A 144,179-nucleotide genomic window follows, 5' to 3' on the forward strand; every position below is an offset into this window, starting at 1 on the left:
TGTAGCAACCAACCATAGGTCACCTTTTTCTCTTCTATACCGCTCTGGTAAAATTAATTTTGCCTTGTGATTGGTTGATTGGAGTGATGGCTTCGCTACCAACCCCAAGGATATTGATGAGAGCCTGATCTTTCCATCACCAGAACAATTTTTTTAAGAAGCCTCAAAACTGTCTCTTTTGTATTAAGGTTCCCATACGTCTGTCATGGAAAGCCTTACAAACAGAACATATACAGGATGTTAATTTTTTCTAGAGGGGGTAAAAAATGTTTGTATTCTCTGACACCAGGCAGAGTAGTAAAACACTGTGTTTGGCTTATTTCTATTTCATTATTGATAAGCAGAAGGACAGGGAACCAAGCTGATCGCTACAGGGACAGCAAAGGAAGCAATCACAACTCAGAACCTGATGCCTGAGGAGGTTCCATGGCCACTTGTTAGGCTCACCTTGTGAAGAGGACCCACTAAGCCCCAGGTCCGGGTGGGTACATGGACCCGGGGGTCAGTGCAGCTGGCAGGATGGCAGGTGAGGAGTGAGGACGAAGCACCCTCTGGAATCCTGGGATCAGCAGGATGGATGAAGAGAAGTCAGCAGGGATAGAAACAGGTTAGTACGTTGTGTACAGACCTAGGCCACCGGCAAAACCCAGCGTGGAGCACAACAAAGGGCAGAGGGTTGAGGTGAAGGAAGCAGAGCCCGGGCTAGGTGTGTAACACCTCTAAACCACATAAAAAAGAGACCAGTATTATAAATGACAAGTGGTAGACGAGGGCCCAGTATTTGCTTTAGCAGTAGAGCCCTCAAGCTTTAGGTGATGCCTCTGATGGACATGTCTGTATATATGAGGCCCTATAGGTTTTTATATTGACTGCAGTGTATTGCTTCCATTATACAGTGAGAGTCGACCACTAGACCAAACAGGTTTGTTATGTAGCCTGTGGCACCCGATTGTCGTCTCACCGTCGCTATACACGTAGTTTATTTGCAGTAATTATACTGATGATAGAAGGTTCCTTTTAATAGTGTGAACTGGATTACAGTCGGGATATAAAAAACATATATATTGCTTTGTAGAACAGCTTGGGAATTGGATTATTAGTAGGAAGACACCAGAATTTAGCTACTGTGGTATTTACTGTGCACATCATAATCGTTTTCATTGAATGGGTCAAAATCCCTCTTGTAATTTAGCTGATCGCAGCAGTTGGCTGCAGCCGCACATTTTTCCTACAGTGGCCACTAGAGGATAAATATGGTATTACATGGTGTTCACGCAATAGAAAGGGTAATCAATGATTTTTTTGCAAACACACATTCAGCATAAAACCCACCCACAGAAATGTGAACAGTAACAAACTAAAACAGGTACGTATTCTATCCGGAAAAAAACGCTGATAGTCAATGTAAATGAAAATACCACATCATCAAATCATATGGAAGATTGACCTATCATCCCACTGTGGCAAATGATCGGCTGCAGAGCAGGGAATAAAGCCAATTGGTAAACCAGGGAGCTCCTGGTATGGAAACGACCAGGGCAATAAAAAAGGGGAGTTCAACTATTTTTGTTGTTCTAACCCTTGTTCACTAGGACTGTAAGTTCTTGAATGATCATCTGTTAGGTAGTCACTGACATCTTCTACATTGAGTAACGCAGAACTCCGAGAAAGCTGGAGCTGTAATGGCGGCCGAATTGGTTGTCATTTTATTTCAGAAACAAATATGAAGTTGAAATGGCAGAACACAATCTTGACAGCAACGTGTGAGGTCATTATCAGTGTTTTATCTGTTATTAATGCCAATTGTTCTTTATTTACTAAAAATATAGTGATGTTATTCTACACATTTCCATATTCATTGCCTCCCCCCCCCCTTATCCTTCCCTATAACACTGCACTTCCCTGCCAAACCTCCAATACTGGCCTCCTCCATCCCTCCAGCACTGCAGACCCCTTCCTCACCCAGTACTGCTCTCCTCCGTTCCTCCTGCACTGCAGACCCCTTCCTCACCCAGTATTGCCCTCCTCCATCCCTCAAACACTGCAGACTCCCTCCTCACCCTTTCTCCTCCAGTACTGCCCTCCTCCATCCTTCCATCACTGCAGACCCCTTCCTCACCCAGTATTGCCCTCCTCCATCCCTCAAGAACTGCAGGCCCCCTCCTCACCCTTTCTCCTCCAGTACTGCCCTCCTCCATCCCTCCAGCACTGCAGACCCCTTCCTCACCCAGTACTGCCCTCCTCCATCCCTCCAGCACTGCAGACTCCTTCCTCACCCAGTACTACCCTCCTCCATCCGTCCAGCAGCACTGTAGACCCCTTCCTCACCCAGTACTGCCCTCCTCCATCCCTCCAGCACTGCAGAGCCCTTCCTCACCCAGTACTGCCCTCCTCCATCCCTGCAGACCCCTTCCTCACCCAGTACTGCCCTCCTCCATCCCTCCAGAACTGCAGATCCCTTCCTCACCCAGTACTGCCCTCCTCCATCCCTCCAGCACTGAAGACCCCTTCCTCACCCAGTACTGCCCTCCTCCATCCCTCCAGCACTTCAGACCCCTTCCTCACCCAGTACTGCCCTCCTCCATCCCTCCAGCACTGCAGGCCCTTTCATCACCCTTTCTCTTCCAGTACTGCCCTCCATCCCTGCAGTCTCCTTCCTCACCCTTTCTCCTACAGTACTGCCCTCCATCCCTGTGCCCCCTCCCTCCGCCTCTCAGCGCTGCGCCCCCACTCCTCCGCCTCGCAGCACTGCACCCCCTCTCCTCTGCCTCTCAGCACTGGGCCATCTCTCCTCCGCCTCTCAGCACTGCGCCCCCTGTCCTCCGCCTCTGTACTGTGTCCCCTCTCCGCACTGCGCCCCCACTCCTTTGCCTCTCAGTACTGTGCCCCCTCTCCTCCGCCCCTCTGCACTGGGCTGTCTCTCCTCCGCCTCTCAGTACTGCGCCCCCTCTCCTTCTCCTCTCAGCACTGCGCTCCCTTTCCTCCGCCTCTCAGCACAGCGCCCCTTCTCCTATGCCTCTCAGCACTGGGCCCCCTCTCCTCCACCTCTCAGCACTGCGCCCCCTCTCCTTCGCCTCAGCACTGCACCCCCTCTCCTTCGCCTCTCAGCACTGCGCCCCCTCTCCTTCGCCTCTCAGCACTGCGCCCCCTCTCCTTCGCCTTTCAGCAATGCGCCCCCTCTCCTCTGCCTCTCAGCACTGCGCCCCTTCTCCTCTGCCTATCAACACTGCGCCCCCTCTCCTCAGCCTCTCAACACTGCGCCCCCTCTCCTCCGCCTCTCAACACTGCGCCCCCTCTCCTCCGCCTCTCAACACTGCGCCCCCTCTCCTCCGCCTCTCAGCACTGCACCCCTTCTCTTCTGCCTCTCAGCACTGCGCCCCCTCTCCTCCGCCTCTCAGCACTGCGCCCCTTCTCTTCTGCCTCTCAGCACTGCGCCCCCTCTCCTCCGCCTCAGAACTGCGCCCCCTCTCAGTACTGCGCCCCCCTCCTCCTCCTCTCAGCACTGCGCCCCATCTCCTCCGCCTCTCAGCACTGCGCCCCCTCTCTTGCTCTCAGCACTGCGCCCCCTCTTAACACTGAGCCCCCTCTCCTCCGCCTCTTAGCACTGCGCCCCCTCTCCTCTGCCTCTCAGTACTGCGCCCCCTCTCAGAACTGCGCCCCCTGTCCTTCACCTCAGTACTGCTCCCCCTCTCCTCCGCCTCTCAGTACTGCGCCCCCTCTCCTCCATCTCTTGGTACTGCGCCCCCTCTCCTCTGCCTCTGGGTACTGCACCCCCCTCTCCTCTGCCTCTCAGTACTGCGCCCCCTCTCCTCCACCTCTCGGTACTGTGTCCCCACTCAGTACTGCGCCCCCTCTCCTCCTCCTGTCAGCACATCACCCTCTCTCCTCGCCTCTCAGTACTGCGCCCCCTCTCCTCCGCCTCTCAGTACTGCGCCCTTTCTCGTCCTCCTGTCAGCACTGCGCCCTTTCTCGTCCTCCTGTCAGCACTGCGCCACCCCTCCTCTCAGTACTGCGCCCCCTCTCCTCTGCCTCTCAGTACTGCTGCCCCCCTCTCCTCTGCCTCTCAGTACTGCGCCCCCTCTCCCCCGCTCAGTACTGCGCCCCCTCTCCTCCACCTATCAGTACTGCGCCCCCTCTCCTCCACCTATCAGTACTGCGCCCCCTCTCCTCCACCTCTCAGTACTGCGCCCCTTCGCCTCCTCCTGTCAGCACTGCACCCCCTCTTCTCTCAGTACTGCGCCCCTTCTCCTCTGCCTCTCTGTACTGCTGCCCCCTCTCCTCCTCCTGTCAGCACTGCGCCCCCTCTCGGTACTGCTCCCCCTCTCCTCCGCCTCTCAGTACTGCGCCCCCTCTCCTCCATCTATCGGTACTGTGCCCCCTCTCCTCTGCCTCTCGGTACTGCGCCCTCCTCTCCTCTGCCTCTCAGTACAGCGCCCCCTCTCCTCCTCCTGTCAGCACATCACCCTCTCTCCTCGCCTCTCAGTACTGCGCCCCTTCTCATCCTCCTGTCAGCACTGCACCCCCTCTTCTTTCAGTACTGTGCCCTCTCCTCTGCCTCTCAGTACTGCTGCCCCCTCTCAGTACTGCGCCCCCTCTCCTCCGCCTCTCAGTACCGTGCCCCCTCTCCTCTCAGTACTGCGCCCCCTCTCCTCTGCTTCTCAGTACTGCTGCCCCCTCTCCTCCTCCTGTCAGCCCTGCGCCCCCTCTCCTCCGCCTCTCGGTACTGCGACCCCGCTCGGTACTGCGCCCCCTCTCAGTACTGCGCCCCCTCTCTTCTCAATACTGTGCCCCCTCTCCTCTCAGTACTGCGCCCCCTCTCCTTTGCTTCTCAGTACTGCTGCCCCCTCTCCTCCTCCTGTCAGCACTGCGCCCCCTCTCCTCCGCCTCTCGGTACTGCGCCTCTTTTAATCACTATTCTCTTTGTCCTGCAAGTAAGCTTAAAAGCTCCGAGGGGCGTGGTCATGCCTGTTTTCGAGTTTTTCCTATTGGCCAAAACACCGTTCTCTTTTCTCGGCTTCGGATTGGCCACCTGGAGCAGTTACCAAGGGGCGTGACGCAAATAGAGGCTCACCTATGATTGGCTGAACAGAACGAGAGGGCGAGTGGGCGGATCCCTGTCAGAATGACAGAACCTGAGCTGGAACATGCACGCGGGCGTGGCTAGTCACTCCATGATGAATTATTCCGCCGTATGGGCGTGGTTATATCTATAAATGACCACAAAGGGGCGTGTGATGGGCGTGGCTCCATCCTATGTTACAAGTACTCCCGCTGTATGGGGGCGTGGTCAGGGAGTAGCGGTCCCTCCCTCTCGTCCTTGTCGCCGAGTCCTCCCCTCCCCCTGTGCCCGGTCTGTGCTCTCGGGTCGGCCCGCAGTGCACAGCTCGCCGGCTGCTCTCCTACTCCCCAAACCACAACCGGAGCACCGGGCGGGGGAGGCGACACCATGAACAGCACAGGGAACGGCGACTACGTCATCTGCAGCAACTGCCACAAAGTGCTGAGGAAGGTGAGAGCCCAACACCCCGGAACTCCCCACAACTGCCCCCAACTACTGCTGCCCGGCCGGCTGCACTGCACTACAAGTCCAGGCATATCCCCTGCTGCAGGGACTTCTGCTGGGACTTGTGGTTCTGCATTGCTTATCATGGTGGCTCCACAGGTCACTTTCCTCATTATTTCTATGTTTTACTGATTGGGTGAGAAGAATTTCCTAATGGGGGTGAAATGCAACTTTGTTCGGGTGTGAAGACTTTTGCAAAAATCAGTGACTTTTTCATTTCATTGTAAACAAATGCATCGCTCCCCTGCTGCGAAATTCTTCCCAGGATTATTCATGAAAAAGAAAAAATAAATAAAATTATTAGAAAAATCCATAAAAAAACCAAAACCCCATTGGCGATGAACGTAGGCAATGGCTTCCATCCGCTATATACCCGTCCAGCTGCGGTATATATTACTCCGGTGCATCGCCGTCCTGTTGCTATGTGAAAACATCCCCCCCCCCTTGTCCAAACTAATCGCCCACCTCCTCCTCTTACTAATAAACCAATCCGCACCCGTATTTGCCCCAAAGCCAGGTCTGGTTTGTAAAGGGTTAAGTTTATTGCTTCATTAATGTAAATATTTATTATAATGGAAATATTCCATTTTGCATATTTTCACCCATTTAATAGTGGAGGGGTATTTTTTTTGGGGGGGGTTAGTGGATAGGGAGGGGGGGTTAACTATTGGGGCATATAATATATATGTATATACACACTGTTCTGGGAGCATGAATGCTGCCACTGGGCTGCGGAGCTTGCACTCTAATTCCACGTTCCAGATCCTATGGATATACAGTGTTTTTTGTTGTTGCGGTAACACAATGGTCACGGAGATATAGCAGAGCCGAGTGAGTCGCCGTGCACATCAGGATTGGAACGGTTAAACCGCACGTTGGGTTCTGCTACATGGTGCCTGCGCTTATCTCAGCCTCCGGCTGTCACAGAGATTGCGGTGAGAGCTGTTGTTGCTGCGGTTGAGTCTTGTTGTTCAGATCGGTGGCAGGTAACAAACCCGTCGCCAGTGTCGCTTTTTTTGCGGTTTTTCGTCCCCATTGTTAGCGCCTAATAGGATTAAACCATTTTCTACATAGTGTCGGCGTTTCTTCTTATAGGGGAAATTCCTCCCTAAAATAAAAAATAAAAGTCCTTGAGTCGTCCTCCATCTTCATCCTTCTATTCAGCTGCGTTCCTTTAAACCGATCTATTGGCCCCCAATCACCCGAAAGAAGGCGAAAGGGGCGTCGGAGCGGTATTCGTCAGCCGTCGTCTCCGCCATTCCAGACGTATCCCACAGTAAAAACACCATATACTGTGGGTGATACACGAAGATCCTATAACCCATGGGCAATCTGAGGCCACCTATGGGGCTGCAGAAATATATATATATATATATATATATATATATATATATATATATATATATATATATATATATATATATATATATATATATATATATATATATATATATATATATATATATATATATATATTTGATGTGCAGAAGTGGTGACTTGTCTAAACCAAGTGGAATTCCCCTTTAAATAATAGGTATTGGCCTGGGGGAGTGGGGGTATGCGGCTGCAGAAAAATATGCCGTTTGTTGTGTAGGGAGTCATCAATACAGGTGGAACTCCCCTTTTTAAATAATTTAAAGGGATTGTCCAGGCATTGAATATTATTATTTGCAATTTATGTCTTTAAGTTCCTCGCCGGTTTTAACATCTCTGCTTCCTGTCAGTGAATAGGAACCCCCCTCCATACAGACCTGATATACTGTGTGTAGCAATGAGTGATTGCTACAAGCTAAATACAATCTCTGTCCTTTGCAACAATGTTTGGAATTCCGACTGTTGGATACAATTGTAGTTCTTTTTCTTTTTTTGTTCTGCGTTTTGGATGTAAAGCTTTGCGTTGACAGCAAGCAGAGATCTTGAAAGTGTTGCATTTACTTATTTTTTTAATGTTCATTTTACTGGAAGAATTGAAAAGTAGTTTGGCTGTAAAGTGAAAATAAATGCCCCATAATCCCCCTCCCTGCCTCTGTCATCCTCCTTTTTTGAGGGTCCGGGAGCCTCATTCTTCAGCTGCAGAACATTCCTGCGCACACAGGGTAGTTAGATCTTGTTTATCTCTGCGGTACGTGCACAGACACATCCTAATCACCTTCATTAATTTCTGATGACTTTATTTGTCTCATTAGTCACCATGGAGATTGGGACACATTTTATAAAACCGGGAAGAAAAACTGTCCTTTTTTTTGCCGATGACCAATCACAACACAGCTTTTATATTCCAATGGCAGAATAAGAAATTAAAGCTGCTCCGTGATTGGTGTCTCTCTGGTCAACATGGGCAGTAGTTTTATAAATCTGGGCCTGTTTTTTTTTTTTTTTTAAATAAAAATTTCTTAATTTATTTTCATAAAATTAAAGTCTTGCAGTTTTCACTCCGACCACTGAGCCTCCTAATAGTCTGACGCCTGCTGTTCTGCGCAGATCACTTCTCAGCAGCCTCTATTCTAGAGCTGGAGGTAGAGAACGTCTGATCTGCCAGTGACAGTTGGTGATGATTCCTTTTATGTTCCAGACTTTAATACGAACTTTCCATTTGAATTTTGGAAATTCCGCAGTTTATTACTGAGGGCTCGAAATGCTGCACAGAACTTCTGCGCAGGAACTGTCTTGCTGCGCAGTGGTCGCGGATTTATTGCGGATTCAGTTCAAAATTCACAGCAAACCCAATTGTTACGGATTTGGCATGCACGGCAAAATCCACAAGGCCAGCTCCGTTTGAAATAAAACAAATATTCTAAAACTTAAAAATAAAATTTTTTGCTTCCTGTGGAGCCCCTATGGCAACGTGTCAACAGATCAGACTGCTCCAGCGATAAGTAACATGTGATGAGACGTATTCATTGGAGGCCGGGATGGAATTTGCTAACATTTTGTAGTTTGACTCTGCAATAAAAAGCCATACCGAAATCAGCGCTGAGTTTTGGTGCTGATTTCCCTGCAGATTCTAGAACGTTTTTGCTGCAGAATTATCCGACCCATGTGAATAAAGGTTTGATATATCTCCTGATTTAAAAAGGCAGACTCAAGTCTTAAGACCTCTTTACGTGGATCGATAATCGCTCAAGTTAGTGTTCATAAGAGCGTCCGGACATGGCGGCGATCAGTCGTCAAAGTGGCCTAGTAAGCTCAGTTGTGGCGCATCGCCCCTTGTAAATAAAGGATGTGACACTGACAATATACAAACTGTATGGAGACTAATCGGTCATAGTACAATCTGTAGACTCAAAAACCAGATCTCACCTGAATGGTAAAGTTTATAATGTCCGGATGTAGAAATAACAGATTTGTTTTCATTTTGTCCCAAAACAGCGCCTTGCTTGCTCATAGGTTGTGTCCGGTATTGCAGCTCCATCCTCATAGAAGTGAAAGGAGCCGAGCTGCAATACCAGGCACTGCCTGTGGACTTGAGTGGCACTGTTTGGCGTTTTTTGAGGCATTAAAAAAAAAAAAAAAGTTTTTCAAGCAGAAACTATTTCAGAAAACTTTCCTTTTTCTCTTTTTCCCTGAAGCGTTCTTTGCAGTCTTTTGATTGTGCCTAGATTGGAGAGATTTTTTTTTCACGTTATTTAAAACCTCCTGGGGGGAAGGGGGAATCTAAAAAAAAAACCCTCATCAGCAAAGTGGATTTCGTGTTGAAATTGAGATTTCCAAGAATTTTTAAGTAGTTTTTGAGAAGGATTTTGGGCAGAATCCAGTCCTAAAAAAACAAAACTGCTCTGAAAAAAGCTGACCATTTTTTTAATCCTGGGCAGCCACAAAGTTGACACCAGATTCCGCTTTCATTCTCATTCTCGTGCCCTCCAGATGGTCAGAGGAGTCAGACCCCCAAGTCCGCAGCGGAGGTCAGTGAGGTTACTGCTAATGTGCTCTTTGTTTACCCGGGGTCTTAGCTCTTATCCTGTTCTTTTACTTTCCCTTGCAGATGTTCCTTGTACCGTGCACTGGTTGCAGCAGTTGATTGGTTGCAGCAGTTGATGGGTGGCAGGTTTCTCCCCTCCATAATTACTTTATAATCATCTACTTTATTACAGCTCGCACCTGCTGACACATGAGAATTATAGATTTTAGCTATAACGAACATTCCTGCCTAATAAACAACGTTGGTTATCCACAGATGGAAATGACCTTTACCGATTAATGCATCAAAAATAAGAATGAAATTCCCCCCAACTTAATAGATGTCTATCAATAATCCTATTACAACCAGTATGGTCAATTTCACATAGACCATGGACGTTTTGGCTCCTGGTGGACACTTGGGTGGAAGCGGGGAGTAGGTTTTGCCCACTCGTCATAAAAGGGAGGCCACCAATCCCTCAACCTTTCTATGGCCTTGCGGTTCAGGATGTTTGTTGGGTGTCTGCCTCCTTTTTTTTTTTTTTGTGTGAGGGGTAAGTCATAGGAAGCTGAATAAAATGATACCTTGATATCTGGAATCCAATGTCTTATTCCAGAGAAATCATCATTTTTCTTATATGTAAATGAGCTGTTAAGATCTATGGCCCGGACATAGATCTCTCTGAGAATCTGCCTCCAGAGATTATTTTAAATGAAAGGAGGCGTTACCAGACTGAGACAGACACGTTGCTCTCACAATCACACAAGCTCTGCAGTGAGATCAGAACTAACACGGCACAGCAGAAGTGAACTTTCTCATTACAAACACTTTTGCAGTAGTAGTTGTTTTCTCATAGTGCAGTGCTTCACCTTCCTCTCGCAGGCAGCCAGTATGAGGGGAGAAATCAGAGCTGACATCACTGCAAATGTGTTTGTGGTGAGAAAAGGTCCAATTCTGCTGTGTTGCTTATAATCAGACACAGCTCTGCAGCAGATCTGCGTCCGTATGAGAAGGGCAACTGTAGGTGGAAATGTGTTTGTATTGAGACAAAGTTCACTTCTGCTGTGCTAGCCCCGCTGTACTGTTAGCCCCGATCTCACTGCAGAGCTGTGTGTGATTGAGAGTGTAAGTTATTACTTGGTTTACCTGGTAAGGCCCCCTTTCCATTTAAAATCAGCTCTAGAGGCAGACTCTCGGGGAGATCTAGGTCCCGCCCATAGATCTTAACAGCTCATTTACATATTAAGAAAAATGTGAATTTCTCTGGAATGAGACATCGGATCGAAGATATCAAGGTATCATTTTATTCAACTTTCTATGATCTACATGACCATATAGAGGGCTTAGGAGGGTCGATCCTATTGACAGATTCCCTTTAAGGAGAACCATTATATTCTAAAGATGGTGGTTACCATTAAGCTTTCCCAGACTCTAGAAAAGTACATTTTGGATTGTAAAATATCCCTACTGGAGATCCAGGTGGGTTCTGGTTTACCATCGGGTTCCTTTGATCCTGGAAAGCCCGAGTTATCCCTTTGTGGATAATCAGTCCTAGATGATTTGGCTCCTGGTACATATTGGGTTGGAAGCAAGGAGGCTGATGGGCTCTCCGTTTGCCAAAGGGCAGCCACCAACCCCTTAGGGCTCATTCACACGTCAGTTTTTCACATACCAGGGCTATTCGTACCTGTGATGGTCTAAGGGGCTGTTCACATGTCCGTGATTTTTTGCAGACAGAGAGGTCTGTGCAAAATTGCGGAGACATGACCGATATTGATCCAAGTGTAGGAACAAACTCTGCAATGTAAATCTACAGGTCCGTAAAAAAATCTGACCATGCGGGTGAGGCCTACTCCTTTTGTGGTCTCCTGATTATGAAGATTTCAGAAGGTGTGTTAGGGGGCTGGCTGAGAGACCACATCCTTGTGCCTTTTTATGTGTCACAGGTTTTTGCACTTGGGTGAAAAATGGTCACATTCCCAGGATTTTTCGGCTGTGTTCATACAGGGTTGTTTTTTTTTGTAAAAAACAAGGGATTTTCAAGCGGAAGCCGCTTTAGGAAACACTCCTTTTGGAGAAGTGTTTATTTTCCTGAAGCTGTTTTGAAGACTTTTTGGAAGAGGGTTATTTTCTTTTTTTGCAACCGTTTGATTTGACAGTGCCAAAGTTGGAGAGATTTCCTTCAGGTCCTGCTTCAAAGGATTGACTTGCTCTTTCTTTTTTTTAAAACCACTTCCTATGAGGAGTTTTCTTATTTTTATTTTTTTTTTCTCTGAACAGCAAAGTGAGTTTCCCATTGAAATAAATTGGAAGAATTTTTTAATCGTTTCTTTCTTTTTTTAAACAGATTTTGGAGAGGATCTACTCCAAAAACATCTACATAAAACTGTGTGCACAAAGCCCTACGTCTAAGCTAGGAACAGTTTTGGTCACAGTTAGGCTATGTGCCCACGTTGCGGAAATTTCTGCTTCATTTCCGCATGTCCTCTCCAGGAAAAACGCATGCGGAATTCCGCAAGCGTTTATTGCGCGTTTTTCACGCGTTTTTGACATGCGGCATTGCCTTGAGTTTTTTCATGCATTAAATAAGGCAATTCCGCATGCGGAAACGCAAAATTAATGAACATGCTGCGGATTTTTGAACGCAGCATAAACGCTGCGGAAAAATCCGCAGCATGGGCATAGAACTTGCGGATTCTCATTGGGGACCATGGGATGCGGATTACCAAGCGTTTCCGCTGCGGAAAATCCACAGCAAAAACGCTTGTAATCCGCAACGTGGGCACTCAGCCTTAAGCTTGTTGACAGCTCCTCTCGAAGATCTCATGTTGACTATTGGCAACAGCTTTACCAATGGAAATTCGTGCTCTGAGTATCAAAAAAAAAAGTTAGGAGAAAATTGAATAAACTCCTCAATCCTTGGTGCTGACCGTGGCTTTCTGGGCTCCTGGGCTTTTCCTTTTTGGTGGGATCACACCCTGACCGTGGCTTTCAGGACTCCTGGGTTTTTCCTTTTTGGTGGGATCACACCCTGACCGTGGCTTTCAGGACTCCTGGGTTTTTCCTTTTTGGTGGGATCACACCCTGACTGTGGCTTTCAGGACTCCTGGGTTTTTCCTTTTTGGTGGGATCACACCTTGACCGTGGCTTTCAGGACTCCTGGGTTTTTCTTTTTTGATGGGATCACACCCTGACCGTGGCTTTCAGGACTCCTGGGTTTTTCTTTTTTGATGGGATCACACCCTGACCGTGGCTTTCAGGACTCCTGGGTTTTTCCTTTTTGGTGGGATCACACCCTGACCGTGGCTTTCAGGACTCCTGGGTTTTTCCTTTTTGGTGGGATCACACCTTGACCGTGGCTTTCAGGACTCCTGGGTTTTTCCTTTTTGGTGGGATCACACCCTGACCGTGGCTTTCAGGACTCCTGGGTTTTTCCTTTTTGGTGGGATCACTCCCTGACCGTGGCTTTCAGAACTCCTGGGTTTTTCCTTTTTGGTGGGATCACTCCCTGACCGTGGCTTTCAGGACTCCTGGGTTTTGCATTTTCGGTGAGATCACTCCCTGACTGTGATCTTACAGATCAGATATATTCTCGTCTCGCGTGGGGTTTTTCCATTTGCTCTTTCTAGGGCGGCTGTGCAGAAATATTTACTACATTGTGTTAAACATTAGTAGTCCAGAACCAGAGAACGTTGCCGGCAGCCGGGCCCCACGTATACAATATCGGACACAGGTTTGGTTGCACAATGTGGTGTGTAGCTTCTTGGGGTCGTCCATCGGGGCCTTCTGTACGGCGTAGACTGATGTTTTGGCACCTTGCTGTTGTGTATACTCCCAGTACTGTACAGTTCTGGTCCTGACGGCAGCAGATCTTATCGGGAGCTCTTTACCTTGTTTTGTATACAGAGGATGATACATAATTAACCTTCCGGGTCATTTCGGAGAAAGCCTTGCTTTCTTGTATGAATGGAGAAAAGTTACATCTTTCCTGGGAAGTTCAGATCATCATGTGCGCGTTCTAAATTGAAAGATAAACGGTGCCAGTATATAGGATAGCCACTGATCTCCTTCTTGATTTACATGTTCTAGCGGCTCTAGCCCATACATGTCAAACTCTGGGCCACGACACCGGAACCACCACCCCGATGTAGGGCCATTCTACTGTATGGAGGACTGTAGGGCCCATTATACCAGGACTGTGGAGTCTGTAAGCCAAACCTCCGACTCCCACTCCGACTCTTCAATTTCCATTACACCGACTCGAACTCCACGACTCCGACTCCCTCATACATGGCTGATGTTTAAGTGATAAATTTAGTGTAGCACAGATTCATCTCCGCTAAAAGTCTAGACCCTTAGATCAGGAATAGGACAGACATTTATAGGACATTTCATAACTTTCCCAAATTCTTATGAAAAAATATTCCCCACAAACTGCATTGAACTACTGTACCCAATTTATTAGATATTTTAGGAGTTGTCCAAAATGGACACCGACTCCATTACTCTGCAGCCCTGCATTACTCTGTATGGAGGACTATGTGGGGCCCATTATGCTGCATGGAGGGCTATGTGGGGCCCATTATGCTGCATGGAGGACTATGTGGGGCCCATTATGCTGCATGGAGGACTATGTGGGGGCCTATTATGTTGCATGGAGGACTATGTGGGGGCCCATTATGTTGCATGGAGGACTATGTGGGGGCCCATTATGTTGCATGGAGGACTATGTGGGGGCCCATTATGTTGCATGGAGGACTATGTGGGGGCCCATTATGTTGCATGGAGGACTATGTGGGGGCCCATTATGTTGCATGGAGGACTATGGGGGGGCCCATTATGCTGCATGGAGGACTATGGGGGGGCCCATTATGCTGCTTGGAGGACTATGTGGGGGGCCCATTATGCTGCATGGAGGACTATGTGGGGGCCCATTATGCTGCATGGAGGACTATGTGGGGGCCCATTATGCTGCATGGAGGACTATGTGGGGGCCCATTATGCTGCATGGAGGACTATGTGGGGGCCCATTATGCTGCATGGAGGACTTTGTGGGGCCCATTATACTGTATACTGGTTGGCTCGCGACTTTGTCCAAGTTTTTCATTTGGGCTGTTTGAGTTTGACACCCTGTTCTAGTTTTTTTTTCTTGTTCTGCCTTTAAAAATTAGACTGTTCTCGAAAAAATGCTACCACTTAAAACAACTTATTGGGTGGTCACTCATTGGGGATGGGAGAGGAAGGAATAAATTAAGGCCACGGCCCCACTATCAGTATTTGGTCAGTATTTTTTCTCAGGAGTGTGAACCAATTCCGGGAGTGGGTGTTAAATACAGAATTGGTGACTTGTTTCTATTATACCTTTTCTCTGATTGTTCCTCACCTGCTTTTGTCCCCCACTCCTGAGAAAAAATACTGACCGCATACTGACCAAATATTGATAGTGGGGCCGTGGCCTAAGGGTCCAGCTAATACAGAGTATTCAATGGATCGGTCTGCCACGTACGCCTTGTTCTGACTCTACGTACCTCTTTAGATGGTCACAGTCGCATTTGTAGACCACCGAACATGTGTAAAATTTTGATCCCACGACTTGTAAAATAAAATTAAATGTATTTGCTTGATGGTTTGAAAAGTAAACTTAGTTGCCCCATGGAAAAAACCTACAAGAAGCAAAATTAACATAAACCCTGCTGTAAATAAATAAAAAAAAATAAGCAAAAGTGCATTTAAATAACATAGGGTTCTTAGTAACACTGTTTTTAATCAAAAATAGCATAAAAGTCATTCCACCATTTCAAGGCGACCCCATTTGGGACAGTCATACTCTGTCTAATATAAAAAAACCTCAGTTGACCTCAGTGTGTGAATAAGGGCAGACAAGGTTGTCCCATGGGGCTGCGATTACAATATTGTCACCATTGTTTGGAATCGGCACATAGAAATTCATATCGTATGTTTTTTTTCCCCAAGAATAGTAAATGGTTGAGTAAGTGTGAAACCGTAGAATTGTACATGTTATCAAAGAAAAAGGCACCTTTACAGCCCTGTTATCTAAGCTATATCTGAAAAATGAGGTTGACATTCAGTTTTACTGTAGGCTGTAAAACGAGCTGCCATAGCTCTTTCTGCTGACATCTAGTGGACACTATAATAAGTGTATTGTTTTTTTAATGATATTAAAAATAAGTCCTAACGCTCACAAAATTGTGAAAAAGGTAAATATTCTTTGTTTGGCCAGCTATTTTTTTTTGTATGATACAGATGGAGGGTTTTGATCTTCTTGTGTCGGAGGAGTACAGGTGGTCCCAAGATTTGGCAGATGCCACCCTAAACATCGAGGTTGTGAAGACAAAGTCCACTCTGTGGCCGCCCTTGGTTCACTTCTTAAATGAATTCCTCCACTTGTTTCTGGTTCGCTGTAACAGGGCAGATGTGCGGCAGGAACAGGCGTATGTGTGTCACGTACTGACACCGGATCAGATGGTATTCTGGGGGGAGCGAGGGACAGGTGGGGCCGAGCCCGATGTACGGCAGCACTTGTTCTAACTTCAACCTTGCAAGGAATTTGAATGGTGACCTCTGAGGTCTAGAAAAGGTTAATTCACCCATAGTCTCCACATTCCAGCGTCCTTCATAATCTTATTGGAAAAGAAAAAGATTATCCCTTCTATTTAGTGCTTGAAGGGACTGGCTGTGTAATCTGTTTAGTGTAGCGTCCTAGCACCAAAACCGTCTCCCTCCTCAAGTCTGCAGCCGCTCTTAAAGGGCATGTTCACCATATATCTATCTAAGTAGTTACCATGTAAATGCACTACATTATTTGTCCAGTACTACTCCATGCTGTATTATACTCCAGAGCTGCACTCGCTATTCTGCTGGTGCAGTCACTGTGTAAATGCATTATATTACTGATCCTGAGTTACATCCTGTATTATACTCCAGAGCTGCACTCACTATTCTGCTGGTGGAGTCGCTGTGTACATACATTACTGATCCTGAGTTACATCCTGTATTATACTCCAGAGCTGCACTCACTATTCTGCTGGTGGATTCACTGTGTACATACATTACATTACTGATCCTGAGTTACATCCTGTATTATACTCCAGAGCTGCACTCACTATTCTGCTGGTGCAGTCACTGTGTAAATACATTATATTACTGATCTTGAGTTACATCCTGTATTATATGCCAGAGCTGCACTCACTATTCTGCTAGTGGAGACTCTGTGTACACATGTACTGATTATATCCTCAATTATAATCTAGATGTACTTTCACAGTTCTTCAAGCTTCAGAGCTTAAATCCTCCAGCTTTCCTTGCTGGCTTAATGAATAATGTAGCCTTTGTACTGTAATGTGATGTCTTAAAAACTCTCTGCCTCCTTACACTATTTGAAGCTTTACCAAGGTTGTCGTCAATCTTCAGAGCCATCAAGCAGAGTTGTGATTACAGCTCCTGAGCATATAACGGAATCTAACTCTGGGCTGAGTTATTAGTAGAGAAATGTATGTCCATGTAAATAAGCGATGGCCTTGTGACTGTTCCATATAGTGATATCAGGACTAGCCTCTTCTAGTGGTGTTGGGGGCAGCGGTTGACCCTCTGCATGGTTGTCGTCTTGTACTTTTTGCGGAGTCCGTACAGTAGTGTATAGTCTCTATCTGGCTTTTCAGCTCTTTGTGGAAGAGTTGGGGGGGTAAGAAATGTTTTTCTTGCAGAGCCTGGCCGGGCGCCAGCAGCAGTTGTTTGTCAAGCCTTGCTCTGCCTTTGGCAGCTGGATTCTATGTAAAAGGATCTTGTTGTTGAAGCGAACAGTTGCAGATAGAAGAAGGATTTTGCAAATTGCAGAAAGTTTATTATTTTTTTATTTTTTTTTTTACTGAAACCAGCAGTGAAGGCCGGGCCCCAGAAAAAATAACAAAAAAAACAACAAACACCTAAAAAGAATGTTTTTACCCTCCTGGAAAGGAGAGTGAATGGAGAGATTTCTTCCTTGGCCCTTGGGATCAGATTACATATAATGCTTTCAAGGACCCCATATTGGACTGAGGAGGAGGAGGAGGAGGGCGGTGGACTGTTCCTCGATTTTAACCCCTGCCTCGCCGGGCCTCTTGCGGCATACTTTTATGACTTGTTTTTCTCTTCAGGAATGCTTTCTATTCATACTGTAAGGAGGCGTAAAGGCTGGAGGGACCGGCCCTTCTGAAGTGTGTCAAGGAAAAAAAATAAAATAAAATGACTCGTGCCGGGGGATATTGCTCAATGGCAGGCAATCTTGAGGTCAATATATAAGAAAGTGAACGAGGAGATAAACAACGTACACGCGATGCACGTCCTCGATGGAGTCGTGAGCAAAGTCACACAAAGTCAAAGGGTGCAAGCGATAAAACTAAAGTGATAGACGCTAAAGAGAGTAACAGAAACGGCACAAAGGGAAAGATGCCAAATAGGGGGACAATGGGTGCAGATGTTCTTCCCGCTTACTTGTATGGCTCCAGTGACTTTCTGTTGTGTTTTACTCTTTTTGTATTTATATCGTCTACGCTCTGACTTTTGCGTTGCTTTTAAATTTTATTTGACAGGATCAATCACATTTATACACGTCTATGTGCATTCTGTGGAATATCAATGTCTTTCTTGATTTTCTTGGAAGACACTAGGGGTCCACAATGTTCCACCCCATTTTTTTATTTCCGTGTCGCTTCACTTTTTAATCCTTACTATTCCTTTTGAATTTTATCTGCTGTTTAATAGACATCTGTTTTTTTTAAACGAATAGATACTCCTTGGTGTGACTTGTGCTGTGTTCCTACGCAATGTTAATGCAGGTTCTGGGGGGGCAACGCTCGACACTGCCCCTCTGTTTGGTGATATGCCTCTGCCTCCTTAGTCCCTGCAAGAGACAATACGCAGTGTGTTAGTTTCGCCTGGAGTTTTCTTACAAGAAATATTATCTACATAAAAAGTAGAGGAGCTTTGTAAATACATTAATCACGCGTTACACCCTGTATTATACTCCAGAGCTGTGCTCACTGTTCTGCTGGTGCAATCACTGGGTACATACAGGTGCATCTCACTAAATTAGAATATCATCCAAAAGTTAATATCATCCAAAAGACCAATAAGGCGGATGAGCTGCAGGCGCTTATATCGGAGGAGAGGTATGACATCGTAGGTATAACAGAGACTTGGCTAGACGATAGCTACGACTGGGCGGTAAATTTAACAGATTATAGTTTATTTAGAAGGGACCGGAAACAGGGGAAAGGCGGAGGAGTCTGCTTATATGTAAAGTCATGTCTAAAGCCCAGACTAAGGGAAGATATAGGAGAGGGAGAAGAGGGGGTCGAGTCCATGTGGGTAGAGATAGAGGGGGCAAAAAATAATAATAAAATATTACTGGGGGTCTGCTATAAGCCACCAAATATAACAGAGGAGAATGAGAATCTGCTATTAGGACAAATAGACAAAGTAGCAAAACATAATGAGGTGATTGTAATGGGGGACTTCAACTACCCGGATATTGACTGGGAAACAGAAACCTGTAGATCGCAGAAAGGAAAAAGGTTCTTGACAAATATCAAGGATAATTATCTCTCCCAACTAGTGCAGGAACCAACGAGAGGGAAGGCCGTGTTGGACTTAATATTGACTAATAGGCCTGATAGAATAACTGAGGTACAGATAGGGGGGCACCTAGGTAATAGTGATCATAATATTATCAATTTCAAAATGCCCTTCAGTAGGGTTATCAATAAGGGAACAACTAAAACATTAAACTTTAGGAGGGCGAAGTTTGATCAGCTGAAAGAAAACCTTCAACTTATTGACTGGGACAAAGTTCTTAATCAAGGAAATACGAATAGTAAATGGGAAACCTTCAAAAGAATTCTGAATACTCAGTGCGAGAGGTATATACCGTATGGGAATAAAAGGGCCAGAAATAAGAGGAAACCAATATGGTTGAACAAGAACGTAAAAGGGGCGTTAAATAGCAAAAAAGAGGCATTCAAGAGATTAAAACAGGAAAACAGTAAGGAAGCACTAATGTGTTACAAGGAAAAAACGAGAACCTGCAAAAAACAAATAAAAATAGCGAAGGAGGAAACAGAGAGACGTATTGCTAGGGAAAGTAGATCAAATCCCAAACTGTTCTTTACGTATATAAATAGTAAAAGGATTAAATCGAATAATATTGGACCGATAAAAAGTGATGAAGGCAAAATCATAGAGAAAGATGAGGATAAAGCTAATCTATTAAATAAATTTTTTTTGACAACTTTCACAAAGGAAAAAGAACTAACAGGCGAAATGAGAAGTGACAAACTTAATCCTCCACTAAGTATGACAAATCTAACCCAAGCTGGGGTACAGAAACGCCTCAGTAACATTAAAATAAACAAATCACCAGGACCTGATGGCATACACCCACGGGTACTAAGGGAACTAAGTAATGTGATAGACAGACCGTTATATCTTATATTTAAGGACTCTGTTGAGACTGGGTCTGTACCACTTGATTGGCGACAGGCGAATGTAGTGCCAATATTCAAAAAGGGAGCAAAAAGTGACGCCGGAAACTATCGGCCGGTGAGTCTGACGTCCGTTGTGGGCAAAATTTTTGAAGGCTTTATTAAAGAGGCAATCATGGAGCATCTTGACGCTAATAATCTATTAACCCCGAACCAACACGGATTCATGAGGAATCGCTCCTGCCAAACAAACCTGATTGACTTCTACAAGGAGGTTAGCTCTCGAGTAGATCAGGGGGAACCAGTGGATGTCGTGTATCTCGACTTCTCAAAAGCGTTCGATAGCGTGCCACATAATAGGTTGGTATACAAAATGAGAATGATGGGGCTGGGGGAAAATGTCTGCAAGTGGGTAGCAAACTGGCTAAAGGATAGAAGGCAGAGGGTGGTTATAAATGGAATATACTCAGATTGGGTAAGCGTCACTAGTGGGGTACCACAGGGGTCTGTACTAGACCCAATGTTATTTAATATCTTTATTAACGACATAGTCAACGGGATAAATAGTAAAATATCAATATTTGCAGATGACACAAAGTTATGTAAGACAATTAATACAAAAGAGGACAGTGCAGACCTACAGAGGGATTTGGATAAGCTGGGTAGGTGGAGCATTAAATGGCAAATGAGGTTTAACGAGGAGAAATGTAAGGTCATACATATGGGAAGGAAAAATGGAAGTCACCAGTACTCACTGAATGGGAAATCATTGGGGAATTCAGAGATGGAGAAGGACTTGGGCATCTTGATTGATAGCAAACTAAATTGGAGTGCCCAAAGTCAGGCGGCTGCTGTAAGGGCAAACAGGGTAATGGGATGTATCAGAAGAGGTATAGCTGCAAAGGATGAGAACATTGTTCTTCCACTGTACAAAGCACTGGTCAGACCACACTTGGAATACTGTGCTCAGTTATGGGCCCCACTATATAGAAAGGATATAAATGAGCTTGAAAAGGTACAAAGGAGGGCAACAAAATTAATAAAGGGAATGGAGGGACTGCAATACCCAGAGAGGTTGTCAAAACTAGGACTATTCAGCCTGGAAAAGAGAAGGTTGAGGGGGGACATAATAAATGTGTACAAATATGTTAGGGGACAGTATAGAGACCTTGCCGGGATTTGTTCAAAAGGAGGGATATTACGGTAACAAGAGGGCACTCACTAAGACTGGAAGAGAAAAGGTTTCAGCACCAGCATAGGAACGGGTTCTTTACGGTAAGAGCAGTGAGAATATGGAATTCACTGAGTGAGGAGACGGTAATGTCGGATTCACTACACCAGTTCAAGCGGGGACTGGATGCATTTCTAGATACCAGGCAGATTTCTGCATATACTTAAAAATAAAATAAAATAGTAGGTTGATACAGGGATTTATTCTGACTGCTGGTTTCAGAGTCGGGAGGGAATTTTTCCTCAGGTGAAGATTGGCTAAATCATTTGGGGTTTTTGCCCTCCTCTGGATCAACTTTAGCAATTACAGAACTAACAGGTCGAACTTGATGGACGCAAGTCTTTATTCGGCTTTACTAACTATGTAACTATGTAATTCATTTCAGTTCTTCAATATAAAAAGTGAAACTCCTATATTATATAGAGTCATTACACACAGAGTGATCTATTTCAAGTGTTTATTTCGGTTAATGTTGGTGATTATGGCTTACAGCCAATGAAAACACAAAAGTCATTATCTCAGTAAATTAGAATACTTTATAACAGCAGCTTGAAAAATGATTTTAAAATCCGAAATGTTGTCCTACTGAAATGTATGATCAGTAAATGCCTCAATACTTGGTCGGGCTCCTTGTGCATCAATTACTGCATCAATGCGGCAATGTGGCATGGAGGGATCAGCCTGTGGCATGGAGGGATCAGCCTGTGGCTCTGCTGAGGTGTTATGGAAGCCCAGGTTGCTTTGATAGCAGCCTTCAGCTCGTCTGCATTGTTGGGTCTGGGGTCTCTCATCTTCCTCTTGACAATACCCCATAGATTCTCTATAATAGATTCTCTATGGGGTTAAGGTCAGGTGAGTTTGCTACCAATCAAGCACAGTGATACTGTTGTGTGTAAACCAGGTATTGGTACTTTTGGCAGTGTGGACAGGTGCCAAGTCCTGCTGAAGAATGACATTTCCATCTCCAAAAAGCTTGTCAGCAGAGGGAAGCATGAAGTGCTCTAAAATGTCCTGGTAGACGGCTGCGCTGACTTTGGTCTTGATAAAACACAGTGGACCTACACCAGCAGATGACATGGCTCCCCAAACCATCACTGATTGAGGAAACTTCACACTAGACCTCCAGCAGCTTGGATTGTGGCCTCTCCACTCTTCCTCCAGACTCTGGGACCTTGTGGAGTGTGTCAGTGACTGCCTTCTGGACATCTGTCAAGTCAGCAGTCTTCCCCATAACAGACTAAGGGGCCTTTTTTAACGCTTAAGAAGCCTTTGCAGGTGTTTTTTGTTAATTATTTTAATTTACTGAGATAATGACTTTTGTGTTTTCATTGGCTGTAAGCCATAATCATCAACATTAACAGAAATAAACACTTGAAATAGATCATTCTGTTTGTAATGACTCTATATAATATGAGCTTCACTTTTTGTTTTGAAGAACTGAAATATAACTTTTTGATGATATTCTAATTTAGTGAGATGCACCTGTACGTTACATTACTGATCCTGTACTGATCCTGAGTTATATCCTGTATTATACTCCAGAGCTGCACTCTCTATTCTGCTGTGGAGTCACTGTATACATACATTACATTACTGATCCTGAGTTACATCCTGTATTATACTCCAGAGCTGCACTCACTATTCTGCTGGTGCAGTCACTGTGTACATACATTACATTACTGAACCTGTACTGATCCTGAGTTACATCCTGTATTATGCTCCAGAGCTGCACTCACTATTCTGCTGGTGCAGTCACTGTGTACATACATTACATTACTGATCCTGAGTTACATCCTGTATTATACTCCAGAGCTGCACTCACTATTCTGCTGGTGGAGTCACTGTGTACATACATTACATTACTAATCCTGAGTTACATCCTGTATTATACTCCAGAGCTGTACTCACTATTCTGCTGGTGCAGTCACTGTGTAAAGACATTACTGATCCTGTATTGTACTCCAGAGCAGCACTCACTGTTTGGTGTTGGCCATTAGGAACAGTAATTGCTGGCAGACTCTACACGCTGTGTTGGAGCATAGAGACAGCTATGGCTGCTGAGAGACTGCAGCTCTGAAGTCTGTGTAATTAGAAGGCAGCTCTGTGTTATACAGGCAGGATCAGTACGGCAATATAATTACAAAGCTCTACATTATATAAACAGTCAGGAGATTCTGGGAGTTGTAGTTCTGCAGCATGGGGGGGCACTCCCTTGCACAGTCAGCGAGTAGTACTGAATATTGGGGTGTGTGTCGCCCCCTCCGCAGCCTCCTGTGTTTTTCCTATTCTGCTGACACGGCTGATCCTGCAGACATGATAGGAGCTGTGTACAATAGAGGGAGTGATAAAGTAATGTATACACACCGTTACTGGGGGACGTACCAGCACATCCATGTGACCCCCGCTGCTCCACCAGTGACTGGGGACCAGTAAGCACAAATCCTATCAGAAGAGGCTCTGACCTCTGACCCCGGTGCCTATCGGGATACCCCTGTAAATAAACAGTTGTAGCCCCCCAGAGTAACACGTAGTAATTAGCTGCCGTCTCTGGTTTCTTCCATCTCTTACAGTCCAACAGTCGGGACCTCTTTTGGTTAGGAGAACAGGGGGTCCTGTGTCCCCCGTGTAAAAGCTTTAGTAGAGTATATAGGTGGGCATCGGTTTATGCGCCGTGTGTATGGGTGGTGGTCGCGCAGGAGCAGATTTGCCCCCCGTGAGTGATCATGCACGGACCCTACTGCTCCATCTTCACAAGGTAGGGTGGAGAAAATGGGGTTTTCTGCGCTGCCGGGAATACCAGTGATGGAGCCAGGAGACCGGGGATAATTTTTATGCGGTTTATTGTCAACTCGTTTCGAAACAAACTTCTTCCTCTGAATAAACCACAGTTGCGAGATAAAATCTATGTGCAAATCCCAATTCTTATGATTGATGAGGCCAACAAATAGTTTTTGAATCACCCACCCCCTCCCAGCGATCATACTTTTATCTTTTTACATTTTTTTTTTTTTTTACATTGGCGTTTCTGCACTAATTGGTGATGTCAGCTGTAAAATGGTATTTCTATGTTATCGCTCGGATATGTCACCTACTAATAGTCCCTGGGACCCCTCTGCTTATCCTGGGAATCAAAGGGTGCAGCCTTTTGTTACTGGCACCATTTTGGGGTAGGTATATATATATATATTTTTTTTTATGTGGAAAATACAAGAAAAATAACAATGCTACCATTATTTTTGTTTTGATGGTTACCAAGCGGTTATAAACAACTCTTTCCTTTATTATAATTTCGCTCATAATGTGTGTGTACAAAAAAGTATTCTAAAGTTTCATAAAAAATAAAAGTTTATTCATTAATATTGCTATAAATATATATGCATATATTATATATAGTTATATAACTTTATTGCATAAACTATATATATATATATATATATCAATTTTAATGCATACACTTTCATTTTTTTATATATTTGTGTATATATACAAAAAAGTATTCTAAAGTTTCATATAAAAAAAAAAGTTTATGCAATAAAATTACTATAATTAATATATGTAATATATTATAGTTATTTTATTGCATAAACTTTTTTCTTTTTTTCTGAAACTTTAGAATACTTTTTTGTTGTTTTTTGAACCAGTGATCAAGCACAGATGCCCGGTATTTTTCAGCCTTTCTGTCTGTCAGTATGGCCTGATGTTGTTCTCACTGCAGGTAAAAAATGGAGTTCTGTTATTGATTGTAATAGTAGGGAAGAGGACAGGCGTGATGCTGGGAGTGATCGCAGTCTGTGCCTTTGTTACAGTCTCGGTGAGGCTGGCATCATACGGGGGGCATAGGAAGCCCTGGAGGGGGAAATCCTCTCTTCCATTCTGTGTCGGTTCCTCTTGGATAAATAATCAGACAAGCAGGAAATGCAGCCGACTGAAACAAACTGCTGCTCCGTGCCGTTGTTCTTTCAGGATAATGTTTAACATCTGATTTGCAGTTAACTTTTTGCTTTTTTTGGACAGTGTACATCTTTTTTTTTAATTTTTTATATATATATATATATATATATATATATATATATATATATATATATATATATATATATATATATATATATATATATATATATATATATATATATATATATATATATATATATATATATATATATATATCTCTCTTTATGGATTAGTAAAGTTGAACTGCAATACCAGGCACAGCCTATAGAGACGGGTGGTGCTCTTTGTAGGAAAAAACATAGACACTTTTATCTTTCTATTACTGGTAAAATAATGAAACACTATGCCACTTTTAATACCGTCTTGAAGGCATTTACTAAGACTGCATTTCAAACATGAGTCTTGACCAAAAAGCCCCTTGTAGTAAAAATGTGCCAAATTTATAAAAAAATAAATGTGGTGTCTCCTTTGGGCTGTAATTTTTAATAAATCTGAGGTCTGATTTTTGCCCGTGCCCCCTTTTTGCTAGTTTCCAGGTTGACTGCATTGTTAATCTTAAGTGGTCTTGTGGGTAACGCTGCTGCCACCGTCGCCAGACCTGCGCGTTTTCAGACCCATCGCGAAGTACTCGCAATGTGTCCGGAGTCACCGACTTAGCCTCACAAATGGTAAAATGTTGGTATATTCTAAAACATCAGGCTTTATTTTCTAAGTAACATCCAACTTTGGCCGTACAAATATTTCCTTACCAGAGGTCATCACTTGGTCCCTCCACCCCCTTCCCAGACATAGCTTTCATATTTTTGGTTGCCCTCTGGAAAAGAAAAAGTTGTAATAGAATAGTCCCTGCTGCACTTCAGGCTTAATGTTGTTGTTTGCCACAAGTGTCAGATTGTGCATACTCTGCACTAGTTCATATGAAGACCCCATCCCATGGTTATTGCACAGTAGCCCCCTCATCCATTCCTGGATTTCCTATTTTATATAGCTAAATCCATCACCCCTTTCAGAGGGGGAGCCGCCTCTATACCCTATATGTTTTTTTTTTCCAGCACAGCCCCTTAGACTTTATTAGAAGTGAAGGGGTCAAGCTGTGTGAATGCCATAAGTTCGACGCAACATCGTAGCAAGAATCTTCAATTGCTGTGATCTAACACTGTATTAGATTGAGATAAGAAGCAATACCCCAAAGCTGGCTATATATCTCCAACCCCACTGTTTATCTTCAGGGAGAACAGAGGATTGGGCATATTGAAATCCAACATGCCCTACCCTTCTTTCTCCTGACATGTGCTGTAGAGTGATTGTTTGGACACGCGCGCACACACACATTAGATAGTCGTCTGTCTCAGGCGAGATTAGCGCGTTTGGTCACCGTAAATTAGCGATGTCAACTCCTTGTGTTTTTTTTCAGTCTGTAGACGTGTGACTGCACGTTTCTCATGTATAGTCGCCCTACTTCGTGCCTTCTGCTGCCTCCTCCGCTCTGATTATCGCTCCGTTCCTCCTGATTCCAACCTGGCTGCCAAAGTGGCATGTGGGAGTATAGTGGTGAGTCTAACCAGGCCTCCCATGCTGTTCCTGTCCCAGAAGGGCAGATGAGGCCTAGTTTACACTTCCCATTGCACGACCCCATACCACTGTGGTGGCCATCTTGGAATTGGGAGGAACGGAGCGCTGATATGAGTAGAGGAGGCAAACGGAGGGCGCCACGTGGGGTGGACTATAAATGAGAAGAGTTCAATCACAATTTAGTCCCATTTTGGAGGAACTTTAAAGGGGTGTCCCCTTATAGCTTTTTTTTTTTTTTTATGTATTCATCGTGGCCCATGCAAAAAGTAATTGAAATGAGGTCCAGCGATGGATGTTTGCTACTGCTCTAGTGGCTGGGTACAGGCTGCAGCGGTGACGTCAGATCAACAGCACTGAAACCAATCACTCGTGCCATCTACTGCTGAGCCCACAAAAGCTGAAAAGGGAAAACTCCTTTAAACATTTACTATCTGAAGAAAAGAGTCGGGATCTAGAGTGTTCATCACTCTGGAGGACCCAACATATTGATTTCAATGGGCAATGTGTAATACTTTTTTTGTCCTGCGGGAGTGCTGCAGGGAAACTGAAAACATGCTGCTGGCTTCTCACCGTGACTAGAATTGATCACTATGGATCACAGGAGTAGGACATTTTGTGATCAGTAGGACGGGGGTCAGTAGGGTTACCTGTAGAAAATAAAGACTGCATTCTGAGTAGCAAAAGTTCATAAAGTTCTCAGAAGTGATTAATGAACTGTAAAGTGTGTCATAATCCTGCAATATAATCATCTCGTGTCTATCTGCAATTCTTGCTGGCACAGCAAAAAAAAAAAACAGCCAGGAGAGATTGTAAAAGTGGAGAAGCTGTTATCTGCCTCATACACATTGATATGTATGAAGCAAAAACAGCAGCACGTACACCCGGTGACACACTATACTGTACGTGCACAGAAACACACACTGCGTGCCAGAAATCCTCTGCCGACATCTGCCGCTGCTTACAGCTCAGGACTTTCAGCCCATTTGACCTTAAAGAGCTCAGGCACCTTCCATATTATAGGGTTTTCTGTGAAGAATTACTAATCCCAGTAGTCGTGACAAGGGTGTGGCTGTAAATGGGGCCAAGCTGCAATACCAGACCTAGCCCATGTACATGAGGGGCGCTTTTTCTGAAAGCAGCTTTCTTATACAATAGTGATAAAAGGCAAAATAATTGCCCCTGCATGTAAATGTGGTGACCGGTGGCATCGCCCCCATGCCCCTCGAGAACGGCATCAAAGATTCTGCAAGTGGGGACGTATACTGAAATAGAAATGGCTGAAGCAGTTGCACAATCGGAAAGTCAATCAATCCTCTCCGTGCAATTAGAGCAGATGAAAGGCATCAAACACTTTATTTTACCTGTGTCCAACAAGTCACGTGGACTCCGAGGATATTGCTTTGTGCACCGATCTGGGACCTACCGTAAGTTTTATATTTGCAGAATATACTGGGGCGTTGCTTTATAGGGGTTCTGCTGTATTGATTAGACCACTCAGACCCCTACTGATGGGAAGAACGGAGAATCCACGGTCAAAAGCCAATGTTCACTCAAAACCCAGACTTGCAAGATGGGTCACCAGTATCACATTGCGGGGGTTTGAAGGCCAGCACAGCCCCCAGTCGCGCGCCCCACCCCCCCCCAGTCGGCTGTGGCACAGGGCCCCCCCCCCCAGTCGGCTGTGGCACAGGGCCCCCCCCCCCAGTCGGCTGTGGCACAGGGCCCCCCCCCAGTCGGCTGTGGCACAGGGCCCCCCCCCCCCCAGTCGGCTGTGGCACAGGGCCCCCCCCCCCCCAGTCGGCTGTGGCACAGGGCCCCCCCCCCCAGTCGGCTGTGGCACAGGGCCCCCCCCCCAGTCGGCTGTGGCACAGGGCCCCCCCCCAGTCGGCTGTGGCACAGGGCCCCCCCCCCCCAGTCGGCTGTGGCACAGCCAGATGTAAATGGGTACCGTAACAGCACAGCACCATACACTTTATAGTGTTATAGTGGCCGTTTCCAGGCACTGCAGTTTAGTTCTTGTTTTCCCTTTGCAGGCTTTAGCGCTGAACTTGAGTTGTGTGCGAGCTAATGGGGTAAGACAAGCTGCTATGATGTCTCACAGTCACAGCACACAGACATGAGACATTGTCGCTCTCGTGTCTTTTATGTAACAGCATGGAGAACATTATCTAGCAGTACTGAATAGTGTAGCTGTAAATCCAGATCTAAGTGAGGTTAAACACTTACTAGAAAGCAGCACCAGGATTCTGTGTGTTACGGTGGCTCAGTGGTTAGCACTGCAGCCTTGCAGCGCTGGGGTCCTGGGTTCAAATCCCACCAAGAACAGCATCTGCTGTATGTTCTCCCTGTGTTTGTGTGGGTTTCCTCCAGGTTCTCCAGTTTCCTCCCACACTCCAAAGACATCCTGATAGGGAATTCAGATTGTGAGTCCCAAGCAATGATGATGTCTATAAAGCGCTACGGAATATGTTAGCACTATATAAAAATAAAGATTATTATTATTCTTTGCCCCTCTGTCTCACTGCTTCTAAATCTTCTCTTCCCTCATCCGTCCCTCCCCCTTCATAGACTTCAATTTGAAGCTGTGACTTGACACCTCAGTTAGTGGCTGGTTGTCTTATTATAACAACCAAGTGTAGAGCGTTGTGCTGACTGGCGTGTCTGCCTGTGATGTGTAGGGAACACTGTCATTAGCGGTTATTTTTAATGCCATATGCAGGCTCATTTAGTATGAGGACCCCATTAAATAACTCCTGAAATCTGTCTGTACAGGTTTTGAGTATGTTTTTTTTTTTTTTGTAGTGCCCTGTTAAAAATTCAACCCATTTCTTTGTTATTGTGTGATATATTTTTATATAAAATTATTTGAATCCAGCATCCAATAATTCTGAAAATCCTAGCTTTTATTTCAGCCTAGCACTGCAATATTATGTGGAAGTTCAGAAGACTTGAAGAAAGAATTCATAATGTTTGATAACTGTGCATTGCAGTTTTTATTATATTAAAAAATAAGACATTTGGGAAATGCATTGTCCCGTGCAAAGAAATTCTGTAAATACAATTCTTCGTGGAGTGGCGATGGGGGTCCTGATTAGCCCTAAATAATCAGAGAACCACTACTGGCAGTCATTTTTAGATTTCTGTTTGGAGTTACTTGGTTCTTGCTGTCTTAAATATATTCTTATGCCCTGGCACATTATTTGCAGCTGGTATTTCTTGATACTCCCATATTATTACTCTTTCCTGGCAGGTGGATGGTTTGCATTCTCTTGGCTTTAACCCAAGTACCTTTGCAGGTGGCATATTATGAAATGCTCAAGTCCTTTTTTTGTAGAGGAGAAATTCCTAGACAAACCTGAAGTAGCACTTGTGACAATTCCTGTGGTTTATATTTATTTGGCAATCGACAGTAGACTTTACACTGCGAATTGAATTTCTGCCTGGGAGATTGTAATCTTTTCTGCAGTCAGTGTTTACAAGATAAGGAAACATCACCAGGTTACATAGAGCTGTATAGTCGGTGGCTTTGGGAATAACCGTGTATTTTCCGACCCAGAATCTACTTCCTTGTATCTTCTTAAATTTATAACTAACTACTTCAATAAACCTATCTAGAGACCAAAGTGAATCCAGTTTTCCCTTTATTTCTGGGAATTGCATTTTGATATTTTGCGAATTTAAAGGTTTAGAAAATACAATGGATGCAACTCCAATAATAAGCCTACAGGAGAGCAGCAAAGTCACCAAGTTGTTCTACACTTTCCAATAGGCACTGTCAGATGGCCTCCTCACAAGGGTTGTTGCAGCGCCCATAGTAGTAACCCTTGTGATAATATTTCTGCTAATGCTTTCTAACAATTGGATATATTTTGTATAATATAATGGACATAGTGTTTTTTTTATATGCCATAAGTGAAGAGGAGCTGTGATTAAATGTAGCTGGCCTGTGTTTCATCAAATTAGTCAGTTAAAGGGGTTGTCTATAAAACCTACTAATAGACATTTTAAGTCAAGGAAATTTTGGAAATTCTTCTTTTAAAGTCTCAATCAATTAGCTGGAATCAAGATCCGCTAAACACCATAATATGCATTAAAGGAAAGTCTGCCTTACTGGCCAACCATCTCCTTTGTACCAGGCCTCCTGACATTTTAACAACTAATCCTTTTGTTTTTAAGGGAGATAATCTGCTAACAGAATTGTCTGGCAATGGCTTTCTCCCCTCAGCCCATTGAATACATATAAATGCTTGGTCAGAATTTCATGTTTGTATATAGGAAGTCAAGAGAAAGAGCGGTCAGCCGAATGAATAGCCAGCTTTAAGAGTGTCCTTCATTCTCCGTGGAGAATGTGGCATGTCTGTCTGTGTATTACATAGTTATTAAATAATATACCATTTACATTTTGGAAGCTAAAAAGTTGTTGCTGGATTGCTCAATACACTATAGCCGATTGCTGTGTATCCATATTGCATATTTTTTTTAATAATCATGAATTAAGTGCGTGGTCCCTGGAAGACAGGTGTTTCTTTTGGGCATGAAAAGAAGACCGAATAAGGTGGGCTTTGATTTTTTTTTTTATGCATCACCAGACTTCAGTACAGTTTTGCAGATTTACTTTGTGCTAAAAACCTCATCATTCAAGTTTCCTACAGCACAAAGAGGTAAAAACTGCCTCAACATATCTCTAATAGATTTAAGTACAGTTTCTTACTAAAGTACTATATATAATATCTATATGAAAAAAAGAGTACAAGGCTATACCCTATTAGCTTTTTATGTTGGATATCCATTTATTATTATTAAACCCTGCAGAAGGCCTATTCTAGATAAGAGGGGTCTGCTGTTGCACCCATTGCGGTACCCCTTTATTCAAAATATAAGTAGCTTTTCGCAGTTCATGGAAACCTAGTAATGCATTATCTCTACAGACCTACAGTTGTGTATATATATTATAAAATTATTATAATGTGTGTTCTGTTTGGCGTGGGGAGCCTTCTTTGATCAGATGAGAGTCCAACACTAAACTGGCTACAGCACAGAGGCTTACCTGCATAACCAATAACATGTCTAAACCAGCGATAAATGCTGTTTACTAAGTCATAAAAGCATGTTAAAAGGCACTTAATATGCGTTATTCAGATGGTCTGAATCTGTGTGCTGAGACATGTATAGCGTCTGTGCGTTCTCTCTTATGGGGAGATCATTGTAAATGTCTGTGGAAACATGCCCCATTAGGATAAGTGCAGTATAAGACAATTACTTTAGTTTTAAGTTTCCAAGGGAACGAAACAGCAGAACTGTGCAATGGGGGATACTCTGACGTCAGCACCGTGAGCACAGGCATTGTGCCGAAATTGCTTGGACATGCCAGATTATACCTCTTGGTTCATTTTAATTATCTATTTACTATAAAAATCCAAAAAGGGGACTGTGCGTCAGTACATTCAAAAAATACCTTTCCATGAACATTGGGTTTAATGGATTTACATATATATTACTCAGCATTGACCGATAAGGTGGAAATTCCCTTACATTTTTCCAGTTTGCAGCTCGGTAGTAATAGTTGCATTGCTTAAAGATCCTTTTCGTTTTGCTTTCTAGATCAATTGAGATTTTTACTTATTTAATTTTGCATTACTTAAAGGTATAGCTTCGACGAAGGTAACAATACGATGAGATTTAGTATATGAGGAACTAGGTATCTGATTAATACGTGTGAGCTCAGACCACCACATTGTGAAATGTCTATAGTTATTTGCCACTGTTAAAATGTTTATGGAAATTCCAGTTTTTTTCTAGAGGGGAAATCTTGACTTTACTGCACTTCACCGCGGGTTAAGGGGCTTACAGAAGGACCAACTTCTAGGATCAGCATACCTGAGAAAGACCTGCAGTTGACAAAGTCATATTTTGGTTCATCTGTGCCTATAATTCATATAGGCCCCTATGTGCATGATCAAAACTTTTGTTAAAGGGACTCTGTCGACAGGTTTCTGCTATGTAATCTGAGAGCAGCTTAATCTAGGGGCGGAGACCCTGATGTGTCACATATTAGACTGTAGTTTCAATACAATCAGTGTTTTATCAGCAGGAGATTATCCCTGCAGGACTAGGTGTCTAATGCCAAGCAGTCCAGCTAATTTGTGTAACCCAGCCCCCCACCACTGATTGGTAGCTTGCTAACACTGTACACAGGAAGCAGCCAATTAGGGGTGTGGGCGGGATTATACAGAGCTCAGCATTCAGATCACTGCTACATCTACTGTAGAGAAAACAAGGATTTTATCAAAACTGCACCAGTCAGTCCAATAAGTGATATGTAGCTTTAATCAGACTTTCTGCACCTACATCATGCAGCTCTAAAATTCCATAGCAAAAATCGTCTGACAAATTCCCTTTAAATGGTAGAGGTCCCAGAGATGGGTGCCTCACCTATAAAGGTTTGTGACACATCTAAAAGCTACACCTACAGATATGACATAAATGTCACTGGTTGGGATACCAAGCTGTATTCATAGCTACTACACATTGGACGGAGCTGCACTGCTTCAACCAGTGGACCTGCTGGGGGTAGACCGCCTACCTATCGGATATTTATGACCTACCCTAAGGATCAGTTCACAACAGTTGAAGAACCAGATGTTGAAGGATAGTTGGTAGTGGATAGACAAGGGGCCCGGTTCATCAAAGTTTATTGGTGACAGGTTCCCTTTAAACAGACCTAGATTCACATTCGAGCAATGGATGCACTTGATAAAACAAAGTTGTGTGTAGATCGCTCATTTATGGACATTTAGGAAAAAAAAAATTCCCCCTCCTTTAGACAGGTGGATTTCCCCGTTGCCCTATTGGGTTGTTTCCATTATCATTACTGTGCAGATAGTGAGAAATGTTCTTAACACAAGTCGTGATCTTGACTCTGGATTGATCGGTGATCATGGCAAGCGAGGAGACACCTTCCCAAGCTGAGGAGGTCAGTTGATTTTGCACATAATCCAACCAATAGAAATTCTGGAGCTACATCGATGATTACTCTGACATCCGTTTTATTTCAGATGTCTATTCATCTTGGTTTCCATCTGAGTTGGATCTTCAGGGCTTCTGTTGATTTCAGCTCCGTGTTCCACCAACAGGTCATGTTTTCAGGATTTCCTTAGTATTTCCCAGGTGATAATTGTATCACCTGGACAGGCAATAATTCAATCACCTGTGTAATACTAAGGAAATCATGACCTATTGGTGGCTTTTGAGGACCGGGGTTGGGGAACACTGTCGTAAGACCTATTGAAAATTCTAGATGTCCACAAAACTCGATATTGTTGAGATTGATAACCCCTGCATTAACTGTTTGACAATCGTTGGCATGTGGATCCTGTTTTGCTTGGCACAGTGGTGACACATGGAAAATATTGTAGCCGTTGGCGCAATGCTGTTGGTTAGAAAATGGCCAAGACCTTGATAAAATTGGTTAGAATCAGGACTGACGGATACGAATGATCCTTTTTGGGGTCTAGAAGCGTAATGGTTTTTGCCTGGGCGTCCGACCTTTCGGTTTGTTGCGTTTTCTCTCTAAACCTTGCTTCTTACTATATAACCTGTATTCTAAAGAAAACCCACACGAGTGAATAGCGCTGCTTCTGCAATTCTGTGTTTTACTGTCTTTGCAAATGGCAAATTCCCTTTCCTTTTAAATGCTGACGAGGATGTTTTTTGCTTATTACAAACACATATTTAGCGATGCACGTACAGGTGATAAAGTATCGGAATGAGTTATTAGGTGACTCATAGGTTGATTTAGTTGAAGGTGTAAACTCGTTCTTTGCCAAAAATCCAAACTTACAGATACTTTTTATTTTTTTCATACTAAATCAAACCAGGCACACGAGTAGAAAATGTTAAAAATACTTGTCACTTCCCCATTATGGGGGTGAGGCGCTGCTGATGTGATGTACGTGGTCTGTCGGGTCTTGTGCACACCCAGTATTTATTGCACCTTTTTGATTAATTCGAGGTGGTGGCGTATATGTTATGCACGGCGTGCACGATACATGCCACACTGCTAGTGCCCCTTAATTCCAATCCAGACAGGATACGTGCTGGACAACCCCTTTAATTGTGGTGCTTTCGTAGGGCACGGATACCATTTAAGGAGGCAATGCTCTACAGGAAATAAGTTTTGTAAATTAACTCTCCTCCAAAAGGAAGAAAATTGTCTTTCAAGGGACATTTGGATTTCTGGCTGACCAATATTCCTTGTCCTGTTGAATATCTCATTAGATCAGACATTGACTTATAGGGTAGCTACCGCCTATAGGGGGCACTAGAGAGGCAGTTTTCTTCCTGCTGAACGAGGGCTATTTTACATGCCTGTAGTGTCGACAGGAATTGGCTAATGTGGATTGCCATGTTACATGTGTGTCTTGACACTTAAAAACCATGATTTTGAAATACTCTGTTGGGAGAAGTTTATAAGAATGGAAAAGTCTAGCCTAATACGTCATATATTGGATTATTGCTTTTAATCAAAGTTAGTATAAAGGATACGTTGAGACGGGTTGTCTAGGATTAGGAAAACTTCTGCTTTCTTTCAAAAGTTGTCCCATTAGTTGATTTTTTTTTTTTTGTTTGTTTTTTTAGTGGAGTTGCAGCTCACCTCCGTTCACTTCAACGGTGCTGGGCTACGATGCTACGGATACCTAATCTTGGATAAGCCCTTTAGGGGGGTTGTCTGGTAAAGAAAACCCTATTGGGTAGTTCTGCCTTGATAGAGGGGGTCTTTTTTTTTTTTTTTTAGGATTTTCATCTTTTGGCTGGAGTTGAAAGCCATTTCGAATCATGGTGGACCTGTCTTGTCCTGCAAGATCCCGACAACTTATTGGTTTGAATGGGCGCTGTGTAATGCTTAATTCCCCCCTATAGTGGAGCAGCAGAGAAGCAGAACACTTGCCACATTTTCCCACAGATTACAGCTGACCGTTGAGGGTCCTGCTGGTTGGACACATCGTGATCAGCTCATTGTCAAGGGTCTCTTCTAACAAATATTGAACCCCTAAGTAATATGTTTCCTGGTTGGCTTTTTAAAAGGCAGTCTTGGCCAAAAAGATAAATAAAATGAAGTGTTCCTGCTGGGTCATTACATGACGCATCTCTACTTTCTGTTTCTGTCCTTTTAAAAATCCCCTTCTGCGAGACTTTATAGTTTTCTGCTTAGTAGACAAACGGGTTAAGAGCCGAAATGCCAAGAGTTCAAACAGCAGAATGAGAAAGTGATATTAAAAGTTCTCATGCTGTGATAGCCTAGATAATCCTGAAAAGCAAAATCCCTGTGGCGCTCGGCCATCCCATGTCTGCAGATCGTCATGTGGTTACATCTTGTACGCTGGGTGCATTGTGTATTAGACATGCTTAGCTTTCCTGCCCCCGTTTCTGTGCTCTTGGACACATTCTTCTTTTAGAGAATGCTTGCGGAAGACTAACAAAACTTACTCCAAAACAAGTTAAAGGGGTCGTCTGGGACAGTTTTTTATTTTTACAATGGGCCCAAGAACTTAATATCTACCTGCCTGTTGTGCCCTGATTTCCGCCGGCACAGAACAATGTCGGACCTCTCCTGCCGGAGACCCAGCTGCTTCTTCTGACGTCAAGTCAACAGAGCAACGGTTTCTCATCCACCCTGATATGTTGATGGGGCGTGATTGCCGATCCAGCCAGATCCCTGCTGCCTAACTGCGGGAAGCCTTCTGTCAATCAACATGACGTTGGCAGTCACGCTCCGTCGACAGAGCAGCCCAGAAGAACTACCTTATTGACGTAGAGCAGCTGAATCGTCGACAGGAGCGGTCAGTGACCGCTTTGTGCCGGCGCCCAGGTTCAACAGTCATGTAGTTACTATCTCCCTTTTTTTTAATATTTATTTATTTTTTTACTATGGGCCTTAAAGCGAAGTATTTGATAAAATCTTTTTAAGTTGCCTTATTCTGCGTAGAGATAAGTTATTGATCGCTGCGGGTCTATTCGATGGGACCAACACTGATCCAGAGGACGGTGCTCTGCTTGAATGGAGTTGAGTCTGCGTACCATTGCTCTATTTTTTTGACTATGGGACTGTCGTGGATAACAAAATGATCTACTCCAAGGGGTCAGCTCTAGGACCCCTAATGATCAAGAAGTTGTCAACTATCTTATTTGATAGTTCATACATGATAGCTTGCCAACTTGGTACAAACTCCTTCAAAAGGGTATTTTAGCTACAAGATGTGATCTATCCACAGAGCTTCTAGATCGGTGGGGGTCCGGCTGCTTAGAACCCCCATGAATCATCAGAACAGAGCACTTTTGACTTCTGTCTGATGGAACCTCTCTGTTCATTCCTTTTTGGACTACTAGAGAATGTTAAGCAATGAGAATGAATGGAGTGGCAGATGAGCATAGTCTCTCTATTTAGACGGGACATTTTGGTGACATCTCCATCCTCCATCTTGTAACTGTAATACCCCCTTTTAAGTGTTCCCCCCGCCGCGATTGAAGTCACCTTCCAGGGAGTGCGCTGACCCATCACCTGACTCCATTCTTCAGCTTCAAAGAAAGCCCTGAGTCATGGAAACCAGACAATTTCTTGAAGACTTTTGAGTGCATAAAGTTCTACATATATTCACTTTACCCTGAAGGGAGGAGAAAGATGAGCTGGGGAAGGATGATGACAACTAGTCTTCACCGACAACCTTCAGAGCTTTAACTACTTTACCAGGTAGAGGTAGCTGACTCATTTCAGATTTATGGCACACCGCAGCAAAAAAAAAGTGAACTGTGCTTTGTAATGGAAGATTTTGCACGATCTGCTAAGTGAAAACAACCTGACACATTGCACATGTAGAATGGTTTTTGCTTTGCGGGCAGTGTCTTTCTCATTTAGGAAATACATCTTCATAAACTATGAGGTTCTTGCAAGTATTGTTGAGGGTCCTAAGTTCCAAAAAAATGGCAAATTTCCCCCCTCGGAAATTTGACTTTTCCTGAAGCCAAAAGTTTGTGTGTGTAATCCAATGGAATGGATGTAGCACAGCTAGAAAAGTGATGATTAGGTAATGTCTTGTCTCATAAAGTCAGGTCATCTCAAGTGGACCTCATACATGGTTCATTCCAGGTAAGAGTGTCATGATTTGTATGGCTCACAGGTGCTTCTCCATTTCCTGGTCAGCTGGATCCTGGACCAAGTTGTTTTCCGGAGATGGCCCATTTAGCTTACCGCAAACCTTTAGATATTTGTTGGCAGATTCTGATCCTTTCCATGGGATCTGTAGGTGTATTAGGACCGCATGACTTGTCCCTCTGTCATTTGGGGGACAGGGTTGGGTGGATTGGCGGCAGGTAAATTAATTTTTGGAGTTTTATCAATTGGAGAAGATTGTAAACTCTTCTTCTAAAGAACTATTCGATGGAGATACTTTTGTTGCCACTTGTTTTCAACTAGAACAAGAATAAAAAGTCCCTGGAAGAACCTGAAAGACGACTGCGTATGTAGCAAAAAAACAAAGCGGTTCTTTCGCTCTCCTGAGAACATGATCTGGTTGGAGGCAAATGCCAATAGCTTCTAGGGGTCCTGTCCACCAGTGCCATGGTGTTGCCTTCTCCAACATAGCGACTGATGTGATGTATTGTAGATCCTTTTCTGTTTGACCACAGATGTAAACTGGTAGCAGCAGTAGATGAACCAGAGATTGAGGAACTGACTGGTTTTATTTTGAAGAAGTTGCAAGAAACTTGGGATCTGAAAATAATGACTTGATTTCAAGAAGAGTTTGTCATCGGGAAAAAAAACACCGTGCCCAGTGATCAACTCGCTGCCGCTGATTTGGTCACAGAAGCCACTGGGGAAGTTCTGGCCAGTTATTTATTGTAGAGACCTCGGCAGGAGAAACGTATCACACAGCGGCTGTTCCCAAAAAATATAATTAGCGCGGCTGGGTCCTCCGTATTTAACATCTTTCCACTCTGGCTCATAGAAGGTCAGAATGAAGGCAGCGGCTTAGTGCGATGTCTCACTTGTTTTCATGTTGCTTATTTTCCCTTTACTTAGATCTGTGTGCGGTTTTAGGCTGCTGTTTGCTTTGTGTTAGATCTGTGTGCGGTTTTAGGCTGCTGTTTGCTTTGTGTTAGATCTGTGCGCAGCTTTAGGCTGCTGTTTGCATTGTGTTAGATCTGTGCGCAGCTTTAGGCTGCTGTTTGTGTTGTGTGTTATACCTGTGCGCAGCTTTAGGCTGCTGTTTGCATTGTGTTAGATCTGTGTGCGGTTTTAGGCTGCTGTTTGCATTGTGTTAGATCTGTGCGCAGCTTTAGGCTGCTGTTTGCGTTGTGTGTTAGATCTGTGCGCAGCTTTAGGCTGCTGTTTGCATTGTGTTAGATCTGTGCACAGCTTTAGGCTGCTGTTTGCGTTGTGTGTTAGATCTGTGCACAGTTTTAGGCTGCTGTTTGCATTGTGTTAGATCTGTGCGCAGCTTTAGGCTGCTGTTTGCGTTGTGTGTTAGATCTGTGCACAGTTTTAGGCTGCTGTTTGCTTTGTGATAGATCTGTGTGCGGTTTTAGGCTGCTGTTTGCTTTGTGTTAGATCTGTGTGCGGTTTTAGGCTGCTGTTTGCTTTGTGTTAGATCTGTGTGCGGTTTTAGGCTGCTGTTTGCTTTGTGTTAGATCTGTGTGCGGTTTTAGGCTGCTGTTTGCTTTGTGTTAGATCTGTGCGCAGCTTTAGGCTGCTGTTTGCGTTGTGTGTTAGATCTGTGCACAGTTTTAGGCTGCTGTTTGCTTTGTGTTAGATCTGTGTGCGGTTTTAGGCTGCTGTTTGCTTTGTGTTAGATCTGTGTGCGGTTTTAGGCTGCTGTTTGCATTGTGTTAGATCTGTGCGCAGCTTTAGGCTGCTGTTTGCGTTGTGTGTTAGATCTGTGCACAGTTTTAGGCTGCTGTTTGCTTTGTGTTAGATCTGTGTGCGGTTTTAGGCTGCTGTTTGCTTTGTGTTAGATCTGTGTGCGGTTTTAGGCTGCTGTTTGCTTTGTGTTAGATCTGTGTGCGGTTTTAGGCTGCTGTTTGCATTGTGTTAGATCTGTGCGCAGCTTTAGGCTGCTGTTTGCTTTGTGTTAGATCTGTGTGCGGTTTTAAGCTGCTGTTTGCTTTGTGTTAGATCTGTGCACAGTTTTAGGCTGCTGTTTGCTTTGTGTTAGATCTGTGTGCGGTTTTAGGCTGCTGTTTGCTTTGTGTTAGATCTGTGCACAGTTTTAGGCTGCTGTTTGCTTTGTGTTACATCTGTGTGCGGTTTTAGGCTGCTGTTTGCTTTGTGTTAGATCTGTGTGCGGTTTTAGGCTGCTGTTTGCTTTGTGTTAGATCTGTGTGCGGTTTTAGGCTGCTGTTTGCATTGTGTTAGATCTGTGTGCGGTTTTAGGCTGCTGTTTGCATTGTGTTAGATCTGTGCGCAGCTTTAGGCTGCTGTTTGCTTTGTGTTAGATCTGTGTGCGGTTTTAGGCTGCTGTTTGCATTGTGTTAGATCTGTGTGCGGTTTTAGGCTGCTGTTTGCTTTGTGTTAGATCTGTGCACAGTTTTAGGCTGCTGTCAGCTTTGTGTTAGATCTGTGTGCGGTTTTAAGCTGCTGTTTGCTTTGTGTTAGATCTGTGTGCGGTTTTAGGCTGCTGTTTGCTTTGTGTTAGATCTGTGCACAGCTTTAGGCTGCTGTTTGCTTTGTGTTAGATCTGTGTGCGGTTTTAGGCTGCTGTTTGCTTTGTGTTAGATCTGTGTGCGGTTTTAGGCTGCTGTTTGCTTTGTGTTAGATCTGTGTGCGGTTTTAGGCTGCTGTTTGCATTGTGTTAGATCTGTGCGCAGCTTTAGGCTGCTGTTTGCGTTGTGTGTTAGATCTGTGCACAGTTTTAGGCTGCTGTTTGCATTGTGTTAGATCTGTGCGCAGCTTTAGGCTGCTGTTTGCGTTGTGTGTTAGATCTGTGCACAGTTTTAGGCTGCTGTTTGCTTTGTGTTAGATCTGTGTGCGGTTTTAGGCTGCTGTTTGCTTTGTGTTAGATCTGTGTGCGGTTTTAGGCTGCTGTTTGCTTTGTGTTAGATCTGTGTGCGGTTTTAGGCTGCTGTTTGCATTGTGTTAGATCTGTGTGCGGTTTTAGGCTGCTGTTTGCATTGTGTTAGATCTGTGCGCAGCTTTAGGCTGCTGTTTGCTTTGTGTTAGATCTGTGTGCGGTTTTAGGCTGCTGTTTGCTTTGTGTTAGATCTGTGTGCGGTTTTAGGCTGCTGTTTGCATTGTGTTAGATCTGTGTGCGGTTTTAGGCTGCTGTTTGCATTGTGTTAGATCTGTGCGCAGCTTTAGGCTGCTGTTTGCTTTGTGTTAGATCTGTGTGCGGTTTTAAGCTGCTGTTTGCTTTGTGTTAGATCTGTGTGCGGTTTTAGGCTGCTGTTTGCTTTGTGTTAGATCTGTGCACAGTTTTAGGCTGCTGTTTGCTTTGTGTTAGATCTGTGTGCGGTTTTAGGCTGCTGTTTGCTTTGTGTTAGATCTGTGTGCGGTTTTAGGCTGCTGTTTGCTTTGTGTTAGATCTGTGTGCGGTTTTAGGCTGCTGTTTGCTTTGTGTTAGATCTGTGTGCGGTTTTAGGCTGCTGTTTGCTTTGTGTTAGATCTGTGTGCGGTTTTAGGCTGCTGTTTGCATTGTGTTAGATCTGTGTGCGGTTTTAGGCTGCTGTTTGCATTGTGTTAGATCTGTGCGCAGCTTTAGGCTGCTGTTTGCTTTGTGTTAGATCTGTGTGCGGTTTTAAGCTGCTGTTTGCTTTGTGTTAGATCTGTGTGCGGTTTTAGGCTGCTGTTTGCTTTGTGTTAGATCTGTGCACAGTTTTAGGCTGCTGTTTGCGTTGTGTGTTAGATCTGTGCGCAGCTTTAGGCTGCTGTTTGCATTGTGTTAGATCTGTGCGCAGCTTTAGGCTGCTGTTTGTGTTGTGTGTTAGATCTGTGCGCAGCTTTAGGCTGCTGTTTGCATTGTGTTAGATCTGTGTGCAGCTTTAGGCTGCTGTTTGCGTTGTGTGTTAGATCTGTGCGCAGCTTTAGGCTGCTGTTTGCGCTGTGTGTTAGATCTGTGCGCAGCTTTAGGCTGCTGTTTGTGTTGTGTGTTATACCTGTGCGCAGCTTTAGGCTGCTGTTTGCATTGTGTTAGATCTGTGCGCAGCTTTAGGCTGCTGTTTGTGTTGTGTGTTATACCTGTGCTCAGCTTTAGGCTGCTGTTTGCATTGTGTTAGATCTGTGTGCGGTTTTAGGCTGCTGTTTGCTTTGTGTTAGATCTGTGTGCGGTTTTAGGCTGCTGTTTGCTTTGTGTTAGATCTGTGCGCAGCTTTAGGCTGCTGTTTGCGTTGTGTGTTAGATCTGTGCGCAGCTTTAGGCTGCTGTTTGCGTTGTGTGTTAGATCTGTGCGCAGCTTTAGGCTGCTGTTTGCGTTGTGTGTTAGATCTGTGCGCAGCTTTAGGCTGCTGTTTGCTTTGTGTTAGATCTGTGCGCAGCTTTAGGCTGCTGTTTGCGTTGTGTGTTAGATCTGTGCGCAGCTTTAGGCTGCTGTTTGCGTTGTGTGTTAGATCTGTGCGCAGCTTTAGGCTGCTGTTTGTGTTGTGTGTTATACCTGTGCGCAGCTTTAGGCTGCTGTTTGCATTGTGTTAGATCTGTGCGCAGCTTTAGGCTGCTGTTTGTGTTGTGTGTTATACCTGTGCGCAGCTTTAGGCTGCTGTTTGCATTGTGTTAGATCTGTGCGCAGCTTTAGGCTGCTGTTTGTGTTGTGTGTTATACCTGTGCGCAGCTTTAGGCTGCTGTTTGTGTTGTGTGTTATACCTGTGCACAGTTTTAGGCTGCTGTTTGTGTTAGATCTGTGCACAGTTTTAGGCTGTTTGCGTTGTTTTCCTCCTCGGTTATGTACGTATGATTTATGCATATGTAACGTATTTCAAGATAAACCACATGATGCTAAAAACAGCAGCATCGTGCTCTTAAAAGGAGATGTGGCCATCAAAAAAGGGAAGTTAAGCATCAAGATGGGATTTAAAAAACCCTACACAGTAAATTTTAAGCATTGACATTTATAAAGCATATCGTAGACACCACCTCTGCTCCGCACGGTCAATAGAGACAGCAGAATTAAAGGGATTCTCCAGGACTTAATATTGATGGCCTGTCCTTGGATAGATTGTGAATATCAGATCATTTGCTATCTGACAGCCCCCCATGATAAGCTTTTTGCAGGTCCCACCTTGTCAGAGGAGCATTCATGGCTTCTAAGTCTCCTCACTCTGACATGCCTGCATGCTGCAGCACATGTGTGTGGGAGCTTCTGTTTCTTGTAGATGATGTTTGCAGAAAATTGTATTTGACTGATAAACAGGAAATTTAACATCTAAACAATGACTTTAGGTGTTGTCAGAGGTTTCGCTGACTTCAGTGGCTCCGTGGTGTATGGCCTCACACATCGCTGGCCCACCTCTAGTCTCCCGTGTTCCCATTGACATCTATAGCAGCAGATCAGGACCGATTGGAGGCGTCCTGTTCTTCTAATTTGTATTTCGCATCAGTGCTGCTTATTACAATGTAGTTATCACCTGGGGAAAAAGCTGATGCCGAATAATCTGCCTCCTGATAACACGGCGAGGATGATGCAACAAAACTCAGCAGATCTTTACTTGGTTAATTTAAACTGTATGTTTGACTTTTATAGAGTTCAGTTCAAAGACCGTGACACATCGCTGTTTATTATCCCTGTACTGTGACATCACTGTGTGTATTATCCCTGTACTGTGACATCACTGTATGTATTATCCCTGTACTGTGACATCACTGTGTGTATTATCCCTGTACTGTGACATCTCTGTGTGTATTATCCCTGTACTGTGACATCTGTGTGTATTATCTCTGTACTGTGACATCGCTGTGTGTATTATCCCTGTACTGTGACATCACTGTGTGTATTATCCCTGTACTGTGACATCATTGTGCGTATTATCCCTGTACTGTGACATCACTGTGCGTATTATCCCTGTACTGTGACAACATTGTGCGTATTATCCCTGTACTGTGACATCACTGTGTGTATTATCCCTGTACTGTGACATCATTGTGCGTATTATCCCTGTACTGTGACATCACTGTGTGTATTATCCCTGTACTGTGACATCATTGTGTGTATTATCCCTGTACTGTGACATCACTATGTGTATTATCCCTGTACTGTGACATCATTGTGCGTATTATCCCTGTACTGTGACATCACTGTGTGTATTATCCCTGTACTGTGACATCATTGTGTGTATTATCCCTGTACTGTGACATCATTGTGTGTATTATCCCTGTACTGTGACATCATTGTGTGTGTATTATCCCTGTACTGTGACATCATTGTGCGTATTATCCCTGTACTGTGACATCATTGTGCGTATTATCCCTGTACTGTGACATCACTGTGTGTATTATCCCTGTACTGTGACATCACTGTGTGTATTATCCCTGTACTGTGACATCATTGTGCGTATTATCCCTGTACTGTGACATCTCTGTGTGTATTATCCCTGTACTGTGACATCTGTGTGTATTATCTCTGTACTGTGACATCGCTGTGTGTATTATCCCTGTACTGTGACATCGCTGTGTGTATTATCCCTGTACTGTGACATCGCTGTGTGTATTATCCCTGTACTGTGACATCGCTGTGTGTATTATCCCTGTACTGTGACATCGCTGTGTTTATTATCCCTGTACTGTGATATCGCTGTGTGTATTATCCCTGTACTGTGACATCACTGTGTGTATTATCCCTGTACTGTGACATCACTGTGTTTATTATCCCTGTACTGTGATATCGCTGTGTGTATTATCCCTGTACTGTGACATCACTGTGTGTATTATCCCTGTACTGTGACATCACTGTGTGTATTTTTCCTGTACTGTGACATCGCTGTGTGTATTATCCCTGTACTGTGACATCGCTGTGTGTATTATCCCTGTACTGTGACATCACTGTGTGTATTATCCCTGTACTGTGACATCACTGTGCGTATTATCCCTGTACTGTGACATCACTGTGCGTATTATCCCTGCTCGGTGACATCACTGTGCGTATTATCCCTGCTCGGTGACATCACTGTGCATATTATCCCTGCTCGGTGACATCACTGTGCGTATTATCCCTCCATTGTGACATCACTGTGTGTATTATCCCTGTACTGTGACATCACTGTGTGTATTATCTCTGTACTGTGACATCACTGTGCGTATTATCCCTGTACTGTGACATCACTGTGCGTATTATCCCTGTACTGTGACATCACTGTGCGTATTATCCCTGTACTGTGACATCACTGTGCGTATTATCCCTGTACTGTGACATCACTGTGCGTATTATCCCTGCTCTGTGACATCACTGTGCGTATTATCCCTGCTCGGTGACATCACTGTGCGTATTATCCCTGTACTGTGACATCACTGTGTGTATTATCCCTGTACTGTGACATCACTGTGTGTATTATCCCTGTACTGTGACATCACTGTGTGTATTATCCCTGTACTGTGACATCACTTTCTGTATTATCCCTGTACTGTGACATCATTATGTATCCCAGCGCGGTGACATCACTGTGTGTATTGACCAGGGTATACTCCAAACCTAAGAATCCCACCTGATAATAAAGCCTAGTGAATCCGGAGTCACATCATTAACCGTAACGATATCCAGTGTAATAATTAACCCTTTGTGTGTACATTTCTCGGCTGGAGTGTATATAGGAGGACACTGTAGCGTTAGTGCTCACATAGCTGCGTGCAGGTACATGGTAATGCCGTGGGTTGTGCAGGTCTAATGAAGCTGAAGACGGGATTTTCTCAGCTATATTTTGTTTTTGGAAAGAGAAGAAAACTAATGAGCTCTTCAGGGGAATAGGAGAAAAAAAGAAACCCCGCTATCTGCCGACCTTGCCGCTGCCACAGATTTCTTGTATACTGATAATAGATCAGTTGGTTTTATCATAAGCCACAAAGGAAAATTGTTTGACATTTTTATATCTTGAGAAATTATGGGGATTTGTACAAGCTGCGGATCCATCTGCTGCCCTGTCCTCTATTCTTTATACTGCAGCTCGGCTTTTTCAGATTGTCTGCTGTGTTGATACTTTAAACCTTTTGGAGCAGATTTCCACATTTCCGTCGTCTTTGCACAGTATATCGGCATTTTCCATGTTTTCTGGTTTGATCAGGTCGGTTATCTTTGCAAACCCTTTCTAGGGCCACTTACACTTAAAGGGGCACAGTACATTTTCCTACGGGTCCTTTAAGAATAGTATCTTTAGTACAGACCTTCTCTCTGCACTGGATTTGGCTTGCTCTTAACTTAAATGCAGGTGCATCCTGTGTGGCTCCATCCAAGACTAGCGTATATACCGTATCCAGCTTGGCGGTATAGTCCACCAATGTAAAACCTCTTAATATACAATATTTTCATGACCTTAAACTTTTTTTCATGATTTCTATTTCTTTTGTGTTGTGCAGTTTCTAAACATCTCATTTTTAAAAGGAAACTGTCAGCAAGTAGGATATGGGCAGTGTATATGTGATGCCCACCATTAACTGGCAAGTGGCCGATGGTCATCAATCGGTTCATTAGTGCCCCTCCGATGTAGAAGGGAGGAGATGCATCGGTTTCACCTGTTTTTTACGTAACCCAAGTCCCAAAAAGTTCTCTTTTGTACAATACTCATTAAAAAAAGTTTGAAAAAGTGACCAATAACTTTTAAACAGATTTACGCCTGAAAAATTAAGCAAATTTTGCTGCAAATCTGTCGTTCCGTTTAATAAATGTGGCATAGTTAAAGGGGTATTCCCATCTCCAAGATTTTATTCCAATATGTTGTAGGTGTAATAAGAATATTAGCGAATACCTCCAATTTGAAATGTAGTATAGTTCTTCAGATTTGCTATGTTGATTACCCCATGTCCAGGGCATTGTAGTATCTTAGGTATCCATGGTTATGACTACTCATATATTGACAGTTAGTGGTTGTAACCATGGATACCTAAGCGTCTGCAATGCCCTGCACATGGGGTAAGCAACATAGAAATGTAGTATAGTTCTTTTGATAAGCTATGTCGCTTTCCCCATGTGCAGGGCATTTCAGTAGCTTAGGTGTCCATGATTATGACCACTAAGGGCTAACTAACTGTCATTATATGTGTGGTCATAACTATGGATACCTAAACTACTGCAATGCCCTAGACATGGGGTAAGCGACATAATGAATCAGAATAACTATACTAAATTTCTAATTGGAGGTATTTGCTAATATTATTATTACAGCCACTACATATTGGGATCGGATCTTGGAGATGGGATTATTTATTTTTATTTTCTTTTTTGGGCATATGAAATGCCAATAGTAATAAATCTGCCCATACACAATGGCACAAAATACTATTTAAAACCTGCAAGTAACAGATCTGCTAAAAAATGCTTGTTGACTGTCTCCAGGTCACAGCGAGATATTAAGATCTCTTCCGATGGAGGTGGAGAATGGTGGATGAGTAGAGTCCTGCATCACAAGTAGGTCAATTGATGGACATGTGATAGATATTGCCCAGTCTTCCTCTCTTGCTGTGCTCCACTAGAAGGGTTAAACTATTCTGGAAGATCTATTACTCACAGAAGCCACTGAGTTTTATCAGTTAATTCTGACAAGACCAAGGCCAAGGTCGTGGAAGAAATGCTTCTCGGGCCTCTGTTTCTGCAGCGATATCGTACAGAAGAGCTCTGAGGCCGGATCACAGCTCGTATCTGTATTGTGAAAGCTTCGCTCTCACCACAACCCACTCAGATCAGAGCAAAATGCAGCTCTCTGTAGTGAAAAAATCCCTAACTTGTCAATTCTGTAATCTGACAGAATCCTCTGATAAAAGCCAGGCAGATATTCCTTCGTTTGCCTTCCTGATTTTTGATAACTCTGGATCAAATCGAGGGCTTTACGTGTGCCTTACTGGTATTGAGTAGTAGTGACAATGGTGATTGGTATGTAGATACATAGATAATATCAGCCATAACATGAAAACTACTGAAAGGTGACGAAAAATTGATTAACTTGTGAGATTGGCACCGGTCCGTGGTGGGATATATTAGGAGGTAAGTCAGCTCTTGAAGTTGATGTGCTGGAATCAGGAAAAATGGCCAAGTGTAAGGATCTCCGCGACAAGGGCCAAATTGTGACCACCAGATGACTGGGTCAGAGCATCTTAAAAACACGGGGTGTTCTCAGTATATGATCAGTTGTCTTGGATGTTCCCAATATACAGTGAGTCTTCTTGGGTGTTTACGGTATTCCACAGATTTCTTCTTGAGTGTTCCCTGTACTCTGCAGGTTTCTTCTTGGGCGCTCCATGATCTCTGCGGGTTTCTTCTTGGGCGTTCCGGGATCTCTGCGGGTTTCTTCTTGGGCGTTCTGGGATCTCTGCGGGTTTCTTCTTGGGCGTACCGGGATCTCTGCAGGTTTCTTCCTGGGCGTACCGGGATCTTTGCGGGTTTCTAATTGGGCGTACCGGGATCTCTGCGAGTTTCTTCTTGGGCGTTCCGGGATCTCTGTGGGTTTCTTCTTGGGCGTACCGGGATCTCTGCGGGTTTCTTCTTGGGCGTTCCGGGATCTCTGCGGGTTTCTTCTTCGGCGTTCCGGGATCTCTGCGGGTTTCTTCTTGGGCGTTCCGGGATCTCTGCGGGTTTCTTCTTGGGAGTTCCAGGATCTCTGCGTGTTTCTTCTTGGGCGTTCCAGGGACTCCAAGGGTCTCTTCTTGGGTCTTCTTGGTATATCGCGAGTCTCTTCCTAGTATATCGTAATTCTCTACTTGGGTTTTCATGGTATGCCACAAGTCTCTTCTTGTGGGGTCTTCCTGGTATGTGGTGGTTAGTATTTACCTAAAGTGGTTTCTATTTACCTAAAGTGATTGAACGAAGGATAACCAGTGAACTGGTTAGGCTCTCTACTGTACATGACAGGAAGCAAAGGTTAGCCCATCTGGTCCGGTCCAACAGAACATCTACTGTGTCATAAATTGCTGAAATGGTTACTGCTGGCTATTAGAAGTGTCAGGACACAGTTGGTATCGCAGCTCGCTGTGTAGCCATAGACTGGTCAGAGTCTGATGCTGACAACGCAGAAAGCTTTAACAATTACATTTCATGTCCATTCCCTTGAGGCCTCTCCACCCTTGGAATTAGGTTTAGTCCAATAATCCAGAACATTTTATTACCAGTATGGAACCTGCCAGGTCCAACATATTTATTCCTAGTTGTGCATGTGTCCCTTCCGTGCTATTGCCATATATCACAATGAATCCTGCTAGTCATTGTGGTGAGGGTCTTTATCAGTGACACGTTTGCAGCTCCCATATGACAGGTGCTCATATGCTGCATTGTGTTACCACATTATTATCTCAGCCCAAGCAACCAGAGCTGCAGATTGTGAGGCTGTTATGGGCCAGAGGTCACTCCAGGTCGCTGAACTTTTCTCCCATATATAAACAGGAAGGTGTGCCCTTGTCGTCCAATAGATGACTGTTGCGTGCGGCAGCCAGCGATATGAACGGGTCATGGGAAACACGGCCAGAGGGCGGAATTTAGTAACCTTCAAGTTCTTCTTCTTTTTTTTTCTTTTTTTTTTTTAGTATACATACATACAGCTGGTGAAGGAAGTATTGAACACGTCACCAATTTTTAAAGGGGTTGTCCACTACTTTTACATTGATGCCCTATCCGTAGGGTGTTGAGTGCATTACTTATAGTTTTCTTTGAAACAATTGTACCTGCTGATTCCAGGTCTTTCTGTAGCTCTCCACAAGTGGTCCGTGGCATTGGGCAACTCCTCTGATACGGTAATTCTTTTCACTCCTCTGTCTGAAATCTTCCAGGCCGCTCCTGGTTATGGCCAGTTTATGGTGAAATCATGTTCTTTGCACTTCCGGATTATGGCTCCAAGATGGCTCACTGGAACCTACAGTAGTTTAGAAATTCTTCTGTAACCAATGCCATCAGTATGTTTTGCAGCAATAAGGTTGTGAAGGTCTTCAGACAGCTCACTGGCTTTACCTATCATGAGATAATTCTTGTGTGGCACCTTGGTAATGAAATATCTTTTTATAGGCCAGTTGATATTATTTTTCACTAAGTGGCAGGATTGCTTTCTAATTACTGATAGATTTCAGTTAGTGTCAAGGATTTCAATGGCTTTTTGCACCTCTCTTCATATGTTCAATACTTTTTCCCTGTCATTTCTCATAACTTAACTTAATTTATGGACATTTATGGTGTGATTTCTTTGCCTGCATGGATTGGATGGGTTGTTGCTGACATGGTAAGAATTTCATATCAATAGCACCTTTAGGAATATATTTACTTAGAAAATTGATGACGTGTTCAGTATTTCTCACCTGCTGTGTGTGTGTGTGTAATAGATGTATAGAGATATATTGTAATGTAATATAATATATATACAGTACAGACCAAAAGTTTGGACACACCTCATTTAAAGATTTTTCTGTATTTTCATGACTATGAAAATTATACATTCACACTGAAGGCATCAAAACTATGAATTCACACATGTGGAATTATATACTTAACAAAAAAGTGTGAAACAACTGAAAATATGTCTTATATTCTAGGTTCTTCAAAGTAGCCACCTTTTGCTTTGATGACTGCTTTGCACACTCTTGGCATTCTCTTGATGAGCTTCAAGAGGTAGTCACCGGAAATGGTTTTCACTTCACAGGTGTGCCCTGTCAGGTTTAATAAGTGGGATTTCTTGCCTTATAAATGGGGTTGGGACCATCAGTTGTGTTGTGCAGAAGTCTGGTGGATACACAGCTGATAGTCCTACTGAATAGACTGTTAGCTGCTTTTTTCTTGCCACAATACAGATTCTAAGTAAAGAAAAACGAGTGACCATCATTACTTTAAGAAATGAAGGTCAGTCAGTCCGAAAAATTGGGCAAACTCTGAAAGTGTCCCCAAGTGCAGTTGCAAAAACCATCAAGCGCTACAAAGAAACTGGCTCACGTGAGGACCGCCCCAGGAAAGGAAGACCAAGAGTCACCTCTGCTTCTGAGGATAAGTTTATCCGAGTCACCAGCCTCAGAAATCGCAGCTTAATAGCAGCTCAGATTAGAGACCAGGTCAATGCCACAGAGTTCTAGCAGCAGACACATCTCTTCAACAACTGTTAAGAGGAGACTTTGTGCAGCAGGCCTTCATGGTAAAATAGCTGCTAGGAAACCACTGCTAAGGACAGGCAACAAGCAGAAGAGACTTGTTTGGGCTAAAGAACACAAGGAATGGACATTAGACCAGTGGAAATCTGTGCTTTGGGCTGAAGAGTCCAAATTTGAGATCGTTGGTTCCAACCACCGTGTCTTTGTGTGACGCAGAAAAGGTGAACGGATGGACTCTACATGCCTGGTTCCCACCGTGAAGCATGGAGGAGGAGGTGTGATGGTGTGGGGGTGCTTTGCTGGTGACACTGTTGGGGATCTATTCAAAATTGAAGGCATACTGAACCAGCATGGCTACCACAGCATCTTGCAGCGGCATGCTATTCCATCCGGTTTGCGTTTAGTTGGACCATCATTTATTTTTCAACAGGACAATGACCCCAAACACCTCCAGGCTGTGTAAGGGCTATTTGACCAAGAAGGAGAGTGATGGGGTGCTACGCCAGATGACCTGGCCTCCACAGTCACCAGACCTGAACACAATCGAGATGGTTTGGGTTGAGCTGGACCCCAGAGTGAAGGCAAAAGGGCCAACAAGTGCTAAGCATCTCTGGGAACTCCTTCAAGATTGTTGGAAGACCATTTCCGGTGACTACCTCTTGAAGCTCATCAAGAGAATGCCAAGAGTGTGCAAAGCAGTCATCAAAGCAAAAGGTGGCTACTTGAAGAACCTAGAATCTAAGACATATTGTCAGTTGTTTCACACTTTTTTGTTAAGTATATAATTCCACATGTGTTAATTCATAGTTTTGATGCCTTCAGTGTGAATGTACAATTTTCATAGTCATGAAAATACAGAAAAATCTTTAAATGAGAAGGTGTGTCCAAACTTTTGGTCTGTACTGTGTGTATAATATATATATATATATATATATATATATATATATATATATATATATATATATATATATATATATATATATATATATATATATATATATATATATATATATATATATATATATATATATAAATATAAATATAAAATAATTTTTTTAGAAATGGCGCTGCTCTGGTCCATGGGCTGTCTTGTATTGCATTCATTAGAATGGAGCAGAGCTGAAATACCAGAAACATCCATGGATGAGGGTGGCGCTCTTTCTGTGTCATGCACCAGCCCAGCCAATAAGCCTAACCTATGTTCTGCTCGGAGTGCTCCTATTAATGTATCATCTGGCTTGCCATGCATTAATATCAGAAGGGAATATTGGTGGGTCCACTGCAGAATTTGGACCACTACTGGTTGGTGCATTAACTTTCTAAACACTGGTCAAATACCTTTCTTAAAGGGTTGTTCACTTTTAGAAAACTTTGAATGGCCACTTAATTTCACCTGTGGAGGGCGATATAGGGAAAGGAAGGCTTGCTGCCAGGCTTCCTCATAGATCACATCTGATTGCTGGGGTGGAGGTGACCACTAATGAGGTGTAGATGGTGATTTTTTCCATCGCTGACATTTGGGTCGAGGTCTGTCTGTTACCTAAGCCTTGAAGTTGAGTCACTCATGCCAAATCAAGTTCACCAAAGGCCATGTAAATTGTATGGCTGGTGTTTACTCAGCGGGGCTGATCGGCATATAATATGCCAGGTCAACAAGTAATCTGGATGAATTGAAGAACTAAAGTTGGCAAATAAAGTGGCCGGGTTTATCTAATCGTCAGATTGTTACAACCTTTCATGCCAAGATGTAACAAACAGAACGCTGTGAGGCTATGTGCCCACGTAGCAGATTTGATGCAGAGTGGATTTGCCTCTCTCTGGTAGAAAAAACACATGCAGATTTACATGCGTTTTTTCTGCCAGAGAGAAGCGTTTTTTCAGTGTTTTTACATGCGTTTTTTCAAGCAGTTTTCCAAGCGATTTGGAGCATCACTTGGAAAAGTGCATGACAAGTTGGTCACACAATATAAATCCGTGCAACCGGCATGGATTTATATAGTGTGACCAAGTAATAGTTAAAAAAAAGAATAAGAATGGTAAAAAATAAAAAAAAAAGATTATACTCGCCTTCCGGTGTCTTCCCGGTGTCATCTCTGCTGCATCCGGTCTCTTGCAATGCTCGCGCTGTTTTGAAGGACCTGCAGTGAAGTCATTGAGTCATGTGATGAGTCAATTACTTGTTAGCTGCCCTGCAGTCCTTTTTTTTTTTTTTTGAGAAGGGAATAGATAATACCTAGTTGTCAGTGTATCTATATCTATACATTTACCAGGAGGAATAACAGAGGGACGACGACACAATGCAGATTTATGGCAAACCGTTCTCCAGAATTATGTTATGGGAGCAGAAGTATACAGACTTGTCGGAAGAGATGACAAATATATACATTTTTTTTTTCCCCTTTCCTTTTGTAATGGATATTTTGTAATAATAATAACTTTTATTTCTATAGCTCCAACACCTCACAATTCATAATATCTGTAGGCAGGATATCGTGTACATACAAATATATATATATATATATATATATATATATATATATATATATATATATATATATATATATAATATATATACATACACATGCACCTCACTAAATTAGATTATCATCCAAAAGTTAATTCATTTCAGTTCTTCAATATAAAAAGTGAAACTCCTATATTATATAGAGTCATTACACACAGAGTGATCTATTTCAAGTGTTTATTTCTGTTAATGTTGATGATTATAGCTTACAGCCAATGAAAGCACAAAAGTCATTATCTCAGTAAATTAGAATACTTTATAACAACAGCTTGAAAAATGTTTTTAAAATCCGAAATGTTCCCCTACTGAAATGTATGTTCAGTAAATGCCCTCAATACTTGGTCGGGCTCCTTTTGCATCAATTACTGCATCAATGCGGCAATGTGGCATGGAGGCGATCAGCCTGTGGCACTGCTGAGGTGTTATGGAAGCCCAGGTGGCTTTGATAGCAGCCTTCAGCTCGTCTGCATTGTTGGGTCTGGGGTCTCTCATCTTCCTCTTGACAATACCCCATAGATTCTCTATAATAGATTCTCTATGGGGTTAAGGTCAGGCGAGTTTGCTGCCAATCAAGCACAGTGATACTGTTGTTTTTATACCAGGTATTGGTACTTTTGGCAGTGTGGACAGGGGCCAAGTCCTGCTGAAGAATGATATTTCCATCTCCAAAAAGCTTGTCGGCAGAGGGAAGCATGAAGTGCTCTAAAATCTCCTGGTAGACGGCTGCGCTGACTTTAGTCTTGATAAAACACAGTGGACCTACACCAGCAGATGACATGGCTCCATAAACCATCACTGATTGTGGAAACTTCACACTAGACCTCCAGCAGCTTGGATTGTGGCCTCTCCACTCTTCCTCCAGACTCTGGGACCTTGTGGAGTGTGTCAGTGACTGCCTTCTGGACATCTGTCAAGTCAGCAGTCTTCTCCATGATTGTGGAGTCTACTGAAACAGACTAAGGGACCTTTTTAAACGCTTAGGAAGCCTTAGCAGATGTTTTTTGTTAATTATTCTAATTTCCTGAGATAATGACTTTTGTGTTTTCATTGGCTGTAAGCCATAATCATCAACATTAACAGAAATAAACACTTGAAATAGATCCCTCTGTGTGTAATGACTCTATATAATATATGAGCTTCACTTTTTGTATTGAAGAACTGAAATAACTTTTTGATGATATTCTAATTTAATGATATGCACCTGTATGTATGTGTGTATATTATATCAGAGAGGGTGAAAGTGCAGTACATTTAGAGAGGTCAGATTAGGCATATTAAGGTTATCAGTATTATATAAGCCCGTTTGTCCATTTTATTTTAGGATAAGAAAATCATAATATCTCAACCATCAAGAGGACCAAGTGCCTATATACCCGAACAAGAGGTAAAGACATTCAACGGCTTCATATACAGTAATGAGACAATCGTGTTCATCAAGCCCTTTTACCTTTTATAGAATGTGATTATAAACCTAATTTATATGGTAAAATCTGACGGATATAAATAATCACTTCTACAATAATAACCAATGATAAGACGTATAGGACGCCGCTGTAAGCTGTTGTCTGTCAGTCATTGTGGTCTTGTGTCTGTATATGATGGCTGCACAGTAGATAGATATTGGATAAGGATACATAAGTGCAATATATAGATATGGATGATGGATGGATAGATAGATGATGGATGGATAGAGGATGGATGGATAATAAAGGGTTGATGGATATTAGAGAGAAAGATGGAAACACAAGACAGAGAGAAATTAGATATTAGATAAGGATAAATAAGTGCAATATATAGATATAGATGATGGATGGATGGAGGATGGATGGATAGATAGATGATGGATGGATAATAAAGGGTTGATGGATATTAGAGAGAAAGATGGAAACACGAGACAGAGAAATTGGATAGATAGATATTAGATAAGGATAAATAAGTGCATGATATATATAGATAAGATAGATGATGGATAGATAATAAAGGGTTGATGGATATTAGAGAAAAAGAGAGATGGAAACACGAGACAGATATTATAGAGCAATATGAGATAGAAACATTAGTGAGGTGGATAGATAAGGTTAAATAGATGCTAGATATTAGAGAGCTAGATAAATATGATGGATGAATGATGCGGTAGATATTAGAGAGAGATGGATATAAGATGAGGATAAATAAATACATGAAAGATATTAGAGAGCGAGATAAATATGATGGATGAATGACGTATATATTAGAGAGATGGATAAATGATAGATATTAGAGAGATGATGGAGAGATATTAGAGAAGGATAAATACATGATAGACTTTAGAAAGCTAGCTAAGTATGATGGCTGCAGAATAGATATTAAAGAGATGATAGACAGAAATTAGAGAGATTGGTAAATTCAGGATAATTCTCATCGGGGATACATAGATGACAGAGAATGGATAGATATTAGAGATAAGTTCAGATATTAGAGATGGATGGATATTGGGGAGATAGATATGAGCGGGTTAGATCAGGAAATACTTGATGGATACATAATAGGTATAAGATGGATATTGTGGATGATTCCCCTATATTTTTCTGGCCTCCGCCGTTTAGCTGTGATGTTGTTTTCTTCCCCGTGGAGCGTCCCGGGGACGAGGCATTCTGTATACCCTGGTGTGAGTATAAGGAAGGAAATTGGAAAAGGAAACCGGAAAGGGACGAGCATCAATGAAAACAAAATGCAGTTCTGATAGTACGACCTGCAGGACATCACGCCAGTCCAGTCCTAGCCGAGCAGATTACCTGCGCTGGAGGGCATGGGATATATTTGGGTGGGGGGTTGTGTGAGGGGGTACAAGGCTTTATGGAGGGTTTGTGCCTTCTATGTGCTGGTTGAATCTGGTCTTAGATTTGGGCTGTGAGCTAATTGTTACAGACACTTTAATAGGAAATATCTAGGTACTACCCTGCCGGGGCTTTCTTCCTCAATGATGGGCAATTCTTGCATAGACAGAGAAAGGGGGCTGGCTTAGCTATTGAAGTAAGTCAATGAGAAGGCACTGGTACTGACTGACTGGTACATGTCTTTGTAGAAGAAGGGGCCCGCTCTCCTTTTAGTCTCCAAGTACAGTCCTATAGAAGTCAATGGGGATATTGCTGTGACAGACTATCAGAAGATGTTGCTGGTGTACTTACTTTTTTTCTTTTGGTCTATGTGTAATTAAAACAAAAATCGGCGCTGTATAAAATGGGTGGTGCTGTGAGAGGACAGGGGGCAGTGCCAGCCGTCATGCCGCTTGTCTGCTCCTCCGTCTCTTCTCTGTGATCAGGGTCCTTGGGTTGGTCTGGTAAGATGAATGCACTGCTGAGCTCGCAGGCCGGGCTGGCGGAGGATACAGGCCCCGTGTCTGCATTCTTACTAAAAATACTCCCTCTGAATGGAGAGAGGGGGAAGCAAGTTTCATAGACTTTCCAAAAATAAAATAAGTGCCCCCTCCCCCACCACTAACTTTATACCACCAGGTACAGAAGAATGGATATGTCAGAGTTGTGATCACTTCCTGACCTTCCTGTGATCCCATTGAGGAGAGGAATCAGAGATCTGGCTGATAACAGGGAACAGTAGATTACATCCTCCAAAGAGCATAGTTTGGTTGTAACGCCCCTTAAGACCCATTTTGGATTCCGCTCTCTGAAGAATACTAATTTATTTGCTAACAGTCCATGCATGGGTTTGCTGACTTTATGTCAATAATTGGATTAAATAATATTTATTGTGAGGCCAAATAACCAACACAGGCCTTTTCTGCTACAAATGAATGAATATTCATTGTTCCTCAGATATCTTGTACCTGATGAGGCCGACGTACTTACTATGAAAATCCATGCTAGAATGACTGCATAATCCTGATATTAAGATGAGCATTTTATGAGCCCAGCTAGTTTTCATTATTTGGCAGGGGAACTTTGAGAAAGGATTCCACAGCCATTTTAATACAGATTTTCACAGTAAGTACACTGGTGTCATCAGGTTTGAGGTCTGTTAATAAAGTGTGGAGTTTGTATTGTGAAATCTGGTGACAGATCGGATTTAAAATGAATCTGTCACTAGATTTTTGCTACCTAATCTGAGAGCAGCATAATGTAGAGGCAGAGACACTGATTCCAGCAATTTATCACTTACTGGGCTGCTTGCTGTAGTTTTTATAAAATTGTTTTATCAGCAGGAGATTATCTACTGAAGACTACTTGGTCTGCTGCCTGGTAGTCCAGCCACGCCCCCAACACTGGCTGCTTTCTGTGTACACTTTCCATAGGCAGAAAGCTTCCAATCAGTGGTGTGGGCGGGGTTATACAGTGCTCAGCATTCAGAGAACTGCTACAGCAGATAAAACAGGGATTTTATGAAAACTGCTTCAAGCACCCCAGTAAGTGATACATCCCTGGAATCGGGGTATCTGGCTCTATATCATGCTGCTCAGCAAAAAACTTGGTGATTCAGTCCCTTTAATGGGATCTGTACAATATTCTGCTAGGAGCTCCCCCTAGTGGTTGTTCCAGGAACTCAGAATTGTACTGAATGAGACTGAATTAAATAGATAAATCATTTAGATGGATCGATGGTGATAATTCGAGTGTTCTTTCATCTCTGTACCCTGTAGAACTATCCATGGTGTCTTCTGCCATGAACCCCCTCAAAAAGACAGATTTTCTGGAATGTGCTGATTTTTTTTTTTTTTTTTTTAAATCAGTTTTTTCTCTTGAATGTGAATCTTGATGTTAGAGATCTGTTTATCTGGGAAAGTGTGTTTTTTTTTTTTTGTTTTTTTTTTTTCCGTGGATCTTGAGTTTTTTTGTGCTTTGTCGCTTAGTTTGGCCAAACCAACGATGTAGTCACCCTCGTGAACCGCCTGATGGCAGAGTACAGCACATCCGGCCGCCTGGACAACATCACCCGAGTCATGAGCCTGCACCCGCAATACCTGGAGTCCTTCCTCCGCACACAGTTCTATATGCTACGTATGGACGGACCCCTGCCTTTCCATTACAGGCACTACATCGCCATCATGGCAAGTACTCGTGTCCTCTATTACTTTCTATTGGCTCTTTAATCACAATATTAGGCTCTGTTCACACTTGCTGTTGTCATCCATTTGCAAGGGATGCAGTATTTAAAAAAATAAAAATTAAGTGTTGTAAAACTGTAAAAATGGATGCTTGTTTTAAAGGGAATTTTGACGATCCTTTCCCTCATAAGCCATCTATATGGACATGTAGGTCATAGGAAGCTGAATAAAATGATACCTTGATATCTGCGATCCGATGTCTTATTCTAGAGAAATTCATGTTTTTCTTAATATGTAAATGAGCTGTTAAGATCTATGGGCCGGACATAGATCTCCACAAGACTCCGCCTCCAGAGCTTATTTTACATGAAAGGAGGCGTTACCAGTGTGAGACATGTAGACAGAAGAGCAGACTGTCAGTCATTACATGTCTCACACTGGTAACGCCCCCTCTTCACTTACTGCTTAGACTTTGGAGCACAATATATTTTTATACCTAAAAGATCATGAAATGCGTAGGATACATAATAGTTCAGTGACCCTCTTCTCGGCTCCACAGGCAGCAGCGCGGCACCAGTGCGGGTACCTGATAAACATGCACGTGGACGAGTTCCTAAGCACAGGAGGATCCCCCGAATGGCTGAACGGGTTGGACTATGTGCCGCAGAGGCTAAAAAATCTCAATGAAATCAACAAGCTCCTCGCACACAGACCATGGTTAATAACCAAAGATCACATACAGGTACAGCACACGGGCGCCTACAGCCTACCATTGCCACCGCACACACCTGAAGAACGCCAAGAAATGTGCCAACACATCCTGTTACATCATCTTAAAGGGCTTAGAAAAACATGGCCCTCTTTCAAATACAGCGCCACTTGTGTCTAAAGGCTGCGTCTAGTACTGCAGCTCAATTCACTTTAATGGAACTAAGCCTAGATACTACATAGACTAATACACTGTGTGCAGAATTATTAGGCAAGTTGTATTTTAGAGGATTATTTTTATTATTGATCAACAACTATGTTCTCAATCAACCCAAAAGACTCATAAATATCCAAGCTTAATATTTTTGGAAGTTGGAGTGTTTTTTTTTTTAGATTTGGCTATCTTAGGAGGATATCTGTTTGTGCAGGTAACTATTACTGTGCAGAATTAATAGACAACTTTATAAAAACCAAATATAATCCCATCTCACTTGTTTATTTTCACCAGGTAAACCAATATCAGTGCACAAAATTTAGAAATAAACATTTCTGACATGCAAAAACAAAAACCAAAAAAATTAGTGATCAGTATAGCCATCTTTCTTTATGATGACACTCAACAGCCGCCATCCATAGATTCTGTCAGTTGCTTGATCTGTTTTCGATTAACATTGCGTGCAGCAGCCACAACAGCCTCCCAGACACTGTTCCGAGAGGTGTACTGTTTTCCCTCCCTGTAGATCTCACATTTTACGATGGACCACAGGTTCTCTATGGGGTTCAGATCAGGTGAACAAGGGGGCCATGTCATTTATTTTTTCTTCTTTTAGACCTTTACTGGCCAGCCACGCTGTGGAGTAGTTGGATGCATGTGATAGAGCATCGTTGAACGATACCGACTTCTTCCTGTACCACTGCTTGAAGAAGTTATCTTCCAGAAACTGGCAGTAGGTCTGGGAGTTGAGCTTCACTCCATCCTCAGCCCGAAAAGGTCCCACAAGTTCATCTTTGATGATACCGGCCCATACCAGTACTCCACCTCCACCTTGCTGGCGTCTGAGTCGGAGTGGAGCTCTCTGTCCTTTACTGATCCAGCCTCTGGCCCATCCATCTGGCCCATCAAGAGTCACTCTCATTTCATCAGTCCATAAAACCTTTGAAAAATCAGTCTTAAGATATTTCTTGGCCCATTCTTGACGTTTTATCTTATGTTTCATGTTCAAAGGTGGTCGTTTTTCAGCCTTCCTTACCTTGGCCATGTCCCTGAGTATCGCACACCTTGTGCTTTTTGATACTCCAGTAACGTTGTAGCTCTGAAATATGGCAAAACTGGTGGCGAATGGCATCTTGGCAGCTTCACACTTGATTTTCCTCAATTCATGGGCAGTTATTTTGAGCCTTTTTTGGCCAACATGCTTCTTGCGACCCTGTTGGCTATTTGCCATGAAACGCTTGATTGTTCGGTGATCACGCTTCAAAAGTTTGGAAGTTTCAAGACTGCTGCATCCCTCTGCAAGACATCTCACAATTTTGGACTTTTCAGAGCCCGTCAAATCTCTCTTCTGACCCATTTTGCCAAAGGAAAGGAAGTTGCCTAATTAAGCACACCTTATATAGGGTGTTGATGTCATTAGTCAACACCCCTCCTCATTACAGAGATGCACATCACCAGATTTACTTAATTGGTAGTTGGCTCTGAAGCCTATGCAGCTTGGAGTAGGACATGTATAAAAAGTATCATGTGATCAAAATACTCATTCGCCTAATAATTGTGCACACAGTGTAAAGCCTCTGTTTCTGGTATTGCCATAATTGTACTGACCTGCAGAATAAAAATAGGACAAGTAAAAAAAAAAAATATATATATATATATATATATATATATATATATATATATATATATATATATATATATATATATATATATATATATATATATATATATATATATATATATATATATATATTTATTTATTTATTTTTTTTCCGTTAATCTTATTCTTTATAAATAATATGATATATATCATATTTATAAAGAATAAGATTGGAAAAAAATATATACACATTATTTTTTCCCCACTCCAACACAGAATTTCATGGTAGATTTTAACCCCCTTCTCGATTCCTGCCGTACATGAATGAATGACGCATGTCTTGTGCGGGTGTATGGAGTGGGCTTAGAAGTATATAGAACAAGCGATCCAAGTTTTGCATAAACTGCAATAATAAATAAACTGAAAAGGTGGAAAAAAACATTTTTTTTAAATGTCAAAAAAGGAAAAAAAAAAAATCAAGCCCATTTAAATATACTGCTTTAACAAAAAAAATAACACATTTGGAATCAATGCATCCATAAAAGTCTGATCTATCAAAAAAAATATGTATGCAAAAAACAAGCCATCACACAGATCCATCAACTGAAAAATATATATATATATTGTACCCCTCTTGGATTTTATTCCTGATTTTTCAATACATTATATGGTAGTATGAACAGTGCCTCTCAAAAGTAAAAAATGTCCTGATCTTTAAGGGTTAACAAGCTTACATTGTGATGTTTGGGTGCGACCCAGAAATATGACCCCTGGGCCTTCTCTGTTACCTGTGTAGTATACTATATAGGCTGATGGCTGATTTCTTCAGTTCCTAAACTTGTGACCATGTTTTTTCCTTCCAGAAATTGGTGAAAACAGGAGAGAACAACTGGTCGCTGGCAGAGCTGGTGCACGCCGTGGTCCTGCTGGCTCATTACCACGCGCTGGCGAGTTTTGTGTTCGGCAGCGGCATAAATCCAGACAGAGACCCCGAACACTCGAATGGGCACCATCTAGTGGTGAAAAACAAGTTGTGCATTTGTGATCTCACCAACGATAACAGTATAGAGAACTGGGGCCTGATGAGCAACAGCACTGAGGTCAGTGAGGAAAAACGAAAGCTGCCCCTGTATTCAGATATTGTATTATGTATTATTTATTAGGGGCTATATGAACTTGTTAGGGACTCTAATCGGGATTGTTCCTTATAGGAGGCCATGGAAAAAGCAGGGGTTTTCCAAAATCATAATGTCCCTTGCCGACTATCCACAGACACTCCCAATTTGTGTATTTGGCTGGGAAAACATGCATGTTCTTAATAGCAAGACTGGGATAAGTGGGTGCCAGTGACATTTGGCATTGAACAGCACAGACTGCCACCCGCCAACATGGCTGATAACAGGGAACAATAGATTACACCCCTCTGTTTAAAAAAACATGGAGCTGAAATTAGGCTTAAACTTGTATTCCCATCTCCACGATCCTATCCCAATATATAATAGGCGTAATAATATTAGCAAATACCTCCAATTAGAAGTGTAGTATAGTTCTCCTGATTCGCTTTGTTGCTTACCCCATGTGCAGGGCATTTCAGCAACTTGGGTATCCATGGTTATAACCACTCCTATAGTGACAGTTAGTTAGCTGTTAGTGGATACCTAAGCTGCTGCAATGCCCTGCACATGGGGTAAGTGACATATCGATTCAGAAGAACTATACTACATTTCTAATTGAAGGTATTCGCTGATATTATTATTATTACACCTACTTCATATTGGGATAGGATCTTAGAGATGAGAATACCCCTGTGTAAGGGTTGGAGCTAATCCTAGGAGAAAACGTCATGTGTTTTTTAAGGGAAAAGTCTATGGGGTCTTGATTTCAGGAGATGGCTTGGAAAACTTTTGAGTAGCTGTGACGGTCACCAAACTTGAACCCTATAGAAAGTCTTTGGTGGGATAAGAAGATGATGGTTTCAACAATCAAACCCAAGATTATTAGTGACCTGGAGGAATGGGCTAAGACTTTTCAGGAATGTGCCAGAGGCTGATGTCTGGCTATATATCATGTTTGAAGCAGGTTATAACAGCCAGAGGGGATCAACTAAGTACTAAAGACACTTGTCAAGAAGGGGGAGAATAATTCTGAAACTGCAGTAGTCTGTAAAAGTGACATTTTATGCTGAATTTGGAGAAAGCACTTGTTGCTCTTTACATTTGCTTTTTTTTAATCAAATTATTAGCAAAATTTGCAAACTTTTTGCTGTGTACAATGAACCAAATTTGCAATAGGAGTGAGGAAAGTGGATCCAATGATTGCAACTGTAGGTTGTAAATAGAAATTTTAGAGCTTTAAAGGGGTATTCCCATCTCCAAGCTCTTATCCGAATATGTAGTGGGTGTAATACTAATATTCGCAAATACCTCCAATTAGAAATGTAGTATAGTTCTTCTGGTGTCGCTTACCCCATATGCAGGGCATTGCAGTAGCTTGGGTATCCATGGTTACGACCACTAAGCTGTCTAACTAACAAACAGTTACTATATGAATGGTCATAACCATGGATACCTAAGCTATTACAATGCCCTGCACATGGGGTAAGCGACACTAGAAGAACTATACTACATTTCTAATTGGAGGTATTTGCTAATATTATTACAGCTACTACATATTAGGAGAGGATCTTGGAGATGGGAACAATACTTTAAGTACCTGGAGTTGATGATGATTGATCATTCACAGAATACAGACTATGAAAGTGAGATAGAACTTCTGATGGAAAGAATGAAGAAACTTCAAGAAGAACGAGAGGAGGAGGAAGCGTCGCAGGAGGAGATGGCCACTCGCTTTGAGAAGGAGAAGAAGGAAAGTCTTCTAGTTATGTCCGGAGGTAAGCACATACATGACTACACCAAGCTCTTGATCAAGGCATTAGGAAATCATCTAGACACTAGGGGTCCCATCACCCGGCCTTCAACAATCTTAATCTATTTTTTAGAAAACCCCTTTAAATAAGTAAGGTGGGACTATCCCTATAGATGCCATTTATCCTATACACACTATGGCTGAATATAGTGGCAGATAGAGATCTGCGGGGTGGGGCGCGCAGCTGGTGGGGACTGACCTTGGTGTGGTTATACATTAAGTTATGTGAGAAGAACCTATTATGACTCCCAAGGACGGTTTTTCATGGTTTGGAGCAGACCCACTCAGCGGATATTGGTTTTGGTAACCTTTGCGACATAAAAGATCTGCAATCTGCACTCCTGTGTCATTTACCATTCGTCACCCGACCCCATAGTGACTGTTTGAGGGAGGGAGAGGGGGGGATACGTATTTTATAAATGGTTACATATTAATACAACCTAAAGGGTAATCCAAATGAAGACCTGCACTTCCCATTTTGAAATGACTGATGACAGGGAACAATAGACTGCATTCACCTGCAAAGCAAATGGGTAACATTTAGATTGCGTTTTCCTTTGTTGCAAAATTGCACCAAAAAGTTAAGTGCTTAAATGTGTTACATAGAGGTTCTCTGAAAATGCCGGCGCATGCATACGGCCTGCTTAACTGCTGCTGATTTGGTTCTTGCAGTGTTGTGGTATGGGGGGCAACACAGGGGGGCATCAAAGTCTATGGGAGCTTCAAATTGCACACCTCTACTGTGCCTGCAAGCACCACTTCTTGGAGTGGTGCAGTGAATCTGTGAGAGCCTATGCAGAGAGCAGCAGTCAAGATTAGTTTATCGGCTGCTGAACTCTGCATACACAATGTGCGAGAAGAGAATGGATTTCGCTCACACACAGTGACCGAGATGACAAAGTTCTCAGTATAATGAAGCGAGCTTTGAAATCTCGGTCTCTGCCTATGCAGAGCACAGCAGCCAACGACAAACTCCTCTCGACTGTTGCAGTCCACATGTTCTGCGACCGAGATGACAGGCTGAACTGATGAAGACTATTGAATCGTGTGCAATTCAGTACGATCTTCATTCATTACGAAGAGCTGCTTCTATGGGTTTTTTACATTTTTTATAACACTACCTAGGTGTAGGGTTAGAGCTAGGGCTAATGTAAAAAAAAAAAAAAAAAAAAAAAATGTAGAAGAAAATAATTTTTTTATTTTTAAAATGTCGCTACATTTTAATAATTAAAATGTTAAAAATGTTAATGTCTGCCTTCAGCAAATAAATGAAATAAAGAAAGAACTAATGCAATACATGTGCTTGGGGGAGTAATGGGTTCAATACCGGACTCGGCCTAACCCTAAACACTTCGCACTTCCCAAGTTCACATGTCCAGTAATTATCAGTTAGTGATCCAGCTGCAATCCGCTGACAAACTTTTGCAAACACAACTTTTTTTGTCCACCTGAAAAAACTGATTTCAACTGGATCCATTTCTTTTTTTAACATTTGAAGTCTATAGAAAACTGATGTGTTAACCATCTATTTTCCTCCCATTTGAAAAGGATCCTTTTTGCTTACTGGAGGTACAAAGCTAAATATTTAACATATATTATTGGGACTTTGAAGTAATCATCTATTTAAAATGGATCCGTATTAAATGGGAGGAAAACGGATGGCTATTTAAGGGCTCCGATTTTCATAGACTTCAATGTTAGAAAACTGATCCAGTTGAAATCCGTTTTTTGTTTTTTTTTTGAGGTGGGCAATAAAGTTGACTGCACAACTTCTTTGTCACCGGATTGCTGCTGGATCCGTTCTAATGGATGATTAAAGGACAGGCTGTGCCCCGGGCGCTCTACACCACTGGGTTGAGAGCTGCTGTGACTTCTTGCTGGGGGAGAGGCAGGAATAGCTCTGCTCATCCAGCTCTATTATTTAACTGGTATTTATAGAGAACTAAACTCTCCCTAGAAGTCTCCGCCAGAGCTGTGACTTTATGTAGGTGATAACTAATATTTGCTCGAGTCAACACCCGACAAATCGATCTTTGCAGGACTTTACCCCTTATATTTCTTGAATATCTTTTTTAGCCTTTTATCTACCAACGAAAACTCGTATTTCTGGATTTTCTCCCATCAGCAGCTTTTTTTTTTATATATGTATTTACGGAGGTGAGCTGCAGTTCATGTTCAGGTATGGCAGCCTAAATCTTCTAAACTGTTCTTTAGTTGGGGGGCAAACGATAGACGTTATCCCAGCTATTAAGGTCTGCGTTGGAGAAGTCGGGGGGCTTGGAGATTTAGAATAAGCTTCTGATGGTTTTGTAGCTGCCAAAAATGCCTATTTTAGCTTTTATGGATTCAGCTACCAGAAGAAAAGATCAGAACTATTCCAGTGGTGCATGTGGATTACTGGTAACCTCCTCCAGTGAAGAAAATTGCCTAAAATACAAAGTATTTCCAGACTTGGGTCACTTTCTTACTGCAGACTTGTGAATCCGCGCAGTGTGCGTGCTGTCAGGATTCTCCGGTGCTAGAAATGGGAGCAGGCGAGCTAGTGACCACAAGTACGCGATTTGCATACATGCGGTCACATGTCGACTAGACGTGCATGGCTTCACTCAATACAAGTGTATTGAGCGAGGCCGGATACGTCTAGTCGGAATGTGGCTGGAAGTATACAAATAGTATTCTTGCGGTCACATGACTGCCTGCTCCCAGCGCTGGCATTAGAGAATCCTGACAGCACAGCGCGGATTCACAAGTCTGCAGTAACATATTGACCCAAGTCTGGACAACCCCTTTAAGTGTGAAGGGAAATAAAGGGCCTGTAAAAGCAAAATGCTGCAAAATGTTTAATGAAACCTTATTGCAAAAGTGATTTTTAGCCCAAAAATTAAAAATAAATAAATATAATATATATATTATTCGAGGGGAAAATCTAATTAATGAAGCTGTCTCTCTTGATGTTAAAGCTTTATTTTCGGCCCAGACTTTCTGGCTGGTAACATTGTATCTTGGTATTATCTGGAGTCAGAGATCACGGCTGAGAGCGCCGTCTTGTCGAGATAGAACTGGTTCTTGCTAACACCCGAACTCGGAGCTGTGTTTACTGATCACATCGCTGATACGCGTCTCATACTCATGAAACGTCAACATTTCGGAGAACACAGACTGTGGCTTTCCAAGGACAGCAATACATAATTACTCTTAAAGGGGTATCACCCTCGTATAAGACTTCGGCACGTTGCAAAGAGAGGGCTAATATCCGCTCGATCTCGGAGACTGACGCGTCCTTTTCATTAGATGTTCTGAGTGCGGTCTTATTCTGGAAGCTCCGTCATCGCTCACTGCTGCGACTAAATCAATGGGATGAGCAGTAATTTGGGCTACAAGAGCAGATCTCTTGGAGTGTTCTTCTAGATAGCAGAACGGTCTCCGAACGCCCCCATACACTTAAGCATTCGGCTTGGCTGAGCGTTCATGTGTTTCACAACATATTTCTCCTCTTCCCGTTGACTCCTTTTGGAATCTGCTTATCTACCCGGAAAACAAAAGATTCCGCTCCTGCAATATCATCTGTCGGGGTGACAAGCGGGAGGCGCTCATACTCCTCAGATGGTCGTCCGCTCCTGATAAAATACGGCCAAGCATGCAGATTTCATCTAATGTGTAGACTGGTAGGGGGCAGACCACTGGGATCCCCACTGATCGCCAGATGGGTAAACCTGTTACACCCGATCAAATTGACTGACTGATATTGCTGCTCCATTCAGAGTCTATGGGACTGACGAGATATAGGTCCTGGTTGTCTTTGTTAGTCCCATAGAATTTGACTAAAACAGCAGCACACATGTTTCTGGCAATAGGTGGGGGTCCCAGAGGTAGGACCCCAAAAATAAGTCAGTTATCACTTATCCTTTAAACCAGTAATAACTTGTTAAACCAGAATACCCCATTAAATTAGTCAGGGTCTCCCTGCTTACAGCATTTGATGAGCTTTAGAAAAAAAACATTTTCAAAGATCCATTTAGGGCAGTCTACCATGACTTCAAAGCGGAGAGAAGCTTCATAGTCTCTGGGTCTGCCCTCTGGGTCTGCCCTCTGGGTCTGCCCTCTGGGTCTGCCCTCTGGGTGTGCCCTCTGGGTGTGCCCTCTGGGTCTGCCCTCTGGGTGTGCCCTCTGGGTCGGTCTCTGGGTCTGCCCTCTGGGTCTGTCCTCTGGGTCTGCCCTCTGGGTCTGCCCTCTGGGTCTGCCCTCTGGGTCGGTCTCTGGGTCTGCCCTCTGGGTCTGCCCTCTGGGTCTGCCCTCTGGGTCTGCCCTCTGGGTCTGTCCTCTGGGTCTGTCCTCTGGGTGTGCCCTCTGGGTCTGTCCTCTGGGTCTGTCCTCTGGGTGTGCCCTCTGGGTCGGTCTCTGGGTCTGCCCTCTGGGTCTGCCCTCTGGGTCGGCCTCTCTCAGCATTATATTATCAGCCCATTGATATCTGTAGACACTTTGCTCTTTGCAATACTTTATTTCTCCTTCGGAGGCACTGCAGGAGATTTGAACAGTTATTGCTACGTTCCCCCATAGATTACAGCTGAATGTTAGAGGACATATTAGAAACATATGGATATATAGTTTATATAATTTGGCGGCATGTATTTAGTGGCGATTTCAGGGGAAGAAGCATTTTTCATAGCAATCATTTCTATTCTCCATTCTAGTTAACCGCTGCAGAATGGTGTTTTAATTGGTTAATGAAGCAGAGGGCACGATGCATCCCTCGTGATTGTATTACCAAGTGATTGTTAGCAGCTAGTGAAGGCCATATGGCGCGATGTTCTGCAGGCTCGGAGGAGCTGTCTGAGCATCACCACCAAGGTCAGATGCAGTCAGCCGGGAGGTAATTAACTCCAGGGAAGTTAGTTACACAATGTAGCCACCTGCCTCTTCAGGAATAAAGGACACTCTTTATAGATAAAGGAACGTTATTTGCTTAGTAACACATTGTTAGAACTCTAGAGAATTGCCTGGCTACTACAAACACCGCATTCACATTAGCTTTACCTACCTAGACACCAGTCCATAACCCTGACATTTCAGTGACCTCTCCAAATAATTAGTTAAATCCATGCATCTGACCCTGTGAAGGATATAAAATGGTATGTTCCTCTATAATCACCATCATGAATATAAATATCAGCTTATCAACCTATCCTGTACTGATCCAAAGTTACATCCTGTATTATACTCCAGAGCTGCACTCACTATTCTGCTGGTGCAGTCACTGTGTACATACAGTTATATGAAAAAGTTTGGGCACCCCTATTAATCTTAAGCTTAATGTTTTATAAAAATTGGTGTTTTTGCAACAGCCATTTCAGTTTGATATATGTAATAACTGTTGGACACAGTAATGTCTCTGCCTTGAAATGAGGTTTATTGTACTAACAGAAAATGTGCAATCTGCGTTCAAACAAAATTTGACAGGTGCATAAGTATGGGCACCTCACCAGAAAAGTGACATTAATATTTAGTAGATCCTCCTTTTGCAAAAATAACAGCCTCTATTCGCTTCCTGTAGCTTTTAATGAGTTCCTGGATCCTGGATGAAGGTATTTTTGACCATTCCTCTTTACAAAACAATTCCTGTTCAGTTAAGTTTGATGGTCGCCGAGGATGGACAGCCCTCTTCAAATGATCCCACAGATGTTCAATGATATTCAGGTCTGGGGACTGGGATGGCCATTCCAGAACATTGTAATTGTTCCTCTGCATGAATGCCTGAGTAGATTTGGAGTGGTGTTTTGGATCATTGTCTTGCTGAAAGATCCATCCCCTGCGTAACTTCAACTTTATCACTGATTCTTGAACATTATTGTCAAGAATCTGCTGATACTGAGTGGAATCCATGCGTCCCTCAACTTTAACAACATTCCCGGTGCCGGCATTGGCCACACAGCCCCAAAGCATGAAGGAACCTCCACCAAATTTTACTGTGGGTAGCAAGTGTTTTTCTTGGAATGCTGTGTTTTTTTGCCGCCATGCATAACGCCTTTTTGTTTGACCAAACAACTCAATCTTGGTTTCATCAGTCCACAGGACCTTCTTCCAAAAAGAAATTGGCTTCTCCAAATGTGCTTTTGCATACCTCAGCCAACTCTGTTTGTGGCGTGCTTGCAGAAACGGCTTCTTTCGCATCACTCTCCCATACAGCTTCTCCTTGTGCAAAGTGCGTTGTATAGTTGACGGATGCACAGTGACACCATCTGCAGCAAGTTGATGCTGCAGCTCTCTGGAGGTGGTCTGAGGATTGTCCTTGACTGATCTCACCATTCTTCTTCTCTGCCTTTCTGATGTTTTTCTTGGCCTGCCACTTCTGGCCTTAACAAGAACTGTCCCTGTGTTCTTCCATTTCCTTACTATGTTCCTCACAGTGGAAACTGACAGGTTAAATCACTGAGACAGCTTTTTGTATCCTTCCCCTGAACTATGTTGAATAATCTTTGTTTTCAGATCATTTGACAGTTGTTTTGAGGAGCCCATGATGCCACTCTTCAGAGGAGATTCAAACAGGAGAACAACTTGCAAGTGGCCACTTTAAGTAGCTTTTCTCATGATTGCATACACCTGGCTATGAAGTTCAAAGCTCAATGAGGTTACAAAACCAAAAAAATTGCTTTAGTAAGTCAGTAAAAAGTAGGTAACAGTATTTAAACAAGAAAATGATAAGGGTGCCCATACTTATGCACCTGTCAAATTTTGTTTGAATGCAGATTGCACATTTTCTGTTAGTACAATAAACCTCATTTCAAGGCAGAAACATTACTGTGCCCAACAGTTATTACATATATCAAACTGAAATAGCTGTTGCAAAAACACCAATTTTTATAAAACATTAAGCTTCAGATTAATAGGGGTGCCCAAACTTTTTCATATAACTGTACATTACATTACTGATCCTGAGTTACATCCTGTATTATACTCCAGAGCTGCACTCACTATTCTGCTGGTGCCGTCACTGTGTACATATATTACATTACTGATCCTGAGTACATCCTGTATTATACTCCAGAGCTGCACTCACTATTCTGCCGGTGGAGTCACTGTGTACATACATTACATTACTGATCCTGTACTGTTCCTGAGTTACATCCTGTATTATAGCCCAGAGCTGCACTCACTATTCTGCTGGTGCAGTCACTGTGTACATACATTACATTACTGATCCTGAGTTACATCCTGTATTATACTCCAGAGCTGCACTCACTATTCTCCTGGTGCAGTCACTGTGTACATACATTACATTACTGATCCTGAGTTACATCTTGTATTATACTCCAGAGCTGCACTCACTATTCTGCTGGTGCAGTCACTGTGTACATACATTACATTACTGATCCTGTACTGATCCTGAGTTACATCCTGTATTATACTCCAGAGCTGCACTCACTATTCTGCTGGTGCAGTCACTGTGTACATACATTACATTACTGATCCTGTACTGATCCTGAGTTACATCCTGTATTATACTCCAGAGCTGCACTCACTATTCTGCTGGTGGAGTCACTGTGTACATACATTATATTACTTATCTTGCAATAAGCTGTGCAGCCTGTATTATACTTCAGAGCTGTATTCTCAGTAAGGTTGTAGCAGCCAGGTATGAAGGGGGGAGGAGCGGGGGTGTACATTATAAATTGTTGGACACAATGAATGCACATGTATAATGAGTTGAAGACGTCAGTGATTATGTGCCATGAGGTTTTCTGCAGCTATAATCATACTTGCTCCCATCTACTTTGTACTGTGAACATTTTCCCTATGAATTCCAAATCCTGACTTTTCCTGTAATTCCTTCTCATCAGCTTTTGATGACGATGTGGTTTCAATGTCAAATGCCTCCCGTTATATTGAAGATCCTGGATTTGGATATAAAGATTTTGCAAGGCGAGGAGAAGAACATCTGCCCACATTCCGAGCACACGTACGTATGCCTTATCTATACAAGCGTATATAACCTCTGTAGCAAAAGGCTGTATTACAATCACAGTTTCCGATTCTGAACAAATCATGGTTTTACTGCCCCCCCTTCATATCTTTACTGCACATAACAGTCTAATAGGTGCAGGAAATGTCCCAATTCTCATGCCCTGTAACTTTCTGGCAAATTTTTTTTTTCACTATTCGGTCCCACTTCATTGACTTCCTGCCAGCATTGTAGGAGCTGGAACTTCCTTTCCACTCACTAGCCAGCATACCTTACTCCTGTCATTGTCTACCTGCCTTTAACTGAAAACTTGTCTCTCTATTATGCATGTGTGAAAGTTGACAGGAGAGCAGGAGCTGAGAGGAGTCAACCTGCTTCCATTTGCTGTAGAGACATCAAGTACAGGAATTGTTTAAAGAAGCACTCCTCCTCCTCCTCCTCCCATCAAAATATTTATCCTTGTAATATATTGCAGTCATCATATTATATAGCACTGTGTACTTACAATTGCTCATTTTGCCTTTCTACCCAGATAATTCTTCTCTTTTCCATTAGATCTGACATCACGTGACTAAAAACTGATTAAGTTGAATACTTCTAAGCTCTATGTAGAAGCAGGAGGTCAATTTTCTCTTTATGACTCATGAGTCACTGCAAAAGTCCCTGCCGGGGGTGGGGGGGAGGGGGAGCAGCTGGGTCAGGAGTTGAAGAGGGGAATGATAAATGCAGGGACAAGAGACTTCCTGTTTCTACATAGAGCAGAGAAAAGAGAAGAATTATCTGGGTAGAAAGGCATAATGAGCAATTGTAAGTACACCGTGCTATATAATATGATGACTGCAATATATTAAGAGGATAAAACTTTTGTGGGAGGAGGAGGGCTTCTCTAAATGAGAACATGTTTGCCACCACTAGAGGGAGCTTGCTGGTTACTGTGTTTTTATCAACCATATGCAGTGAGCTCCTCCTAGTGGTAGCAACCTTTTTTATTTAAAGTTTGTCTGCATTTTGGGGCAATAAAGTGCAGCCAAATCCTGCACCTAACAAAGTTCATGCACCCGTCATATTTAAAGTTAAAAATTCAGATTTCTCCCCACATTATATAGTATATACAGTGGGGAAGAAAATTATTTAGTCTGCCACCAATTGTGCAAGTTCTCCCACTTAAAAAGATGAGGTCGGCCTGTAATTGACATCATAGTTAGACCTCAACTATGAGAGACAAAATGAGAAAACAAATCCTGAAAATCACATTGTCTGATTTGGAAAGAATTTTTTTTCAAGTTTTGGTGGAAAATAAGTATTTGGTCAATTACAAAAGTTCATCTCAATACTTTGTTATATATCGTTTGTTGGCAATAACAGCGGTCAAACGTTTTCTGTAAGTCTTCACAAGGTTGGCACACACTGTTGCTGGTATGTTGGCCCATTCCTCCATGCAGAACTCCTCTAGAGCAGTGATGTTTTGGGGATGTCGCTGGGAAACACGGACTTACAACTCCCTCCAAAGGTTTTCTATAGGGTTAAGATCTGGAGACTCGCTAGGCCACTCCAGGACCTGGAAATGCTTCTTACGAAGCCACTCCTTTGTTTCCCTGGCGGTGTACTTGGGATCATTGTCATGCTGAAAGACCCAGCCATGTTTCATCTTCAATGCTCTTCCTGATGGAAGGAGGTTTGCACTCAAAATCTCACGATACATGGCCCCATTCATTCTTTCATGTACACTGATCAGTCGTCCTGGTCCCTTGTCAGAGAAACAGCCTCAAAACATGATGTTGCCACTCCCATGCTTCACAGTAGGTATGGTGTTCTTTAGATGCAACTCGGCATTCTTTCTCCTCCAAACACGACGAGTTGTGTTTCTACCAAACCGTTCTACTTTGGTTTCATCTGACCATATGACATTGTCCCAATACTCTTCTGGATCATACAAATGCTCTCTAGCAAACTTCAGACGGGCCCGGACATGTAATGGCTTAAGCAGGGGGACACGTCTGGCACTGCAGGATCTGAGTCCCTGGCAGCTTAGTGTGTTACTGATGGTAGACTGGGTAACGTTGGTTCCAGTTCTCTGCAGGTCATTCACTACGTCCCCCGTGTGGTTCTGGGATTTTAGCTCACCGTTCTTGAGATCATTTTGACCCCATGGGGTGAGATCTTGTGTGGAGCCCCAGATCGAGGGAGATTATCAGTGGTCTTGTATGTCTTCCATTTTCTAGTTATTGCTCCCACAGTTGATTTCTTCACACCAAGCTGCTTGCCTATAGCAGATTCAGTCTTCCCAGCCTGGTGCAGGGCTACAATTTTTGTTTCTCGTGTCCTTCGACAGCTCTTTGGTCTTCACCATGGTGGAGTTTGAAGTGTGTCTGAGGTTGCGGACAGGTGTCTTTTACACTGATAACAAGTTCAAACAGGTGCCAGTACTACAGGTAATGAGTGGAGGACAAAGGAGCATCTTAAAGAAGAAGTTACAGGTCTGTGAGAGCCAGAAATCTTGCTTGTTTGTAATTGACCAAAATTTTAAAAAATTTCTTTCCAAATCAGACAATGTGATTTTCAGGATTTGTTTTCTCATTTTGTCTCTCATAGTTGAGGTCGACCTATGATGTCAATTACAGGCCTCTCTCATCTTTTTAAGTGGGAAAACTTGCACAATTGGTGGCTGACTAAATACTGTATATACTATATAATGTGGGGAGGAATCAGAATTTTTAACTTTAACCCCCCTCCCTGTATGTATGTATGTGTGTATATATATATATATATATATATATATGTATATATATATGTATGTATGTATATATATATATATATATATGTATGTATGTATGTGTGTATATATATATATATATATATATATATATATATATATATATATATATATATATATATATATATATATATATATATATAATATATATAATATGCGCTGCGCTGACAACAAAATCACACAAAAATAATCAATGGAAATCAAATTTATTAACCAGTGGAGGCCTGGATTTGGAGTCACCACAAAATTAAAGTGGAAAAACACACTACAGGCTGATCCAACTTTGATGTAATGTCCTTAAAACAAGTCAAAATGAGTCTCCGTATTGTGTGTGGCCTCCACGTGCCTGTATGACCTCCCTACAACCCCTGGGCATGCTCCTGATGAGGTTGCGGATGGTCTCTTGTGGGATCTCCTCCCAGACCTGGACTAAAGCATCCGCCAACTCCTGGACAGTCTGTGGTGCAACGTGACGTTGGTGGATGGAGCGAGACATGATGTCCCAGATGTGCTCAATCGGATCAGGTCTGGGGAACGGGCGGGCCAGTCCATAGCTTCAATGCCTTCATCTTGCAGGAACTGCTGACACACTCCAGCCACATGAGGTCTGGCATTGTCCTGCATTAGGAGGAACCCATGGCCAACCGCACCAGCATATGGTCTCACAAGGGGTCTGAGGATCTCATCTCGGTACCTAGTGGCAGTCAGGCTACCTCTGGCGAGCACATGGAGGGCTGTGCGGCCCTCCAAAGAAATGCCACCCCACACCATTACTGACCCACTGCCAAACCGGTCATGCTGAAGGATGCTCTCCACGGCGTCTCCAGACTCTGTCACGTCTGTCTCATGTGCTCAGTGTGAACCTGCTTTTATCTGTGAAGAGCACAGGGCGCCAGTGGCGACTTTGTCAATCCTGGTGTTCTGTGGCAAATGCTAAGCGTCCTGCACGGTGTTGGGCTGTAAGCACAACCCCCATCTGTGGACGTCGGGCCCTCATACCACCCTCATGGAGTCGGTTTCTAACAGTTTGTGCAGACACATGCACATTTGTGGACTGCTGGAGGTCATTTTGCCAGGCTCTGGCAGTGCTCCTCCTGTTCCTCCTTGCACAAAGGTGGAGGTAGCGGTCCTGCTGCTGGGTTGTTGCCCTCCTATGGCTCCCTCTCATGGTATCTGCTCCATGCTCTGGGCACTGTACTGACAGACACAGCTACCCTTCTTGCCACAGCTCGCACTGATGTGCCATCCTGGATGAACTGCACTACCTGAGCAACTTCTGTGGGTTGTACTGTAGATACCGCCTCATGCTACTGTACCTCTAGGGGTGAGAGCAATGGCAAAATGAAAAAGTTGCCAAAAAGGATGAGAACACAGAAATGGTCTGCAGAACCGCTCCTTCATAGGGGGTATCTTGCTAATTGCCTATCATTTCTACCAGTTGTCTGTTCCATTTGCACAACAGCAGGAGAAATTGATTCACAATCAGTGTTGCTTCATAACTGGACAGGTGGATTTCACAGAAGTGTTATTGACTTGGAGTTAAATTGTGTTGTTTAAGTGTTCCCTTTATTTTTTTGAGCAGTGTGTGTATATGTGTGTATGTATGTATGTATGTATGTATATATATATATATATATTACAGTACAGACCAAAAGTTTGGACACACCTTCTCATTTAAAGATTTTTCTGTATTTTCATGACTATGAAAATTATACATTCACACTGAAGGCATCAAAACTATGAATTAACACATGTGGAATTATATACTTAACAAAAAAGTGTGAAATAACTGAAAATATGTCTTATATTCTAGGTTCTTCAAAGTAGCCACCTTTTGCTTTGATGACTGCTTTGCACACTCTTGGCATTCTCTTGATGAGCTTCAAGAGGTAGTCACCTGAAATGGTCTTCCAACAATCTTGAACGAGTTCCCAGAGATGCTTAGCACTTGGTGGCCCTTTTGCCTTCACTCTGCGGTCCAGCTCACCCCAAACCATCACGATTGGGTTCAGGTCTGGTGACTGTGGAGGCCAGGTCATCTGGCATAGCACCCCATCACTCTCCTTCTTGGTCAAATAGCCCTTACACAGCCTGGAGTTGTGTTTGGGGTCATTGTCCTGTTGAAAAAATAAATGATGGTCCATCTAAACGCAAACCGGATGGAATAGCATGCCGCTGCAAGATGCTGTGGTAGCCATGCTGGTTCAGTATGCCTTCAATTTTGAATAAATCCCCAACAGTGTCACCAGCAAAGCACCCCCACAACATCACACCTCCTCCTGCTTGGTTCCCACCGTGAAGCATGCGAGTCCATCCGTTCACGTTTTCTGCGTCGCATAAAGACACGGTGGTTGGAACCAAAGATCTCAAATTTGGACTCATCAGCCCAAAGCACAGATTTCCACTGGTCTAATGTCCATTCCTTGTGTTCTTTAGCCCAAACAAGTCTCTTCTGCTTGTTGCCTGTCCTTAGCAGTGGTTTCTTAGCAGCTATTTTACCATGAAGGCCTGCTGCAGAGAGTCTCCTCTTAACAGTTGGTGTAGAGATGTGTCTGCTGCTAGAACTGGGTGGCATTGACCTGGTCTCTAATCTGAGCTGCTGTTAACCTGCGATTTCTGAGGCTGGTGACTCGGATAAACTTATCCTCAGAAGCAGAGGTGACTCTTGGTCTTCCTTTCCTGGGGCGGTCCTCATGTGAGCCAGTTTCTTTGTAGCGCTTGATGGTTTTTGCAACTGCACTTGGGGACACTTTTAAAGTTTTCCAAATTTTTCGGACTGACTGATCTTTATTTCTTAAAGTAATGATGGCCACTCGTTTTTCTTTACTGAGCTGCTTTTTTCTTGCCATAATACAAATTCTAACAGTCTATTCAGTAGGACTATCAGCTGTGTATCCACCAGACTTCTGCACAACACAACTGATGGTTCCAACCCCATTTATAAGGCAAGAAATCCCACTTATTAAACCTGACAGGGCACACCTGTGAAGTGAAAACCATTTCCGGTGACTACCTCTTGAAGCTCATCAAGAGAATGCCAAGAGTGTGCAAAGCAGTCATCAAAGCAAAAGGTGGCTACTTTGAAGAACCTAGAATATAAGACATATTTTCAGCTGTTTCACACTTTTTTGTTAAGTATATAATTCCACATGTGTTAATTCATAGTTTTGATGCCTTCAGTGTGAATGTACAATTTTCATAGTCATGAAAATACAGAAATTTCTTTAAATGAGAAGGTGTGTCCAAAGTTTTGGTCTGTACTGTGTGTGTATGTATATATAGGGGAGGGGGGCTCCATTGGTAATAGATGGAGCCCTATTTGGATGTGGCGAAGTTTGCAACCAGTCTTGATTTAAATGTATTGTTTTATGTAGCTCCTATGCAGCGCTATGTGTCTCCATGGTAGGAAAGCTGATCCTGACGTGTCACAAAATTGTCTCTGCCCCTGTAAACTACAAAGAGGGGCAGATGAAACTTCGGGAACACAGGATTTTGCATTCTTGTCTCAAAAGCAAAAAGTTTGTAGCGGTCAATTCCGTAAGTTGTGCATGTTCTCATGTGGTTGTTTCTGCTCTGCAGGACTACTCCTGGGAGGATCACGGCTTCTCACTGGTGAACAGACTTTACTCCGACATTGGCCACCTGCTAGATGACAAGTTTCGAATGGTCTATAACCTCACCTACAACACCATGGCCACCCATGAGGACGTGGACACCACCATGCTGAGAAGAGCTTTGTTTAATTATGTTCACTGTATGTTTGGAATCAGGTATGTGCTTCATCTGCATTTTATACTTGTATTTTTGCAAATCTATATCACGTTTAGCATCTTCTTTAAACAGCCCTATTCATTATTTCTTTTGCACCTTTTTTAAAGTCTACTTTACATATCCTCTTGTTTTGTTTATTTGCTTTTGTTTTGTCTTTTATCTTTGTAATTGTGGGTGCAATTTGGGGTTTCCTGATGTTTTCGCCCAAATGCATACATTTTGACTTTTTAAAAAGGTTCAAAATTTGTGTAGATATGCTCCAGTCCCATCTTTTGGAGTAATTTTTATGCACAACTGAATTTTATACTAGTGAAACCTGCGACTTTTGAATTGGGTTCTAAGTTTATCATAAAGGACATATGAACAGGGGTTGTTCACCTCTGACGACTTTATTAATAATAATTTTTTTTTTATGCATGTATTTGCGGCTGAAATTAGTTTTTGCAATTCGGTTTCATTAAACCTCCCTCATTTCGCTTTTACAAGCACTTTATTTCCCTGCACATTTCACCGACCAAGTTGACTTTTATCATAAATCTGCTGAGAGAAGTTCAGGAAAAAAAAAGTTACAATAGTTGGACCTTTAGAAAGAGCTCACTGACAGATTCAAAGTTAGCTCGTTATGCAGCCAGCAATAGACAGTACAGCACAGCAGCTATAGAAGGCCAAAGGTGCAATGATTTTAATGAATACTAAGATACAAAATTTTTTAGACTAAAATATATGCATTTAAGTTGGCAAAAAGTCACCAAAGGTGGACAATTAATATATATATTATGGTCCTGTACAACCCCTTTAAATGTTATCATTCCTGATTTTTCAATTCCATCATAGGCACCAATAACCAAAAGTGCTCGATTTTTCATGACAGACACAAACTGTGACCAACAGGCTGATTACCATGGTGTCCATCCAGAATTTTTTTTTTTTTTATGACCAATGAAACAAAATCTGTGATGATGGCTACAATTCAGATGTGAACAGAGTTTTATATAGCGAAGGCTGACCCGAATTCCATCCCATTGTTTGCACATAAGGGGCTTCATTTATTAAAAAGTTGTAACAGGAAGACTAGGTCTGTTATCCATAGCAACCAGTCCCAGCTCCGCTTTCATTTTACCACAGCCGTTTAAGAAATGAAAGCTGAGCCCTGATTGGTTGCTATGGGCGACAAGGCCACTTGTGTTCTAGTCCGTTTTGATTAGTGAGGCCTATGAATTAAAAAAAAAAAAAAAAGCAAATAATAAGAATTTATGAAAAATGTTTCATAGCAACCAATCACTGCACAGATTTCATTTTATATTCTGTTCTTAGGCTGCGTGCCCACTATGCGTTTTTCAAGCGTTTTTGCCGCGGAATTTCCACAGCGAAAATGCTTAAAAAACGCTTGGTAATACGTGCCCCATGGTCCCCAATGATAATCCGGATGTGATGTGCACATGCTGCGGGAATTTCCACTGCGGATTATCATTGCGGAAAAATCTGTAGCATGTCCATTATTTTTGCGGACACGCAGCGTAATCGCCGCCATTGACTTGCATTGAAACACATAACATCCGTATGTATACATATATACATGTGGATGTTATGTGGTTCAATGTGGGGATGGTACCCGGGTCTGGAGAAGAGGAGACTCTCCTCTAGAGCCGGGTACCATAGTACCTGTAGTTAAAAATAAGAATTTAAAATAAAAAATAAAGATTATACTTACCTTCCAATGGCCCCCGGTCTCCTCAGCGATGCGTCCGGTGTGTTGGGCGGCTTGCGGTGGTCTAAAAAGACCTGCGGTGATGTCATTTAGTCATGTGACTAATATTTATATCTTTTCGTGCCAAAACCATTACCATGTATACACATGTATTAACATTTGAAGGGGTTCTCCATCTTTTAGGGACAATTATTATTATTATTTTTTTTGTAATTGGGTTTCATTATAAAATTTGCACCATTAGATTCGATGCAACGCAGTGACTGAATGGGGTCAGCGAGCGCGTTCAGACTGTACAATGGGAGAATTTCAAAATTTTTTTTTTTTTTCTCAGCTCCTTTCAGCTGCTTTATGACCACGGACCACATCATCTTTGCAAACAAAGAGCCTGTAAAAGCCAAATGGTGCATAGTTTTTAATGAAGCCCAATTGCAAAAATATTTTTTTTAGCCCCAAATATATATATTTAGGAAAAAAATGGTGAATTTTCATTGTGCCTTCCATATTGAAATCCATAAAAAAAAAATCCTACAATTAAATAAATAATAAAAAAAAAAAAACACACGTCCCCTGTTGGGTGTCGGCAGTGGAAACTGTGCAGATGAATAACTGCTTCTTCGATATTTGCGGTTTCCCAGGCACCAGATTAGGGGTTGCAGGTGTCTCGCGTGCAGGTAGATGATTAATGCACTGTCTACCGCTGCTATATACTGTACTTGTGCTCTCAAGAAATTGGCTGAGTCTTTAATTTTCTACATCTGACCTGATTTTCCCTAGGTACGATGACTACGATTATGGAGAAGTTAATCAGTTACTTGAGAGAAGCCTTAAGGTTTACATTAAAACTGTGACCTGTTACCCTGAGCGAGCCACCATGCGTATGTACGACGGGTACTGGCGCCAGTTCAAGCACTCTGAAAAGGTGAGATTACTGAACAAAAAAATTGTTCAGCTGTAGTATAAAACATCAGAAAGTTATCAAGGTGGTCCTTCTGAAGGTGGTCCTTCTGAAGGTGGTCCTTTTGCAGGAGGTCCTTCATAAGGAAAACCTCGGTAACTTTCTGATGTTTTATACTACAGCTGAACAATTTTTTTTTAATTTCTTTTGGGGTCCGTTACATCAACTCTGCCAAAAATTTTAGTTCTGATCAAATCGAATCCTCAAGAATTAAAAGTGCCTTGAAAGAACATTTATTATGAACTGAGGTTTCTCCCGACCCCATAGCATAATAGACGAAGGGGAGGGAAGGGACTCTTGGCCCGTTCGTCTGGACAATACTTTGGATCTTCTGGCCTACAGATCTTCAGGCGCTGATTTGGCATCAAGTGGGCAACTTGAGCGCGATGTACAGTATTGACACGTGTCTCCGAACCACGTGAGGCCTAGTCAGCAGAATAAGATCTCCAGATCCAGGCCAGAAGATCCAAGAAGACGACCAGACCACTGGGCAGCACAGGCAAAGTACACTCTTATTTTTTCAAATCCTTCTGGCCCCCAAAAGAATTAGGCAAATTATATCACAAAAAAATAAAATTATAAATTTCTGGCTAAGTAGCTCACCTCCAGAAAAAAAAAAGAATTTTCTCTCATATCAGTCAAACCAGACTCAGAGGAGAAGAAAAAAAAATCAAATATGCACAAATCTGGATAAGCCAGAAACTAATTTTTTATGCCTACTTGCAGTCACCACTAGAGGGAGCTATCTGTATACAAATTTATAACTGTTGTAAACTCCTAAACTCCCCCTAGTGGAGGCTGCAGGTCTCACATGCCTATATTGATGTGTTATTTCAACCTTGCAGCCATTACTTAATGTCCTCTTTTCTCTTTTTTTATTTAAGGTCCATGTCAACCTGCTCCTCATGGAAGCCCGTATGCAGGCGGAACTTCTATACGCCCTACGTGCTATAACCCGTCACCTGACCTGAGGTCTTGCATGTAATCGCCAACATGCAACGCAACTTCACCTATCCGTTCAATAAGAGCGCCCGCCTGTCATGTAGCAACAAACGTATATATGCATTTCTAGTGTCCATGCTGGCCAAAAACGTGGCAGTAATGTGCAATGAATGGCCTGTGTTTCTTCTTTTTTTTTTTTCTTTCTTTCTACAATGCTCTATCTAATGTTAGCAAGATGGCACTACTATGAAGTTTTTTTTGTTGTTTTTTTTAAATAGATATACTTTACAGCAGGAACTAATTCGCACTGCTTTCTCTGAGAATTTTCTTTAGACACAGGATTCAGTTTTTTTTAATTTTTTTTTTTTATGTACAGACATACATTGTATATGTATAACCAATCCTGGTTTGCCTTGTTCCAGTTACGTGTAGTGCTTGGTTTTATATAAGAGACGAAAAAGAAATGAAAAATCTAAAAAAAAAAAAAAAAAAAAAACCACAGGAAAATAAGCTGTACTGTCTAATTCATAGAATATATAAGCTTTTTAACCATTATGTTGACAAGAACTAAGTTAAAAAGCAGAATGTGTGCCATAAAAGATGTAGTTCTGTACATACCGGTGTTACTTCATAGCTCCGCAGCTTCCATATCCATGTAGTCTCTGTTCAGACGTGGCCGTTATGTCACCAACTATGGCACAAATACTTTTTACTGAATGTGGATAGTAGCTGACGGCTTAATAAAAAAAATGTGAAAAGTATCCTTTTCTCTTACGGAATATCCCGTAGCATCCTACTGAAGTGCAAAACTCCTCTATATAGATGATTTCTAGATATTGCAGAGAGTACTTTTTATCACTTTCCGTAGCCGCAAGACTCTCTTAACAGTTTATGGTCCTTTTTTTTTTTGTTTGTTTGTTTTTTTAATTATTTTTTTTATTTTGACTCCACAGTATACACAGAATACATGCATAAGCTAATTGGAGGGGTGTGAGTCAGTGGTGGGCAATGGATGGGTGGTCTTGACTCTCATACAGAACCCCTGACTATGATAATATAGTTGTGATATAACCAAAGTAGTCAATTTATGTAGTGCCTATGTCTTTGACCGAAAAGTCATTGCTCATCAGAGGAGGTAAATTCCTTTTTAGCTGTAGGATAATCATGGGCTACGTAAACTTCATTTTGTTCCAGGGTGGGCAAAATCCTTCTGATGGTCCCAAGTTTGACCAACAGATGATCTACGGAGTCGCAGACGTTAGTCTTTGGTCTGATTCATGTACGATCAGTGGTTAATTCTCATCCCTGACCTATATGACTGAGCTAGGCAGCTGTGTTAGACATGAACATCAATGGTCTCTTCTCTGACCCAGTTACTGGGTATGATCAGTGGTCTCTTTTTTTTTTTTTTTTTTGACAGATGTGCAACTAATGCCCTTTCTTGACCAATGCATGACTGGCAGGTACTATGTTAGACCAATACATGACTGTCACGGCTTTGTCTAACCCAGTCATTACCATCAATGGTCCCTTTACTGACCCATAACTCGCCTTACTGATGAATTACTGGGACCGCTGACTTGTATCAGATATGACCTTAAGTGGTCCCTATTTTACCAAACTAGGAAACACTGATGGTCTCTTGCCTACACCATACAAAACTGGTGAAAACTATGTCTAAAAGTCTCTGGTCTGACCCATACATGGTGGTTACCTCCTTGCCTAATGCATTGATGACTCAGTGGTCAACTTTGTAACTATCTAAGCAGTCTCAGAAGTTTCTTGCCTGACCATAGTCTCAGATCATCGCATGTCTTATCTAAACCAAACCTGGCATGACTATCAGTGGTCTCTTTCCTGACACAGCCATAACTAATGGTCCTTTGCTTGACTTATAGACATCTAATGTTCTTTCTTGACCAAGGTATGACTGACCGTCTCATGCCGTACCCATACATGGCTGTCACTGTTTTACCCAGGCATAGCCATCAATGGTCCCTTAACTAAACCAGATAAGACTCAGAGGTCTTCTAACAGGACCCATTCATGACTAATTCTCCTTCTAAAAAATGCATGACTGACAGTCTGATTCATACCATGACCTTAAGTAGTAAAATTTCAAGGTACAAACTAGGAATGGCTGAAAGCCCTTGGTCTGAGCCATCCATGGTGGTTACCTCTTGCCTAACCGAGGTATGCCTTGGTGGTCTCCTTTCTAACTGCCTAGGCATGGCCAGAGATTTTTTTTTTTGTCAGACAGATAAACAATATGTGTGTCTGACCATTGTATGTCTTTTCTAGCCCAGACTTGACTGCTTGCATCTTGTATGACTGTCAATGGCCTCTTTTCTGAAACGGCCTGACCATTATTGGTCTCTTTTGGATATGACATGACCATCAATGGTCTCTTTTTATTGACTGAAGCACAATTGAAGCTCATTCATGGCCCAGACATGATTGATTTGTCTCTTTTCTGACTCTTTTTGTTAACCTAGTCATGCTCTTCCGTGGTCTTTTTCTGACCAGGACATATTGGTGTTGTCCTTTAGAAAACTGGTTTTGCCCATCACTGACAGCTCATCCATTTTTTACATGGCTTGCCCTTATAGTGCATTTTCCTGAGCAGCCAGTCACTTGCTTTCTTAAGACTGTGGGTGAAGTGAGTGCCACATATTGTGCCATATAAGTAGACCCAGAGTTGCTAGCACAGGTTTATAAAGAGTCGTGTAAACTGAATTTACTGCAACTTTTAAAAAAAAAAAAACTATATACAAAAGTGCTACTGTACCATTTACAGATATATTTGTAAAAAAAAAAAGCTATTTTATGTATATGATATAACTCTGATATAGGAAATAACAGGGGAAGGCATTTTCCAGCACACACCAGACTTCCTGTCCAGCGAGCCAGACGCTGTGTTGTCAGGGAATGCAGGAAACAACTGTTTGCACTCCGGTCACATATAGTCATGGCAAGTGTGATGATATTTTTGTGAAAAAATAGTTTATATAGCTTTTTTTTTTATGGGGTTGTTAGATTTGACATTCGGTATTGATGTGTAGCCATATCAATCCGTGTGAACGTATATTAGGCTTTTATGCTTTAAGGTGCACCTGTCAGATACACACAGTGTACCCCTCTATTACGTGTGCCAAGCCAATCTATATTCATCAGATCCTATAACAATCATAACGCTGGCATTCTGCCAATCATCTATCTAGGTAGGTGGGGGACATCAGTGTGCCAACATTGCTGCTGTATATTGAATTTAGGTTGCATCAGTTAGGATTGGTCCGGCTCACATGATATATTAATACACTGTGAAAGGTTTCCTCTAAATTAGTTTTTCCCGGTATATAGTTTTACCATTGGTGGAGAGACACAGATTCAGGAACACAGCACTAAATAGTACCTGAAGTACCGAGATCCCTCTATTAAAAAAAACTTGCAATGTTAAAAATTTGCATTACACCAGCATTGTAGGTGGTCTGTAGTTTGAATTTTGGGGTGCAAGCTGTTAAAAACTTTATGGAGGTTAATAATTTTAAAGGGGTATCTCATTTGGGGAAGACCCATCTAAGTTTGCACAAGATCATTCATCCATTAAGACGCATGGCTCGAGATCGAGCTGAAGGCTGGTAATAATAAATAATATGTCATTTAGAAAACCTATTTTCTAATACCCTTCTAGAGGGTCCTAAGCTAATAAAGTCTATAGAGTCTTGCTAGAGGACCCACATTGTCTATACATTACACAGACGGCCTTTTTGGTACCATGCAATACTTAATTTGCCCTGCGGAGGTGCTGCAGGGAAATTGAACACTTTCTGCTGTGTTTCTAGGTAATCAGAACAGCCTCTGATCAGCTTTCTAACAAAATGGGATAACCGACCTTTTAAACACAAGTGTTCATAAGCGCAAAATGGTGCCAGCGCAGCGGATACGGCTCATAATACATCCACAGCTGTTCCTTAAGAGGCGGAATATGGCACGGACCTCTCTCTGCTCATGTTATACCATCAGGAACCCATAGTCTTGCCAACAAGCAATAAAAATTATAACAAAACTGCTGTTCTTGTGAACCATTGCCCATGCAATAGTGCCCACCATGGTGCCAACTGCCCTTTTTTTTTTATATAGTTAAAGTATTATATCACTTCCCCACCTCAGTGAAAAAATGTATTTTTTTATTTTTTGTTGTTTAAATACATTTTGTAACTATGTAGCTGCCTCATATGATAAAAGGGTGTTGGGTAAGGAAAAGCTGACCAAAAAGAAAATAAAGTTTTGCACATACTTACAGCGCCCCCCTTCCTCTTCCTATACAAGAGCCGCGGGGGCGCCAGTCGTACTTGATTGATATATTTTGTATGTTATTTTTTTTTCTTTTCTTTTCAATGTATAAGATGTTTACTCCAGATTCTTTTACATTCATTCATCCGTGTGCTAATGATGGCTCCAAGCTGTGATATCTCGTATGCAATGTTAATAGTGAACAAAGGTAGAGTGCAATATTCCCCCCCCGAAGGAGACCACCTGGCCCCCTCCTATAAAGCTGAAGTGTCCTTTCGTAATATCGACAGGTGGCGATATAGAAAATTATTTTATGGTTTCATTCAGCCATAAAAAAATAAATGTAAAAAATGGAGGTTTAAAAAAAAATAATGCAAGCGCCAATGTCTTCGATTATGAGCCTCGCCAAAATGTATCTTTAGTAGGAAACCAAAACCTGAGATCTTAGATTACTGGGACTGGATTGCCGCTATTATGGCTTTTTTACAAGACCCTTCCATATCCCGGTGGTCCTAAAGAGACAGCAGCCGTGGGGTTTTTGATAGAACCAGTGGCGTAACTTAGACGTTTCTGGGTCCTAATGTAAAATCTCCACCAGGTCACCTACCTATGATGAGTCTTGGTTAGTATGAGTCTTCTCCTATGGGCTAAAGAGACCATTTGGGGGTCCTAGGGCCCGGATGCACCCACTATAATTACACCTCTGGAGAGGACCAAGCCTTCGCTACTTAGACTAGCATGGGCTAATGGGGCATTGATCGCCTCTTTAAATAGGTTTCCAACTATTTCAAGTGATTGCATATTGCTAAAATTACCTCTGACAACTTTTTGCTTTTAATAGAAAAAATCTGTACTACAATAAAGGGTTTGTCCAGGATAAAAAAGTTTTTCTTCCAAAAACAGCACTGGTTTTATGTGGTATTACAGCTCATCACATTCACTTCAATAAGCTGAACTGCAATACCAGATGCAACCCATGGACAGGAGTGGCGCTATCTCTGTAAGGAAGCTACCATTTTTTTTAAAAAATGTTATTTTAGTCAATCCCTTTAAGATATGACCTGTTTATCCTAAAAGTTTGGTGGGATCAAAACCAGATGCAAGTGCCGATTTCAGGTGCCATCAAAGAATCCAATATAGTTTAGAAAATTGGACATGGGAAGTTAAAACTTAAAAGGGTTAGATGTAGGCGAGTTGAGGACTATGTGTGTGGCTCCATTAAAACAACCAAGATGTGAAATGCACTGTAGGGATGGAACCCGATTTGTAACTCCTACAGTAAAAGTGCCACAAAAACTGTGTGTGAATGAGGCTCGAGAGTCATTTTCGTTCTAGAATGTTTCAGTGTTGTGTAGTCCCACAATGTGACAGTGGGGGGGGGGGGGGGGGGGGCAAAAACAGGTAGGGTTTGTAAAAAAAAAAAAAAACATTAGATGCAGTAATAAGTGGTTGCTTGAGACTAGAAAAATAAAGGTCTTGTTTTTTTTATCCATAAAAAGCACCACTGTTGTTCGTGGGCTGCAACTGGTATTGCAATGGAGCTCAGATTTTTTTTTTTAATTTTTTTTTTTTTCAAAAAAGGCTCTTGTTTTTCCAACTTTACCCCCCTGTATAGAGTGACTTGCTGAGCAGAGACCTCAGACTGCCCACCAAGGCTTGTTTATTAAAATGTGGCAGGCAGATTATGGGCTGTAGTCCTTACCAGCTAATCAAACGTTCTACATCCAATAATTTGCTATACATTGCAGCATATCATCGCCATGTTGGTAAATGAGCCCCAGTGGATGACATTTTATCATTTTGCTTTTGAAACTTTATATTATCGTGTCATTTGACTGATTTTTAGCAGTAATTCGATTACTGTATTTCATTGTATCCAACAGAGCGAGAGTCTGTATTTTATGTAAATAAAGAGAATTTTGCAGAACTGGAAGAGTTTCTCTGTAATCATTTTGTTTGCTTGAGCTAAATATTCTGAACCTGAAAAGAAAATGGTTGCAATAGATGGATCTGTCAGGTCTCCTATCTGAGGGTAGAATAGGTTAGAGGAGGAGATACTGAGCTTGGGGATATACAACTTTTGAGATTTGATTCAGTATATTTTTGTTAAAAACTGTCAAGACTCATGGCAAAAGCCTGCGAGTCCTGCTTCCCTCGCCCACTTCTAGAGAGAGCATGCGAGTCCTGCTTCCCCTGCCCAGTTGGAGAGAGAGCCTGTGAGTCCTGCTTCCCCTGCCCACTGACGGAGGAAGCCTGCGAGTCCTTCTCCCGCCCACTTATAGAGGAAGCCTGTGAGTCTTGCTTCGCCCGCCCACTTTTATATAGACAGCCTGCGAGTCCTGTTTTCTCCCCCTACATATAGCAAGAAAGATTGTGAGTCCTGCTTTCTTCCACTTATAGAGAAAGCCAGACTCGCTCTCTTTCTGCTTCCATATCCAGTTTTGCAGAATGTCTGCTACCCTCAGCCACAGTGATTGAAATTTCCTCTTTTCTATAAACCTATTTATCGTGTGGTTATACCCCACCTCACCAGCACCTCAATCACCTCGCAGAGTGCACGCCAATATTTGTACAATCATATTATATAGCACTGTGTACTTACAGTAGCATAACTAGAGTCTGATGGGTCCCCGGTGAAAGATTTGGACTGGGCCGCCTTCTCCCTATCCTGAGTGTGTATATACAGTTAAGCAAGTTGAAGATGAAATTATCTCTAAAAGGTCTAAAGATAAAGATAAATATTTGCTTTGTATTTTAGGTAAAAAAAAAAAAATAACATTTTTAAAATTACAAAAAGGAAAATGGGCCGATGCAAAAGTCTGGACATTCTTGGAGATTTGTGTGCTCAGATAACTTTGACCAAGGTTTCAGACCTTAATTAGCCTGCTGGGTTATGGCTTGTTCACTATCATCGTTAGGAAAGGCCAGGTAATATAGGTTTCCCAGCTTTATAAAAACCCAGCCTCCTCTAACCTTGTGCCAAAAATCAGCAGCCATGCGTTCTTCTAACCAGCTGCCTAGCACTCAGAAAATATAGGCCCACAAAGCAGAAGCTATAAGAAGATAAAGTGTTTTCAAGTTGCCCTTTCCTCAGTTCGAAATGTAATTAAAAAATGGCAGTTACCAGGAACAGTGGAGGTCAAGATAAGGTCTGGAAGACCAAGCAACATTTTAGTGAGCTGCTTGTAGGATTGCTGGAGAGGTAAATCAGAACCCCCGCTTGACTGCAAAACACCTTCAGAAAGATTTAGCAGACTCTGGAGTTGTGTTATATTGTTTAACAGTTCAGGGACACCTGAACAAATATGGCCTTCATGGAAGAGTCATCAGAAGAAAACCTCTCCTGCGTCCTCACCATAAAATTCAGCTTTAGAAGAAGGCAATAGAACATCTAAACAAGCCTGATGCATTTTTGAAACCAGTCCTGTGGACCGACGAGGTTAAAATAGAACTCTTTAGCATAATGATCAAAGGTACAAGTGCTTCTCACTAAATTAGAATATCATTAAAAAGGTCATTTATTTCAGTTCTTCAATACAAAAAGTGAAACTCTCATAGAGTCATTACAAACCGTGATCTATTTCAAGTGTTTATTTGTGTTAATGTTGATAATTTTGGTTTACAGCCAATGAAAACAAAAGTCATCTCAGTAAATTAGAATAATTAAAAAAAAACACCTGCAAAGGCTTCCGAAGCGTTTAAAAAGGTCCCTTAGTCTGTTTCAGTAGGCTCCACAATCATGGGGACGACTGCTGACTTGACAGATGTCCAGAAGGCAGTCATTGACACACTCCACAAGGAGGATAAGCCACAAAAGGTCATTGCTAAAGAAGCTGGCTGTTCAGAGAGTGCTGTATCCAAGTATATTAACCCCTTAAAGACCCTGGGATTTTCCATTTTTCATTTTTGTTTTTTGCTCCCCTTGTTCCCAGAGCCATAGCATTTTTATTTTTTGGTCAATATGGCCACGTGAGGGCTTATTTTTTGTGGGATGAGTTGTACTTTTGAACGACATTACTGGTTTTACCTTATCGTGTACGGGAAAAAGTTCCAAGTGCGGTGAAATTGCAAAAAAAGTGCAATACCACATGTGTTTTTTTTTTTATTTCATTTACCACGTTCACTGGATGCTAAAACTGACCTGCCATTATTATTCTCCAGGTCATTACGAGTTCGTAGACAACAAACATGTATAGGTTCTTTTTTATTTAAGTGGTGAAAAAAAATCCAAAGTTTGCTAAAAAAAAAAGCGCCATTTTCCAAGACCCGGAGTGTCTCTATTTTTCGGGATCTGGGGCCGGGTGAGGGCTTATTTTTGCGCGCCAAGCTGAAGTTTTTATTGATACTATTTTGGGGTAGATCCGATATTTTGATCTCCCGTTATTGCATTTTATTGCAATGTTGCGGCAACCAAAAAATGTAATTCTGGCATTTAGAATCTTTTTTCTCGTTACGCCATTTACCGTTCGGATTAATTTTTTTTTTATATTGATAGATCGGGCGATTCTGAACTCGGCGATACCAAATGTGTATGTGTTTTTTTTAAATTTTATTTTGAATGGGGCAAAAGGGGGGTGATTTAAACTTTTTATATATTTTTTTTATATTTTTAAAAACTTTTTTTTTTTCACTTTTTGCTTGCTTCTATATTCTCCATAGGAGACTAGAAGCAGCCACTGTCTGATCGCCTCTGCTACATAGCAGTGATGAGCAGATCACCTGTATGTAGCAGAAATGCTCCTGTGCTATGAGTGCCAACCACTACGTGGCGCTCATAGCGATCATCACATGACAACCACTGGGGTCTGCTGCAGACCCAGGGTTGTCATGCTCACCCATCAGTGACCCGCGATCACGTGACGGGGTCACCGATGGGAGGGGTAAGTGATGCGCTTCCGACGCGGCGCTGTTAAATGCCGCTGTCAGAGATTGACAGTGGCATTTAACATGTTAACAGCCACGGGTGGATCGCGATTCCACCCGCGGCTGTTGTGGGCATAAATCAGCTGACATGTGCCCGGTTCAGTGCGGGCTCAGCGCCGGAGCCCTCACTGAACCGGGGGTGATGGCCAGGTGCGTACTATTACACCCCAGGCTTTAAAGGGGTTAATGGAAAGTTGAGTGGAAGGAAAAGGTGTGGTAGAAGAAAGTGCACAAGCAACCAGGATAACCGCAGCCTTGAATGGATTGTTAAGAAAAGGCCATTCAAAAATTTGATTGAGATTCACAAGAAGTGGACTGCTGCTGAAGTCATTGCTTCAAGACCCACCACACACAGACTTATCCAGGACATGGGCTACAAGTGTCACATTCCTTGTGTCGAGCCCCTCATGACCAATAGACAACGCCAGAAGCATCTTACCTGGGCCAAGGAGAAAAAGACCTGGACTGTTGCTCAGTTGTCCAACGTGTTGTTTTCAGATGAAAGTAAATTTTGCTTTTCATGTGGAAATCAAGGTCCTAGAGTCTGGAGGAAGAGTGGAGAGGCCACAATCCAAGCTGCTTGAGGTCTAGTGTGAAGTTTCCACAATCAGTGATGGTTTGGGGAGCCATGTCACCTGCTGGTGTAGGTCCACTGTGTTTTATCAAGACCAAAGTCAGCGCAGCCGTCTACCAGGACATTTTAGAGCACTTCATGCTTCCCTCTGCCGACAAGCTTTTTGGAGATGGAAATGTCATTCTCAAGCAGGACTTGGCCCCTGTCCACACTGCCAAAAGTACCAATACCTGGTATAAAAACAACAGTATCACTGAGCTTGATTGGCAGCAAACTCGCCTAACCTTAACCCCATAGAGAATCTATTATAGAGAATCTATGGGGTATTGTCAAGAGGAAGATGAGACACCAGACCCAACAATGCAGACGAGCTGAAGGCGGCTATCAAAGCCACCTGGGCTTCCATAACACCTCAGCAGTGTCACAGGCTGATTTCCTCCATGCCACATTGCTGCATAAATAGAAACAAGGAAAAATGATCTGGGCAACCAAATTCATTATAGATCAAGACTCATAAGACATACTACCTGCAAAGCACCAATATAGAGTCATAAAGAGATCCAAACATAAACCATATTGGAAATAACCATGATTTTATTAAATACAAATCGTACAAACATAATAAAAAAAGAACTGTGCTCATTTTAGCAACAGGACAAGAGAAAAATATTTTTCTCTTCAATGCTACAACGAAGGTCCAGATATAGGCTCACAATCAAAGTAGTGCAAACCACATGTAAAAGGAGCAGAAACAGGTCACGGAACCGTGTGTACCTGACACTTGTCCTGGATCATAGGTGGAAATGTGCATGAAAGTGTAAGTCATGCACATGTGGGGCTGTAATCAACCTTATATGTAAAACAGGAAAGTTCATACTGCAGTATCTCCCCCCACACACATGACCCGGGAAACATGTATCAGAGTCACGGATCCGGCCTAAGTAAATATGCTAAAAAGTGTATAATCACAATAGTTAATAATCAAAATGTAACATATTAGCATAATAATTACCTGCCCTATGTGTTCACACTACTTGGTTCAGTGCCCTTACGTACGTTTCGGTGCTCGCAGCACCTTCCTCAAGGGGAATGACCTGATAGACATGATGTTACTCATTTCTTTTAAGCTGCAACCGCAGCTGTGTCATTAGCTATGAAGCCGGACATGATGGTGCGTGCGCTCCAGCCCAGAGGCCACAACGCGCACAGCATCCGGAGCACCGCGATGACGCGCACAGGTCGGAGGGTGCACGTCCCCCGACCCCTGTGTGCGCGCATCGCGCGAACGCCGGACACCGAGCAGCAGCACAAATGCGCTAGAGCGCACATCCGACAGCATGCAGAGAACGGAAATTTCAGTAGGCCAGCATTTCGGATTTTAAAACATTTTTCAAGCTGTTGTTATAAAGTATTCTAATTTACTGAGATAATGACTTTTGTGTTTTCATTGGCTGCAAGCCATAATCATCAACATTAACAGAAATAAACACTTGAAATAGATCACTCTGTGTGTAATGACTCTATATAATATAGGAGTTTCACTTTTTATATTGAAGAAATGAAATAAATTAACTTTTTGATGATATTCGAATTTAGTGAGAAGCACCTGTATGTGTGGAGAAAAAAGGACTGAGAATTTCAGGAAAAGAGCATCTTCCCAACCATTAAGCATGGGGGTGGATCAGTCATGCTTTGGGGTTGTGTTGCAACCAATGCCACGGGGAACATGTCACAGGTAGAGGGAAGAATGGATTCAATTAAATTTCACCAAACTTGATGCAAACATAACACCATCTGTAAAGAAGCTGAAGTTGAAGAGAGAATGGCTTCTACAAATGGATAATGATCCTAAACACACGTCAAAATCCACAATAGGCAGCCTCAAAAGGAGCAAGCTGAACGTTTTACAATGGCACTCACAGTCCCCTGATCTGAATATCATTGAAAATCTGTGGTTAGACCTCAAAATAGCAGTGCATGCAAGATGACCCAGGAATCTCACAGAACTGGAAGAATTTTCCACAGAAGAATGAATGAAAATCCCTCAAACAAGAATTGAAAGACTCTTGTCTGGCTACAAAAAGCGTTTACAAGCTATGATACTTTCAAAAGGGGGCGCTACTAGGTACTAACCATGCAGAGTGCACAAACTTTTGCATCAGCCCATTTTCCTTTTTGTAATTTTTAAAATGTAAAACATGAAAATGTTTTTTTGTTTTTTTTCCGAAACTACAAAGGAAATGTATCATCTTTAAATTTAGGCCCTTAAGAAATCATTTCACCTTCAACTTGCGTTACTGTTCACAATAACAGAATTTTGAACAGGGGTGCCCAAACTTTTACATGCCAATGTGTGTGTATGTCCCCGTTCTGCCACTGTTTAATGCATAGAAAAGAATAAACCATTATTCTTACCAAGGGCATACATAGAAGTCATGGGGCCCCATAGCAGAAGTATAATGCACTCCCCATAGTCCTCCATATAATATAGTATAGCACAGCCCATAATCCTCCCTATAGTATAATGTACCCCCCATAGTCCTACATATAGTATAATGCGTCCCATAGTCCTCCATGTAGTATAATGCGCCCCCCATAGTCCTCCATGTAGTATAATGCGTCCTATAGTCCTCCATGAAGTATAATGCACTCCCCATAGTCCTCCATATAATATAGTGTAGCACAGCCCATAATCCTCCCTATAGTATAATGTACCCCCCATAGTCCTACATATAGTATAATGCATCCCATAGTCCTCCATGAAGTATAATACACTTCCCATAGTCCTCCATGAAGTATAATGCACAGCCCATAGTCATCCATGTGGTATAATGCATCCCAGAGTCCTCCATGAAGTATAATGCACTCCCCATAATCCTCCATGAAGTATAATGCACAGCCCATAATCCTCCATGAAGTATAATGCACTCCCCATAATCCTCCATGAAGTATAATGCACAGCCCATAATCCTCCATGAAGTATAATGCACTCCCCATAATCCTCCATGAAGTATAATGCACAGCCCATAATCCTCCATGAAGTATAATGCACTCCCCATAATCCTCCATGAAGTATAATGCACTCCCCATAATCCTCCATAAAGTATAATGCACAGCCCATAGTCATCCATACAGTATTGTACACAGCCCGTAGTCATCCATGTAGTAGTATGGCCACCGTTTACTCACTCATTTTAAAAAAAAATAAAAAATACTCCCCTTCCCTCTGCTCCCCCGACACGCGGCATCCCTTTCTGAAGACCTCAGTGTACAAGCGACAGGAGCGCATGATATCACTGCCATGTGCCCCCCGGTCACGTGCACTCTGGCCTCTGGACTGATGGGTCTGTGCGCAGCAATACACTTCCGAGGAAGCACATCCAGTTGAAGTTTCGGCTGGTGTCGGCGGACCCCCACCAGCACAGGCCCGGTCAGGACCTCTGCGACTGCGGTCGTTACGCCCCTGTGTACTTACAATTACTAATTTTGCCCTTCTACCCACTTAATTCTTCTGTTCTCCATTAGGTCTGTGACATCACATGATTAAAAACTAACTAGCTGAATCCTTGTAAGCTCAGTAAAATTTCCCTGTATGAGTCATCAGTCACTGCAGAAGTCACTGGACGGGGGGGGAGGGAGCAGCTGGGTCAGGAGTTGAAGAGGGGGATGATAAATGTAGGGACAAGGGACTTCCTGTATCTACATAGTGCAGAGAGAAGAGAAGAATTAGTTGGGTTGAAAGTCAAAATGAGCACCCTTCCCTTATTTGATTGACAGCTCTAGCTTCATAGAGGCGGAGAAGGGTGGAGAAAGATGGAAACCAAGCAGGTGGGAAGGTGTATTTAAAGGATTGACCCTGCCATGATCAAGATATATTAAAGGGATTCTCCGGGTTTGACATGAAAGTCTGCAATCACTGTGTGGCTCCAGACTTGTGAATCCTCATGGCGTGAAGAGTGCACACTGTCAAGATTCTCAAGCACCGGGAGCAGGCAGTCATGTGACAGTAAGTATGCATACTCCCAACACATTCTGACTAGACGTGTCCAGCCTCGCTTAATACACGTGAATTGAGCAAGACCACACATGTCTAGTCGGAATGTGGCCGGACGTATACAGCTGCCGGAGAACATTGACAGCGACCATGGTGAGGACTGGACTCGCAGGTCTACAGTGAGTGCAAGACTTTTGTGCCAAACTTGGTCAACCCCTTATAACAGATAGGTTCATGCCGTAAGGAGAAGAAATTGAAACATCGGAATTGTTTTTTTTTAATTTTTTTGTTGCTGCCTCTTCCTCAAAAATGCAATAAAAATTTCATGTCTGCCTGATGGGTAATGATAAAAGCTATAGCTCGTCGTGATAAAAACAAGCACTCTTAAAGGTACATTAACCCCCCCAAAAAATAAGGATCTCTGAAAATAGTGACAAAGCCCAAGTTTTTTTCTTTATTAACCCTCAATTGGTGAGGTGGGGTTTGCCACACCCCAGGGAACTTTTGTTTGGCTGCCATTCATTGGAAAATGCTGGTATGAGGATACGTGTCTCACTAGTTTCCATCCATTTGTGGGTGTCAAAAATTTGTTATACTCATGTGTAATCAATCGCCAATAAGAAAACGATTAAAACAAACGTGATCTGAAAGTCATCAAAAATCAAAACAGCCCCTGCACCCACCCCCCCACCCCCCAAAAAAAATTTCACAGTAAGCACATGTACCAAAACCACGCTTGTCTTAACGAGCCATAGCCTTGTGTGATCCAATTAACCATCCACATACTTATCCACCATGTTATGCAACTATAGTGCAGCAGGTGGCAGCAAACACCAGGCCAATAGTAGGAATCAGACTTTCGATAGCTTTTATTTGGGATGGAAAATGACAAAAACTCTGGGAATTTTATTTTTTTATGTGTTTAATGAGCAGGAAGAATAACATATTTTGGATCATTACTGATGCAGCAATACCAAATGTTTCCTTTTTTTTTGTGTGTGTGTTTATTTATATAAATGTGTAGAGGGGGTTAATTAGATTTTGTGAACTTTTTTTGTTTTTGAATTTTTTTTTTACATTTTCTAGGATCATTTGATCACTATGCTACAAATACTTCTGCATTGCAGTATACTGTCCTGATGTCCCCCATATCTATTCCAGCCAAGTCCACAAAACCGTCGAGTGCTGCAGACCCCGCTTAACAGTGACAGGCATTGTCCCCATAGGAGAACCTTCATTTTTGTGCTTTTGGTGGCAAAAGAACGTGATACCCAGATGTTTTCTGGGAGTTAGCTGGTAAATATTAAATGCATTTTAATATTTGCACTACAGATATTGCGGAGAAGGAGCATTGCAAAGGGTAAAATTTGCACTTACAACCATAGCATAAATTGACAAGTTGCAAATTTCAAACCTGCAGCCTCTGTATATTGCTCAGGATGTATTTCTTAAAGTTTCATGCTCTATGCTGGCACTGTAAAATGCAGCAATTTTTCTGCAGTAATGTCACAGAAAATATTACAAATCTCTGAAGTCACTCACCACCTCCCTATTTCCCTCTGTCATTTGCAATCTGAGCTGACACTTAGGCCGGTTTCACACGTCCGTATATTTTCGGTACCGGAAAAAACGGTACCGGAGATATCCATGTCCCATGTGTGTCACACGTGTGGCAACTGTGTGCCGCCCGTGTACCTGGGAATCAGCGGTACAGTTAGCTCTGTTCCCAAGCGCCGGGTGCTGAACGCTGCCCTCATCATGGTTCCCTGCCGGCGCTGCGATCCGCACCAGCAGGGACCATGATGAGGGGAGTAGTAGTCTACTCCCGCAGTGTCCCTGTGTAAAAATAAGAATTAAATAATAAAATCATTATACTCACCTGTCCGGAGATGTCCCCTCTGTAATCCATGCGACCGCAGGTGCCGGGGAGCAAGGGAGAATGAGACGCTCCGGAGCTGCGCGCAGTGAGTGACAGGACACCACTCCTGAGCTGCAGCTCCAGAGCGGCTCATTCTCCCCAGCACCAGCGGTCACATGGATTACAGTGGGGGACATCTCTGGACAGGTGAGTATATGGAATATATTATTTTATTCTTATTTTTACAGGTGGACACTGCGGGAGCAGACACTTGTCACGGGTGTTTCAGATGTGACAGACAGTCGCCCTGCTGTTCGTTGCAGGAGATCTCTTCGTTTGGCATTACAGACACCTTCTTAGAAGCTGTCTCACTCTAGGATCCAGTGGCTTCCTCCCTCCTGTTCTAACACGCTGGCCTGGGTGTTTAAATACTTTCAGTCTTCTATAGGGCGACGCCGGTGATATTCACATGTTTCCTTTTGAAAGCTTGGAGCAAGTGCAGTCTGTTCACTTCCTCTCTGGTGCTAAGGGGTTATACAAATACTAGTCTGTGCTTGTTGATGTGACATGCAGAAGTAGTGCTGTTGCTTCAAAAGCATCCAGCAACTGTTACAAATAACACAAGCAAGGGAGACAGGAAGTGTTGTGCTTCAGAAGCATCCAGCAACTAGAGGGGTTAACACAGTCACAGGAGACAGGGAGTGTTTTAGCAGAGCCCCAGGGGGATTGTGGGGAATTTGTTATTGTAGTCTGGCTGAAGACGAAGAGAAAGGTGGTGGTGTGTTATCTGTATCTGACAGAAGGCACTAAACAGGATTCAGATCAGGAGAGAAACTAAACACAGGTCAGATAAACTCCCTGAACTAACAGTGCAGAGTATTATCGGGCAGGAAGATAAGGACTGGAATGATCATCTCCCTCATCAAACCCTCCCCCCATCCATCTCCATGCAGGATAAAGAATGCTGTGTACTATTGTGTCCTTGTGAAGGAAAAGCCTGTGGTTGTGTATGCATAGAAGTGTGCTGCTAAGAGATCTAATCTGTGCGGAACTGTGCTACTGAAGAGACTGCCGCTACTGTACCAGCTTTAATAGACTGTACTGTGGTGAAGCCTGTTTCTTCAAAGAGTTAAATGGTACTGGCCGTACTTAAATAAACTCCACTGTTAAACTGTTGAAAAAGACTCTTGTCAGATGTGTCTGGTCAGAAATTGAATCTTTCGTGTGCCTGAGAGAAGCTGCAGTCTATGGTCACCCTGAGTAACGGTTCCCCCAGGATTCCAAAGAATTCATGAAACCCGTCTCGCCCCTATCTGAAGTTAAACAGCGAGCGTGCAACTTTGACCCACCAAAGAAAAAACACAATCAAAAGTCAACACAAACATAATAGTGTATTTCTCTTGGTCTAACAAATCTAGACGTCTAGGTAATTAAAATTAGAAGCTGTGTCGTCAGAGCCTGTATTTTAAAAAACGGATTGGTGGTGGCAGCGAGTAGTGTGGGGTTGTCGTGGAGTTAGCAGTGATCGTACGGCGGTATATACACATATTCCATGCGTTGGAGTGAGGAGGTGTATATAATACACGCTCACTGTCATTTTTCTGATAACTAATTAGTGACAGCAGCCTGCGGCTTCCTCCGGGGATCGTCGGCCAATCGTGTAATTGTCCGGACAATAGGGGGCAGCAGAGAGCTGTTCTCCCTCAAAGATCACAGCGGGTGGTCTCTGTGATAATTGGGATTTAAATCCCTGACAAATTGGAGGCCGCGGTGGGATTCTGCATGATCTCGCCGGTGTCTCCCTGACAAGTAAAATATGCAACAAAAATATTGCTGTGTTTTTGTACCGTGGGAACTTTTCACTTTGCTATGAAGTGGCGTGCACCTTATAATGAATCAGGAACATCTGACTCCAACACGCCACCAAACAAGGCCGATGAGTAAATCGCCGGTCTTCATGAATCGGGGCCCAAGGATACGTTCACACGATGAGCTTTAGGTTAAGTTCACACATAGCGTTTTTTGCAGCGTTTTTCCGGCCGTGAAAACGCTTGTTAATCGGTCTGCCATGCATAGCAATGCGAACTCGGATGTGCTGTGCAGATGATGCGTTAATTAATGTGCCGAATTCACATTACATTGCAAAACGCAGCATTTAGGCGGACAAGTGAGGAATATGGTTGTTTTTTATTTTACGTTTTTTTTCAGGAGATCGAGGGCTTTGCTGACCCGTGTAATAATTTTTTTCAGAACCGTGTGCTTTTTATTTCATTAAAATAATTTTTTCTGCCCGTGTCTTTTATTGAAAAAGCGGTGACCATTTTACTACGCAGTTAGTAATGGGGGTGTCTTATAGACGCCCTCCATTTCTAACCTGGGATTCACGTCAACCACCAATACAAGGCTGACGTGAACTCCAACCCCATTACCCCACTCGCCACCGCTATAGGCAGTGGGAAGAGCAGAGGCTAAGCGCCAGATTTGGCGCATCTTATGGATGCGCCATTTCTGGGATTGCTGATGGGTGTTCACTGAACCATGCAGATTTACTGCATTCAATACTTTCTAGTGGTCAAATTTCTGTTGCGGAGACTAGCGACTGAGCACGAGAATTTGACATGCTGCGGTCCTGAAAGACGCGCCGCATGTCAATGTCCATGGGTGATTCGCAACCTCTGATGCACGCATAGTGGACATGGGATTTCTAGACATGCCATCCACTATGCTGTAACATCTGGACGCTGCGGGTTTGACGCTGTATAAATACGCAGCGTCAAACCTGCTGCGGCTCCTGATCGTGGCCACGTACCCAAACTCACCCGCAGCATGTCAATTTCTGTAGCGGACATGCCAGTCTCCGCTGCAGATTTTGACCGATTGAAGTGTCATTATATGCGGTGGATTCACATTTACCGACAACAAAAGTGTGGCATTAGAACACTGCGTTTTGGAAGCAGCAAAAATAAGCTGTGTCCAAAGCGCTGCTGGGTGCTGATCAGGGGAATGTAGCGACTAATGAACCAGCTGTGAGATGTTATTAATGGCCATGGACCATGTTTACCTAATGGCAGCTTCCCAGGCTAAAAATAGCAGCTCACAGGAGCCGTATAAATTACGTGAATAGAAATGCTAATGAAGATTGGCTGAATGGGACTAGCTGATACCTAGCTATTTTGTTTGGTGATGACAAGGTGTCAATTAGACCTTTTCATGACCAAACTTAAAGTAAAGTAAAGAGTTAAATTTACAGTGTTACACAGACACAGAGCAAACACTTTATTTGAATTACAACAGACACATTCTTTAATCATTCAAATTAACCAATATACTCATCCCAGTTCTGATGGTAATCCAAGGTTTAAGTAATGTCCCACCAAATAACTTTATTTAGCTCCAAAAATCATTCATTGATGTACAAAAACGCTTCAAAAAACGCGTCAGAAACGCATTAAAAAGGCATGTAAAAACGCATGCATTTTCCCTGCCAAGGAGAAGCAGAAACGCATAGAAAATTTCTGCTTCAAATACGCATCGTGCGCACATAGCCTTAGGTGTATTTTTCAGCGTCTTAGGCTATGTGCCCACGATGCAGAAATGAAGCAGAAATTTCCTGAGCATTTCTGCATCTCCTTGGCAGAAAAAATGCATGCGGATTTTACATGCATTTTTTCTGTCAGGGAGAAGCGTTTTTCCATGCATTTCCGCAAGTGTTTTTTCAAGCACTTTTCCAAGCAATTTTGAGCATCACTTGAAAAAGTGCTTGACAAGATGGTCACACAATATAAATCCATGCAACTGCATCAATAGTAAATAAAAATAATTAAAATGTAAAAAATTAAAAAAAATATTACAATGATAATGATAATCTGCATGTGCTGTGCACATGCTGCGGAAATTTATCATTGCGGAAAAATCCGCAGCATAACCATTTCTTGCGCGTAAATCACCGCTATTGACTTGCATTGAACCCCATAACATCCGCATGTATACATGTATGCATGCGGATGTTATGCGGTTCAATGTGTGGATGGTACCCGGGTCTGGAGAAGAGGCGTTGACGTCATTTAGTCAGCTGGAATGTGCATTTATCAAAGGAATTTTAGTGAAAATGATGAAGTATTTGAGCAACACAGAGAACAAATCTCTGCAAATGGATCCCTTTTTGTAGGACTGCAATAAAAAGATGGAGAATAAAACCATTGAATCTGGATCTGCGGCAGCCGTCATCCTTATAAATACACAACCTCGTATACTAGGCTGGATCAGGTTCTGTGGTGACCCTACTCGCCTGTCCACTTTCAGACAAGGACTCCTGGCAAAATAAGGACAGTTGGCAACAATGGTCACTAAGAGATCTTTCACACGTCAGTCACCTACTGGAGCCACTGACACACATAGACCCATTCAAATCTATGGGTCTGCGCACATGTCAGTGTGTTTCCACGGACCGTGTGTCCATGTGCTCCACATGCTGATATGTCAGTTTTTTACACGCTGCCCGGTACGCAAAATGTCCCACGATGAACACACACAGATGACATCCTTGTTTCATCAGTGTGACACGGATCGGAGTCTGGGAATCAGTGTACCATTAGCGCTGTTCTCAAGCGCTTAATGCTGAACGTTGCCCTCATCATTGTCCCTTGCTCGCGCTGTGATCAGCATAAGCAAGGGACAATGTTGGGAGTAGTAATGTCTGCTCCCGCAGTGTCAATGTGTAAAAATAACAATAATATAATAAAATCCTTACACTCATTTGTCCGGAGATGTCACTCGCTGTAATCCATGTGACTGATCACGCCGAGGAGCCGGGGAGAATGAGCCACTCCAGCGAGCAGGGCCCTATACCGAGCGGAGCTCATTGAGTGACAGGACACCGCTCCTGAGCTCAGCGCAGCTTCGGGACCCGCTTGATGAAGCGGCTCATACTCCCCGGCGTTAGCGGTCAGAGGATTACAGCGGGGGACATCTCCGGACAGGTGAGTATATGGATTTTATTATTTTATTCTTATTTTTACACAGGGACACTGCGGGAGCAGACACTGCTACTCCCAACATTGTCCCTTGCTCGTGCTGATCGCAGCACCAGCAGGGGACAATGGTAAGGGCAGCGTTCAGCATCCGGTGCTTGGGAACAGCGGTAACTGTACACTGATTCCCAGGCGCCGATACGTGCGCTCCTGATGCGGCACATGTATGCCACACACGGATGCGGATATCTCCGGTAACGGAAAAATCAGGACGTGTGAAACCAGCCTCAATGTAAGAGTTTTCTGGTTTTGGAAAACCCCTGTCACCCGGCTGCAGTTTTTTTTTTTTTTTACAAACTGTGCTTTGTTCACCCTCCCCAGGTCTAGTGTTGAGTTTCTGGTGTCTGTTATAATCTATAGCACAGATGTCATGTCAGCAATGCTGCAGCGAGTAATTGAGTACAGCGGTTCTGCCAGAGTTGTCAGTGATTGGCTGCAGCCAATTACAGCCACCAGGACTAGCGGCTGAGACTCATCGCAGGATCAGGGGAGGGTGATTAAAGCTCAGTTTATTAAAAAAACAAAACAAACTGCATCCGGGGGACAGAGGGTTTCTGAAACTGGAAAACCCCTTTAATCTCCTTTTGTCTGTGAGATTTTTTCTCCGTTTCTTCATGTCCAAAATAACAGCTGCAGAGACGTGGGAGGCTGCGTGTAGATTCTGAAATACGCCTCCCCTGGCTTTTCATAGGCGCCAGAGAAAGCGTGGTTAAGGCCTCCTTCACACATCCGTGTTTAAATATGTACGTGAAAAAACGGTACCAGTGTCATCAGTGTGTAATCCCTGCCTCCGCTTTTACTATCAGTGTGTCCGTTTTTACCATCAGTGTATCATCCGTGCATCTGTTTTTACCATCAGTGTGTCATCCGTGTGTCCGTTTTTACCATCAGTGTGTCATCCGTGTGTCCGTTTTTACCATCATTGTTTCATCTGTTTCCGTTTTTACCATCCATGTGTCCATTTTTACCATCAGTGTATCATCCGTGTGTCCGTTTTTACCATCAGTGTATCATCCGTGTGTCCGTTTTTACCATCAGTGTGTCATCCGTGTTTACGTTTTTACCATCCATGTGTCCATTTTAACCATCAGTGTATCATCCGTGTGTCCGTTTTTACCATCAGTGTGTCATCCGTGTGTCCGTTTTTACCATCAGTGTGTCATCCGTGTGTCCGTTTTTACCATCATTGTTTCATCTGTTTCCGTTTTTACCATCCATGTGTCCATTTTTACCATCAGTGTATCATCCGTGTGTCCGTTTTTACCATCAGTGTATCATCCGTGTGTCCGTTTTTACCATCAGTGTGTCATCCGTGTTTACGTTTTTACCATCCATGTGTCCATTTTAACCATCAGTGTGTCATCCGTGTGTCCGTTTTTACCATCAGTGTGTCATCCGTGTGTCCGTTTTTACCATTATTGTTTCATCTGTTTCCGTTTTTACCATCCATGTGTCCATTTTTACCATCAGTGTATCATCCGTGTGTCCGTTTTTACCATCAGTGTATCATCCGTGTGTCCGTTTTTACCATCAGTGTGTCATCCGTGTTTACGTTTTTACCATCCATGTGTTTATTTTTACTATCAGTGTGGTATCAGCGTGTCCGTTTTTACCATCAGTTTGTCTAATAGACACCTCTCCATTAGTAACCCCAGGGCTTTATGCCAGCTGTGATTTTTGACAAATCACAGCTGTCATCAACCCCAACTACCATTATCCGATTGCCACCACACCAGCGCAATCAGGAAAAGCCAGGCAAAGCGCCAGAATTGGTGCCAATTCTGGGGCGGCTGTGGGCTGCTGTTATTAGGCTGGGAAGGGCCAAATAACCAGAGATCTTCCCAGCCTGATAATATAAGCCCACAGCTGTCTGCTTTACCTTTGCTGGCTATCAAAAATACCTCAAGTTGTTTTTTTCATTTATTTATTAGATAAGATACACACGCATGACACTAATTATATATCTCACGGATATCTATCTACCCCATAGCTATCTATTGATGTACTGTATCTATCTTTATCTTTGCACATTTAACATCTAAACATCTGACAGTTTAATTCTGCGTTCTATTCCGGAACGTGTCACACGGACGGCACAGGGATGTCATAATTGATGTCATCCGTGAGTGCTTGGCATGTGCAGTACATATTCTCATCAGTGCTGCTGTAAGAAACAGACATGTGCGCAGCTCCAGAGATTATAATGGGGGTGCGTGTGTATGTGTCTCCGGACCCCACACGTACCGGAAACATGGTCTAAGGTCGGGTTCACATGTCTGTATTTCATTGCCTGTGTATGGACTGCATTGCTCAGACTGACTGCGACTCTCATAGGTATATATACTGTATCAGCTCAGTTCAGGAAACCCATTGTCAAGTCGGGGCATTGTGAAATACGGACTTGTGAACCCGGCCTAATAATAAAAACACTCAATTTTCAATGTATTCCTACATTTCCAGGAGGAATTAACAGAGTGACATCCCATAATGTGTTTCCTTTTGTATCCTGTATGGCACACGAGACATCGCATTGAGTAGGGTGCTCGGCCTAACCTGTCGGGATGTCATTTTCTCCATATGTTGCAGATATTACAGTGATTTCAGGGCTCTTATGTTTCGGTTTACAACCTGTGACCACTATGGCTTAGCCAAGCAGCGGCATGTGTGCGAGCCTCAAATGAAAGTCATGCGAATCCTATTACGGAAATACCCCACAAACTGTAACAAATTACAGCTAGTAATGTAATCTAATAATCTGCTTGATTAGCTCGGCTCTGTGGACAATTTCAATTAAAAAGATTAAAGCAGATTTTCAGTCTGCATCACTGAGATCTGCGCGATGCAGAAAAAGACAGGCCGAAATGCAGACCCCCAGCATGGTATGGGTTAACGGACCTGCGCTATGTGGCCTAAGGAAGAGGGCTACTGTATGGCAGGAGGACGAGTAGATGTGACAGTATAAGTGGTGGTCCTAGCAGCAGGTCTACATACAGTCAGGGCCGTATCTGCCACTCAGTATACAGAGTGAGGGCAAAGTATGGGGGTGGGGGCAGCGTGAAGAAGGGGCAAAGTATAAAGAGGTGGCAGCAAGGGCGCAGTATGAAAAGGGGGCACTGTATAGAGAGGAGGAAGTGTCAAGAAGGGGCGAAGTATGGAGATGGGGCAGCGTGGGGGGGTGTGTGAAGAAGGGGCAAAGTATAAAGAAGTGGCAGCAAGGGGGCAGCATGAAAAGGGGGCACTGTATGGAGAGGGGGAAGTGTCAAGAAAGGGCAAAGTATGGAGACAGGCCAGCATGGGGGGGTGTGTGAAGAAGGAGCAAAGTATAAAGAAGTGGCAGCAAGGGGGCAGTGTGAAAAGGGGGCACTGTATGGAGAGGGGGAAGTGTCAATAAGGGGCAAAGTATGGAGAGGGGGCAGCATGGGGGTTATTGTGAAAAAGGTGCAAAGTATAAAGAGGTGGCAGCTAAGGGGGCAGGGTGAAAGCACAGTAGAAAGGGGTGGCAGCATAAGTGGTATTGTGAAAAGGAGAGGGCGCAGCTTGGGGGAGGAGACAATAATGTGGAGATAAAGACAGCATGAGGTGGAGGCCATTATTCATAAGGAAGGACAGTGTGGTGGGTATAATTCATAAGGGACCACAGTGTAGTGGTAATAATTCATTAGGTGGGACATTGTGGTGGCAATAATTCATAAGGGGGTGGTATGGTGATTATAGTTCATAAAGGAGGGCAATGTGGAGGTCAAAGTACAGAAGGGACGGAAGGACAGTGTGGCGCTCAAAGTACATTAGAGGGAGAAGGTCTGGCAGTCATAGTATATTAAGGGGGGATGGCGTGGAGGCAATATTCTATAGGAGAGGATAGTGTGGAACCAGAGGCCTTGTATCATAAGAGGGGCACTGTGGGGTGACCGGTTCTCTTTAAGTGTTTTTCATTATTTTTTTTAGTAATTTTATAGGAAAGAAAAGAAATCTCTTATTCTCCCTCTAGAAAGCAAATACATATAATATACACTGTACAATGGGGTGACAGTAAGAAATAAATTGTGCAAATTTTTAGGTCTCACCCCTGAGAATAATTCCTTTTGGTGTGATAGTAATATACACAAAATTTCGTAACATTGATATATTGTTTACTTTTGGCTCAATCATCACAAAACTAACAATTATTTTTAATAATTGTCTTGCAGCAAAGTAAATGTACAATTTTACAGTAGTTTCACATTTTCACTTTTTTTTAACGAAACACACTTTATTTGGCTCAGGATAGTCATGGCGTTGCTTCTCCACACACTGGAGAATAAACTATTTCTGCTCTTGAGTGTTCAGTGACGAATTGAATGTACTCATGAGTGCAATGGAGCGTTCGGCGGCATCATTCACGATTTTCAATCCGACAACTTTTGAGGATCCATCGACAAGACAATGATCTTGATGAAGAAAATCTTGGTTTATTTCCAGTGCAATTAACAGTTTTTTTGTGTTGGACGACATGAAATGATGAAGCTTCTTGTGTGACACAAGGTCTTCGGCAAGCTGCACGTGAGTTGAGCAGACATCGTTGCCTTCCTTCTTCCCATCTCAACCTTTTCTGCGGTTGGAACCCCACAGTCATAAAAAGCCAGATCCCCCCATAATCTCACTGAGGGACCACAGGTGTCGGATAGTTTTTATTGCTGCCTCAGCAACAGGTGCGTTGATTCCTTTGTATGCTACAAGTTCTTGCAGTAATGTCAAGTCATTTCGCGGCGATGTTGCTGGGATCTGACAGAGGTACCAAGCCTTCAAGTATAAGCGGACAGTAAAAGTGGAAAATTGCCGAAGATTTTTTAACTCTGTCAAAGTTAAACTAAATTGGTGACGAAACATGAAGATCTTCAGAGCGTGTATCACTTGGGCCATCCATCGGGCCCGATGGTAGGCGCATTGAGTGTTGATGTGTACGTCTGGGTTTGCTGGCGAACCAATGAACAGGAGTGCCAGGGTTAACAATTCCTCGTAATCATCTCTTGGATGGCATTGTGCAAGCTGGTGGGTGCAAAATTAAACTAGACGCTCCTTAAGTGGACCTAGCTCAGCTGAAACTATATCATCTTCCATTCCAGCCGAATACTTGGTTTTATCCAGTTGATTCCAGGCGGCCGAAAATCTCTCAAACGACTTTATATTTGGACTGGTTGATGCCAACCACAATTTACCAAACACGCTTGTAATAATTAGCTCGTGAAAAAGGTGTCTACACGGCAAACTCATTAGTTCTACATGCAGTCTCTATTGCAGGAGGACCAACCTTTGCCTTTGTTACTACTGGTCGTGTCAAATGACATAAACTTCACATTATCTAATATTAATATTAAATATTCTTTACAAATAAGTAAATTGGAGAGAGTTTCAAGGAGCGGTGGGGCCCTTATTGCTGCTCTATATTAAAACTACCCAAATCCTATTTTAACGGTGTTCAAGGGCTGACATTGAGACACCTTTTAAAACACAACCAAAATTAAAAAATAGTTTAAGGATATTACAGATCATTATGTGTAACAATTATAGGGGGCGAGACTACAATAAATTCTTGCATATTTTTGTGGGTAAAGTTTGGCGGCTAAAAAACAAATTCTGGAAATTTGTTTACTCGACATTTACTATACACCGCGTGCCGAATTATTAGGCTAATGAGTATTTTGATCACGATACTTTTATACATGTTGTCCTACTCCAAGCTGCATAGGCTTGAGAGCCAACTATCAATTAAGTAAACCTGGTGATGTGCATCTCTGTAATGAGGAGGGGTGTTGTCTAATGACATCAACACCCTATATAAGGTGTGCTTAATTATTAGGCAACTTCCTTTCCTTTGGCAAAATGGGTCAGAAGAGAGATTTGACGGGCTCTGAAAAGTCCAAAATTGTGAGATGTCTTGCAGATGGATGCAGCAGTCTTGAAATTTCCAAACTTTTGAAGCGTGATCACCGAACAATCAAGCGTTTCATGGCAACTAGCCAACAGGGTCGCAAGAAGCATGTTGGCCAAAAAAGACGCAAAATAACTGCCCATGTCCCTTCAGCGGGACACTGACTGCCATGTCAACCTTTTGGTACCCTGTGATTTTTTTGCATTTTTTTCAGGTGTGGAAACGGTGTACATCTCTCATACCACTAAGACCACACGTGAGGCCTCACAAAAGAACCCTTTGAGCAAACAAACAACTCAATGATGGGCTACAGACCATGAAGCCAGCATTTTAAGTTACTTTATTTTCTTGTAATCATACATGTGAAAAAAAAACGAAAAACAATTTGACATAAAGAACATGGCAAATGGTCACGACAGATTCCACAAGGGAGAGAAGCACACCGCTCGGGTTGTACGTGGTCTGTACTTTATTGCTGTGCAGCATGGATGTCGTAATGCCATCTACTCTCGCTCCATCATCCCTTTCTACAACTGAGGGTTGTCCTATTGCTTTCTAGCTCGTTTTACACAACACTAAGGTCAACGCCGTAAAAGCTGAGGAAGTTCTGCTCACACCTTCGGCCACTAAATCAGTTTGGGACTTTAGGTGCCGTTATCTAAACCAGGCCTACGAAGGCGGCAGTTTTATGAGACTAATCTACAAGCATGAGATATTAGTAATACAAATACACTGGTGTCAAGCGGTGGCACCGGCCTACAAAATAGTCACCACCACGTCACTTATATCCTAAAGCCCCTTTAGAAAAAAAACAAAGCAAAAAAAACCCAATATAAATAAAAACAATACAATAGACCAAAAATGACAGAATAGTTATATAGGACATGGCAAATTTGTACAAATTATTTACAGTGGTAATCCTACAGTCTTAGTATCTCTATAAGCTATGCCCATATGGGTAAAGATTAGCGTCGGAGCCATGTTCGATGACCACAGCACTTAACTGCCCTAATAGAACCGGTCCATAGACAAATTAATTACACACAAATATCGGGCCCCTTTATGTGGACCCAGACCCTTAGTAACAGTAACATAAACCACCCAAATATTTCCCATAAATAACACAAGACCAGACAAATCGTGTAGAATGAAAAACAAGACCCCAGTAATTGATTGAACATATTGATTAGCAAACACAATCCTGATCAGGCAGATTTTTTAAAATCTGCCTAAAAGAACAAACTGTCTTTGTTGCCTATAGTAACCAATCGGAAAGCACAACTTAATCATCAGGCAACCAATCGGAAAGCACAACTTAATCATCAGGCAACCAATCGGAAAGCACAACTTAATCATCAGGCAACCAATCGGAAAGCGATTTACTCAACAGACAACCAATCGGAACGCGACTTACTCAACAGGCAACCAATCGGAACACGACTTACTCAACAGGCAACCAATCGGAACACGACTTACTCAACAGGCAACCAATCGGAACACGACTTACTCAACAGGCAACCAATCGGAACACGACTTACTCAACAGGCAACCAATCGGAACACGACTTACTCAACAGACAACCAATCGGAACACGACTTACTCAACAGACAACCAATCGGAACACGACTTACTCAACAGACAACCAATCGGAACACGACTTACTCAACAGACAACCAATCGGAACACGACTTACTCAACAGACAACCAATCGGAACACAATTTAATCATCAGGCAACCAATCAGAACACGACTTACTCAACAGTTGAAAAATGAAAGCAGAGTTGCGATTGGTTGCTACGGACAAAAATAGACAGTTTTCATAAATCCCCCCCCCCCCCATTATTTTCTATATAATACACATGGGATTGTAATATACATATAAGAAGCTTAGCCTACTGATATTTTATGGTCAGGTCATTACAATTTGTTGGAAAAAAATTAGGCAGACTCCCCCGTTAAGAATAGATACAACCTGTAATGAACAATAAGTATTTCTATTAATTCTTTACTGTGTCATTGCTTATTATTAGTTTATGAGGAACGATACACCCCTGATGTGTGACCCCCTCACCCAACCCCCGATATTACATAGTTTATAATGGTTATAGTATATAGATAATTTTATAAAAGACAGGATACATTTACATCGCTTCAATGTTAGTATTATAAGTCATACTATATACTACAATAATAGTATAGTTAGTATAAGGGGTTAATGTGCCCTGTACGCCAATTAAAAATGCTAATTAGAAGCCATATGGCATATTGCGACCACTACACATAACATGGTCACAGGAATCTTTGCTTGCCGCCTTCGGAAGGCCTTAATTTATTAAGAGGACCATGTACTCTGTATATTGTTCTTAAAGAGCACCTGTCATTAGGTCAAAAGAGGCCAATTTTTTCTTTCATCTTTATTCCCGCTGCTCCCCGGAGTATTCCATTTTTTTCAATCTGCCATAAGGTCCCAACGATATGGTCCGGTTTATCTAAGAGTTAATTGCTATAGTCTTTACAGTAGCCTAAAGACACGCCTCCAGGGAATGTGAGCCACGCCCATCTGGTAAAGACTGTTAAAAGTAGCATTAAATAAAAAAGGCCCATATCTCTGGAACCATATGGTGGATTTAAAAGAATACAAGGGGGAATATTCAAGGGAACAACGGAAATAAAATAAGAGGAAAAAAATGGCTGCTTTAGATCTGGTTACAGATCCCCTTTAAGTTCATCAGTAATATAATGCTTCTTTATTTTTGTTTGCATTTTATATGTATTGTCATCAAATCAATATATCTAGAAAATGATTTACTTAGCAAGCAAGGTTCATGATCACACATCCATCATGGATTCATAGCGGCAAGTAAAAAATGGCTGATCTAAAGAGATCAGAACAAATAGAGTCAGCCATATGGAGACCATCGCACGGAAACAAGTTGTGCCACATGAAGACAGGTCCAAGGAAGAAATCCCAGCGTGTCGGTCTTACGTAAAAAAATCCACTTTGCAGGCATTCCTGTCCGAAACGCGTTTACCAGATATCCTACTAAACTCTTGGTGCGGTTGTGACTTTGGATTGATTTTACATTTTCCTAATAAAGTGGATTTTTTATGTTAGACCGACACGCTGGGATTTCTTTCCTTAAAAAATGGCTGCTCTTATTACTTTGGTCTCACTTTCAAGAAAAAAAACAGCATAATGGGCACAGTTTTTTCAAATTTGGACAAAACGGTGGTATCATGATTTGAGGTCCAGATATTGGGAAGAATATGTATTATTGATAAGTGTTATATATTGTTCTAGACATTGTTAAAATGAATAAAACTTCACGAGGAGTCGTCTACATACACATGTTGGGCCTCAATTTTAATAATAGGTACAATTAGATTGGAAGCAATCAGGTCACTGCTGGAATCTGATTGGCCATTATGGGTAACACTTTCTTTTGCCGTAGGGTCCTGTTTTTTTTTTTTTGGAAACAGTCTTGGCAAATTTGTGTTTTCCCGAGCCCAAAAGGGGCAAAGTTGACACAGATCCAGCCCACAATTGGGTGTTTCTGTGTGGGATTGAGGGTGGGAGTAAATGGGTGGGTCCATGAATTGTCAACACCAATGTTGGTAACTATGGAAGGTGTGGTCTCATCGGATGCAGCCCCCTGTAACAGGGTTGTACCAGTCTGCAGTCTCTCTGTGCTTTGGGGATTCTCGCGTGCCAGGCAGTCATGTGACTGTAAGCATGAGATTTGCATACTTCCAGCCACATTCCAACTATACGTTTCTGTCCTCGCTCAATTCACTTGCACTGAGTGAGGCCGCGCACGTCTAGTCGGCACGTGACCACATGTATACGTGCAGTGATGTGCTCGCCCATCCCAATGCTGATACTGGACAATCCTGACAGTGCACACTGTTGGGATTCACAAGTCTGCAGTCGCATAAAATGACTGTAGACTTGTACCCTAATCCCAGACAACCCCTTTAAAATAGGAGCCAGCAAACCACAGATTATGCCCGGATAAGCTTTAGCGAGCTGTAATTTTCTATTTCCGACAATTGAATCTAATCTGACATCTGGTGGAACAATCTGTTCTTCTATGATGATACAAACCCTTAAAGAAATTTCTTGGATTTCTTTCTACTTCACGGGGTCAAGACTTTGCAATATCTGATCAAGAGGTCCTATAAATGTACCATTGACCAAAATTCAGAAGTTGGGACATAAACAATTTCAGTGTCACAATCTAGAACTTCAAAATCGAGGTAAATCATCTTTAGATCCCGACAAACGCATAACAATGTGGAATATATTAAGAGCAGGTAAGCTTTATACAGAAGATCGTTCCATGTAAAAAGGACCTTAAAGGGGTTATATTTTCTTATAGTAGGATAGGCCATGAATATTTTATTGGCGGCACTCTGACTCTTGGCATCACATTCGATCGGCTAACTCAAGGAGCTGAAGCTTTCGAGCCCCGTTGTATACAGGAGCACAGATCCATACGGTTGTGAATGTGTCTAGTACCACAGCGCACCCCTATCTACTCGAAAAGGACAGAGCTGCAATACCAGACACAACCGTGTGCTACCCTTTTAGGAAAAAAGCTTCCAAAATCACAGCAAAGACTGCCCATACACATACAAGTACAGAAAAGTTGAAAGTCATGTCAAGACACGGTACAATTTACATGTTTGTTTCTCGAGAGGTTGTTTCCAAAAATGTTCCCTTTTTTTTTTTTCTTCTTTTTTTTACATTTTTTTCTCTTGAATGCAATTTTTTTCCCTGAATTTCACAGGACATTTTCTTTCAGTGCAAACAGAACTAGGTCAGAAATAAATAATACGGATGGAAAGAAACAGGAGTATGACCTGAGACGTAAAAACACCAGGAACTTTCAGATTAGGAATTTTGCTAACTTTTGTTTCCAAAACTTAGAATTTTATCTTACTATTTAAAATAATACTGTCAACAGACATAGAGAATAGAACACGTCAAGTGTCAACACAAACTGCCCGAAGTAAAAAGAAAAATTGGGCAACTGCCATCATACAGTCATAATAGGCCGAACATGAGAAATGATTATTTATCCTCATTTGATTTAAAGATTTTTTTTTACTTTTGGATCAATAGCATTAAAAAAAGTTGCTAAACATAATCTATATAGGCCATACCTGATTTCCTATTTTAAAGGAACTTGCTTAGTGACAAGAAAAACTCTTTTCAGTTGAAAATCCCCTCCCCCAAACTATTTATATGCGCAGGTAGTTCTTTCCAAGACCAGCCCAGCAATACCTTTACATGGCCAGCCCGTTCCTCCGTTACTAAGAAATAAACACCTGAATTAATATGCAAATGAGGCTGAAGGACTATGGTAGATCTAAAGCCTCTGTCACTCCAGCTCTATTCCCTGCCCAACTCCGCCTCCTCCTGCTTGACTCATGGTTCCTTTGCCTGAAATCACCCAGCATAGAGGCTGTCAGTCAAGCAGGAGGAGTCAGCGGTGGGCGGAGAATAGAGCTGGAGTGACAGAGGCATCAGATCTACCATAGTACTTCAGCATCATTTGCATTTCAATTCAAACACTGATTTCTCAGTGACTGTGGAAATGGACTGGCCATGTAAAGGTGTTGCTGGACTTGTCTTTGAAAGAGCTACAGGGGCATATAAATAGTTTTGGGAGGTGAAATCCTGCTAATAGATTCTCTTTAAAGGCAGAAGAAGAAAAAAGCTATAATACATCACCCATAGACAAACTATTAAGCCCTATTGTACCGCTTTATGTCTCCGATTTAATTCAGAAAAAAATATGATGTTCATCCTCCAGGAGATGCTATATTATTTTGGGTCAATGAGAATAACAACCCCAGTAATATGACATTGCAGCACACATTGTGTATATGTGTTTTGATATAAGAAGACTGGTGTGATGTTTCATGTGAAGATATTAAAACCCTTTAAATGCACAATTGAGAAAAAATTTTTTTTGACTACATCAAAAAAGCTGACCTTATTTATACAACTGTAATATAAAAAAAAACTAAACTAGAATAACAATTTTAATTTCAATAATCTGAATCACTTAAAATTTGTCATAACTTGAGAGAAATTTTTTGCAGCAGTGTAAAAAGGCGAGGCCAGCTTCTTTTTGAAAATTTTTGTTCTAAACTCATAACATCTACAGTAAATGCCTTCTCCCTTTTAAAGAAACTTTGAAATCAACAAAAAAGAAGCCTACCCATTCTGTAGTGTAAATCAATATGACATTTCACCGAAAAGTAGTAATAATTTTATTTTAGCAATATTTTCTAGAAAATATGAAAAAAAAAAACCCCACCAAACTTCCCTTTATAATTTATACCACTCTGCAAAAAGCCACCCATCAATCAAAAATCCTCATTATTTTATGTTTTTGCCTAGAATGCCAATTAACTGCATTCAGTTTACTCAACCGATTGATCCAAAAATTGCCCAAATCTGCACCGTGCCATAAACCACTTTTTATTTAGAGGAGTTGTTACACCTGCCACAATGAAAAATAGAGAAATGAGACTAAAAGCCGCCTTTTTAAATTTACTGAAAAGCCAGCATTACCATGGCATGTAAAGGAGTTGAATTCTCGTGTGCTGACGAAAAATGCCGATAAGCAGGATAAAAATAAATGGAAGTTTCATAGAAATTCCACAAGAACTCCGAATGACTTGCGGTAAAGTGCGAGCACACCTATCAATCAGCGGTTGGGTTGACGGCCCTCATCTGATAATACCGGTCAATTTTCATAACCTTCAGACTGTCCAAGGAACCTTTGGAAAACACTGCTTCCTGCAAACGATGCCACCGAGAACGAACCACCAAATGCACCAAACACGGTTGAGAAACCCAACATGAACATCCCCCAGACGCCACTTAATATGTCGATACCAACATCCGGTATGGCACAGATTGTATAATAGGGGAAGCAGGCCATGTCGCAGAGGAATCTTGTCGGCAGCCTAAGTACGAGACATACAACTGAAAATGCATTGTTGAGGATTCCTACAAAGCCGCAAAGAATGTTGCCAAATACACGGAGGACATCATAAGGAATGTTCAGTAAGACTTTGCTCAGGGCGAAGATGTAGGTGGTGAGCGCCGTCCAGATCCAGTAGAGTCGTCCAAAAATTAAATTACACACTTGTTTGAAAAGGAACCATACCAAGCACAGGACACTTTTGATAATTTCATATATGATACAGAAAATGAACTGGAAGAATCGAGAAAACGCTCCAGGGGATTTAACCGGTGGTTCCTCCTCAGTTTGAGTTGAGGCGTCCGAGGCTGATCTCAGTTCGGGGTGGACAGCTCCACCACCGCACTGATTAGAGAATAACTTTACACCACCAGACAGTTGGTTTTCCAGTTCCTCCACGGTGACCTGTTCTAGTCCCTCTACATCTCCAGTTCTCTTAATAACCGCTAAGGACCAAGCTTCAGGGAGATTACAACATGCTGCTAGCCAGACATACTCTGGAACGGAGACTTTATCATTTATTTTGGTATCAGATGGGACAGCTCCAGCAATGAGGTGAAGGTTCTCTCCATTCTCACAATGAGGCAATAACTTCTCCTTAATCAGAAGATCCACATCTGAGGCCCATTTTTCTTTGAAGGCTGGTGTCACTGGCACAGCGCTGGTGAGAGCAGGTGAGGCTCTGTGGTACAGTGGACCAGGCTGGTAATCTGTTGAGGCATAGTCTTCTTCTACAGCCTGGTTTGTTCCTAAACTAGCAACCTTCTCGGATACCTCAGAGCCTTTGCTGACTTCATCCAAACTGCTCTTGGAATCGTCCACCTGCAAATAATCAGAAGATAAGAACTGTAAGTAAGTGCAAAAATGATGATGTAAGGCAATATCAAATTCGGTGGAAAGTTCTTAAGGACAAGGGCTTACTTGAAAAAGTATGCCAAACATCTACAAAAGGGACATTAACTTGGAATGTGGTCTACACATTCTTACAAAAGTAGTCTGGTCTGGAATACCCATTCTCAGATATACAATTAGAAAATAATAAGGGAAATCCCTTATTCATGAAATTCACAGTGGTTAGATTGACGGTCTCCAGCTCTGGAAGGACCCAAAGCTATTTGCATCGAAAGGAATTGTGTAATTTCACTTGTGCAAGGGGCACTTGCCACAGATTACAGATGATTGGTGGAGATCAACCTGTGATCAGCCTATGGTTAGAGTGTAGAATTGAGGCATGCCCTGTGTTTTATACAGTCTCCATAATTCTCCAGTATGGATTCCTAACTATTGTTTTATAAGAATGCATAATATGTTTTAGGCACCTGGTTTGGAAGAGGGGTATTCCCAAAATTAAATTGGAAAAGTTGTAATCAGCACTGCCACGTATCAGGGGGTATTTTTTGGCTGCCCAAATTCAACAATTTAGAGGATGATGCAGGAAGCGGGTACATCAGAGCTGAAATATGTGGGGGGAGTGAAGCACCTAATAAAGCTTTTAGAATCTCATAAATTCAGAGGCAATTCAAAATGGTTTCCTACCCTATTTCTTATACATAAAATCTGGAAGACCTATAAAAGCTTGTTGGGAATGAGAGGCTGTTCTAAATATACCCCTATTTGGGATAATCCAGATCGGAAGGAACTTTCTCTTCTGGAGGGATTTGGGAACTGGAAAAGACAGGGCTTGAAATACATGTACCGATTATATATAGACGTTTTTTTTTGTTAATTTGACTATCTAAACCAAGAGTTTAACCTGTGTAACTCGGAGTTCTTTAAATACTTACAATTAAGGCACACTATTAGAACTCAGGAGACCATAACAGATCTTACCATCTCAACTAACGGTGTACTAGACCGTGTGCTATGTGTGAAAGCTATTAAGGGACTAATCTCATTACTGCTTAATACAGTGCTGGGAAAAATTTTGGGAGATCCCATGGCCCCGTTTAAAAGCTAGGTGGGAAAGGGATGTGGGAAACATTTCTATGGAAGAGTGTGGGGGGGGGGGATCTTCTTGAATTGACAAGGAAGATCTCGATTAACACGGCACAGAGAAGGTCTCAATAATTTCTGGTACACAGGGTGTATAGGACCCCCAAAGCATTACGTAAGATGGGCCTTAGAGGAGAGGATGCTTTTCCAAGATGGAGGGAGGAAGGCGCGGATTTAAAGCATGTTTTGGTCTTACTCCAAACTGGCTGAACTGTGGGGGAATGCTGGAAAATTAATTATGGGAGTTTATGGTCTTCAAATTTCAATTGATCCCAAGATATGTATATTAGGTTTGGTAGGGGAAGAGGTAGGGTCTGATCCAACCCAGTTGGCCATAACCAAAATATTATATCAGGTTAGAAAATCCATAGCCAAACACTGGTTACCAAACATGGTCCCCAGGATAGAAGACATAATCCGATGGAATAATAATCTGGAAAAGAAGGTTTATATCAAAGGGGGAGCAATAACGAAATTTGGTAAGCAATGAGGAAGCTGGATTATATATTCTTGGGTGGTCTCTGAGGGGTTGGTGACGGAGGTGGTCTCTAATTTACTATTTCTTTAATAAAAACATTTTTGAAATTGAGTTTGGTTGCACACAGAGTATAGAACTGAGAAAGAAAATTCTCGAAGCCCTTTACTGGTGTCCAGTCCAGTCAGCTGTAGCAGGACCAGGGCAGTTCTTCCCTTCTGGACGCCTCCTAAGGCCAAATGTGACGTCATGGACCTTGTATGTTCAAAAGGTGCTCCAGGATGACTGCTCTGGTCCGGCTGCCACAGAGAGCTGGACAGGGACTGGACACTAGACCAGGGCTCAACTCTAGTAGAGTACCTTCTAAGAAAAAGGGATTGTCTAAAATGGTGAAACCCTTTAAAGGGATTCTTTAAGCTAATATGCGCACATCTATACTGTAAAAGTAAAAAAAAAAAGACAAAAATGATCTATCTATATCTCAACCATCTTTCCATCTGTTTTCATTTAGCTTTACTTTGAGTAAGCCATGTCTTTAAAATGTGCACCCTTTCTAAATAAAGGATGACAGCAATGTACATGTTCACTGAAGATAAAGATGTCATAACCTCCCTCCCCCATGCCAGATTTTAGCTTTCCTATTTGGTTAATGACCTTGAAATAGGACAGAGACTCTTAAATGCTCTTCTGAGTGACAAGCGTGGTCAATAACAGCCTTTAGCAAAAATTCCTAATGCTTCCCCCCCCTTTGTGCCTGGAAGCATGCTAACAAAGAGGAGCAGGCGGTGCGGTATGACGTGTACTGATGGATGTCCATTATCCGCAATTAGCTAATGTGCAGAAATGCAAGCTAACAAAATCTACAGTTTCATTGGGGACGTCTCAGATGTTGAGTCAGAAGCTTCGGGATCGATCCAGAAAAAAAAAATGAAGAGTTGCGTTAACGGCACCAAAAAAAGCCTTGTCCATAAGAAAATCAGAAAATAAATAGATTAAATCTATATCTGTGACTTTTTTATTTATAGATTTTTTAATAACATTTTTACATGATAAAAGGGACCTCAAACCCTTAGGGACTGGCCGAATTTTGTAACTTGGAACAAATCTGTCTATTACTTCTAAAACAGATTTCTTTAAAGAAGCCCTCCTCCTCCCATGAAAGGTTGTATCTTCTTAATATATTGCAGTCATCATATTATATAGCACTGTGTACTTACAATTGCTCATTTTGCCTTTCTACCCAGTTAATGCTTCTCTTTTCCATTAGATCTATAACATTATGTGATTAAAAACAGACTAGCAGAATCCTTCTAAGCTCTATATAGAAACAGGAGGTCAATTTTCCCTGTGTGAATCATAATCACTGCAAAAGTCCCTGGCAGAGGGAGGAGGAAGCATCTAGGTCGGGAGTTGAAAAGGGGAATGATAAATGCAGGGAAAAGAGACTTCTTGTTTCTACATAGAGCAGATAAGAGAGAAGAATTAACTAGGTAGAAAGGCAAAATGAGCAATTGTAAGTACACAGTGCTATCTAATATGATGACTGCAATATACACTATTCAAAAAAATAAAGGGAACACTCCAATAACACATCCTAGATCTGAATGAATGAAATATTCTCATTGAATACTTTGTTCTGTACAAAGTTGAATGTGCTGACAACAAAATCACACAAAAATCATCAATGGAAATCAAATTTATTAACCAATGGAGGCCTGGATTTGGAGTCACCCCCAAAATTAAAGTGGAAAAACACACTACAGGCTGATCCAACTTTGATGTAATGTCCTTAAAACAAGTCAAAATGAGTCTCAGTATTGTGTGTGGCCTCCACGTGCCTGTATGACCTCCCTACAACGCCTGGGCATGCTCCTGATGAGGCTCAGTATTGTGTGTGGCCTCCACGTGCCTGTATGACCTCCCTACAACGCCTGGGCATGCTCCTGATGAGGCTCAGTATTGTGTGTGGCCTCCACGTGCCTGTATGACCTCCCTACAACGCCTGGGCATGCTCCTGATGAGGTTGTGGATGGTCTCCTGTGGGATCTCCTCCCAGACCTGGACTAAAGAATCTGCCAACTCCTGGACAGTCTGTGGTGCAACGTGGTTGGTGGATGGAGCGAGACATGATGTCCCAGATGTGCTCAATCGGATTGAGGTCTGGGGAACGGGCGGGCCAGTCCATAGCTTCAATGCCTTCATCTTGCAGGAACTGCTGACACATTCCAGCCACATGAGGTCTGGCATTGTCCTGCATTAGGAGGAACCCAGGGCCAACCGCACCAGCATATGGTCTCACAAGGGGTCTGAGGATCTCTACCTCTGGCGAGCACATGGAGGGCTGTGCACCCCTCCAAAGAAATGCCACCCCTCACCATTACTGACCCACTGCCAAACCGGTCATGCTGAAGGATGTTGCAGGCAGCAGATCGCTCTCCACGGCGTCTCCAGACTCTGTCACGTCTGTCACATGTGCTCAGTGTGAACCTGCTTTCATCTGTGAAGAGCACAGGGCGCCAGTGGAGACTTTGCCAATCCTGGTGTTCTGTGACAAATGCCAAGCGTCCTGCACGGTGCTGGGCTGTGAGCACAACCCCCATCTGTGGACCCTCATACCACCCTCATGGAGTCGGTTTCTAACCATTTTTGCAGACACATGCACATTTGTGGCCTGCTGGAGGTCATTTTGCAGGGCTCTGGCAGTGCTCCTCCTGTTCCTCCTTGCACAAAGGCGGAGGTAGCGGTCCTGCTGCTGGGTTGTTGCCCTCCCACGGCCCCCTCCACGTCTCCTGGTGTACTGGCCTGTCTCCTGGTAGCGCCTCCAGCCTCTGGACACTACGCTGACATACACAGAAAACCTTCTTGCCACAGCTCGCATTGATGTGCCATCCTGGATGAGCAGCACTACCTGAGCAACTTCTGTGGGTTGTAGAGTCCGTCTCATGCTACCACGAGTGTGAAAGCACAACCAACATTCAAAAGTGACTAAAACATCAGCCAGAAAGCATATGAGATGTGGTCTGTGGTCCCCACCTGCAGAACCACTCCTTTATTGAGTGTGTCTTGATAATTGCCAATAATTTCCATCTATTGTCTATTCCATTTACACAACAGCATGTGAAATTGGTCGTCAATCAGTGTTGCTTCCTAAGTGGACAGTTTGATTTCACAGAGGTTTGATTTACTTGGAGTTATATTCTGTTGTTTAAGTGTATTATCCCCTTCACGACCAATGACATACATGTACATCATCAGCCGTGTCCCTGCCTTTGATGCGGGCTCACTCGCTGAGCCCCCACCTTTCCTCACACTTGATGGCTGAAAAGACCATGAAAATGAGCACTAAACAAAAAGCCCATGGTGGATTTAAAAAAAAAACAAAAAAAATTTATTACTCGGGGGAGTAGGGGGAATAAAATAAGAGCAAAAACTGGACACTTATGACCTGTTCACAGGTTCTCTTTAAGCTTCCTTTAGTGGTTGCTGAAATTAATCTTTAAAAGGCGGATCTGTCACCAGATTTCACAATACAATCTGCATATATTTTTCCATATACCTAATGAGACTGATGTACTTATTTTGAAAACCCATGATAGAATAGCTGTATAATCTTGATATTAAAATGAGTATTATAGATTCCAGCTAAAGAGCAAGAGTTCTAATGTATTCAGTCTCCAGCCTGAAAGACATCTGCAGCTTGTGCTAAGCAGTGTAAGCAGCAGCAGCGAGGAGGAACACTGAGGGGCTGTAAATGAGGCTAGGTAGCAGAAATCGAGATTATAGGCTTATACAGCCATTCTGACAAGGATTTTCACTGTAAATACACCATCAGGTCTGCGGGATCTATCTAGTTACAGTATATATACAGTTTGTGCTGTAAAATCAGGTGACGGATCCATTTTAGTATTTCTGTGCAGGGGATCTGGAGTCCTAGAACACAAGAAGAGCAGCTGAGAATATGGTGGATATATGAAGACAGGGTAGAATATTAGTCACGCCATTAGCATGCGCACACCGTCATTGTCCCGTCATTAATACATCACAACATCCATGACCAACACTACATTAGCAGTCGGGGTATTTTTCACCTACTATAAGGAAGGTTTATGATTCCGACACTAATGTCTAAATAGCAGAGACATGAGAAATGGGCAGTACAGCAACTCAGAAACATTTATATCAGATGACCGATGGCGACTTACATGCACCTATTAGCCATACATTTTATTTAATGTGGTCACTCTACTGACGAAATACCACTGGGAATCATAAGAAGATGAAACCATTCTGCAACGAACATTTGAATAGAGCTGGGCTGCAATACCAGGGCCAAGCACCAGACAAGAGTGGCGCTGTTTGTGGAAGGAAGCAGACAGGTTTTCGTAATCTCATATTACTGGGAATTAAGGGCTTTTTTTTCCTGCAAGGTTAAAAAAAAAACAAAAACAACTTTCACCTATGCAAATAAATGTAAAAACGTGTCAAAAAAGAAGAAAAAAAAAGCATCAAAAACAGCGTTTTTCCTGCCAACAGCAAAATCTGGTGCAGAAAAATCTGCTGCAAATACTCAATGTGTGCACATAGCCTAGTACATAAAGTACAAGGCAACATTACAGGAATGCGACACTGCCTTTATTGATTTTGTGAAGCATGTACACAATCCAGGACACAATGTAAGAGACCTAAATTTACACTAATCCCACTCCATCATTTCAGCGGTTACAAGGTATGTGCCTCGCCCTAATGAAAGCCACTGTAACAGGTTTACAGAAAGATACAGGATAGTGAGACATTTTTTTCACTTAAATGCATGGATTTTGGGGCAAAAATCATTTTTGCAATTGGGTTTCATTAAAATTTTTGCACTGTTTGCCTTCTATAGCCTCTGTGTTGCATTGTCTATTGCTGGCAGCACAATGAGTTAACCGAGAACCTGACAGTGAGCTCCTTCTGAGGGTCTGAGAGGGAGTTGGTAACTTATCTGTTTCTGAGCTCCTCTCGACTAATTTAGGACCAAAGAAAACATCAAAGTTCAATGTGACGGGGAATAAAGAGCCTGTAAAAACCAAATATATAATGAAACCAAATTGCAAAAATAATTTTCAGCTACAAATAAATGCATTTAAGTAAAAAAAAAAATATATCACCAAAGATGGACAACCCCTTTAAACAGTTATTCCAGAAATGAGAAGCTTTCACCTATTGTTAGGATAGAGGATTACATGCTGCACGCTGGGGGTCTGACTGCTCCTAAGACCCCCATCGATCACAAGATTGGGGCTCTGCCGCACCATACTGGATGGAGCGGAAATGAGCATACTCAGCTCCATTCATGAGACGACTGGAGAAAGCGGAGCGCCGGCGATTTTCTGCAGTTCCATTAACAATGAACTGGTTGAAAGTGCACCCCATTCAGGAGGAGCCCCAATCTTGTGATTGTGGACCATTAGACCCCCAACAATCAGCAAGTTCTCCCCAAACCTATAAATAAGAGATACTCTTTCATTGTAACTATCCATATAAAATGAATGAAACGCTGCAGTTTGATTTCATACAGGCCACTAGATGTCAGTACAAGAGGCATCTCACTTTACAGCCTACAGTAAAAGTGAATAATAGGACTATCAATCAGCATAAGGGGAACTGCACTCGGGTGGCATTCGATTGCTGTCCGATTTTTTTCACAGACCAATGAACTTGCATTGCCAATGATCAAAAACGGACATGTCTCTGCAATTTTGGGCGGACTTCTCGGTCTGCGAAAAATCGTGGACATGTGAATGACCCCATTCACACGTCTGTGTTGCACGAACATGATCTGTTCATTTTTTTTCATGAATAAAACACATAGACATTATAATCTTTGGTGCTATTCACAGGTCCGTATTTTTCATGGATACCACTCGTACACAAAAAAAGAACATCTGAATGAGCCCTAAGTAGTATGTGGATCTGTAATAAGAAAGGTATCTACAGTAATGTCTTTATGCATAAGAACCCAGTGCTGGAATTCATTTAGAAAGGAAATATATGCTGCCAGACTCGCTTAAATGACAAAATATCAGGGATACAACACTGCGTGAGCCTAGATAAGCTGCTTCCACAATGGCAATAGAAATAGGAAAGAAAAAGATGGTTCCCAAAACTGCACCGTGTACGTCCTGTGTGTCATGGGCATACAGAAATTTGCAACCACTAATGTGTGACTTCAGAAAATGGTGGTCTCTGCTGAGAAAACCCCATTAAAGTGTAATAAGGCGAGCAAACAAGCTCCTTCTTTTTAAGACCATCGACACCTGCTTCCCTGAAGGGAAGGTGTGTTCCTCTTCTCTAAAGGACAGAGCGAGCACAATAGCATGCGCGGGGGGGCGACGACGCCCACAATAGCATGCGCGGGGGGGCGACGACGCCCACAATAGCATGCGCGGGGGGGCGACGACGCCCACAATAGCATGCGCGGGGGGGCGACGACGCCCACAATAGCATGCGCGGGGGGGGGCGACGACGCCCACAATAGCATGCGCGGGGGGGGGCGACGACGCCCACAATAGCATGCGCGGGGGGGGGGGGGGCGACGACGCCCACAATAGCATGCGCGGGGGGGCGACGACGCCCACAATAGCATGCGCGGGGGGCGACGACGCCCACAATAGCATGCGCGGGGGGGCGACGACGCCCACAATAGCATGCGCGGGGGCGACGACGCCCACAATAGCATGCGCGGGGGGGCGACGACGCCCACAATAGCATGCGCGGGGGGCGACGCCGCCCACAATAGCATGCGCGGGGGGGGGGGGGCGACGACGCCCACAATAGCATGCGCGGGGGGGGGCGACGCCGCCCACAATAGCATGCGCGGGGGGGCGACGACGCCCACAATAGCATGCGCGGGGGCGACGACGCCCACAATAGCATGCGCGGGGGGGGCGACGACGCCCACAATAGCATGCGCGGGGGGGCGACGACGCCCACAATAGCATGCGCGGGGGGGCGACGACGCCCACAATAGCATGCGCGGGGGGGCGACGCCGCCCACAATAGCATGCGCGGGGGGCGACGCCGCCGCCCGCAATAGCATGCGCGGGGGGCGACGACGCCCACAATAGCATGCGCGGGGGACGCCGCCGCCCACAATAGCATGCGCGGGGGACGCCGCCGCCCACAATAGCATGCGCGGGGGACGACGCCGCCCACAATAGCATGCGCGGGGGACGACGCCGCCCACAATAGCATGCGCGGGGGACGACGCCGCCCACAATAGCATGCGCGGGGGACGACGCCGCCCACAATAGCATGCGCGGGGGACGACGCCGCCCACAATAGCATGCGCGGGATGGACACCCACAATAGCATGGGCGGGGGGGGGCCCCACAATAGCATGAGCGGGGGGGGCATAATAGCATGCGCAGGGGGGGGGGGGAGCCAACCTCCCGGCATCCAGGGCATATAAATCATAGTGCAGCCTATTATCAAGCTGGTAAATGTCAGTGTGTGCACAGGCGGGTGTGGACTAAACAGCTTATATAACACCGAGCAGCAAGCCTTGGCATGTGGTCGTACTTCTACTAACATTGAGGAAGCCATTATACTGTGTGTATTGGGTATAATTACCGAAGTGATGGACCAGGCCACCCTGGAGAATAAAGCCTCACTCCCACAATGTAGGTGTAAGTGTAGATAAGCGCTCGCAACACTAGGAGATATTACAAGCGTATTACAGCTTCATAAAACCTACAGGACCTACCGTACTTCTGTATGGCACCATTTGTTTACTGCCCCATGTGCCACCAGACATGATACTACAGGGAGATTCTTCTGTAGAACCATAGCTTCCCACCACAATAATTGATAATAAAATATTCTGCACCAATGACCTCATTATTGCTAGCAAATAGAAGGTAACAACAACATAGCAGGTGTATGTTACTGCATGAGTCAAGATAAGCAGATTTCACAATCTCAGGACCCTGAACCCCACCGACCTTCTTGCAATTAAAAGGGCACTCAAATATTTTAAAAAAGGTACTAATGGTGTAGTTACTCTTTAAAAGGTACATGCATTTGGAGTCTGACTGTTTGAATTACTTATACGCCTGATACGGGCAGCGGTCTATTGGCGTCACAAATCTGCACATTTTTTAACCTCTATCTTTGATGCAGGAATCTAAAAGCGTAAGCATGGCCAATTTTATCACCAGATTTCGAAATGAGAAGACGAATGTTGCAAAAAATAAACTTGAGCAAATTTGGCACAACTTTTAAAAGGTGAACAATTTGCACCCAAATCAGGCAAAATTGAATAATAAATTTGGACCCATGTGAAGCCCTAAAACCTCCAGTCTATAGCTCTACTGTGAGCATAAGGGGTGACCCTACTTCTCCATGTTGTTGGTCCGCAGGTGCACTATGTATGGGTAAGTAATGTACTCAGGTATAGGGACTTCTCCATGGGAATCTAGTGCATTACATGGCACTCATATGGAACAGCTCTGACTGCAATACAGCGACCATTGGGCTCTATATTTTGCATTGGAATTTATATCCAGGTATTTATAGGCCGATGCTTCTCCTTCCTTTTTGAATACTTGCTGCAGATCAAAGGAACGATCACATATTACATAATGCCTCACTGTGTACCGTCAGAGGAAGAGAATGAAGCAGTGCCGAGGAGCAGCGCTCACACCCATCCAATATATTCATATCAGTATTCCAGCAGGCTGCACAACCTCGTGAAGTTATCTCTCCGCTGCCAGACGTCAGACACTCATCTCCCCTAACTGACTCATGATATCTTACAGGATCCCTGACGAGTCAAAATATTTTATGTGCTTCGAATATTGTACATAAAGCCCATACTTCATATATGAAAGATATATTCGCCCCTTCCAGTAAGGCCTCTTTCAGCTGAGCGTATTTGATACATCTATAACATGGATCCGCATTACAGTATGATGAGTCAGCATTGCATCTGCATTTAATCAGTATTTTCAATCAATGCTATTTTTTTTTTCTATTGGGCAAAAACAGATCAATTTTCACCCAATTGAAAATAACAACAATAAATGCAAATACAGATGCAAATACTGATCAAAAACGGATGCACTACTGATTCCTCCATATTTTAAGAACTTTCCATAGAATTTAAATGGTGTATTCTATAAGTAAAGGGCTCATTCAGAAGTCAGTTTTTATTTCACATATCAGAAAAAACGAACTGAGTGTCATCAGCGTCATCCAAAGATTTTTTTTAATCATTTTCTCTCATATATATATATATATATATATATATATATATATATATATATATATATATATATATATATATATATATATATATATATATATATATATAAAAATTCCGAGCGTGGTCCGATTTTTTCACAAACCCATAGATTAGCATTGCTGATTTTATGGCCCCATTCACTATTATATGTACGAGTGCTACGCATGGAAAACATGGAAAGTACTCGTACGCAAAAAAAGAAATGTGTCAAAAAACAAACAAACATGAATTTACCAGCATAATTTATAAACAGGAAAAAAAAAAAAGTGATGTTTGAATCAACTCTTAATATGGTTATGACTAGGAAAAAAAGGGATTAAAAAACTGCTCTATGTGAATGAGGTCTAACTCAAGTAGATATGTTCTAGCAGGCAGTCATTCGGTTTCATTTATCAAAACGGTAAAAACGACCTTGTTGCTCATAGCAACCAATCACAGAGGAGCTTTCATTTTTCCAGAGCCATTTAACAGATGCAAACTTAGCTCTGATTGGTTGCTAAGGGCAGTGAGGCCTGCTTTTTTTTCTAATAAATAAAGCCTGTATAAAATAAAACCCCAAAAGATTTGTTGTTATCACTTTTTTTTGATTTTTCTACTGGTGCCCTCTGTAATTCTGTTTAGTGTTTGGCATGGTCTAAGGGGCTTTAAAGAGACTCTCAGGACCAATTTATTACAGTCTCACTAATTAGAATAGACAGACATAATGGTCGCTTTCATTATCTGACAAGGAGCCACTTGTACAATGGTATTCAAGGCATCTAGTAAAAAGATAATCAGAGCTCTAAAAGAAACAACACTATGGCCCCGAGTCATCATTGCCTTTGCGCCTGTTCTTTTTCTAGTTTTGTGCCTTTTTTTTTTAAAGTCTGTATTAGATGCACTCGCTTGGTTTTGTTCCCACCTTGTGGGCAGAGATTAATGATTTCAGATGTTTTTGGCCGATTCATTAATTGTTACATTTTTCGAAACTCGGCTCCAGTGCATCTTTTAAAAAAATCCCATCTTTTGCGACTTTTCGCTTAAAAAGTTGCAAAAATTTTCGATGAAAGGAAAGCACCATTTTTTTTACATTTTTGCGCCATTTTGATGAATTTGGCGCAATAAATGTCAATGAATATACTAAGATGAAAAAAGAAAAGGGACCGCAAATGATGAATCGAGCCCTATGACCACAACGAAAACCAAAACATACAATAATATTAACACTATATGGACAAACCTATTGGGACACACCGCTTAACTTAATCACTGTGTCAGATTTTTCCTTCAGTCCCATTGCCCTGATGAATAACAGCCAGCACCACCGGTGTATAACCTCCGGCCCCTCATTTTTCCCCCAATGAACAACATGCGGCTCCTCGTTTTTCCTCCGGTGAATAACATCCAGCCCCTCACTATGCCATCTGCCTTTACTAACATGATAGAACGGCTGGTGGGGCAGAGGTCATTGATGCCAGTGCGGTTCTGTAACACGAGCCACCGGTGTAACAAGGCAGGTCATTTCTTCCCTCCTAAATCTTCCCCCATCATCTGTCAGTGATATTATTGAGACATGGAAGGAAACACAGCAACTCAGCCACAAACTGAAGACCCCGTAACGTTACAGAGCGAGGTCACCGAGTGCTGAGGAGCAGAGGGCAGAAAAGTCACCAACGCTCTGCTGATTCCATAACTGCAGAGTCCAGACCTCTTCTGGTATTAACATCAGCACAAGCACTGTGCCTCCGCCGGGAGCTTTATGGCCGAGCAGCGGCATGCAGCTATACATCACCAAGCACAATGCCGAGCGTCAGATGGAGTGGTGTAAAGCATCCACCACTGGACTCTGGAGGAAACATGTTCTGTGCAGTGACGGATCACACTTCTATATCCGAGTCTGAAGGAAGAGTCTGGGCTTGGTAAATGCCAGGAGAACGTTACCCCCCTGACTGCTTTGTGCCACTGTACAGTTTTTGGTGAAGGAGGGATAATGATGGGCTTGTTCTTCAGGGGTCGGCCTTGGCCCCTAAGTCTCAGTACAAGACATTGTGGACAACTGTAGCTTCCGGAACAGTTTGGGGGAAGACCCTTTCTGATCCCCATGACTGTGCCCAGTGTACAAAGTCCATAAATACATTGTTGGGGCAGTTTTGTGAGAAAAAACATGATCGGCCGCATAGAGCCCAGACCTCAACACCATCCAAAATCTTTAAGATCTACGAGAATGCAGATTGTGAGCCCGGCCTCTCAACATCTGTATCTGGCCCCTTCATCCAAGAGAGCATTTGTGAGGACAAAGATCCCAGAGATACCTCCAAAATCTTGTAGAAAACCTTTCCAGAGGAATGGAAGCTGCAGATGGGAGGACCAAAGCCATATTAGTGGCCATGAATGTAGAACGTGAGGTCATAAGAGATCCAGTAGGTGTAATATGGAGGGGGCACATACTTTGTCCATATAGTTTATATATACAGTCTATGGAGAATTTTTATGAGGACTTTTGATGTTGGTGTGGATGGAATATACTGTTATCCAATAGGTCCATGGTTTGTTTTAGACACGATTTGTATTTCATATGCCACAAAAAGTGGCATTTTGCTTTGTGCCACTTTTTGTCCCCAGGGGCTTTTATATCCAAACACAATATATTGAAGCAATAAGGTTTTTGTTTTTCCTCAAGAGGCTTTTCATTACACATGTTTGAAAAATTCCTTAAAAAAAAAGGCTTGATCATAAAAACTAAATAAAAAAAAAACAACAAAAATGAATGCAAAAACATAAAAAACTTCTGTATGATAGAACTGTAAAATTAATTAAATTTAAAAAAAAGTAATATAGAAATTATGTAAAAAGCGTCAAAAATATTAGGATAAAGTTTCTATTTTATGGCTGTAAGACTGATCTAGAAGTTCAGAGACTTTTTTGTCATGCGATGGTCATGCTAAAATAATGGGAAATTGGTATGAAATTGAGGACGGATTGTGGGAATTCTTGAGACTCTCACGCAATCTTTCCCCATAGAAAGGAATATCTAGGTCACGCGATAATTATTGCAGTCCGTGGTTTTACACTGGAGCCCTAGAATAAGGCCTCATTAAAACAATATTATTTGGATTATTTTTTTAAGCATCAGCATTTCCAGGAATGGAAACTACAATCACAAAGTAAAATATTTTCTGTTTTTTTTTCCTCCTGATTCTGGCTTATAAATACAGCTATGTGAAAGAAGCCTTACTATATGATTAAGATTGATACATTTATCACTACGGGCAATAACAGCCTATAATATTCCTCTTTTCCTTACTGCTTCCATATTTGTACAAACAAAGCCTTGCAGAGCGCAGCCGTGGAATGCCATTGTGCCCGCTGATGCTGGGATCATCGATAGTGGTACAATGACAGCAGCGGGCACGCAGCCAGCAGGAGGAGGCAAGGCGTGGTGACAATGCCTCTTCTGCACAGCTGACGTCAGGCAGATCTGTGACAGCAGAGACAAGCACTTAATTCTTTTCAGCTGATCCATCAGGAATGAATTCTCTGCCTGTCACAACATGCTGCCTCCCATCACAGCAGCTCAGCTGAGCAGTCATCTGCACGGCCATAAATAATAAGAGACCGGCATTCTAGCATTATGTCCTATCTGCGATCAGTAAACTGTATCCACAGTCAGGGGAATAAGCTGTGTCTCTATGCCAAAATTGTTACAACATTACATAGCACACAATAAATGCATGCAGATTTACACAGCAGTTCCATTATGCAGGGCTATGGCCACATTGTAGTACAGAGATGGTTGCAAATCTATCCCAAAAAGATCAGACTTGCTGCAGAAATTAGATTAGGACAGTATTTAAAGGGTGTCCCACTAGGAAACGTGTCTATGTCTGGCCTACAGGGTGGGTATATTTGGCCCATGATGCCCATCGCCCTCCCCGCCGGCCATCACACTTTCAACTGTATCGGCATCCTGATGCAGTTGAAATCCATAATGGAGGAGGGAGTGTCAGCTCAGCCATCATTCTCCCTCTGAATCAGAGGTCTCTGCTGTGCAGAGCAGTGAGGGGCTTCAGAGTGCTTGCTGCCGAGGACTATGTGGGGCCATTATACTGTATGGAGGACTATGTGGGGGGGCCATTATACTGTATGGAGGACTATGTGGGGGGGCCATTATACTGTATGGAGGACTATGTGGGGGCCCATTATACTGTATGAAGGACTGTGTGGGGGCCCATTATACTGTATGGGGCTCATTATACTGTATGGAAGACTTTGTGGACCCATTATACTGTATGGAGGACTCTGCGGGGCCCATTATTCTGTATGGAGGACTCTGCGGGGTTCATTATACTGTATGGAGGACTATGTGGGGTTCATTATACTGTATGGAGGACTATGTGGGGTTCATTATACTGTATGGAGGACTATGTGGGGTTCATTATACTGTATGGAGGACTATGTGGGGTTCATTATACTGTATGGAGGACTATGTGGGGTTCATTATACTGTATGGAGGACTATGTGGGGTTCATTATACTGTATGGAGGACTATGTGGGGTTCATTATACTGTATGGAGGACTATGTGGGGTTCATTATACTGTATGGAGGACTATGTGGGGTTCATTATACTGTATGGAGGACTATGTGGGGTTCATTATACTGTATGGAGGACTATGTGGGGCCCATTATGCAGTATGGAGGATTATATAGGCTCCATTATAGTGTGTGGAGGTCACAGTTGGGGAATCATACTGTGATGGGGTCACGATACTTTGTCGGGGTGGTTAGGGATGGGGGGGTACAGTAGGGTCATCATACCGTGTGTGTGTGGAGGGTACTGTGGAGGAATTCACTGTGGGGGTATCATACTGTGTTTGGGGGCACTTGTTTGCATCATACTTTATTATCTGTATTATTATTAATTCAAGTTTTTTTTATCCTTTGTTATTACATATTTAAATTAGGCCATTGGGCCGTATGCTTTTTACTGCTCTTACATAAATTATATTATTCTCATATTTTATTCTAAGATCTGTTAAATAAGATGTACTTTGTTCATGGGACAACCCCTTTAAGTTTGTTTCCATATGAAAAGGTTCATTGCTATAATTGATCATCAGGAAAAACTTCAACTGTAGAGTTTTTTTTTAAAGAAATATCAAGTTTGGCCCTCTATGTATTAGAGTTTCACATCCCTGCACTAGGATTACCAATTCTTACGACCCTCAAGCAGTTTCAACTCAGCCGGACCAAGTGTTTTCAGTGGAACCCGAAACTCTGGACTCCCAACTCTCACCTGTCAGATGATATTGGGGGAAAGAAGGATCCAGAAGTTTACCCAATCCTTTAATTCTATGGCGGAGATAAGTAGCTGCCAGGGGAGTTTGGCAGTGGCATTTCCCCCCACTGAAAACATATGAACCCTGAGCATTCATGTGCACAAGGGAACCTCAGCTATAATGCCCCACTAAAATTAAATAATGTCAGAATATTGTTGCAGATCCAGCACATAAAATCACTGATGATCAGCTCTCATCACCAGGGGCAGCTCTGTGCTCCTACACATTGTCCCTACAGCGGCCACCACAGGGTCTGTGTCATTCCGGTCCGTGGGGCTGGTGGCAAAATACACAATGACAATGAACTGAATCTGACATCAATCACGGCCACATACTGGGCACCTGCCTGGGTGTTACAATAAGCAATCGAAGTACAAGAATTATCTTATGTACAGGAATAGATACAACACTGATGCCTTTGTATGGAAACAATGTAGCAGCCAAATTCCGATGCACATTACTGTGTGCCCCCACCTATAACGCACAGGTCGTCCGTTACTGTGTGCCCATCAAGCACAGGTCGTCCGTTACTGTGTGCCCATCAAGCACAGGTCGTCCGTTACTGTGTGCCCATCACGCACAGGTCGTCCATTACTGTGTGCCCCCACCTATAACGCACAGGTCGTCCGTTACTGTGTGCCCATCACGCACAGGTCGTCCGTTACTGTGTGCCCATCACGCACAGGTCGTCCGTTACTGTGTGCCCATCAAGCACAGGTCGTCCGTTACTGTGTGCCCCCACCTATAACGCACAGGTCGTCCGTTACTATGTGCCCATCACGCACAGGTCGTCCGTTACTATGTGCCCATCACGCACAGGTCGTACATTACTGTGTGCTCCATACATTGGTACATTACTGTGTGCTCCATACATTGGTACATTACTGTGTGCTCCATACATTGGTACATTACTGTGTGCTCCATACATTGGTACATTACTGTGTGCTCCATACATTGGTATATTACTGTGAGCTCCATACATTCGTACATTACTGTGCGCTCCATACATTGGTACATTACTGTGTGCTCCATACATTGGTACATTACTGTGTGCTCAATACATTGGTACATTACTGTGTGCTCCATACATTGGTACATTACTGTGTGCTCCATACATTGGTACATTACTGTGTGCTCCATACATTCCACCCCTGTACACAGCTGTGGTGCTGCCTTCGTGATGCAGCAGCCTCGCAGGTGGTGATGTCAGGTGTGGCAGTGCCCCCCATTGTCCCCTCTTACCTGGGGCTCCACCATCCAGCCTCCCCATGCCGCCCCCGCATCCTCCTGGTATCTGAATGCAGAGTACACCGGGATCTTGTGCTCGGTGCTGTACAGGGTGGCATAGTGCTGGTCGCCCTGGTACCTCTGGCAGATCTTCACGTTGGCCGGGTGGCTGAAGCCCTGGGGCGGGCTGCTCTGGTGGAAAAAGTCGTTGCACTCGGAGAAGCCATCCTCACCCTCATGCACCAGGCGGGCGTGCAGGGCGCAGGGCAGAGCCGCCAGGCAGAGGAGCAGAGCCGCCGCCGTCATGTTCCTCGCTGCGCACCGCACTACCTGCCCGGCCGGGGATGCAGCTGTAGGAGGAGGAATGAGGAGCCGCTCCCTCCCCCGGCGCACGTAACCGGCCGTGCTGCAGTATCAGGCGGACTGCGGGCGCGCACGGGCTGCTGGGAGATTCCTCTCTGCTCTGTCAGGATGCAGCCTGTCACTGCCCAGCGCACTGCTGCCTGCCAGGGGTGAGGGCTGCCCAGCGCACTGCTGCCTGCCAGGGGTGAGAGCTGCCCAGAGCACTGCTGCCTGCCAGGGGTGAGAGCTGCCCAGAGCACTGCTGCCTGCCAGGGGTGAGAGCTGCCCAGGGCACTGCTGCCTGCCAGGGGTGAGAGCTGCCCAGAGCACTGCTGCCTGCCAGGGGTGAGAGCTGCCCAGAGCACTGCTGCCTGCCAGGGGTGAGAGCTGCCCAGAGCACTGCTGCCTGCCAGGGGTGAGAGCTGCCCAGAGCACTGCTGCCTGCCAGGGGTGAGAGCTGCCCAGGGCACTGCTGCCTGCCAGGGGTGAGAGCTGCCCAGAGCACTGCTGCCTGCCAGGGGTGAGAGCTGCCCAGGGCACTGCTGCCTGCCAGGGGTGAGAGCTGCCCAGGGCACTGCTGCCTGCCAGAGGTGAGGGCTGCCCAGGGCACTGCTGCCTGCCAGAGGTGAGGGCTGCCCAGGGCACTGCTGCCTGCCAGAGGTGAGAGCTGCCCAGAGCACTGCTGCCTGCCAGGGGTGAGGGCTGCCCAGAGCACTGCTGCCTGCCAGGGGAGAGAGCTGCCCAGAGCACTGCTGCCTGCCAGGAGTGAGAGCTGCCCCGGGCACTGCTGCCTGCCAGGCTTGAGAGCTGCCCCGGGCACTGCTGCCTGCCAGAGGTGAGGGCTGCCCAGGGCACTGCTGCCTGCCAGAGGTGAGGGCTGCCCAGGGCACTGCTGCCTGCCAGAGGTGAGGGCTGCCCAGGGCACTGCTGCCTGCCAGAGGTGGGGCTGCCCAGGGCACTGCTGCCTGCCAGAGGTGAGAGCTGCCCAGAGCACTGCTGCCTGCCAGGGGTGAGGGCTGCCCAGAGCACTGCTGCCTGCCAGGGGAGAGAGCTGCCCAGAGCACTGCTGCCTGCCAGGGGTGAGGGCTGTCCAGGGCACTGCTGCCTGCCAGGAGTGAGAGCTGCCCAGAGCACTGCTGCCTGCCAGGCTTGAGAGCTGCCCAGGGCACTGCTGCCTGCCAGAGGTGAGGGCTGCCCCGGGCACTGCTGCCTGCCAGAGGTGAGGGCTGCCCAGGGCACTGCTGCCTGCGAGAGGTGAGGGCTGCCCAGGGCACTGCTGCCTGCCAGAGGTGAGGGCTGCCCAGGGCACTGCTGCCTGCCAGGGGTGAGAGCTGCCCAGGGCACTGCTGCCTGCCAGGGTTGAGGGCTGCCCCGGGCACTGCTGCCTGCCAGAGGTGAGGGCTGCCCAGGGCACTGCTGCCTGCCAGAGGTGAGGGCTGCCCAGGGCACTGCTGCCTGCCAGAGGTGAGAGCTGCCCAGAGCACTGCTGCCTGCCAGGGGTGAGGGCTGCCCAGAGCACTGCTCACTGCCAGGGGTGAGAGCTGCCCAGAGCACTGCTGCCTGCCAGGGGAGAGAGCTGCCTAGAGCACTGCTGCCTGCCAGGAGTGAGGGTTGCCCAGAGCACTGCTGCCTGCCAGGGGTGAGAGCTGCCCAGAGCACTGCTGCCTGCCAGGGGTGAGAGCTGCCCAGAGCACTGCTGCCTGCCAGGGGTGAGAGCTGCCCAGAGCACTGCTGCCTGCCAGGGGTGAGGGCTGCCCAGGGCACTGCTGCCTGCCAGGAGTGAGAGCTGCCCAGAGCACTGCTGCCTGCCAGTGATGAGAGCTGCCCAGGGCACTGCTACCTGCCAGGAGTGAGAGCTGCCCAGAGTAATGCTGCCTGCCAGGGGTGAGAGCTGCCCAGGGCACTGCTGCCTGCCAGGGGTGAGAGCTGCCCAGGGCACTGCTGCCTGCCAGGGGCGAGAGCTGCCCAGAGCACTGCTGCCTGCCAGGAGTGAGAGCTGCCCTGAGTAATGCTGCCTGCCAGGGGTGGGAGCTGCCCAGGGCACTGCTGCCTGCCAGGGGTGAGAGCTGCCCAGTGCACTGCTGCCTGCCAGGGGTGAGGGCTGCCCAGGGCACTGCTGCCTGCCAGAGGTGAGGGCTGCCCAGAGCAATGGTTCCTGCCAGGGGTGAGAGCTGCCCAGAGCACTGCTGCCTGCCAGGGGTGAGGGCTGCCCAGGGCACTGCTGCCTGCCAGGAGTGAGAGCTGCCCAGAGTAATGCTGCCTGCAAGGAGTGAGAGCTGCCCAGGGCACTGCTGCCTGCCAGGAGTGAGAGCTGCCCAGTGCACTGCTGCCTGCCATGAGTGAGAGCTGCCCAGAGTAATGCTGCCTGCCAGGAGTGAGAGCTGCCCAGAGTAATGCTGCCTGCCAGGGGTGAGAGCTGCCCAGGGCACTGCTGCCTGCCAGGAGTGAGAGCTGCCCAGAGTAATGCTGCCTGCCAGGGGTAAGAGCTGCCCAGTGCACTGCTGCCTGCCAGGAGTGAGAGCTGCCCAGAGCACTGCTGCCTGCCAGGGATGAGAGCTGCCCAGGGCACTGCTGCCTGCCAGGAGTGAGAGCTGCCCAGAGTAATGCTGCCTGCCAGGGGTGAGAGCTGCCCAGGGCACTGCTGCTTGCCAGGGGGTGAGAGCTGCTCAGTGCACTGCTGCCTGCCAGGCTTGAGAGCTGCCCCGGGCACTGCTGCCTGCCAGAGGTGAGGGCTGCCCCGGGCACTGCTGCCTGCCAGAGGTGAGGGCTGCCCAGGGCACTGCTGCCTGCCAGAGGTGAGGGCTGCCCAGGGCACTGCTGCCTGCCAGAGGTGAGGGCTGCCCAGGGCACTGCTGCCTGCCAGAGGTGAGAGCTGCCCAGGGCACTGCTGCCTGCCAGGGGTGAGGGCTGCCCAGAGCACTGCTCACTGCCAGGGGTGAGAGCTGCCCAGAGCACTGCTGCCTGCCAGGGGAGAGAGCTGCCCAGAGCACTGCTGCCTGCCAGGGGTGAGGGCTGTCCAGGGCACTGCTGCCTGCCAGGGGTGAGGGTTGCCCAGAGCACTGCTGCCTGCCAGGAGTGAGAGCTGCCCAGAGCACTGCTGCCTGCCAGGGATGAGAGCTGCCCAGAGCACTGCTGCCTGCCAGGGGTGAGAGCTGCCCAGAGCACTGCTGCCTGCCAGGGGTGAGGGCTGCCCAGAGCACTGCTGCCTGCCAGGGGTGAGGGCTGCCCAGAGCACTGCTGCCTGCTAGGAGTGAGGGTTGCCCAGAGCACTGCTGCCTGCCAGGGGTGAGAGCTGCCCAGAGCACTGCTGCCTGCCAGGGGTGAGAGCTGCCCAGAGCACTGCTGCCTGCCAGGGGTGAGAGCTGCCCAGAGCACTGCTGCCTGCCAGGGGTGAGGGCTGCCCAGGGCACTGCTGCCTGCCAGGAGTGAGAGCTGCCCAGAGCACTGCTGCCTGCCAGTGATGAGAGCTGCCTAGGGCACTGCTACCTGCCAGGAGTGAGAGCTGCCCAAAGTAATGCTGCCTGCCAGGGGTGAGAGCTGCCCAGGGCACTGCTGCCTGCCAGGGGTGAGAGCTGCCCAGGGCACTGCTGCCTGCCAGGGGCGAGAGCAGCCCGGAGCACTGCTGCCTGCCAGGAGTGAGAGCTGCCCTGAGTAATGCTGCCTGCCAGGGGTGGGAGCTGCCCAGGGCACTGCTGCCTGCCAGGGGTGAGGGCTGCCCAGGGCACTGCTGCCTGCCAGAGGTGAGGGCTGCCCAGAGCAATGGTTCCTGCCAGGGGTGAGAGCTGCCCAGAGCACTGCTGCCTGCCAGGGGTGAGGGCTGCCCAGGGCACTGCTGCCTGCCAGGAGTGAGAGCTGCCCAGAGTAATGCTGCCTGCCAGGAGTGAGAGCTGCCCAGGGCACTGCTGCCTGCCAGGGGTGAGGGCTGCCCAGGGCACTGCTGCCTGCCAGGGGTGAGGGCTGCCCAGGGCACTGCTGCCTGCCAGGAGTGAGAGCTGCCCAGAGTAATGCTGCCTGCCAGGGGTGAGAGCTGCCCAGGGCACTGCTGCCTGCCAGGAATGAGAGCTGCCCAGAGTAATGCTGCCTGCCAGGGGTAAGAGCTGCCCAGTGCACTGCTGCCTGCCAGGAGTGAGAGCTGCCCAGAGCACTGCTGCCTGCCAGGGATGAGAGCTGCCCAGGGCACTGCTGCCTGCCAGGAGTGAGAGCTGCCCAGAGTAATGCTGCCTGCCAGGGGTGAGAGCTGCCCAGGGCACTGCTGCTTGCCAGGGGGTGAGAGCTGCTCAGTGCACTGCTGCCTGCCAGGAGTGAGAGCTGCCCAGAGCACTGCTGCCTGCCAGGGATGAGAGCTGCCCAGGGCACTGCTGCCTGCCAGGAGTGAGGGCTGCCCAGGACACTGCTGCCTGCCAGGGGTGAGAGCTGCCCTGGGCACTGCTGCCTGCCAGGGGTGAGAGCTGCCCGGTGCACTGCTGCCTGCCAGGGGTGAGAGCTGCCCAGAGCAATGCTGCCTGCAAGGGGTGAGAGCTGCCCAGAGTAATGCTGCCTGCCAGGGGTGAGAGCTGCCCAGAGAAATGCTACCTGCCAGGGGAGTTATATGCTTCCAGGGGTTTGCCAGTTACCCAGTGTAGCAATGCTGCCAGGGGTGAGACTGCTGCCCAGTCCATTGCTGCCAAGAGTGAAACAGCTGACACAATACTTCCACACTGTACTATGGGCAATATGTGTATCAAAATGCCCTTTGCCATTGGAACTGAAACAGTCTCTGCCAGTCTATACAATGTCACACAGCTGCCTGTGCAAGCAATGTAATGTGCCAGAAGAACAGGCAGCTGCTACCATGTGCTATGGGCAATGTGCTTGTCAAAATTACCTGTTCCAGGCCAGATGTACAACCCAGTCTAAGCGATGTCATGGTAGCAGTCTGTGATAGGGAACCGATGCACCAGGCTCTCCTGTGCCGGGAGGAAAGACAGCTGCCATCCTGTGATGTGGGCAATGTATCAGAATCACCTGTGCCAGGGAAACTGTCTCTTCCTGTGTCTGCAATGTCATGTCAGCTGCCTGTGCCAGGGATCTAATGTACCCTGCTCTCTTGCTCCAGGAGAATAGACAGATGTGATCCCGTGCTGTGGGCAATGTGTATATCAAATTCACTTGTGCCAGGGTAACTGTCTACACCGTTCTATAAATGTCATGCCAGCTCCAGTGCCACAGGCTTTCCTATGTCAGGATGATGGGCAGGTACCACCCTGTGCTGTGGGTAATGTGTCTTATCAAAATCATCTGTTCATATTGTAATGCAGCAGCTTGCTAGCATTACTGTAAAAGGTCCAGGATGTGTTTTACCTGACCATGTACCTTCCCCTTTAACTAACTGGTCGCATGACTGTGACATCACACAGGTCCTGTATGCACAGTAAAGCTCTGTACACATGACTGGGACAGCACACAGGACCTATACACACAGCTGACTGATCACATGACTGTGACATCAGCAAGGTCCTGTCAGTATGTGGGTGTCTGTGCACAGGATATATAAACCCTGGTGATTTGAGACAGGTGTGTTCAGTGTGAGGCCTGTGCTCCATGTGTGTGGGACACCGTTTGTGAGAGGCCTAGTGAGGCCGAGAGTGAAGCTTGGCAGCCTGAAAGGCCAAGCCTGGATCCGGTGCGTGGATGTCAGTGGCCTTTGAGGGAGAGCCGGCTTGTTGAGGAACCCTGAAAGGCTCAGGCTGGATGTCAAGTGTGGAAGACATACCAGTAGCCTACGAGGGGACGACGGCTAGAGACCCCTACCTGGGGAGCCACAAAGCCACAGTGGTGGCAAGCGTAATGGACTGCAGCAGCTAAACCCGGCAAAGGTAATACCCTGTGCTATATGGACATTGTGATATGAACATTGCTATTTTTACCTTGCCGTAAGCTGTAACCTGGAGCAAGTGGGCCTGTGTGCCACTTGGCTCATGAACATAGTGTTAATGTGTGTCGGTGTGCCACGGAGTTGGACCCGTCGAACTGTGGCTTATGAAGTAATAAACTGCAGCATTGTGAGAAAATACGTAAAGACATTGCACGTGTGCATTGATTGACGCAGCGAAGCGAGTAACCCCAGTATGATGACTAGCGCTGCCTTACAATATGCACTAATAGTAGGGGCGTAACTATAGTGGGTGCTGGTGTTGCATTTGCTCTTTAAGCCAAAAGGTCCCTTTTGGATCATATGACCAAGACAATTTAAAGACCAATGATATTTGGGGGTCATGTTGGAAATTTTGCATTGGGACTCGCATATTTCAAGTTCCGGCATGGTCTAATAAGACACGTCAATATCCCCATTCCCTGGATTAGACCACCTTCTATGAGCCAGAATGGTCTCTTTGTCTTCAATTCTGTATTATCTTTGGTCGTTAGTAATAATCTTGGACATTTCTTGTTTCTTGCACTGGGAAATCAACAAAGGATTAAAACTTTGATCGTATATCACATTTATATACTATTCTAATAGCACCAATGATCATCTCTTATCATCAAAAACAGTGATGTCTTTGAGTCACAGATTTCTCTATCTGATCGGGTGGGAGATGTTGACAGATACCATAGATCACTAGTGAGGCAATAACTTCTTCAGGTTTCCAAACAATGATCTCTAAATGGAAGAGGACAAGGAGACAATACAAAACTCAGCATGAAGTTGTGACCTGTGACCCCTCTCATGAAGGTGTGGACTTTACAGGCCATGACCTCAAATGGAGCCATGGAAACCTCAAACAGTGAGGATAACAGACTTTGATGGCTTCACCCAAAACTCAAATCAAGTCATAAAGCTAGAGAGGAGTCACGCGAATTGTATAGACCACCCTCCTCTCTGGCCTCCCATCTTGTACCCCTGCATTTCATCCTAATTGATACACTTTTCTCATTCTTTTTCTGTGCCTCTACTGCCCATCTTCTCCCTGGCTTCGATGCCAAGAGACATAATTTCAAAATATTAAGGAAGTCCATCATCTGCCTGCCCCAAACATTAGGACCCAATCTCCAACACACAATTTCTGACCTATAACCTGTCCTCTTTATATATCAGTGCCCTAATTTCCCGATATATTCCACATGTAATCTCCAATCCTGGACCAGTCCCTTTCATACTGTACTTCTCCCTCCTAATCTTCCAAAACCTCCTCACACATAATCTCCTGTCCTCATATGATCCTTGATCCTCGCCTTCTTCTCTGCTCTCCGAGCATCAACATCAAGATTTCTCCCATGCTTCCCCCATACTTAGGAAACTCACCACCCCAACACATTAGACTCTTCACCATCCAAACATTGAAAGGCGACCTTAGCCCCTCTTCAGAAAAGCTTGCATCCTACAATAATCCTAAAAACCCCAAAATAAAACTACAACTAATCTGGTAAAAAGCAAAGCCCCCCATACAAATCCACTAACCCAAAAATTTATATTTCATGTGAACGTTCTAAAGAGACCAAAAAATAATACCGTAATTGCTGGCTTTTGTCACTTCGCCTCCCCAAAAACATAGGAAAAATAGTGATCAAAAAGTCTTTACTACAAAATTGTATTGATTAAAACCTGCAGCTAGTAAAATAAAAAATAGTGCTTTTGGAAGACAGAGGAAAGTGGAAAAACTGGCTGGGGCAAGACAGGGTTAATGGCGGTTTAAAAAATAATAGAGAAGTGTGACGTTTTGTGTGGATCTACAGACACACATTTTTACACGTGCCTCCTGACACATAGCAGTTAGGTTAGTTTTTCAGACTACAATGATACTAAGGATTAATTTTCCGCAGTATATGGCACAAGACCACTGAGGCCAATGATCTGCTTGAGTGAACCTGTGGGGTGTACAGGATGAGAAAAAGAAAGGTGACACGGGGATACCTCAATAGAGGGGCCCGAAGATTGCAATGTCTGGTTACACAAACTCCTTCCCTGATTAGAATTGCTTCACCATCCTATTAAACAGTGCAGGTTTTCCCTGCTCTGTCATTGCAAGAGTTAATCAGTTCAGTGGATCTTCTGGAGCTCTCCATCCTGAATTGCCTCCCTGTTCTGTGTTGGCCACTCCCCTTTGGTATATATGCTCACCACTGGCACTTGGGAATTGCCATTGATAGTTCTTACTTTCTGGTTTGGTGTTTGAGGAGAAGTTCAGTGTTTGGAGTTGGCGGGCGGCGAGTTGTTCAAAAGATTTCTGTGTTGTTTGTTTGCGTGTTCATCCTTATCCTCTCCTGTTTGGTTTCACCTACCTATCCCTCCTCTGTTACACTCTGTTGTATGTGGAGCGTATTTGTATGATTGTAGTTTCCGTTTATCCCTGTCTGTCTTCCTGTGTTTGTCTGGTTAATGTAATCCTATACATTTCGGCCTCACACCTCCCTGGGTGGGGGAGGGAACAGATAAGTGTTAAAATAGGATCATAGCAAGGTACGTGACCCTGGCATCTCCACCTTCTGGGGTAATCAGGGGGGCTGGATAGCCTAGGGCGCCCCTAGTGTGAGGGATCAGGTAGGTGCCCACAGTCTTTAGTCACGATGTGACAAAAGGCCATTAGAGAGGATTGGGGAGGGCAGCATTCAGCTATTTTCGACAGTCCCATAGTAAGTGATTGCAGCGGAGAACCGCTCAATTGAAGAAGGGATCCAGTTCCCAGGTTCCAGAGACCCTATCTCAGGATCGCTGGTGGTTACAGTAATCAAACCTCCGATCAGTAATTATAACTTGATAGTTTAATATTTTGTCCGTAACCCTTTAAGCCCTAATTCACATCTGTCTGTATTTTCTATTTTTGAATCACAGACACTTAACAGTCTATGACTCTTGTGCCATGTCACAAGAAGAAAACATGTCCTGATATCATCCAATATGAAGAGCTTATTTGTCCAATTCTTATGAATGGGATGGCGTTTCAAGCAGACAGCACCTGGATGTCATCTGTGTGCTGTCTGTTCAAAACACAGATGTGTGAACAGGGCCTGAGTTTTACATTTCACAGTCCCATGTACGGCCGCAGGTCTATTGACTGTACAAGGCTGCATTCACACATCTGTTTGATACTTCCAGGGGCTGTCTGTTTTTTGTTTTTTTCTCGGACAGCACACTGACCCATAGAGTTTCATCGACCCATACACACATACGTTTTAAAAACGGATCAGAGCAGATCCTTTTCTTATCCGTTTTGCGGATCAGGCTCGGTCATTAAAGTCTTTGGGGATCCGTGAAACTAGGGAGATAGTCTGGACTTCAGTTTTCCATCCGAGTTTCAATAATTTTTAACTGATTCATTGTTAAGAGTCAATAGATAAAAAAATGTTCAGTCCGCGCTTTAGTGAATGAAAAATGAATGAGAAAAAGTACAGAAGGAAAAGATTGGTCCTTTCTCTCGGATAGTAACACAAGGAAGTGTGTCTGTAGCCTAACAGCCTCATCAGCATATGGAAAACCGGCGGCCGGCCTGGAAATCACTGTCTGTACATGGACCCTGAAACTCATATGTGTGAACCCAGGCTTTGGTTTAGGCTAGGTGCAGACGACTGTAGATTCTCTCCGAGGGAATCGGTCCGATTGTGATCACAGTGTAATCAGACTCCCTCGGATATGGAGAAAAGGATTTCTGCATCTCTTTCATTCTGTCAGTCTGTGGAAATTGGACTGCACTCAGATGTCATCAGAGTGCAGTCCAATGTTTTCCACGGACACATTGACATGCATAGTCGAGTGCAATTCGCATATCAGATCAAACTCTAGCATGTATTTTTTTTGGACATGTCCATGGCCCCATAGACTAACATTGGTCTGATATTTTGTCGGTTCGTTATCAGACCGTAAATACAGCCATGTAAACGAGTCCTCAAACTGCGGGCTGGTTGCTGGGTGAACGGAGTGTTTAGTAGGCTTTATCCATGTG

At 43.7% G+C, this 144,179-nt stretch overlaps 2 protein-coding genes across 3 annotated transcripts; one reads left to right on the forward strand and one right to left on the reverse strand.

The window, feature by feature from the left end:
* Positions 1-5,309: 5,309 nt before the first annotated feature.
* Positions 5,310-87,932, forward strand: SESN3 (sestrin 3). 2 transcript variants are annotated; one of them, XM_073662168.1, is made up of 10 exons: positions 5,310-5,509; positions 54,774-54,836; positions 58,296-58,497; positions 59,054-59,232; positions 61,876-62,112; positions 63,755-63,902; positions 71,773-71,891; positions 78,247-78,437; positions 80,924-81,068; positions 81,989-87,932. In XM_073662168.1, the coding sequence occupies exons 1-10, from the start codon at positions 5,447-5,449 to the stop codon at positions 82,073-82,075; spliced, it is 1,434 nt and encodes a 477-aa protein (XP_073518269.1). In that variant the 5' UTR covers positions 5,310-5,446; the 3' UTR covers positions 82,076-87,932. The 2 variants fall into 2 exon arrangements, with proteins under 2 accessions (XP_073518269.1, XP_073518270.1); XM_073662169.1 differs by lacking the exon at positions 54,774-54,836.
* Positions 87,933-108,949: 21,017 nt separating this feature from the next.
* ENDOD1 (endonuclease domain containing 1) lies at positions 108,950-134,371 on the reverse strand. The gene is made up of 2 exons (XM_073662170.1): positions 133,936-134,371; positions 108,950-116,449 (listed from the first exon to the last, which is right to left on the reverse strand). The coding sequence occupies exons 1-2, from the start codon at positions 134,224-134,226 to the stop codon at positions 115,388-115,390; spliced, it is 1,353 nt and encodes a 450-aa protein (XP_073518271.1). The 5' UTR covers positions 134,227-134,371; the 3' UTR covers positions 108,950-115,387.
* Between the last annotated feature and the right edge of the window lie 9,808 nt (positions 134,372-144,179).

This window comes from Phyllobates terribilis, unplaced genomic scaffold, assembly GCF_046119375.1.
Source record: "Phyllobates terribilis strain yellow unplaced genomic scaffold, ASM4611937v1 Scaffold_2__4_contigs__length_985480577, whole genome shotgun sequence".
NCBI lineage: Eukaryota > Metazoa > Chordata > Amphibia > Anura > Dendrobatidae > Phyllobates > Phyllobates terribilis.

What these genes read in the sequence shown, in the direction of transcription:
- SESN3 (XM_073662168.1), top strand. Translation starts at nt 5,447, where the DNA reads ATGAACAGCACAGGGAACGGCGACTACGTCATCTGCAGCAACTGCCAC. An exon ending in TGCCCACATTCCGAGCACAC is followed by an intron (nt 71,892 to 78,246) that starts GTACGTATGCCT and finishes TCTGCTCTGCAG; the next exon opens with GACTACTCCTGGGAGGATCA. An exon ending in AGTTCAAGCACTCTGAAAAG is followed by an intron (nt 81,069 to 81,988) that starts GTGAGATTACTG and finishes TTTTTATTTAAG; the next exon opens with GTCCATGTCAACCTGCTCCT.
- ENDOD1 (XM_073662170.1), bottom strand. Translation starts at nt 134,226, where the DNA reads ATGACGGCGGCGGCTCTGCTCCTCTGCCTGGCGGCTCTGCCCTGCGCC. An exon ending in GCTGGATGGTGGAGCCCCAG is followed by an intron (nt 116,450 to 133,935) that starts GTAAGAGGGGAC and finishes GATTATTTGCAG; the next exon opens with GTGGACGATTCCAAGAGCAG.